Source organism: Alnus glutinosa, chromosome 3 (assembly GCF_958979055.1).
Source record: "Alnus glutinosa chromosome 3, dhAlnGlut1.1, whole genome shotgun sequence".
Lineage (NCBI taxonomy): Eukaryota > Viridiplantae > Streptophyta > Magnoliopsida > Fagales > Betulaceae > Alnus > Alnus glutinosa.
The window spans coordinates 29,609,833-29,748,143 of NC_084888.1; the positions used below are offsets into that span (position 1 = coordinate 29,609,833).

The following is a 138,311-nucleotide window of genomic DNA, read 5'->3' on the forward strand; positions in this document are numbered from 1 at the left end:
AGAATAATATTTAAATAGAATAGTGAAAATGGATAGCAAAAACTATGGATGTACAAGTGGGGCGATTAGCGATTATTGACTCTAATCTCTAATCACCTCGCTAACTACACCGCCTCAGGCGGTTAATAGTTTTGAGTAATTGCCGGTTAGCGGTTATTTATGCCCAAACCGCATCGCCGTAACCGTCTGTCAGGTATAAGCCTTTTATGTCTGTTTTAGTGTTTTGGGTCTCTTTTTAGGGCATGTTTTAAACGATTTTGGGATTGTTTTGAGCATGTTTTAGTGTTTTTGTATGAAATTCTATACCAAAATGACCGTTTTGGTATACTATTTATATATATAATATATATTAGGGTAAATGTATCATAACTCCCTGAGTCGGAATGCGATTTAAAAATGGTCCATCACTTTTTAAAAATGAGTTTTAATTCCTTTAGTTTTTCACGAATTTGAAATGAGTCATTCCGTCACTTTTTCGCAACTTTCGTTAGTGTCACGTTAGCCTTTTTGGAATATCACCTTAATATATATATATATATATATATATATATATATATATATATATATATATATATATATATATATATATATATATATATATATATATATATATATATTAATAATTTTATTTAAAAAGAAAAAAATTAGATTAAAAAAAAAAACAGGGTTGGGTGTGGCTGCTGGTAGCAAAAAGGCTAACGTGACACTAACGGAATTTGAGAAAATGGACGGAAAAGTGACGGAGAGACTCATTTCAAATTCGCGAAAACTCTAAATCAGGGAGTGCTGATACATTTACCCTATATATATATATATATATATATATATATATATATATATATATATATATATATATATATATATATATATATATAAGGATAGATGGTTAGTGGTTAATAACAGCTTTATCGCACCATCTTAGATGGTTAGCGGTTAATAATTGCCTGTATTTACAGTCCTAACTAAAATGATGAGCCGAATGCAGGTGATTTGAAAAGGTAAATAGCTAAAGTAGAAAAAATGTGATTACTTAGCTAAATTTTAGATAAACATGTGCTGAGTTGGATACGAATACTCTTATGTCATGAAATCCATATTTAAAATAAATCTCACATATTAAAAATTATTGAGATTTGAGGTGCATACTCAAAGTTTCATTGATTGAAAAGAATCCAACCCATCACTTGCTTACTAAGAAAATTATAACCAAACAGTTTTATGAAATTTCTATAAAACACTGTTTATTCTTTCACAAAAAAAAAAAAAAAAAAAAGAAGAAGAAGAAAGAAAAGGTTTCCAGATACTGTTTAATTAATTGGGGAAGGATTTTTTTTTTCTTTGTTATATGCTAAAAAGAGGATTTATGATTTTTGAACGAGTTTGTACATGGACAAAAATTTCTTACAAATCGGTTTGTAGAAAATTTCATACAACCTACCCACATATAAGATTGACGTGTATCCATTGACGTGAAAATCACATATTGTTTTAATAGCATGTGCTTCTCATATGCTTTTTTAATAGCATTAATTAAAAAAAAAGAAAAACATGTTTTTTCACATGTTTAAAAGACACATGTCACTCTTATATGTGGATTGTATGATATTTCTTAAAACTGATTTGTAGGAAATTTATGTTATTGTACATGTATACAAAGTATTATTTTGTATTTTGGTGTATAGGATTTCGAATACCTCAAAAGAAAAAACAATAAACAAGTATTTAGAGAAACGACACATATCTCCCTCAACACCTTTAGTTGTAGTATTCTTCTTTTTTTCGAACAAATAGCATGTGCTATCATTAACTCTGAAAAAGTCCATAGGCTTACATCTTGAGAGTAAGGGACAAGGCCTCCCACTCTCTAAGCCAAAAGGATCTGACTTAGTTAAACAGCTGCTTAATCAGAAATACAAATTTTACAAGAATAACAATTGAGTCTATCTTATAATAACGCTCACACTTTATAAAAAGAGGGCTAATCTAGCATCAAGCCAACAAATATTCCGATAAAATTTGATCCAAACACAGGCAGACTGTGACCAGAGAAACAAGATAATAACACAAACACAAACATGCAGAAACACCTAAAACAGCTGCCGACTTTGAGGGAAGGAAGCCAAAGGCGCCGGACGGCGGTGCGTGTAAGACATGTGCCGTCACTGATACCCCTAGATGAAGATCCAATGCCGTAGAACCCATAGCCACCGTGCACGACCTTAAAAAAATGGAGTGTGGCCCACACGCGCACCAAATAGTAGAAAACTCCTAGCGTGGGGCATACGCGCCGATCACCGACGACTGACACGACCAATGCTTGCGGCGGCAGGAGTGGAAGACGACTGGTAGGCTTGTCAATTCGGGTTGGCGAGTTGGGTTCGTGTCGACCCGGCAGGTTGGCTGGTTGAAGTACAACCCGATTAATAATCGAGTTGGAACGGGTCAACCCGATTGTGATTATTGTTATTTTTTTTTTAAAAAAAATAAAAATAAAAAATAATTCAAAAAAAAATGCTATAAACGGGTTCTCGGGTCGTAAACGGGTTGGTGGGTTGGAAACAATTTAATCGGGCCGCAATCGGGTTGGCGGGACAGCCCGCGGGTTGACCCGCCACAAACGATTCTAATCGGGTTGACTCGATTATGACCCGAACATGATTAGCCCAAACTCAAACCTTATATTTTTGTGTCGTGTTTGTGACGGGTTCGCGGGTCGTGTCAAAAATTGCCAACCCTAACGACTGGGAACGCGATTGTGAGCCGCGTGTCATGCAGAAGTCGGAGGAGAAGAGTAAATTTGGCTTCCAAAATCAGATAAAGAAGGTGAAAAAACTGGCCAAAAAACTCTCCGTCGACGACACGTTTAGCTTGGCTACTACCCCGGAGAAGATGACATAAGTTGAACAATCCTGCCAAAACGAAAGAAAGAACAACAAAACACAGGAAAAAAAAATTTACCATAGCCCAAAAAGGCTATAGGAGGGTCAACTACCATCGGATCTACCGGGAGAACAAAAACACTGCAACCCTAATGGTTGGTAGAAACTTAGCCTCCATTGGAAGCACCAAGGAGGGCCAAAAACACTCTATCACCCTAAAGGCTAGGAGATAAAATAGCACCGGGAGGAGGGAGGCAAGGGAACCTCCCTCCCCCGGCGGATCAGAAACTCTCATGCTTTCTCTCTCTCTTGAGAAGATAACAAGTTGAAGTTTTGGTTGTAGTATTCTTCAAACCTTAAAAAGCTATAATTAACTGCCAAATTATTAGCCATTTGCACTTAACTCTGCCATTAAGATTTGTTATTAATTTAAATGGCAAATGCGTGAAATGTCATTATACCTCTAGGTCGGTGTGTGAAAAATATTAAAATACCATTAAATTAAAAAAATAAAAAAATAAAAAATCTTTGGGGGAGACCCACAACGAGGTCGCCTCTGCAGTGGTGGGTCTATGGTAACCTGCAACTAAGTCTCCTCCAAAAGTTGTGGGTCGCTTGGCCATGAACAAGTTTTTTATTTTTTTATTTTAAGACCTAATGCAGAGATTTTATCATCATTTTGGGTCCCTTCGTTTGATTTAACCAAAAATCTTAACTGGAACTTTTTAAAACGAATTTGTTAAGATAAATTTTCATTATAGAATTTAGATAATCTTTCGTTATAAAATAAAAAAATGTTAAATTTATAACAATAATACAATAACCCCTCATATGGGGTGGGTCTCATACACCGAGGCTTACCCTCATGTAAGGGGTTACTGTGTAATTGTGATGGTGTTGTGTATGAATCAAATCTCATAAAAATATTCTAAATATCCAAATAGAGTAATGCTACATATCATCCTCTTGTCCTCCTTTTGTCCTCCCAAATTTGATGTGACTCTTAAAATCACCATTGAATTTATGATAGATCATTATAACATGGTTTGTCGGATAAAAAAAAAAGGCATTTGCTTCGGCCTTCAGGACAATTCTAACCGTACGCCCTGCCAGTGCACATTAGCACGCATCCCTTATCTTGCGCCCCTTCCCAAGCCCAAACAAAAGCCTGCCACTGCAACTTCCATGTCCTTGAGCTCGGTTTGACTCTGTTTCGAATGTAAATTCTCAATTTTTTTACATCCAAAACAAAAACCCAATACTCCCTTCCTCTCTAAATTTCTGGGTTTTTGTTTTTTCGGAGAGAGAAACAAAGGCAAATACTGAAAGCTGTGTAAATGGCTACAGATTTGCCAGAGGGAACCGTGCAAAACATACTGGACCAAGAGTCTCTCAAGTGGGTCTTTGTGGGAGGCAAAGGTGGTGTGGGCAAGACGACTTGCAGCTCCATCATCTCGATCCTTCTCTCTAGGGTTCGCTCCTCTGTTTTGATCATCTCCACCGACCCTGCCCACAATCTCAGCGATGCGTTTCAGCAACGGTTCACCAAGACACCAACTTTGGTTAATGGGTTTTCCAATCTCTATGCTATGGTACTGTTTTTATTCCATTCTTCTTTTCGAAGGGTTTATGGGTTTTTTTTTTTTTTTTTTTTTTTTTTTTTTTAATTCTTTTGTGAATTTTGTATCTTTTGGTGCCTTTTTGGGTTCGTGCAACAATTTGACATTGAAATTTTGATTTATTTTTTGAATTTTGGGGATACCCAGATTGGGAATTAACTATCTTTGGTTGAATTCTGTAGCTTTTGATGTTTGGTATGATCCTTTGTAGGAGGTTGATCCTAATGTTGAGAATGAGGACGTGGGCAGTGCCGATGGAATGGACAACCTGTTTTCTGAACTAGCAAATGCAATTCCTGGAATTGATGAGGCTATGAGCTTTGCAGAGATGCTGAAGTAAGGATCTTGTTTAATTCTAGTTGATTATATTGAACCTTCCAAATTCATCACTTCGCTATTTCTCACTGTATTTTTTTCAAGTGAATTGAGAATCCTTATGATTCACAGTAGTTCAGAGTTGACTAAAATCAAGGTGTTGGAGGATTACATTTTTTCTAATAAAACTTTTCTTATCAAAAAAAGAGAGGAACTGAATGTTAGTCAGTAGACTTTTCATCCATACCAAGTACAGGCATTCATCAGGAGTTTGCTCGAGTTAAATAGACTAACTAGATCAAAGATGGTCTCCAAAGGGGTTGGCGTCTGTTATATTTACTATTTAGGTGGCATTTTATTGATTGGTGAATCTGTTGAGGGGGTGAATGCAGTATAAATTTTAAGAGTTATCCTTAAATCTTGAGTTGTTTAAAATAAGTTGGACCAAATTATTATTATCTCGTGTTAATCAATGCAAGTAAAGCACAATGTCATTATTTTGACCCTTTATTCACCTTATCAATTAAAGATATCTTCCTGAGATCTATTAATCTTTTCGTTGCAGACCATGCTTGGTACTTGCCAAAGTTACGATACTTAATGACAGAATTGGAGTCTTTCTCAAGTTTCATGTTGTAGAGAAGATTTTTTTTTCCCATTTAATATATGATTCTAGTTGTTCACAAGAGTCCTTGTTATTGACTTCTGTTAACCAAATTCAATTTTGTATAACATTTGTTTGCATGCAGAATAAAATGAAAATGACTCACTTAAGCATGTTTATGTGATACATTTCTAATGGCCTATTCATGCATATGCATCCCTTCTTTTTTAAACAATTATCCAGAAATTTGTGGTCATTCTTTTCTTTGTAAACTGTGCTTCAAATGCTATTCATCAACTTGACTTTTTTGTGACTTATTTGAATGAACTCTCCTGCAGATTGGTGCAAACAATGGATTATTCTGTTATAGTCTTTGACACTGCCCCAACTGGCCATACACTGCGGCTGTTGCAATTTCCATCAACCTTAGAAAAGGGTCTCACGAAAATGATGTCTTTGAAAAATAAATTTGGTGGTATAATCAGTCAGGTATGTTCTTTGTATTATAGAGCATAATCATACAATCTGTTTTTTATGCCTTTGCAATAGAAATATGAAATTTTTTATTTTATTTTTAGTAATCGAAATATCAGTAAAATATGCAACTCAGGTACACAAGTAAACAAGAGAAGTACCTAGCTAAAAAGAGAAAAACGGTTTAGAAAATCATGAAAACCAACCAAATTACGAAAGTCTAAAGCAGCTGCGCAATGGTAAAGAGTATTGAAGTAGAAAGACTTTTGATTCACCATCGTCCTCTCGCTGTCTTCGAAACTCCTATCATTTCTTTCCCTCCAAATAAACTACAAAAGGTAAGACAGTACTATCTTCCAGACTTTTGAATTTTGGGGACTGCCACTCAACGCTCTCCAACAAGCGAAAATATCAACCACTGTTCTAAGCATAACCCAAGTTAGCCTACCACAACTAAATATGGCACTCCATAAGGCACAAGCAATCTCACAGTGGAGAAAAAGATGATTTACAGACTCCCCACACCTCTTACACAGACAACAACAATTCACCACAATAACATGCTGCTTTCTTAGATTATCGATGGCGAGGACCTTCCCTAAGGTACCAAGCAAAGAACGCCGCAATCGTGGGGACCGTACTCCACCAAATACTCTTCCAAGGGATGAGAGTATCGTCATATGGGACAAGGACGTTATAGAACGATCTAACGTCGAACAACAATCTCTTGGAAAGGACCCAACAAAGCTGGTTTTCACCTCCTGGCTCACTCTAGAGAGGAGTACAACAAATTGAAGAACGAAGCAAAGATATCTACCTCTCAATCATGAGTTGCTATGATAAAGCTTACATTCCATTGACGGGAGCCACTAGAAAGCTCCAAATGATCCATCACAGAGACATCCTTAATGTGAGTTATACTGCATAAATTCGGGAAATATTCCTTGAGGGCCTGATCTCCACACCATGTGTCATGCAAAAATTTAGGGTGTGTTTGAAATTGCGATTTCGTAAACCAAAAGTGTTATTTTAAAACAAACTGCAGAAAATAAATCGTTTGGAATTACGTTTTTAAACATTTGTGATTTGAAAATGCAGAAAATCTGTTTTTTTCAAATTGCAAGAAATTGGGTGCTTTTTTGAAAACACACCATTTTAGAGTCTAAACTGCGATTTTAAAGGCCAAACTGTGATTTTGCCAAACGCTTAACTGCGTTTTTAAAATTCACGTTTTCAAATCACACATTTTAAAATCGCAAACCCAAACAAACTTTTAATCTTTGAGCCATCTCCCACTGTTATGACTAGCAAACTCTCCCAAACCCTTCATGATATTTTTCCATAACCCCACCTCATATGACCCATGAACCTCATTGGAATACCACCCACCCCACAAGTTACCATATTTAGAATCCATTATGACTCTCCACAAAAGCCTTTCTCTCATGCATATAGCACCATGCTCACTTCCTCAAAAGAGCACGATTGAACAAGAGCAAGTTTCGAACCCCCAACCCACCCTTAGAAATCGAAGAACAAACCTTGAACCAACTTACTAGGTAATATTTGAACTCTTCACCTAGCCTACTCCACAAGAATTCCCGTTGTAGCTTGTCAATGCGATTGGCAACACTAGTCCAGAGGGAAAAAAGAGACAAGAAATTCGTTGGCAAATTGAATAGGGTGCTCTTGATCAAGGTAATCCTTTCACCCTTAGACAAATACATCATCTTCCAGCTAGCCAAACGACGCTCAATTTTCTCAATGACACCATCCCAAATAGATTTGGCCTTAGCGTTGCAGCTTGTCAATGTGATTGGCAACAACAATCGGGAGGGAAAAATTGACAAGGAATTCGTAAGCAAATTGGATTGGGTGCTCTTGATCAAGGTAAAGGTAATCCTTCCACAGTTAGACAAATACACCCTCTTTCAGCTAGCCAGACAATGCTCAATTTTCTCAATGACACCATCCCAAATAGATTTGGCCTTAAAAGAAGCTGCCGACAGAAGACCAAGGTACTTCAAAGGCAAAGAAGAAATCTCGCAGCCCAAAATATCGGCCAATCTAGCAACATTAGTGACATTCCCCACAAGAACCAATTTTGGCTTAGCCATATTAATTTTCAAACTAGATACAGCTTCAAAACATAGAAATAAAGCACATAGATAGTAGAGATGGTTTGGGTTTGCCCCGCAAAATATCAAGGTGTCATTTGCAAACAAAAGGTGAGAAATGCTCAAGGCCCCAATGTTCCAAGACCCCGTAGAAAAACTTGACAGAAGCCCCCCATTTTCAACAACATATAACATTTTACTTAAAGCCTCCATGGCAATGACAAACAAGAAATGTGACAAAGTAACCCCGTCTCAAACCTCAAGAGCTACTGAATAATCCATAAGAATTGTCATTCACCAAAACAAAAAAGCGCACCAAAGAAATACAAAACTCTATCCAAGAATGATATTTTTCTCCAAAACTACACCTTCTCAACAAATATAATAAGAACTCCCAATTGACCTTATCATAAGCCTTCTCAATATTCAATTTATAAAGAACCCCAGGCTCACCCAATCTAATCCTACTATCCAGACATTCATTAGCTATAAGAATGAAGTCAAGGATTTGTCTACCTATGACAAATGCGTTATGGATCTTCGAGATAATCTTCTCTACAACCCTACTCAACCTATTGGGGAGGAATTTAGCAATAATCTTGTAAACTCCACTTACTAGACTAACAGGGTGAAAGTCCTTAACTTTGATAGCCCAAATTTCTTCAAAATGGGAGCAATGAGAGTGGCATTAAGATTTTATTCAAACTTGTGGCGTGAAAATCATGGAACACCCCCATAACATTTTCTTTAATCCATTCCGAGCAAACTTGAAAGAAGACATAGTAAAACTATAAATCGAGCTTCACCCGATTTTTCACTAGGAAATCGAGTGACGTTGAAGCCTCCCCCCATGCACCACGACAGGTTCCACCGACTAAGCAAGCCAACCAATTCTTTCCGTAAAAACCTTCTATCATAATCGGAATTAGGCTCATAGACACCAGCAATAGCCCAAGGAGAATTCATCTTTAATGTTTCTAAATGAGCAATAGTAAACTCCCTCACACACTCTGATTTTCTCCACAACCTTCCTATCCCACATAAGCAAGATACCACTAAAGGCCCCTTTAGAAGCTCAATTAATTACACCAATCCATGTGCTGACAACCCCACAAACTACGCACAACACATGTGGAAATAAACTCTAATTTAGTTTCCTACAAACAAATAATGCCTGCCTTCCATTGTCTTAGCATGTTTTTGAGTCTCAAACGATTGTCTCCCTCATTCAACCCTCTCACATTCCATTATTACAACTTGGGCTTCATAAATAACCAATCACAACCCTTCCTTGCCTCTGCCATGGCTAACACTACCACCTTTTGTGTCATAGTTGATGGAACATGATATCCTTTTTAACTCTCTACTTTCCTTATTAACCAATTTGGAACTAGAGGCCGACTCATTATGGGAGTGACTCACTTCAATGGCCGTAAACAAGGCCATAAGTTCCTCTTTAAAACTCACATGAAATCCCCACGATATAACGAATTTCTTTCACACTCACAAAGATACATTAACAAGAGCATCACTCTTAACCACGCCACCCATGTCACACCCAACCTAATAATCATCTCAGATGATGCAGCTACTATCTTGGCCCTTAACTCCTCATTTCTCTAGCAAACCGAGTTAGCCACTTAGCTTTCGTTCTGGCCTACTTGCTGAGCCAAACAAGGAAAACCTTGAGAGACCTGCTAACGCTACTACCAAAGTTCAAAACAGCAGGCCCAATGATGAGAAGGACCACCTTAGCCACCTTATCAGCAAAATCTGATTTGGGGGGGTGGAAGAGAGATAGTTGCTTCAGCTGATAACTGGAGGCTCCACCGTGGACGGCATACTTCCAGCTGGCAAAATCACGACATCAACATCCCCCAAAGAAATCTGTTTGTCTCGCACTCTAGCATCCAGGGCATTGAGGGCTGCCAGCGAGCCCACTGGAGGACCACTGAGCTGGGCAAAGCTTGGATCCATGTGACCCATATCCCTTCCCTCCAAACCGGTTTTCTCAACCAGTTCTTTACCCAAAGTAGAGGCCAACCCAGCATGTGATTTCATAACTCACTTAAAAGTGGGCTTGAGGTGGAACACGTGTTTCACTTGCTGTGGAGGCGAGCCTTTTCTTTGTTTGCATGCTGGCTTTGACTTGCGGTAATGGGCTTTGGATAATGGTATGGGATTTTGGTGAGAGTTGGGCCCTCACTGGAAGTTCTCCGCAACAGAGTTGGCCTCATCCAAGTTATTAAACTCTTTCAGCCCAATGTATTTCAACCCCTCATCCGCTAATGCGAGAACCTGATCCGCTTCCCTTTTTATTTTCTCTAGCTGACTTCTCATATTTTGAAGGGTCCCACTAACACCCAACACGCCACCCCTTCATACATACATGCCTCCTCACCTTTCCCTTTGACATTGAGGAAAAACCACCCACAACGTTCGAATGTAAGCTTCTGGCGGGCTGGTGTGGTAACGGAGCTCTACTCCACTTGACAAGAGAGAGATCAAGAAAAACCACCACCTTTCTCAGCCAAACCGCATAGCTTCTCCAACCCCACCTATCTCCCCTATGGTATTACAATAAGGCCTCTCTGACCAACACTGCCAAATACCGTCCATTAGAGCATCTATGAGCTATGAAAGCTTTGTTCCCATTTGCTTGACATTTCAACAAACTCGGACGCCTCTTCTCTTCAAACCAACTCCTCCATTGTGGTTGCCAGCCAAGCAACAGCCCCTTACCGAACGACATTGCTTGGGAAACCCCTCGACACCTTTCAACCAAACGTAACATAGTCCCCCCTTCTACTACTGAGAGCTCAAAGGCTTTAACCTCAACATGAAACCAAATCAAGAAACCCATTGCCAAAAACCAAATTCTCCTCATTGCACTATATTTGGACACTTATTCTAAAATCATCTCTAGTTGTATCCACCTTCCTCAGCATCTTTGACCATGTCTGATGCACTAATGAAAGAATAAAGTCGGTCATGTTATTTTTGTTGTTGCCGTTGCCAATTGTTATGGTTTGAATGATGCAAACTCCTTATATGATCTATCACTTATGTGTGAACATCTATCAGATGTGGATCTGGTTTTGTTACTTTTAAATATTATTTTGGTCGTAAGCTAGCAGCGGTTCGATTACTAATACTAATATATCTCTGGTGATATTGATTATGTGAATGAAAAGCTTTGAAATTATTCATTGCAGATGACCCGCCTCTTTGGTGTTGATGATGAATTTGGTGAGGATGCAATTCTGGGAAGGCTTGAAAGCATGAAAGACGTGATTGAACAAGTTAATAAGCAATTCAAAGACCCAGTAAGATTGCCCTCTTCATTACTTCATTGACCTCATTTAGTTATTCTTTATTGCTTGATTTCCAAATATTTCTGTTGAATCATACATCTGTAGTAAATATGTATAGAAGTTAAAGTCAATGTTTAAATCCTTAAAGTTTTAAAGCAAGGGTTCTAAATTTATCAGGAGGGGTGTGAACTAGTTTTCATAATAGGTTTCGGAGGGCTGGAAGCTTATTGGGCATTGGAAGTCTAATGAAAAAACCTATAAAAGGCATGGGAAGCTTTTGTAATTATTGTTCATGAACTACGAAAACAAAACTATGAATAGTTTACTATAAACTTAAAAAGATACATTTCATATGATAATCAACTGCAAAGGTGAATTACCCTCTTCCCCCTGTCTGGGGTTTTTCTTTGTTTATTCAAAAAAATAAATGTAGGTGCTCTATCATCAATTATGATTATTTTTTATTCAGCAAAAAGTATAATTATTATTTTCTGAGCTTCAGTATCCGTTAATTGATGTATTACTTATTTCTGATATTAATGATGATTAATTAATCAATTTAAGAGTGATTGTATTCTTTAATCAAAATTAACTACTGATAATCTTTATAAGAGAGATATTGAAACCCTTGGAGAAAGATAATATTGGAAGTACAAAGGTGTTTGAAAAGCATGGTTTCCTAACAGTTCGATGGTGTATTGCATCCCTCTTAAAAGTGCATCTCTGCTGAAGCATGATTTTCCCCCCCTTTGTGCCTGCAAGTACTTGCAGTAACTATGGGAGTAAATTACATTGGCATTTTTGTGGATATTTATCAAAAAATAAATATCTTTTTTTATTATTTGTTCTTTTGGACTGCTGCGTTCCTAGCTCCCTTAGAGATTAGCTTTCATGATTTTCTTGTTCTTTTTTTTTTTTCTCCGTCTTAAACACTTCTCTTATACACTCCATGTATACTTGACTACGCTTTGCGTTTTTTAATGATATTTCTCTTACTTATCAAAAAAAAAATTGTGGATATTTATCCCAGGGACATTATTTTCTCTTTCTGTTTCTGGAATTCCTGTAGTGATTGTTATGTCTAGCACTTTAAGGTGGTGTAACCTGATGATCACTAGCTTGTTGAATATTTTGCTTGTGCAAAGCATCAAGATTCAAGGCTCCGTTAGTCACTACAAGCTAATATAATATTTTAATGTACAAGATTTTAATTTATCTATCAAAAAAAAATATTTTAATGTACAAGATTATTTTAAAAAAAAAACAAAAATGATTTGGTGTCAACTGGATAGAGGTATTGTTATTGCTACTTTACATAGGTGTATGCTAGACATGGTTCTCTCTTTTGTTTTTCTTCTTAAATCCAGATGAGTCAAACGTGCTACTAAATCTGCTAGAAGTAAAAGCGCTAGGACTTGTGGTGCTTATTGTGATTCTACATGACTTGTCAGAACTTCATCAGTCAAGTTTGTGTTTAGTTTCTGAATGTTTTGCAGTTATTTCTTAAGCACTTGAGCTGATGTTCCTTGTTTATTGGATCACTCAAAATCGTATTGAATTGAATATCTGATTGTTTTGTAGTTATTTCTTAACGCACTTTTATTTCCCTGTTGGCAGGACTTGACAACCTTTATCTGTGTTTGCATCCCAGAGTTCCTCTCCCTTTATGAAACAGAGAGACTGGTCCAGGAACTCACCAAGTTTGAGATAGATACACACAACATTATCATTAACCAAGTACTTTATGCTGAAGAAGGTGAGTTTACATGTTCTATGCTTCTTCTTTTTCCCTTGGGATAATTTTTTGCTTAGGACAAATGTTATAAATCTATTGGTATGTTTTCTTATGTAGACGTAGAATCTAAATTACTCAAAGCTAGAATGCGGATGCAACAAAAGTACCTTGACCAGTTCTATATGTTGTATGACGACTTTCACATCACGAAGCTCCCATTGCTGCCAGAAGAGGTAAAAGCCAATATTCTTGGAATTTTTAAAAAGAAAAATCTTAATTTGAAATTCTCTTTTCACAACATACGTTGACCAATCTTATCAGGTAATAGTTCAACAAGTCGTGAATTATCGTGAATATAGGAATGTTATGATTAATTCCAAATCAAAGTTGTGAAAAGATGCGTGATTTGTCTCTCTATCCCAACGTACTTTGCTCCTCATTGAACTCAGACCATTCTTGTAGAGTTTTCTGTAAATTATTCCCACTATTAATTGTTGATTTTTGCTTTTTTGTTTTCTCGAAAGTGATGAATTCTTTATTAATCCTCATGCCGAACTGATAACCTGATCTGAAATTTTTTATTCTAGATGGGGTGTAAATAAATCACTTTACTTATTAGCATCAGCCAATTTGACAAGCCAGTTGTTGATTTTATAGGTTACCGGGGTTGAAGCTCTGAAAGCATTTTCACCTCGTTTTCTGTCGCCGTACCAACCTTCTACCAGTAAAGGCACAGTGGAAGAGTTGGAGCAAAGAGTATCCACACTAAGGCAGCAGTTGAAAGATGCTGAAACAGAACTAGAAAGACTTAAAAAAGGAAAACAAAAGGTCTGATGATGCTCTGCTCAACAGTATTGCCTCTGTTCCTTTTTCCTTTCCTCATTCTTTTCATGTTTGCATTCAAATGGCACCATCTCCCTGCTTTAGGCTGCCAAGTGAAGTCAATCTTCTATTTTACTAATGGTTGACATTTTCTGTAGCTCAACTTATTTGCATTTTTTTGAACATGAACCTTTCTTATATAGTTAGTATATTTTGTTGTAATGCGATCAATGATTTAGCAAGTGTAATTCATTTATGAATTTTTTTTATCATGATCTATCTCTATAATGACAAATTCATTTTTCTTTTTTAATTGATACATAGATTTTGAGATTGATGAGAATCTAGATAATATGCCAGTATCTTCTAGGCGTGATGAATGCTATTTGTAGCATTTGCTAGGTATTGGACGACCCAAGGAAGATGAATTAGTTTTTGGTAGCCTTTAAAAATCTCCTTTTTCTCCATTTCTTGTAGGATTTTAATGAATGGCCTGATTGTTTTTCATTTGGTAATTATGTTGGAGAGACATTTATCACCATGTAAATAACAGGAACTTCAGTTTGTCAAAGTGGTAGTATGTTATTTCTGTACAAATTGGACCTAAAAACTGTATTTTGAGCAATGAAAATATCTATCCTAGAAATGGGAAAATTTGCTCCATGGGAGCAGGAAGAAAGAAACATGACACAACAACTACATATTTGCATGATTGAGATCACAACAATTACTTGCTCGAATTGTTAGCAGTTTGTGCAGGTAATGTGAAAGACTTCGTATGGGACTCACATGTCCAAATAAATTTTGAGCTAATCATATACTCGGGTAGGTGGGTGTTATACAAGATTTCTCACATTACCTACTCAAATCGCTAGCAATTCAGGCAAAAAGTTGTGGATTCTTATCCGGTTTTGCATGTGTGCTGCTGGCAGTGAACTAGAAGCAATTCAGCAGCGAGTTTGCTTGGATTGTTGTTGGTGTGTTTGGCGTTGCATCTCTGTCCAAGCTGTAACACTCAGTTACGAGAAGTTGGAAAACTTGATAACTGAAATATGTTGGAAAACTTGATAACTGAACTATCAAGGCATTTTCAAAGCGATTGAACCCAAAGATTGCTCTGAAAAACTATCTCGTTTAGTAACGGTTTTGAAAGAAAAAAAATTCTGTTAACAAAACGAAAAATACATTTTTCAAAACACATCACTTTTCAAAAATAGACCCTCCAAGATAATATTTCTTACCTATTTTTTATAAATATTTCTCGTTTTATATTACATCTAACACTTTCTAAAAAAAAAAAAACACTTTTATTCAAACCAAGTGGGCTCATTAAAGAGGAAGATGAAAAAATTGTCAATGTTTTATATAGGGATAATTGCACTATTGGTCCCTGTAATATGTTATAATTATTTTTCACTCCTTATAATTTAAAAAGTTCATGGGAAGTCCTTGTAGTTAGTAATAATTACAAATCGATTATTGAAATTAAATTCCGTTAAAAATTTTAACAAATTCTATCAAATGCCATGTCAATACCACGTGTCGCTGTCTATCTTAATAAAATCAGTTAATTAGTAGGACTTTTGTTTTATTTCTTTGTGTGTTCGCTTGTTTTCAGGAATAAGGTTTTTAGAAAAGGAGAGGCAAAAAAGCGAAAATTATTTGTTGAGAGTGGGATTTGAACCCACGCCCTTTCGGACCAGAACCTTAATCTGGCGCCTTAGACCAACTCGGCCATCTCAACGTTGTTGTAATAAAATTGTTCAAATTAATTATATATCTATGTTACCGCCAAGATAAGTAAAAATTTATATATAATGCTTTATAGAGAGACATTTCATACAACGTTGAGATGGCCGAGTTGGTCTAAGGCGCCAGATTAAGGTTCTGGTCCGAAAGGGCGTGGGTTCAAATCCCACTCTCAACAAATAACTCTTTTGGCTGTTTTTTTGCCTTCTCCTTTTCTAAATAAAGGCTGGTTTTTTTTTTTTTTTCCTTTTTTTTCTCTCTCATTTAAATCAATCCGATACACAGACTGTTCTTAACAAATCTTGCAACTTACTTTTTTTTTTTTTTTTTTTTTTATCATTTTAAAAAGTGAGGGAAGGGAGGCTGTTTTCGACGGTAGGGGTGGCAATTTTAGTTCATGAGTTGGGTTTGTGTCATGTTGAGCTATATCTGTATACAATTATATGAGTTAACCCGAATCCAACTTATTTTTATTAAATGGGTCAAATCTCATCAACCCTTGACAAGACTCGTTTAAATAAATGGGTGACATGATACAAACCCCATAACCTGCTTAATAAACCAATCGTGCTAGGTTAATCTAAGCACGACCAGTTTCAACTTGTTTAATAACATAAATGGGTTAAATTTATCCAAATATTTTGTATGACTTCATTAACAAAATTTCATATCTTATAAACATAAATTATTTAATTATACAAATTCAATTATCCATAACCATAATTCATAAATATAACCAAACTTCTTAACAAAATATCCAATCAAAATAATATTACAATCCAATAAAGTTCATCTACATAAAAAGAAAATAACATCAATAAAGAAAATAATATTAAAATTCAACAGAAAACATGATAAAGCTTACTTACCAAGCATCAACATTAAAATGAGAAAGTAAAATTTATATGGGTTAAATAGATGGAGTTAAAATGTAAATGAAATTTATAAGGGTTATGTGGGTCAAATATGGGGGTTGACTCGATTTGACTTAAATTTGATTACACTAAATCCCTAACCCTGCTAATTTTGTGTCGCGCTCATATTGAGTTTGTAGATCATGTCAAAAATTGACCATCCTAAACTTTTGAGTTTTGAAAGTAATTTTTCTTCTTGGTTATTGTCTTTCTTAAGAGTTAAAATGCCGCCTAATGTATAAATTAACATGAATTACAAATTTTGGTAATTATAAGTATGTATCAATTAAAATTTAAGGAAAATTACAATTTATCCTCCCAAATTACCTCTTAATTTGTAATGTCTTTCAAAAACTTTTAATTTTTGCAATATACACTCCTTAACTACCAAAGCAGTTACAATGTCTCTCTTTTGTACCCCAAATAACAAAAACACCCTTGCATAGGATAACAAAAAAACAAACAAAAAGACAAAAGGACCAAATGACAAAAAGACAAAATAAAATGGAAAAATCTGAAAAATGACCCACATTTGGCCGTGGGTCACTGCATCTTTTGGCTTTTGTTTTCTTCATAATTTTGGTTTTTTTTTTTTTTTTTTTTTTTGGGAATACTTTCATTTATTTCTTATGTATTTTTGTTTTTTTTTTCCCAAGTTGTCTTCTTTCTTCTTCTTCTTCTTCTTTTTTTTTTTTTTTTTCGGGTTTTTGAAAATTTTATCTTATACATGATATTTTTGTTATTTTGAGTTGTGGAACATTGCAACCCTTTTGATAGTTTTTTTTTTTTTTTTTTTTTTTTTTTTTTTTAATGATAAGTAAATTATTTGTTGATGTTGAGAGAAAAAAATTGGACCATTTCTCGATTTACTTGTGTCACCCTTCTGATAGTTAAGCATGATATATTGCTAAAATTAAAAGTTTAGTAAAAGCATTAAAAATTGAGTAGTAATTTGAAAGGAATAAATATAATTCCCCTAAAAACTATTGAGCTACACATAGGAACTTGGCAAAGGATTAAAGGAAAGAGCTCTTATCCATCCCTGCAGCCCTAATCAAGGTTAATACCCACATTGACAACTTAGAAGTTAAAATACTGATACCAAAACTCTTGGAAAAGATCAAAGTGCGCAATAGGTTGTAATGCTTCTTTGAGCAGAGTGCACTCGATTTGGCAACGGACAATATATATGCAGATTAGACTCCAAAATTTTTCTATCTTTTGTCATGAGGAATTCAAATTTACACAAGTTAAAACAATATAGTCTTTTCTCATTCAAAATGAATATTAAAAGAACATTGCAATTCATCTAGGAAAATGGAGAAGTACATGGACACAAAGCCAAAAGTTGAATTTAAACAGACATAAGAAAACAACAAAAACTTTCATCACTTTCCTGAATGCTTCAATAATGTATAGAAACAAAGTACAAAAAAAAAGGTTAGGATGCCAAAACTCTAAGAATCTCACAATAACAATTGCATTATCATATAGTACACAACACAATCATCTAGATGCTATCCACCATGCAATGTTGAAATGAAAACCACCACATCCTTCTCTTCTAGGGTTGTATCAAGCTGCCCACTTAGCTCCCAATCACAATCATTCACAAGGACCAGAACACCAGGTCTCCTGCAAGACAAGAAAACCGCTACATGTTAACAAGGATGTTATGATGATAGATCACATTGGTCATCTTATGACTTCCACACTCGATTGTGTTTGGTTGGTCGAGGATGCAATTTTCTCCAGATATTCACCTTTTTCACCTTACCAATCTTCTTCTCCTTAAAAGTGTTATTAATCACTAAACTAGCAATTATTAGAATTGCATAATCTAGGAGTGTATGTGCACAGTCACCTTCAAAATGAAAAATTAGAAGCTGATTTAAACTTACACAGAGTCTCCTTTCATGAACATCTCAGGCCTCTCCTTGATCAAATTGTTTCGGACCCAACAGAGCAACTCTTTCATGGTTAACTGACACACACAAAGAAAAACATATTGTTGCTAACCACATATATTAAAAAGCATATCTCACATTTTATGCTTTTCTGGAATCATTTGTTAGAAGTAGAAATTTACCTTCTCTGCACCATTTTGTACATCAACATCGACATTATGGACCTTTACAGAGTCACAAAGAAGCTCTAATCCCCCACTGCCAAGACAGTAACATTGCATCCACATAAGAAATAAGGTGTACAGAAAGATTAAAAGTATCCAATCATGTACAGTGTAATAATGAACATGATAAAAAAAATAAAATCATGTTCATTAAAGGATGCCAATATGAAACTTAACCCACTACAGTCCAGCAGCACTTGAAAAATCTCTAATAAAAATAAAATTTAAATTTTTTTTTTTTTTAAAAAAAAAAAGCCTCAATAAGAGAGCCAGATCAAAGAACCCACATCTTTTACTAAACACAAACACGAAAATACATGAGCGCACCCATCAAAAGTACAAACCAGCAACAGTAATTGAATAAAAACAGTAAACTCTACTGATGAATTCATTCCAAGTTGCTTGTATTTATCATGGTTGCTTTAACTTATTAAGGGTAATTGATGGAGGTATCAAGGCCTTTTCGTTCCCCTTTTCATTCCAATATTGAAAATTCTGAGGTTAAAGAATTCAGTTTCGTTTATTACCAACGTTTTCTCAGCAATCAGACAACCAAGAAGCAATAATAAAATTGAAACAAAAAGTAAAATAAACAGAACCGGATTCAAATGTCACATGTCCATTATCTCACAGAGTTCCAATCAATAAATCCAACAAGAAACAATTAATCACCTTCGTAACTACATACAGACATATAAAATTAACTTTTAAGTTTCCGAAATCAAAGGAAGTGAAAAACAAAACAAAACAAAAGGCAGAGCAGGGGATTGAAATAAAAACATACCCGAATTCGAGTGTCAATTGCATTATTTGTGAAAGAATTCGAAACCCTAAGAGAGAGAGAGAGATTCAATGGGATTTGCGCTCACTGTGCGTTTTGGGATGACACGGAATCGTTTAGTAGAACTTCTGTACATGTTTTCTTTTTAGTGCATGATAGCCGATAGGATTTACGATTTACTTTTTTAAAAAATTACATTTTAACCCCTCACATTACCACTTATTTTGCAGTTAACCATACAAATTATCAACACTTCGACTTCAACCCCTTAAACTACTAAAACCTTTGAAAAATACTTTATTTGGCGAAATATTTCTATATTACCCCTGCCACATGTCATTTTTCAATTATATTTTTATAAAATAAAAAAAAATAGTAAACCAAAAAAAACTTAAATTTTATTTTTTATTATTTTTAAAAAAGAAAAAGAAAAAGAAAAATGGGGTGGCCGAGCCCCACCCCCTGGGCCATTGGGGGTAGTCGCACAGTCAACCCCAGGTGTCGGGAGGTGGCTACGCTGCTACCCTTAGTGGCCGGGGATGGCCGCATGACTACTCCTAGTGGCCCGGAGGTGGCCCGAAAGCCACCCCTATGGGGTCGGTGGATGGCCACCCGCCACCCCCTCCCCAAGGGTTTCTATTTTTTTGAAAAATATAATAAAATAAAATTTTAATAAAAAAATAATAATAATATTTGTCTATTCTAAATGAGAAATACTTTATTATATTTTGATTTTCTTCCATTTAAAATTAACTATTGGATTTGTTTGATCCACACGTGGGTCTTGTGTGGGTCATATAGATCCAATGATTATTGAAGGATGGAAGAAATACCCAAGTGTACTATATAGCGTATGTGATTCTAAATACTCAACTCTCATTACATTGGGTCAATGTGGCAATGCCATAATCTTTTGATTTTTTTTTTCTTCTTTTAAAAAATAATAAAATAAAAAGATTAATCAAATGATTGATGTACACCGCCAAATCGTCTTCAATAAAAATAAAGGGAAAAAATGCAAAATTGGTCTATGTGGTTAACCTAATTTACCAATCACTCCATCTAGTATAAAAATTAACTGAGAGGTCCCTGTGGTAGGCGAAATTGACAAATTACTCCATAAAGTTAATTTATGTCCACTAACTTAATAAAAACCATTAGGTTACCACTTCATACCTAATAAAAACGCAACACGTGTCACGTTTAAAAAATATATATATATTAAAAATTAAAAACCAAAAAAAATTAAAACTCAAAATATTATTATTTTAAAAAAGAAGAAAAAAAATGGGGGAGGGGGGGGGGTGGGGTTCTTGCGTGCCACCCTTAGCCTATGGGGTGGCCCTTGAGCCACTCCAAATGGAGCTAGAGTTGGCACCAGCCATTTTTAAGGGTGGCTCGCAGGCTATCCCTTCCCAAAGGGGCTGGCTGCTACCTTCAAATCCCTTCTCTACTCCTTTTTTTTTTTTTTTTCTCATTTTTTTTTTTAAAAATGAAAATAATATTTTTAATTTTTAATTTTTTTTTTATTAAGAGTGACACATATTGCACTTTTATTGGTCTTGATGTGGCAATTTATCAGTTTCTGTCAAGTAGTAGATGAAAATTGACTTAAAGAGTTAAATGAATAATTTGTCAATTTCACCTTTCACATGAACCTCTTAGTTAATTTTTATACGACAATAAATGATTTGTAAATTAGGCTAGACCAATTTTACATATTTTCCAAAAAAAAAAAAATTGCATTAATTAAATCCTAGGATTAACCTTACTAAAAAAAAAAAATAAAATAAAACTCATCGTCTCCAATCCAACAAAGAAAGATAATATATATATATATATATATATATATATATAAATGATGTGTTATTCCTACATCATATTATTTTACATCAATTCTACATCAAGACACATAGGGTGTGAGACTCATGCATATAGGACTCATGTGCATGGGTCCCACACCTAATGTGTTTTGGTGTAGAATTAATGTAGGGTAATGTGATGTAGAAAAATGGATTTGATTCTTGTATAACACCAATACAACAACTGCACAACAACCCCTCACATGAGGATGGGCCCCAGTATGTGAGACCCACCCTCATGTGAGGGATTGTTGTACCGTTATTGTATTGGTGTTGTAAATCTAACATTTTCCGTAGAAAAATTATTTACCACTAATATATATATATATAAGTTGGGTGTGTTCAGTTTTTTTTTTTTTTTAAAAAAAATGGATAATTGCACCGGAGGTCCCTGTGGTATACCATAATTATTTTTCACTCCCTATGGTTTAAAAAGTTCACTGGAGGTCCTCGTGATATGCAATAATTACAAATCGATCCCTGGCGTCAAATTCTGTTAAAATTTTTAACAGATTCCGTCAAATGCCACGTCAGCGCCACGTGTCGCCAATAAGATGGCGACACGTGTCTATCGTAATAAAAAATATAAATTTATTAAAAAATAAATAAAAATACTTATTTTTTTATAAAAAAAATTCAAAAAAAAAAACAAAAAAAAAAAGAAGCTGAAGGGGTGGCCCAGCCACCCCTTTGGGGGTGGCCTGGCCGCCCCCAGCCACTGGGGGTGGCCGCGCGCCACCCCCAGTGGCTGCAGGGGGTGGCGCGCGGCCACCCCCAGTGGCCGGGGGTGGCGCGCGGCCACCCCCAAGGCCCAGGGGGTGGCCTTCGGGCCACCCCTAGATCTACTAAGGGTGGCCCGATGGCCACCCCCGGCCACTGGGGGTGGCCGCGCGCCACCCCAGGTGGCCTCTGGGGGTGGTGCGCGGCCACCCCCAGTGGCCGGGGGTGGCCATCGGGCCACCCTTAGAAGATCTAGGGGTGGCCCGAAGGCCACCCCCAATGGCCTGGGGGTGGCCGCGCGCCACCCCCGGCCACTGGGGGTGGCCGCGCGCCACCGCCGGCGGCCTCTGGGGGTGGCGCGCGGCCACCCCCATGGGCTGTTGGTGGCCTGGCCACCCCTTTCCCATTTTTGTTTTTTTCTTTTTTTTTTTGTTTTTTGTTTTTTTTTTTTAAAAAAAATAAGTATTTTTTATTTATTTTTTAATAAATTTATATTATTTTATTAAAATTAGACATGTCAGCGCCACGTGTCACCAATAAGATGACGACACGTGGCGCTGACGTTGCATTTGACGGAATCTGTTAAAAATTTTAACAGAATTTGACGCCAGGGATCGATTTGTAATTATTGCATATCACGAGGACCTCCAGTGAACTTTTTAAACCATAGGGAGTGAAAAATAATTATGGTATACCACAGGGACCTCCGGTGCAATTATCCCTAAAAAAAACACTGCAAACACCCAAACGGGCCAAACCCGTTTCTGGTATGGATCTTGTGTAGTCCGTATCTATTGCAGGAAGTGTAGGATCATCCAATAAAACCAATAGCATTTCACAATATGTGGGCCTGGATCACACTAAACCCGGTATAGCATCAAACGGTCAGAAACGTTTACAATCCGAACTTAGCAAATTGACAAAAGCTCCACCGCACCACCGCCGTCAGTGCGTCACTCTCTTTCATTTCTCTTTCCTCACTCTACAACTTCTCCCCTCGTAAGCTGGACTTTGATCTCAGTACCTCAAAAATCTAACCCTAACGTGGAAATTACCAGAAAGGGCTTCACTTTTGGCGTGTATGGGCTTCTGGCCTTCTGGGTCAATGGGCAGAGATTGAGTATGAGGAAGGTTGGTGGTGGTGCTAGCTCAGCGAGTCAGGCTTTGAGTTCGCACTCGGTGCTGTGAATTTGTTGTTTCTGATAAGTTTTGTGAAGCTATGGAGTCTTATAAGAGGTGGATCAGGCGGAACAAGGACTATGTGCACTCCTTGGAGTCTATGGCCAATGTGAGCCCCTCTGAATTTCTTGTAGTTTCATTCTTTTTGTTTGGTCATTTGTTAGATAAAAATTAATGGAGTTCTATGATTTTCATTGGTATTGGATTGTTTGTTGTGTTTGGCATTCTCTGGGTTATCCTTATGCTTCTCTGTGATTTCCATGGTAGCTCGAAAATTGAAATTTTTTTTAGTAGAAAGTAATTCTTTCAAGTGTATTTGGATATCAAAATGATACTAATTCTTTTAGGTGTTTGGGTATCAAATTGAAGTTATCTCATGTAGGAAACAACTATTTTTCATGCTAGATAATACATTTTTATCAGTCAATCTCTAATCTCATGTGCTTTAATATACTGTCTGGCTTTGGGGGGCTGTCCTTATAACGTTTGTGTGTCATATTATGGTAGCTCAACGATGGTTACAAAGTGAAGAAAGCACTTTACCGTAAACTGTTCTTGTGTTGTTGTAAAGTTATGGGTTTGTAGAAACGACAGTCAAGGAGGTCTAAAGCTTCATTTACTGCATTTGTTTATGTGATTGATTTGCTGAGGCTAAGCACAAGGTCTTGAAAAAGGGTCCTTAGTGTTACGTTTTTTTATTGGCCTATTTGGTGTCCAAAACAAGTGCCTTCGTATTTTGTGGCATTGAGTAGATTTGGACCGAGGATTTGGGTTGAAGATTACTCAAGAAAATCAAGTACAAAAAGTTGTATTGGCAAACTCTTCTGCAGATGTCCGGATAGGACCTTGGCAGAGAGTTTGTGCGCTGTTCTGTGTGCGCACGTCGGACAGGATGTCAGACAGAAACTTTCGTGTGTGATGACTCGTGCACTCATGTTCGGACATGGTGAGTTACAAAGAGTTATGTGCGATGATGTCTGGATAGGAGGCTATTATAAGGCATAACATCCTAAGCATGTTCGGACACCTTAATAACATGTCCGGACAGCGCCACAGAAAACCTAAATCGACTTTAGGTTTCAAGGCTGATTTTTATGAGTCTATTTAAGGACTTTGAAGGCACGATTTTTTGAGAGCTAAGCAGCACTATTCACTTCTTTCTTCCCTTTTTTTTTTTTTTTTTTTTTAAGTGCTAAGCAGCACATTTCACTTTTGATATTTTTTTTCTAAACACTGAATGCTTAGCATTGTTTTGTGTGCCAAGAGATATTGATGGTATGAGCTTAGAAGTCTTTCTCTTGGAGTATTCAAACCACGTTGTTGTTCTACATCAACAAACTAATTGAAGTCTACCGGTGGGTCGGTAAGGAGATCGAAAAGAAAGGTTGGTCAGTGAGGGGCTAGAGTTGCTGTGGGCAAGAGGCAAGTGAGGAGCTTGTCTGCGCATAGATTGTCTTAGACATTACAAAGGGTAGTAAGTGTACTATACATGTGTATTGAATCTTTCTTAGTGTTGATTTCTTGGGTTTGGTTGCCCTGTAGTTGTTTTACCTTTGAGTTGCTCAAAGGGTTTCCTCTTTGTCAACAAAATCTTGGTGTGTTGATGTGTGGATGTTTTTATGCATCCTTGGGTGGTTTGGTATGTCTATTTGCTGCATAATTGGTTATTGTGAACGTTGGGGTCTAAATTACGTGTCTCAGTTAGTTATCTAAATTGAAGCCATAGATCTGGATGTGAAGGCACCTAATATAATCTTGGACAAAGAGGGAATTAAGTCAGTCCTCATTGTTATTACGCTACTAAACCTTGAGCCTCAATTTGTGTCAGCTCAGGTGTTGAGCAAGAAAGCTAGGGCAGTGGGAAGATCATTGTTTACTGTCAGAAGAGAGAATCTTCTACCCGTGGATAGGTGTTGAATCCCGTGCTACAGCAAAGGTTTCAGAATGTAGCTACATGATGAATTTATAAGAAATCTGAGGAATCTAGTTATAGTGATTCTACTAGCCTTAAGCACCCAAAACCAAGCCGTAAAAGATTCCTAGGTAAATTGATTTAGTAGGTTTGAGGGGGTACTCACAGCCTATAAAGGAGGATGGGTGTGCCCATGGGATAAGGAAAAGAGGCAACCAAAAGGGAGAAACGAAAAACAGTTGTTATAACCTAAAAAAGTAGTTACAGTGGCTGGCAGCATTAAAGGAAGTGCTGTGAAGCAGAGAGCTGATTCAGGAGAGACTGGTAATAGAGGGGGGAAGGAAAATGATAAAAGCAATGAGATTCAGCTAGAAGCTCTTGTTGAGGGTGATTTAAATTTGTTAGAATTGGCTATAGCAGATATCACTAAGTGGATTAAATTCAAGAGGGAGCAGAAGAGTAACAGAAGGGAAAACAAGATGACTTGAGGGGCCTGTTGAATAAGGAGGGTTTGCAAGTTAGAGTTTTATGATATTCATCAATATACTGAGAAATATGTTTAGACTCTAGAGGGTAGTCTATGTGGGCTGTTGGGGATCCGGAGTTGATTAATTATGTAATGTGTTAGTTTTGTTGCCGATTGTGTTTTCATTGTGTACGTATTTGCACTTTTTGCTTTTGTTCATTGTATTTCAACTCATCATTTACTTTAAAATTTGTTAGTATATTAATTAAATTATTAAAGCTACTATTTTCTATCAATTAAAACTTTTTAGACAACTAGTGATTTAACATAGCATTAGATATTCCATAGTTTACTTCTCATTTTTGTTAAATATTCTACGTGTTATGTCTCACTTGTTTGAGGGAGAGTTTGAATTCACGTGTGAGAGAGTATTTGAATATTTATTAAACGATTAAGTTCTCCCTTTTCTATTGTTGTGAGTGTACGTGTGAGTGTTGTGTCCCACATTGAGAAAAAATAAAGAAAGTGAATAGTTAATATACCTAAGTGGACCCAAGCCCGTTAGCTTAAGCTTTTGGGCTAGAGTGGTATCCAAATTTGTATATTAATGTACTCATGATTGACTCCCTAGGTGATTCTCCCCCTAATAATTGGTATCAAAGCTGTGGTTCAACTTTGAACGAGTATCTTGGTTTTTGACGCGTTTGTAAAGAGTGCTCTCGGAGAAAAGTTGCGTGCAATTGGTTCCAACTCTTGTATGTGTGACACTCTTAGATTTGTAAGGACTCACCTGCAAGGGGGAGTTGGATCAATGTGGTAGAGACTCACAAGTGAGAGAGATATTTGTTGTGAGTGCACATGTGAGTGTTTTTTTTTTTTTGATAAGTAATTTCAAATTCAACAATAGTGCATGTGTGAGTGTTGTGTCCCATATTGAGAAAAAATAAAGAAAATGAGTAGTTAATATACTTAAGTGGACCCAAGCCCATTAGATTGAGCTCTTAGGCTAGAGTGGTATCCAAATCTGTATATTAATGTACTCATGGTTGACTCCCTAGGTGATTTTCCCCCTAATAATTGGTATCAGAGCTATGGTTCAACTTTGAACGAGCATCTTGGTTTTTGACGCGTTTGTAAAGAGTGCTCTCGGAGAAAAGTTGCGCGCAATTGGTTCAACTCTTGTATGTGTGACACTTGTGGATTTGTAAGGACTCACCTGCAAGAGGGAGTTGGATCAATGTGGTAGAGACTCACAAGTGAGAGGGATATTTGTTGTGAGTGCACGTGTGAGTGTTGTGTCCCATATTGAGAAAAAATAAAGAAAATGAGTAGTTAATATACTTAAGTGGACCCAAGCCCATTAGATTAAGCTTTTAGGCTAGAGTGGTTTCCAAATATGTATATTAATGTATTCTTGGTGGACTCCCTAGGTGATTCTCCCCCTAACATCTATCAGTTTAAGTTTTTGGGACAATTGATAATTTAACGAAAATTAAACAACAAAGTTATGTGGATTCCTTAGAGACTCTAGTTAATAAGCCATTTAAACTGTGTGTAAACTCATTTCACCATTGGAGATATGTACCAATTGACCTATATCTCTGCCAAATTATTGATTATTTTGATGTGTTCTTGAAGTCTCATGTCATCCATGGTTGTTAATAAATGTAGAAAGCTATATAAATGTATAAAGATCTTGCTCTGTATTTAGTTTCTGGAGTATTGTTTTTTTATCTGGGTGTTGAAAATATTTTGCAGGGATTGACATGGCTTCTTCCTGAACGGTTTTCGGATTCAGAGATAGGACCAGAAGCAGGTTTTGTGAAATTTTGGTAACCTATGGCGTCTTGTTTCAGTAGAAATTGATAGGGATTTTTTTTCTTCCCTCCCTTTGAAGTTATTATTAGTTTGGTTGCTGAGAACTTTTTTTTGATAAGTAATAAGTTGGTCTTATTAAAAGCGTAAGGCGCCCCTCAATACACCGGCAATATACAAGAGAACACACCTAGCTAGAAAGTGATAAACGAACAAGAAATTCATCAAAGGTAAACGACAACGGTGACACAAAAGCCACTGTCCAAAGATACAACGTATGAAAAAAAGAAGCTAAAATATCCTCCGAGGATCTCTCCAAATCCTCAAAATACCTATCATTTCTTTCCTTTCAAACACACCAGAGAATGCATGTCGGCACCATCTTCCAAATAACAGCACTCTTCGGCCTACCAGCCGTCCACCAACACGCAAACAAGTCAAGGACTCTCAGAGGCATAACCCAAGACAGACCAAAACGAGAAAAAATAGCACTCCACATAGCGTATGCAACATCGCAGTGAAGGAGAAGATGATCCACTGATTCCCTGCTTCTTTTGCACATGCAACATCTATCCACCACAATGACATGCATTTTCCTGAGGTTATCCCCCGTTAGGATCTTGCCTAGAGCCGCAGACCACGCAAAAAAAGTCGCCCGCGGAGGAGCCTGAGTCCGCCATACACTCTTCCAAGGAAAGTGACTTCTCACATCGCAAGCCAGAGAGCTAAAGAAAGACCCAACCTTGAACAAACCTTTTTCGGAAGGGATCCACCACAATTTGTCTTCACTACCTCTATTAAAACTGACCGAGTGCAATACCTGGAAAAACGCAGCGAAGGTATCCACTTCCCAATCATGCGCTTCTCTGAAAAAGCGCACGCTCCACTGATTGAAGCCACCCACAAGCTCCACATTATCCGCAACTGAAGCATCCTTCGCACGAGCAATTCCAAATAAAACAGGAAAAGCTTCCTTAAGAGTTGAGTTCCCACACCACAAATCATGCCAAAATTTTGTTCTAGCCCCACCTCCCACCTCAAATCTAGAGAATCCTACAAAATTCTTCCACCCTTTCCTGATGTTCTTCCACAACCCAACCCCAAAAGTACCTGTAGGCTCTAGGGAGCACCAACCTCCCCATAAACTTCCAAACTTGGAATCCACCGCTATTCTCCACCAAGCTTCCCTCTCAATCCCATAACGCCACAGCCATTTGCCTAATAGAGCCTTGTTAAACACCACCAGATTTCTAATACCCAACCCGCCTTCTGAAACTGGAGTGCACACTTTAGACCATTTCACCAAATGATACTTGAACTCATCACCAATTCCTCCCCAAAGGAAGGTTGCTGAGAACTAAGAAGGAATAGAGACAAAAGTAAAAATTTGGCATTTGTGGTTTATATCTTTTTGGAAAAGAGAATTTAATTTGGCCCACATATTTCTACTCTGTTGTTTGTTTCTTCAGTCTGCATGTAATGCAAAATCATAGAATTAAATTTATTTCTTTCGTTTTTCTTTCCAATTGGACCTGTGATTGGTTTGCCTGTTCAATTTATATTTATGATTCTATTTTTTTTATTTTTTTTTTCCTATGTGCAATGTACTAATTGGTGCTTTTCCCAACAATTTGGTGATATTCTGCAGTAACTACTATATTGGGCATAATCACTGCTATCAATGAACATATTATTGATACAGCTCCTACTCAGATGCAAACAGGCTCCGTGGAGCCTTATTCATTTCCTTATTCATTATGCATATCTGCGCTGAAAGACTTGGAAACATTAACTGAAGTTGTAGCACAACATTACTATGGTGATGATAAGAAATGGAATTTCATTGCTGTTACAGAGGCTACCAAGTAAGCAGCTTCTCTCTCTCTCTCTCTCTCTCTCCTCCCCCACCCACCCACCCAAAAAAAAAAAAAAAAAATCAAGCAGCTCTGTATCTAGTATGCCTCTTGTTATCATCTCCAGTTAGGTGTTTATGGTATGTTGGAGTTTGTCTATTTGCCTTATTATTGGTTACTCGATGTATCTCAGGGTGCTGGTTAGGTTAGCTTTGTTCCGGAACAGTGGGTATAAGATGCTTCTGCATGGAGGGGAGACACCAAATGACGAAAAGGAATCAGGTGCTTCAACTTCTCAATATAATGGTTTCGCAAACTCTGGAGGGCATCATGGGCCTAGTTACTTGGGGAACAATTATGCAGATACCCAATGGAATCTAGAAGGAAGAGCACTATCTGCATTAAGCAGTTTTGGAGAAAATGCTAGGATGGTTTCAGACCCAGTATGGTTGCGCAGAGTTCAACACCAGCATGCTATTATGGAGCCTCCAAGTAACTATTCATATAAAATTAAGTCATTGGATAAGATCATATGGTAATTCATTGAATATTCTACAAAAAATATGCTATTCTGTTATTACAGAACCAGCAGTCAAGAGGCCAACCATTTCCACCATATTGTCCGAAAAGGGTCTTCATGGGGCTTTATTTCTAGCGGGGGAGGTGCTATTTATCAGTAGACCGCTTATATATGTTTTATTTATCCGGAAGTATGGGATTCGGTCATGGATTCCTTGGTTTCTATCTCTGGCTGTTGACTTCGTTGGTATGGGCATTCTTTCAAATGTCACAAAGTCGGGAGGTCAAGATAAAGAGCAACGGTTTCATCTTTCCATCTCCGAAAAGGATGAGGTTTGGGTCTCTCTGAATCTTACCATGCACAGTCGTTGAATTTTTTTATGCATCCTGCTCATCAGGCTTCTGCATTGAGTCTGGCAATATGTACTCCTTGGAATCGACTTTTAGTTGCATTATTTAGTTGTTCTTGAATAGGGTCCTGCTGTAGTGTTTCTGATATTATGGATTTGATATATAGATTAAAAGAAGGAAGCTGTTATGGGCACTTTACCTTATGAGGGATCCTTTCTTTAGCAAGTATACCAGGTACTGATCTATTTCAGTATTTCATTCTTAATCTATATAGTTTATATGTTTATACTTTTTCGGAGGAGAAATATAAGAAACATAATATCTATGGCTGCGATATTTCAGGCAAAGACTTGAAAGCACCAAGAACGTATTGGAAGCTGTACCTATTGTTGGATTTCTTACTGGTGTGTTTGATTTAGTTTCTCAACTCCAGATGTTTTGCTCCTTTTTGAAGCTTTCTAGATTAATAATATGCTTATCTTTTGCTCTTGTTCTTGTTGTATCTCTTCACATGCAGAGAAAATAGTTGAGCTTATGATTGGAGCTCAGACACGGTATACTTACATGTCAGGATCATAAGACGGAAGCTGCAAAAAGTTACCCCTTCTTAGGGTTCTACATTTTTAAAATGTATCAACCAAAAAGAGAAAAATAAAAAATAAAAAAAGAATAATTTTTGGAAGAAGTAATCCTCCAATCTGTATTTAATATGACAGCAGCAGGGTGAACTTTGGTTCTATCACACTCTTGCCTTGGTTCACGATTTTGTCCCTTATGAATCTGTAAATTTGCATTGATCCTGACAGTTGCCTGTTAGTGAAATGTGAGTTCCTTATTAAATTATTGTAATTTTATTTTCCTTAAAAATTTCCTAAGGACACTTGTTAGGCCAACAAAGAGAATTTGCTCGTTTGCTAATGTTTTTTTAGGACTGGTGTTTTGCTTTTTAGCAGCAGCCAAAAAAAAAAAAAAAAAAAAAAAATGGAGGCAAAACATTAATAAAAGAGGTGTGTTATACATTTTCTCCTGATTTTTTTTATTTTTTATTTTTCACTTTTTTAAAATTATCATTAGATTTGTGTGGCCATATGAATTTCACACATGGACCATATAGACTAAAGATGATTTTGAAAGGTAAAAGAATAGGAGAAGGAATAGGAGAGGAACTATTTTTACATTTACGTCATATCACAATTAAAAAGCAAAAAATACTACTTAGGAAGTATTGTCAAACGAGCTCAAGATATGGGTATGCCCTCTTTATTGTTTAGTCTTTTTGGTCCACCTCAATTACGGACAGAAACACCTATAATAATATGAGTAATGCTAGAAGTACTAAATTTTTTATTAAGAGATGGATACTAAGATGATGTGGAGGTTATTCATCGGTTTCCGTAGCATTTCTTTTTATTAATTGTTTTGATCATCTCTAATAAATAAGATTCACATAATCTTAATATCTATCTTTTAGAAAAAGATTTAGTACCTCTACCATTACTCTAATAACGGTGTGGATGAGTAGGTCACTCAGTTATTGGTTTTCAATTTTAATCAAAATAAGAATCTGAAAAAAGAAAAGAAAAAGAGAGAGAGAGGAGGTTTACTATATTCTGCTTGATTTGGGCCGGGGCCATTTCTTGGCCCACGGTCAAGTAGGATATTTTCTTAATCCACACATCTAATAAAAAAAATGGTTAATTTTCAATTAAAATCTGGTCCCATAGCCCCCACCGGAATTTAAAAAGTTCATTCCACGTGTCGCATGATTATTAGTGAGAGGTGGTAGACAAAGCTTGCGTTTTTGGAAGATTGTAAAAACTTGTGGTGGGGTCCCATGCACCATAAAAACAAATATGGAGTCCCCATCCCCACAGAAACTAACATCGACCACTTACCGCAAGTGGGCCTTGGCCCCACCATCGTGGCCTACTTCCTTATGATAATGGTGGGCTCCATCCCACCATTTCCCTGGTCCACACCACAAGTGCATCCATGGGCCCACCACCCGACAATCCCACCCTAGACTGGGCCCACTGGAGTAGGCTTGTTGAACTTTGAACCGTCGGATCTGACATATGGGCTTCGGTCCCACCGGTTATTGTCGCCGTACCCAAACCCAGACGTGCCTGCACTTGCAGCCTTTTTTATGGCGGAGTCCTCGTGGGATCTCAAATGTCTCATCCTCAGGCGCATGTTAGCGTCCGTACATGGGGTATCATCGGCGTAAGTTAGATTTGTGACCATTGGAGCCCTAGAGTGAGGTGGCCAAACCAAATTCATACATCGCAACGAGCACATAAAAATAAATAAAAGACAAAACTGAAACATGTTTTTGTTGTGATGGGTAGCATTACTCGAGCCTTTGGACTTGTTCTTTTTTTTTTTTTTTTTTTTTTTTTTTTTTTCTTTTCTTTTTTTTGCCCTTTTCCTTTGACCAGATGTTTTGGACCTGTATATATTTTGAACCTATCAAGGTTGTCATTTAAAACGACATATTTTTCATTACAAGACTAAACTCAAAATTTAATTATGAAAATTTGAGTCTTTTATTTGTTATATGCGTAAACATGGACGGAGCCAAAGAGGTGTTAAAAGTACTTTCAAAATTAATATGTATATATATTTATTTTGTGTTTTGAAAATGTTTTAAAAGAAATATGTTAAAAAGCATTAAATGAAGATAGTCCAAAAAATAGAAAGTATAGTTAACAGTTAGAAGGTCCAACACACTTCCATTTAAAGTAATGCTTAGATGTATGCACTTATATGAATACTCTAGTACAGTGCGAAACATGTGTGCGTACGGCAGTAGGTTGTAAGATACTTGTGGCTAGGGCTGAGCATGAGACGGATTTCCACCATTTTGGCCCCCGAACCTGCTCCCTGGCTACTGTTCATTGAAGCCGCAGGGGGCGAGGCGGGTTGGACGGGTTTTGCGGGTCGGACTTAACTATGCCAAAATATTTACAAATTCACAGAAATACCTTGGGGCAACATTTGCTGCAATTGGAGACTTGGAGCAGCTGATGAACTTGACGTGGCCACGGCCATGCTTGTTGCGTCCAACATTCTTGTGCTTGAAAGTATGCAGAAATAAAACTAGAGAGAGAAAGAGATTAGGCGAATCAGGAATATGAATAAAACGATTAATATTGAAGGGAGATCGATTTGACCAAGGTTGCAAGGGCAGAGAGATGGAGGATATCTGAGTCATACAAGTTGCCAGCTCTGGAGACTGATGGGGTGGGCTAGACCGGCGCAGAACCAAGGAAGGGAGGGAAGTTAGGGTGAAGAAAATGAAGAAATAAGTGAGGGGTGAGGAGAATATGAAGAGTGGTGCAACGAAGGTGTATATGTTAGGGTTTTTTTAGTTCTTTTAGGTTAAGTGCGGGGCAGGGCGGGGTGGGTACTTAGGGTTTTAAAAATCCTAAACCTGCAACCTGCCTCGCACAGTTTTACCAAAATTTGACCCATGCTCGCGATTTTTAACAAAAAAACCGATATTGCCGAGGCGGGTTTTGCCCACCCCTACTTGTGGCGCATTTGATACTTAGTTCAGAATGATCTAATCATGCCCATTCAATTTTGGATGGTCATGATCATTCGATATGGTAGTTTGATTTAGATTATATGATGCTTCTTTGGTATATCCAGTGGTTAGATTTATTGAACCATCACTACAGTAAACTGTAAGGTAAAATCACTTTTGATCTAACAGTTGAGATTAAATAATAACGATCCAATGATTATTATTAAATAATTATTGATAGTTATTTGATCTGATTGTCAGAATTAAGTGTCTGTTAAAATAACAGTTTATGACTGTTACTTTAAGAGTTATGGACGGTTGGATTAACATTTAATAAATAATTGTTATTCAACACAATATAAAAGTAACTGTTGTCCAGTTATTAAAAATATAACAATTTTTATTTCATCTTATGTTCTTTTTCCTGATACCTTCTGTACTTAAATCTGTGTATGTCTCTTGCTATAATAGAAAATTTGAGAATATTATGGTTTATTTTTTGTTTGTGCAAAATACAATTAAACAAATAGAGGATTTTAGGTTCCATTGTATCTTGAAAAAATATTTGTTGCAACCTTTTACATACCATTTCTGGTGGGGGCAAATAATTTTTTAAGAAAAACAACATTATAACGCATCTTAGGATCATTTTTCCTTTTTTTTGCTTTCTTTTATTTTTTTTCTAACAAGATGGACTATACCCTTCCTAAAAGACTCCTACTTTCACCCAAAAAAAAAAAAAATGAGTTAAATTTTTCGAAATAATTTTCCTAAAAAAGGAAATTTACAAATGCATTATATGCCAAAAGAATTCATATACAACTTATTAAATCTTATTTATGCACTCATTTTAATCTTTGGGCGTGGCATAAAGTGAGAACAACCATAAGGGAAAGGTGTTTGGGGCCACATGTGGGTACGACATTAATGGCATGTCCCACTTTAGTAATAGGGCCAATGCAATTAATCTTGCTTCTTCATTTTGCTTCTATTATGTACCAATAATTTTTCACTCCTAATAAGTAAATGGAAGTGGTCATTCATCAATGGAGAGAGAAACTCCTGATAGTTTCTAGAGAGAGCGTAGAGAGAGTCTTTGTGACGTGAGGGGAGGGAGGTTTCATGCCTCTCTTCTCCTCGCGGTGTTTTTTGTGACATTCTATAAGGTATTTTGTTTTCTCAATGATTAGATCTAGAGGTGTTTTGTCTCCTAACCTTTAGGGTTATAGAGTGGTTGTCTTCTCTGGTTAGTAAAACCAGTAGAGAGTGTTTTTACTTTGTGTTTTTGTTGTGTTTTTTCTGGCAGGAATGGCAAGTAAGAGAAGATCGTTTAGGGAGAGATTTTATGGCCGTGTTTCATTGTCTTCTTCGTTTTCGTCGCTAGATCTGTGCCCATTCACCGGGCTTTTTGGGACACGTGCCTCTCAGTGGAGTTCGCCGTCACTCTCCGGTCCTATCGCCTTTAGCCACGGGCATGTGGGTCTCTGGTGGTCGGCGCATGACCTGCACGAGCCAAGGTTCTCCTTCTTTGTTTTCTGCGCGTGTGGGTCACGGGTTTCTTTTTTTGGCCTTGGCCGATAGTGGGGATGGTTTCCGGCTGTCAGCTATCACCGGGGTGGTGTTTATGTACGGTGCGTATTGTTCACGCGTCGACACTGGCAAGGATTTTCAAACGACGGCTTGTTTGATGTTTCTGTTGTGTTTTTGTTTGTTGTAGTGCTCCTTGTATTGTTTTTATCTTCTTTAAGTCTGTCTGTGGGTTTTCAGATATTATTGGTTTGTTTTAGGGCTTGTTTTGCCAGGATCAGCCTTCTCATCTTTAGGAATGTTGCTTAAATGTAGAGAATAACTCAAATGCCTGATCTTATAATATTTGTTTATTTGTAGGTAGCACCCAAGTCAGATTTTTTGGCTTAGTGGGTAGCGTGTATTTATACTTCTACTCACTGTAATGTGCCCTCGGGCCTGTTGGTTATTAATGCAAGGAGCCTTGAACTTATTGTTCGAAAAAAAAAAAAAATTTAATAATTTTTCACTCTTATCAAATGTGTGGCTATAAAATAAGTGTTTAAGGACATCTCCATTAGTTGTCGCAGTTATTTTAGTTATTCAAAATACTTTTTTAAAAAAAATTATTTATTTATTTATTATTATTAGTTTTTCAATATAAACTCCAACTGATTACCTATCTCACTTTTTACAATCTTTAAATATTATTTTTTAATGTATTTTTTTATTGTGAAAGTTGAGGGAGAAGGAGGGTGTGAGGGAGAGAGAGAGAGAGAGGGGAGATAAAAGTTTTTTTTTTTTTTTAAAAAAATAAAATAAATAAAATGTGCTACAATGAAAGTTCATTGTAGCAAAATGGATGAAAACACTATATTTTGAATTATTTGCTGGATGAGTAAAATGGCTCATAATAACTACATTTATCTATTATGAACCATACGAAATGTATGCTGTAAATGCTCTAATGACCTTTTGCCTCCATATTCAACACATATATCAAGAAAATGAAAGGGAGATGATTCATTTTATAGTGAAGAGTGGATTTTATAGATTTAACGGTATATATATTATCACATTATTAAAAATTTTAAATACGTGATATCATGCACACCATTATATACAATAAAACAAAATCTTGTCTAGAGTTAAAGGAATGATATTCAACATTTTATCAACAAGGATATACAGAGTAATAAAATAGTTGATTCATTAGCCATACCCATCGCGGTGGCTGGGCTCTCTAACCCAACCACCGTGGTGGTTGGATTCCGTCACCCAGCCACAACATTGTGGCGGGAAAGGAATGAAAATGATTAAAAAAAAGAAAAGTGATGCATTCAGCTACAGTATCACTCCACATGGCTTTAGATAAACTGATGGATGCTTGCTTTAGCCTTTTCATTAACTATTTGAACTAAAAATAGAAAATGAGTAAGCCATTAGCAGTACTCTTAGATTCCTCGAATACAAATCTTATAATTTGGTAATCCTAGTGGAATGGACTTTTTTCACTCTCATTCTTGTTAGGTCATTTGTGTGATCCAAGGGAATGGTGGGCTGCTGGAATAGACATTCAATCTCATTCTTAGTGGCCCACACCGGTGGCCCAAACACGATGGGTTCCCTTCTCAGCTCGAGGCCCCACCAAACACTCCCTGTAGTATAAAAAAATAATTTAGAGGTTTATATGGTAGGCGAAAATGATAATTTATTTCTTGTAGTTAATTTCTGTCTACAACTTAATAGAATCTGTTTGGTTATCATGTCAGGCCTAATAAAAGTGCGACAGTTGTCACTCTTTAATAAAATAATATAAATATATTAAAAATACAAATATATAAAACTGAAAAAAAAAAATTAAAAAAGAAAAAAAAAATGAAAGGGGTGGCTACTCAACTCGCAGCCACCCTTTCTTTCTTTCTCTTTCTTTTGTTAAAAAATAATTTTTTTAAGTTCTATAGATTTATATTTTTAAATTAAAGAATTTTACGTGTCACATTTTTATTAGGTCTGACATGACAACCAAACAGATTCTGTTAAGTTGTTGATGAAAATTGATTCCAGATAGTAAATTGTCATTTTTTTCCACCACAGGAATCTATTTTTTATACAACATAAAGAAATTTGTAAATTAAAGTAACCGCATGAACCAATTTTACATTTTTCCTTTCACCCGTGTGTGCATCTTTTACTTTTTTAATGCCAGTAGTTGTGATATTAAGTCAATTTTTTTATTTTATTTTTTTGTATTTTTATTTTTACGGTCATGCAATCATAACTAATGTCCAAACAAAAAGAAAAAAAAAAAAGATCTTAAAAAAGGAAAAAAAAGAAAAGAAAGAAAAAACAGAAGTAAGAGACGAGGTGGAAAGTTTTCTCTACGAGAAATGATCCCTACACTCATTTCTCACAACAGCCCCACAACAAGCTGACTTGGCTGGTAATATTTTATTATTATTTTGTTTTGTTTTGTTTTGTTTTATTTTTGTAAAAAAATAATAAAATATTACTAGCCACGCCAGCTTGTTGTGGGGCTGTTGTGAGAAATGAGTGTAGGGATCATTTCTCTTTCTCTACATGTCATATTAAGAAGAAGATAAATGATATTTACACTTTTTGTGCACAACAACTACACTAACACAAGATACATTGGGGTGGGGGTCACACACTGGGCCCAACCCCAATGTGTCTTGTGTGAGTGTAGTTGTTGTGAGGGTGATGTGTAAGTATCATTTCCCATCGTGCTTGTTCCTCAAATATTATTTGAAATGGAAATGAATTATTTTATGCCCAACACTATATTTTATTGATATAATGATATATTTATTATTATATGGTGAATATGTTGTCATATTATTTCAAAATTTAAAATAATAATTTTATTATGTACATTGTTACATGTACGTTTGACATTGCGATTCTGCAGACAAAAAATATGATTTTAAACAAAATTGCAGAAAATATATCGTTTGGATTGAACCACACGTGTGCCATGCACGGATGTTTAGGAAAGAGGAAGAAAAAAGAAAAAGAAAAAAGAAAAGCATCATTAAAGGAAACAGCTTTTATCTCAGGCAAAAATATCGTGTTTACTAAAGAGCGAAGCAATATTTATGGAGCCCATGTGCCGATGTGTAGTACCTACATGTGTTAAGACTTCATTTATTGAGAAAAATTTCGAGCGGTTGTTTTACGGTTATGTTAATTATGATTTAAATTTTTTTTTTTCATTTTTTAATAATTGTCTTGAAATTTCTCTCCCATTTTTTCTTTTCTTCTTAGTGGGTAACTTTTTTCTTTTTCATTCAATCACTAGTAAGTTGTAGATAATGTGTAACTTTTTTTTTTTATTTTTTATTTATTTTTATGAAATGAACTTTAAGTCTTAGATCCGAACCATAATGGGTCAAATTATTATTATTATTATTATTATTTTATGAACTTGTACATTGTAGATGTAGATCAATAATGGTAATTAGGATTAAGTTTTAGACTAACTTATATATTGTAGATCAAAAGCATAATGGGTAAATTCAATTTTCTTCATTTATTTTCAGATGATGATCACTAACGTCTGTTTATATGTTATCTAATTTGAATAGGTTGGTTGGTCAGTCGGTCGTATGGATTATTCCAATGAAAATATATTGACATGGATGACTTCAGTAAACGAGTGTTGGGTCGTTTGCAACACAAGGACTCAAAGTTAAATAGAGAGGTTATTACTGAATTAAAGGCTAAGTTGGAGATTGAAGCAAGTCAATATAAGATGCAAGTCGCGCTTTTGAAATTGCAAACATAAACGAACACTAAATACAAATAAATAAATAAACTTAACATTGAAATAGTTCTATGTGCCCCAAATTAAAGTGAAATAAAGAAAATCTCATTCCTTTATGCTATAATTTTACAATTCTTTGGGAGCAAAAGTTATGTATCTACTATCAACCTTTCTGATTCGCAAACCCATGTCAGTGATGTCACCATGCAAAGAAAAGCTATCTAATAATAATAATAATAAAAAAAAAAACAAAAAAACAGAGAATTTATTATCTGGCTCATTGGAGTCCTCGCCGCCGTTGACCCAAACCCGACAGATGGATCCTGTGAAGAGGGAGCCTCCACGTTTCCCCATCGGGTGGGCCCAACCAATTATGCGATGGGCGGATAACCGTTGATTAGCACCATCGAGACACTAGGCCAAATATTATCCATCTATTCCATATCCACGTTCTATATATAGTGGGTTCGGTTCTTTCTAACAACTTGTTAGAGAGAATACCGAGTCGAAAAGGTTTTTCGATCTCATTCTCTATTTCTCTCTCTCTCTCTCTCTCTCTCTTCGTTTCTCCACTAGCTAACGCCTAAGCCAAGCAGACAAACAGATACCGAGCCATACTTCCATCGATTTTCCTGACAAGGTTTGCGATTTTTTTTACCAGAAAACATTCGATTTTCGTGTAATTCTTTCTGGGTTGTGTTTGTTCTTTTCTGGGTTTTGGTCTTTTGGTAGTTAGTAGTTCTCTCCCAAGCCCGAAGATGGCTGCGATTCAGGAACAGGAGCTCGAAGAAGACGAAGCCACAAGGAGCGTTGATTTCAGGATCAAGGGTGGGCAAGAACCGGAGCTGAGTAGCCGCCACAACAGAGAGGGACCCACCAACAACACCGAATTAGTACCGTCCCCGCCGGTGGAGGCGGCGGTTGCGCCGAAAGAAGAGCCGGACACGGAGGAAATGTCACGTGCGATGGTGACGGTGCACGTGCCGGCGGGTATTCCGATGAGGATGGACAGAAAAGCGGTTGCGCTGCCGAAGAGAACGTCGACGAAGGACCGACACACGAAAGTGGAGGGTCGCGGGCGGAGGATCCGAATGCCCGCCACATGCGCTGCCCGGATCTTCCAGCTGACCCGGGAACTGGGCCACAAGTCCGACGGGGAGACCATCCGGTGGCTCCTCGAGCACGCCGAGCCGGCCATCATCGCCGCCACCGGCACCGGCACGGTCCCCGCCATCGCCATGTCCGTCAATGGGACCCTCAAAATCCCCACCACGTCCGCTCCCGACAGCGACCCACCCGTTAAGAAGAAACGGAAACGACCCGCCAACAGCCAGTACATAGACGTAAACGACGGCGTTTCGGTCTCGGCGGGGCTCGCTCCAATAACAACCACCACCACGCAACAACAACAACAACAACAACAACAACAAGAAGCACAGGCAGTAGTACCTCAGGGGCTGGTACCCGTGTGGGCTATACCCTCAAACGCCGTCGTTCCCGGCACGTTCATCATGGTCCCGCAGATGGCCTCCATTGCCGGACCTTCGACCCCGTCTCACATATTCACATTCCCAGGTGCAGCCACGCCTCTTATCAACATTTCAGCAAGGCCCATATCGTCCTTCGTCTCCTCCATGGCCAACATAGCCACGCCTGTTCAAATCCAACCCAGCTCCTCGGCGGCTTCCTCTTCAAGCGCTGCCGCCACTATTACAACTACAAGCAGTACAACTAGTGCCGCTACAACCACTCAGATGCTGAGGGACTTCTCGCTGGAGATTTACGATAAACAGGAGCTTCAGTTAATGTCTCGCTCTTCCAGCCACTGAAAACGAAAGTGCTTTCCGTGTGTAGCATTTCTTTCTCGTTCGTTTCTGGATTGAGTTTCCGGGGCGTTCATGGAGTAGCACGTGCGCGCGTGAGACGTGGGGACCAGGTGCATGTCCCGGTGGGGTCAAACAAAGACTCGGCAAAAGCAAAGAGAAACAGAGGTGCTGCTCCGTGGACCGTGCGATGGGGCCACCTCGTGTATTTTAGTCATGTGATGGTGGGCGCGGGCCCCAAGGGTGGGGGCACTTGGGCACTTTTCCCAATGCGGGTGGGTTTGGTGGGTCGATGGAGATGGCCACGTGTCGATGGAACATAGCTCTTTTTTTTCCTCTGGATCACGTGGAGTCTTTTATGGTGGGGGTCCAACTGATGCGGATTTTTGATTGGCCTGTGAGAGAGAAAGAGAAGGTCGGTGTGGTGATGGAATCAAATGCGCCTGATGTTAAGATGGGGTTCTGGTTTTGTATTTTGTACAGTTTTTTTAACTGTTCAAATCTAATTTTAAGTTTTTCGAAAAAGAAAAAGAAAAAGAAAAAAAAAATTGGAGTAAAATTAAATCTGATATTATTTTGGGAGGTTCTTACTTCTTAGGCTATGGTAGTAGCTTTTATTTATCTACTATTAACTCTAGTTTTTCATTTGTTGCATAACATGCTTCTATATATGATGAATTAGTTTTTGATTTATTCAAATATATTTATATTTTATTATTCAAACTTTAACTTGAATTGGGGAGGTTTGTTTTATTGGGTGGAATGAGAATCTGAATCAACTAACTAAAACTTGGCCTAGTAATTCGATTACATAATAAAGGGGGAATATGTGAACAAGTGTATTCCAAATATTGTCACGCTTTTTCTAAAGGATCACACTTATGTTATATGGATGACGGTACAGGCGGATGGCCTAGCCTTAACATGGGCGGGCGGTTGGCCTCTTCTGTTACTCGCAGATCTATTTCGCTAACCCTTAATATATATATATATATATCAAAATGACCTTATTTTGGTATTTAATACCAAAATAATTTCAGTTTATACTAGAATCTTCTTTTGTTTTACTTCACTAAAAAAAAAAAAAAAAAAGAGAACCCTAATTACGTCACTACCAGCCATGTACCATTCAATTTACTCCCTCTCCCTCATCAACCACAACCCTTGAATTCTCTTCGGTCTTCGCCATTCTCTCTTACATCAAATTAATTGTCAATTACATTACTTCCCTCGACTTCACCACTCTTGAACTCTGCCGACTTGCCAACATGTGCCCTGAAATCCTCACCTTCTGAGTCGTTGCCCTTTGACGCCCCTCTCCCTCTCACCACAGCTTGTCACCAGCGCATCGCAGTAATCTAGCATCATTTCTCACCCCCTTTTAGTTCGAGATCTCCTATAAGTGCTTGACCCCTCTCAAAGATGGTATTTCCTCGCGCTCTCAATAGGCTTCCTTTTGTCTGCTTGGTTGTCAAGACAACTAGAGAAAAATGTTGAGGAGTGGCTTTGTACTATATATGTAAAATAGTCTATACACATAAGGCGAATGTTTATGGGTGGATAGCTCCAAAAGTGGGCTCGCCCGTGGGCGGTGACAGACATATCCACTCATCCTGAATGGACAGTTACGAATGCGGTTTTGAGCTAATAACCGCCCGTTTAGGGCGGTGTACAACCTTAATTATATGCTCTGTTTACTAATTAATGTGCATTATACCAAAATTATATTATAATAGTGTGAAAATTTATAACAAGATTAATTCACCAACTCCATGTATTCCAATGCTCGTATATTTTTTTTATTCAATTAGAAGAAAAAAAATGCTCAATGTTTTCTAAGCTAAGCCATATTAATGTTATTATCTCTTTGTCATATATACCACACACACAAAAAACGTGTTAGTGTTAAAAATACAACTTAATTTGTACAAAAAAATAGTAGAATCTTTGCAATCTTGCATTACTACGGATAATATATAAATTATTTATATGGGCATTCGCATCCGGCTCAATGAATTTACTCTCCATTTTAACTCATAAAATTGGATGAAGCACTTTAATAGCTCACCCAATATTTCAGCATTTTGTTAAGTAGGATGTATTTCATTTTTGTCCCATTTTAGCATCTTGGCTAGCCAGAATAACATTTCAGTTATGTTATTTTGGCTAACCGGATGAGAATGGTCTAATATCCTAGTAGGGTCTATAGGTTAGGAAATAAATCTGATTTTCTAGAACCAGTGAGAAGCAAAAACAATAACAAAGAAGAACAGAAAATTACAAATACAGAGGTTTACGTAGTTCACCACTAAGGGCTACATCCCCAGAATTGCAGGAAGATTTCATTATTTCTTGAAAAACAATACAATGAGACGTCAATACAATACGAAATCGTAAACATAGAAGCAACTATAAATACGACCCTCAATTGGGTCCAAACACCGAAACGGGTAAAAAAATTTCCTTGCGCCTATCGGCCCAAACTTCTGCTCCGTGGACTAAGCCACATAAAGGAAATAATAATAATAATAATAAAACCCATTTAAATCGTAGCACTTCTAACACTGAACCGGGTTGGATACAATCCGGGCTCCACATAGCCTAACACTACAATTAGTCAAATCCTATATGTTCAATCAAAATAAGTTCTTAATCGTGCTATTTCATAGTTAATTTTTTTTTTTAAAAAAAATAAAAAATAAAAACAAATACAACATAATATACCTCAAAACGAGTGATAATGTGAAACAACAATAACTGTGGCAATGTGAAATATAATAGTGACAATAGAATGGATGATAATGCTGAACATGCAATAACATATTATCAATATAGTTTTAACTTGGGATATAGATACTTGAGAAAGTCTTAAGTTATAAATTTCAAAGATTTTTCGAAACAATTGTATTAATAGCTCAAACTAAGGAAACCGATATTAGACTTTCCTAAATGACAACTTTAAGTTAGGGTTGACAATTCGTGTCGAGACATGTATATAAGACTATACATGTCAACCCTAACACAATCCATTTAATTAAACGGGTCAGACTCATCAACCTTAATAAGATAATTTCGTGTTGAGTTTATGCCGAATTTGCGATTGTGTTAAATATGCTATCTCTTATGTCGTATGTCGAGTTCAGATTGTATTGATGTATTCTTACAATACTAAATAGGTCAATCATAACCTAACTCATTTAGTTAAACGGATCAGATGTCTAAACTTTAACCCGTTAATTTTGTGTTAGAATCGTGTTGTGTTTACGAATGATATAAAAAATTGTCAATCCTGTTTGAAGTAATCCCAGCTCAAAATCTTTCCTCCAAATATATAAGAGATATCCAGATTAAAATTTAGAGTTTTCTCTAATAATTTGAAATAGTCCTGTAAAAGAAAATATATATATATATATATATATATTTCCAATTTCGATTTTTCCCTTTTAAGTTTTAAGAGAAAAATGACCATCATTAGAGAGTGCTTCTCACACCCATTGTGGCGCGTGGAGCTCATAACCCTTTTCTGGTGGCCACGTATGGGGAGATGCTTATCACCATTCACTACGTCAGAGTGTGGGACCCAGGCCACCACCATAAGAAAGCCCATCTATTTGTGGGCCATGACCATGGCTTAGTGATGGACCAGCCAGCCCCCTTCAAAAAAGAGGGGCAGAAGATAATGGACGGTTGCGATGATCTGAGCCGCGAATTCAGTGACATTTATATTGCGGCCGCTTTTGCAGGCTTTTACTGGGTCTGGGTGGCGCCCGTGGGGCCCACCACTATTGTCCCTAGCTGAGGCCCACTTCTGGGACTAGGGTCCACTTAAAAGTTGGTGACAATTTGGAATACGCCCGGCCCCACATTACAACAGCATTTGCATCTTATCCAATTGCTTCTTTGTTATTTGTTTTTCTTTTCAACTTTTTAGGTCAAACCTTCACAAAAAAAAAAAAAAAAAAAAAAAAAAAAAGAATTAAAGAAAAATGATTTGGGGTTTCCCAATCTGACCACAAATTCAGATGAAATGAAAAATAATGGCTCCATGGGCTGTTTGTATACTTGACAGATTTTAGCTATTTTAAGTGAAATGGGGATGATTTATCTAACGAAAAAAAAAAAAAAAAAAATCTTTTTCATGTAGTAATATATACACCATTAGATATGTGAAATTTAATGTTCGATTATGAAACGGAGAGGATCCGGAAAGGTTAGAGAAAATGGTTTAGATTTGTTTACTGCTTTCATTATATGAACTCGACCCATCTCCTTCAGCTTTCATGTCTCAATGAAAGCAAATGAGTTTTTATCTATAAAAAAAGAAAAGAAAAAAAGAACAAAAGAAAAAAAGCACACAAACTTGTCGCAAGACTCCCTCTTTCTCGGATGGGAATTCTTTACAATTTTTCTGTCCAAAAAGTAGAGGACACAAGAAATTGTAAAGCCCTTATGAGAGAGGGCTCCCTGCCTGGGCAAAAGGGAGCCCCACAGGCCCCCCTCACATCCCCTGCTTATTTGGGATCCCCACTCCCTCTCTCTCTACATATTTGCACAATGTTGAAAGGGTAATTTTATTTTATTTTATTATTCTTATTTTTTTTTTTGCCTCTTTAGAGCATCTCCAACACTATCTTTGACATGGGCTATTGGGCTCTGCAAGAGCTTTAGCATTTTATCATCCCTTTCCTTTCCATCTTGGCTCCTTTTAATCCTGCAAAAAGATTTATACAGTTTAAGCAAGCTTTAGCTTTTAGACCTTTTCAGATTGTACTCCGAGGAATATTCTTCCAGGATGAGGACTGTCAGATAAGAATTTTCCTATTTTAAGGGACATAAAAGGAATGAGCCATGGATAGGAATTTTCCTCATCTTAAGTAATATTCTGAACCTTCTCCTTCCATTCTTATCATGACCTGAATGCTCCCAGAAGCAGGGTTTTCAGAAAGGATAAGCAAAGCAGTGAAGTTCCAAACTAAATTGTAATCTGTAACTATTTTGTTTCTTTTCCAAAGAAAGAAAACTGGGCTTGGACAAAACTCTGCCCTGTTAATACAAACTTCTGATTGAATGGTTGTATAGAAAGTACACATCAAACACCTAAAGGAGCTTTGAACACATAAAAAACACCTGACTGATTCTTCTTTTGGGTACGTTATCCTGAAATATGATTACAATGAAAAAATTGTAAACTCTACACTAAAACAACAAGAGGGAAAAGAAAAAGAACTATACAGCATTATGGGTTCCAGACATGCAACAAATACATGCCAGAACTGTACTTTCTTTTACTCTATAATTTAATTTGGTACCAAGTAGAAGCCGGATGCAATCTGCTTAGATCGTTAAGTTCTCCTGAATGGCAATAAATGACCCAACTACATTTCCTCCCACATCTGGGAAAGTTTCACATCCGGGGAGGGGACTCACCTTGCCCTTTCGATCAACTTCAACAGGGTATTTTAACAGGTGGCCCCTCAACTCTGTGACCTCATCAGCCGCAAATTGTTTCCAGTTCATCTCGCCCAGCGATCTAACCCTTCTCACACATTCAATAGACTCCGGATGTGTGAAGCAGTCCTCAATACCTCCAATATGCTCTGCCCATAATGACATCCTATATCCATGAATCTGCGAAGTACACATTCACAACATGTAACGGCGAGTCGGTTATGTATGTCTCGTTAGGGTATTTAGCAATTAGTAACAGAAATAAAACAGTAGCATTTAATGTAGCAAGTGAACCAGTTATGTTAAGAGTTCTACACATAGATATGTTTTTGGAGTATCTAGAACGATGTTACGACTTCATTATTTTTGATGCAAATTTCTTGGCAACAACACTACTTTGTTTTGTAATCACTCCAATCTAGAATATTTGTGTATCGTTTCTGAAAACCAATTGAAAAAGTTCATTCCACGTACCATCAAACTGTCCCATTAACATTTCTAATACAAAATGAATACATTAACTTTAGGGCATATTTATTCATTTGATCATTGTGGTTTAATGGGTTTGGTGTGTTTTGATTGAAACCTCAATTTCACAACTGAACTTTTCAATGTGTACTGGTGAAGGTTGTCTTAACAAGAAATTTTTTTGGGAAATGTCTTATAGTTAAATAGACTATCGGATTATGTACCTACTTAGAGAATCAGATCACACTGTTTAGAGATTAAAGCGTGATTGACTAGCTTTTTGGATGTAGGCCCTCTTGCCTCCCCTATATCTAACTGGCCATGTGATAAAGTGACTTAAAGCAATAAACTGAATTACTAAACTTTCAGTTAGAACATTAATATATATATATATATATATATATATATATATATATATATATATATATTTTTTTTTTTAAAAAAAAGAAACTCTTATATTTCCAATAAATTCTAAAATTTTAAAGCCGTTCCATGTTTGTTTCCAGAGAATTTCCAGTCCATGCAACTGAAAAAGAAAGTCAACAAAATCTAACATGTTGGGCTTAGGATACCGCATTAAAAAGAATGACTCTGTTATTTCACTTGATGATGGTCCTAAAATTGAGATACATTGCAGCCATGCAATTTGACGATTTCAATGTTTCTGGTCCTACGGATCCTTTTCTGGTATTGCATTTTTTGTAAAGAATGTTGTACATAAAAATAAAGCATTAGAAGTTATTCATAAAAGCCAGGGACTATATAAACTACTAGATATGAAAGAAGCAATTCTTCCTACAGATGCCAATTGCAAGTCACAAGCTACTGAATGAGCATGTCTCTGATATCTTTCTACTTCAACCAAACAGCATTCAATAGAAAAAACATAATGGTTTACACCTAAAGTTTCAGAAAAAAACATATCCTTCATGCACTCTGAAAAAGCTTGGACATGAATCTTCCCGAGGTTTTCACTGTAATGAGGAAAGTTACACCTAAAGTTTCAGACAAAACCATATCCTTCATGCACTCTGAAAAAGCTTGGGCATGAATCTTCCTGAGGTTTTTACTGTGATGAGGAAAGGTATGTTTTGCTTTCCCAAGAAATTGTTTTTTGGAAGGAGAGGGGAGCGTTGGGATAGTATCAATGATTAAGAAAACAAATATATAATAAACATTTTTACATCTCAACTTTTTTTGTTCTTTTTAAAAATAATGGTCCCCTTTTCTGTGAATAAATTACCACTGGTGAGTTTCTGCATTTGAATGCAAAGGAAAGCCAAAAAATGAAACTAATCCTTTTATACCAAATAGCTATGTAAGTAACAAAGGTTACCTGTCCACGCGGATTAGAAAGTTTTCTTGCCCAGGTATTATGAGGTTGATATGCTCCCATTGCAATCTCAGTGTCCCTAGTGCCCTCCATGGAGCGCTGGTTGATGTTTGCAGAACCCAATATTACATATTCGTCATCAACTATCATGCCCTTTGAATGAACATAAATCATAAATCGTCGGTTTTTTCGACTAAGTGCCTGGGAACACCAAGATACAACACTTATTTAAGTACTTTTTCTGCATAAAGAGCAGATCTGAGGAACCAGAGGAACTATAATCCGAAAGTTATCTACTTCTGTACTAGGAAATGTCTCCTGTGTATAAGAACAACTGGTACCAAAACCAATGGGTAATAGAAGTGATGAGAGTTACCTGAGGAGTGTTAGAAGCAGGACTTCCAGGAACTATGGCGTCATATACATCTATGGCCTCACGGTTGCCGAGGCAAAAGAAGTTTAGATAATCTTGTGGTGAGTAAGCTCCCTCAAGCCCAACCTCCACCAAAGCCTTGTAGATAGTCTTATACATCATTTGCATTGTCTTATTCTGCAATAATCAATAATAACTCCAAGATCAACAAAATGCACTACTCAGCTTTAACAAAATGCTATAGACTTTAGTACATTATTGGGCAATTTTGATGTCCAAACATTGTTTATATAAAAATTGATGATGATATGAGTCTTTTCTTCCCCATTTTCCCCTACGTCTTTTCAAAACTACTGTTTGGAATAAGGCAGTTTAAAGATAAGCAGAAATGACTTCAAATTCAACTTTTTCTGACTTAAGAGATTTCTCTATATTGATATTAAACCTTGTATACTGGAATGCTACATATGAAACAAATCAATTCCACTTGAGACCAGGCTTTTGTCCCACTCTATTGAGACTGAGTAAAGTATTCAATGTAATAAAGAAATTTGATGCTCCAGAGTGGAACTTCCACTTTCTAGAACTTTTTGTCGAGGAAAAGGTAAAGAAAACGGAACCAATTATAATAAACCAGGTCATAGTTGGGTGTAGATTTGTGCATGCGTTAGAAGCACTAGAGCCACATTTTGTGTGAAAGGAAAAAGGTGACAAAGCTGAGGACGTACAGGAGAAAACATCTGTTTGAAGGCGTATTATGGTAAAATGAAAGGAGAGCCTCCTGACTGACAATTACAGAAACCTAAGTTTCTCTTTATGTGCTCATATTGGAAGTTTTCATATAATTCCACTCCAGGCATAAGTCCTTAGTACCATCTTAAATGATCAAATTATAAGCTTCCCCATACCAACATACAAAAGCTTCATATTGCTGGGTACGAACAAGAAGTTCTTTTCACCCTGAAAGTCATTCAAATTAGTTTTTATAGAATTGCTACATACAGAGAAACTTCTGGGAAAGCTCTTCACTACAAGGCACTCCTCTGATGAAAGGTGTGATAGTGAAAGAGAGATGGAAAAAAAATGTAGGAGTATATGTCATGCCGAATTTTGAAGTATAATAGCACGAAAGAGCTTTTCATGACTGAACATAGTTTCAATTCCTTCCCAAGTTACTAATTGGAGCCTACCTGCCAAAATAGAATCCTTTGAGTAGCAGCACCAGTTGGAGCACCTTCTGGCCACATTGGAATAACAATATACACAGAAAATCTCTTATTTGCTCTAATTTTCTCGGCAATTTTAAGGGCAATCTCCATTGGAATCAAATTATTAGCACCTGCAGAAAGATAGTGTGAGAAAAATTCTGCATTCAGCAAACAGAACAAGACAATAAAACTATACAGAACACGTGTTTATTACCACATTCTCAGCCTGTAAAAGTTTATGAAAAAGACTAACACAAATATGAAGTTGTTTAAAGTGGTGTGGCAGATTCAAAGTATTTTGTCAAAATGGTACATAGAACACCTAATCAAATTCTAATATCTAAAATACTAAATTGTTCCAGACCCAGTTCGTCCCATCTCTGGCATTTTGATTTTATATTTCGAGACTATCAAGACTTCAATTGAAGCAAAACTCTCCTTTTGACTTTATCACTGTTCTTTAAGCTCCATCTTTCCTTAATTCCCATGTAATGCTTTTATTATCAACATTTCTTCTAAATGTGCTGAATGGAAGTTTTCCTATTCTGGTGGTAAATTGGGTTAAGGTCTGGTGCAGCTAATAAACTGAAACGCTGCTATGTTTTTTCTACTGATTAAGATCCCTTATAAGGTATCTATTAAACATACACGTACTGAAACTTGACAAAACAACAGACATGGTAGGTTACTTTTTAATTCAATCTCATATGCACATGGCAGTTTTAGATGCTAGCTATGGACCCAATGTTCATCTGATAATATTCGCTTTAACACAGACAACTTCAAAGCTCTTATCTATTCATGTTGACTGCAGAAATTATGACACTGTCAGATTCAATCGGCACAGCAACAAGTTCTAATTATTTATAAGATAAATGATCCTCTAAATATCATGGCTATCATGATCTCTTCATGTTAAAATTAAAGTTTCCTTACCTACGTCTTTATTCGAATCCCAATTGTACGAAGATCCAATGAAATACTGGTTCTCTATATAAATGAAATGCTGCGCAGAACGAATGGCTTTAACATATGCCGTGTGTATGCTCATGTCAATCAGCACATTCTTCCCACAAACCAGGTTCTGTTACAAGAAAGTAATTAATTATTCAGCCACAGGAAAAAAAGGAGGGGGGGGGGGGGGGGGGGGGGGGGGGATTGTAAACTGAAATCACCACAAAGATAAAACCATATTGCTAAACTAAAATCAGCGAAAGGATAAAACTAGTAACTAAGTGTCACCTCACCTCGGTTGTGGCTTTTTGTGGATCCTTTGGGAAGTCTTTAACAGAATTTGAATCAATAGATCGAAAAATCTGTATTTGGAAAACCAAAGCAGATGAACAAGACAATTTCATCAGTAAGCTAACACAAATTGCAAATCAACACATCCTTTTGACCTGATCCAAGGCCCTAGGGCAATTCAACAATTAATTAATACCATCTGACCTGAACATGCCAAGCTTCTGGATCATTCCCGTTAGTGCAAGTAGCATCAGACAGTCCAATGATGTCTGGAATTCTTTCTAGCCTAAGCAAGGCATCATCATATGAAGTTTTCAGTTTTTTAATCCCATGGGGTTTTGCAGCCTTTAACCAGCGATCCTCAAAGTTGGTCAGAACGTCATACGCCGCTGGACCATCAATTTTGGAGTGCAAATCATGCCACGGCTCTCGTGGACAACCAGCAGTGTTACCCTGTCAAGGTAATAGCCCACAACAGAAAGCAGAGTTAATTAATTTAGAAGACAATTATGTCCAAAAATAACAGTTCCTAGGACATTTAGCTCAACATTCCCGAAGTTTTTCAATTGCTAGAGTCCAAAAACTAATCAAGGAATAGTGCAAAATTTGTTGTGTAGACTTGCAATTTTATTGTAAGACAATTGGAAGACAACTATATCTTAGAATAGCAGTTCCTTGGCAATTTTAGATGGACATTCCACCAAGTTTTTCAGATTCATCTCCAAAAACTAAATTGGGGCATTAAAGTATTCGTTGCATACACTTGCAATTTTATTGGTCGAACTTCATGTGCATTTGTTCAAGCTGCGTTTCTTTGCACATTTGAATGACTAAATGGGATGTTCTAGCAGATAAACTAATGCCACAATAATTTTTTTTTGGTCTTTAATTTCTTAGCACTTAAAATTAGTTTAATTTCCTCCTTGGATCAGATCACATCTAGGATCTCATCATATGATATATAGTTTAACTTTCAGTCGTTAGTTCTGGTACTAATCTTTTTCCCTTAACGTTTGGGGGGGGGGGGGGGGGGGGGGGGGGGGGTTGGAGGGAGGGGCGTGTGAGACAATGTTATTGACTCCATTACGAATAATACTTTTGTGTCTTTACTTCTGTAAAATAAGCTTAAGAAGAAACCAAGTGGTCAACAAGTACTCCTGAAAATTAATGTACATCAAAATGTCTCCTCAATAACTTAGTACGGATACAGTTAAAAACACACTACATCTCAAACTCTTGCAGAAAAGTTCCATGCATTATTAACAACAGCTTGTTCGAATTTGAAGTAATAACAATATGGGTTTTGTTAAAATTGTAACATATATGATCCTTACATTAAAGTTCTTACAAATCCCCCTTTTATCTGGAGAGAGAGAGAGAGAGAGAGAGGAAAGTTGTGCCAAGCAAGCAGTATGGTACTGCTGAGCTATATAGCTACTAACAGTTCAACTACAAGAAGGAATAAGGGCTAAGTGATTACCGTGTAGGTAGGGTTGTGATAGTCATCCTTATGCACTGTTTGGAGTGTGCTAAATATACGATGCTGTGGAGAGTCATATCGCCCATCGCATAAATCAAGTCCTCCAACGAAAGCTATTATTTTTCTTCTATTGTCGCCAGCATCAGCATCCACAATTACAGTTTTTTGATGGTGTGTATAGATTGTTTCAACTTCCTGATAATACAATACGCAAGAAGAAATTCAAAATTGCAAACCAACTCCATATAAAACCAATTACAGTTCTAGATAAGAACATTTACATAGCCAACTTTTTCTTCTCATGCTGTAAACCATAACCTATACAATGTTATGTTTTGAAAATTGATGCATGCCTTACTTTACTAGACAAAATAATTGACAGTTTAAACAGTAAATAAATCATATTATGCTTTTAGCCCACACTTGCTGTATAAGGTGATGATAGAAATCGCCAAATTAACAAAAGAGATTGAAGTGAAGTCAAATTGACCCGCTTTGGTACCATGTTCAAAATTAAATATAAAATAATCTACAGAGAAATATGCAAAAGAATATTTCACAGAAGAAAGAAATAGAAACACAATTTTAAGTGATTCGACCTTAGAGACCTATGTTTTTTTTGATAAGTAATAAACTATTCTTGTTAAAAGCGTAAGACGCCTCTAAGTACACCGGAAATATACAAGAAAAAGCACCTAACTAGAAATCAAAAAACGAACAAGAAAAATGCCAAAACTAAGCGACAAAGGGGACACAAAAGCCACTGTCCAAAGATACAAAGTAAGAAAAAAAGAAGCTAAAATATCCTCCAAGGACCTCTCCAAATCCTCGAAACACCTATTATTCCTTTTCTTTCATGCACACTAAAGAATGCAAGTCGGCACCATCTTCCAAATCGAGGCACTCCTCGGCGTTCCAGATGTCCACCAACAAGCAAATAAGTCAAAGACTCTCCTAGGCATAACCCAAGACAAACCAAAACGAGTAAAGAAAGCACTCCATAGAGCATAAGCCACATCGCAGTGAAGAAGAAGAAGATTCACCGATTCCCCGTTACGCTTGCACATATAACATCTATCCACTAAAACAACATGCCTTTTCCTGAGGTTATCCATTGTAAGGATCTTTCCTAGAGCCGCCAACCACGCAAAAAAAGCCATCAGCGAAGGAGCCTGCGTAGGCCACACACTCTTCCAAGGAAAATGACTCCCCACAGAGCAAGCTAGAGAGTTAAAGAAAGACCTGACTGTGAACAAGCCTTTTTTGGAGGAGACCCACCCCAGCCTATCTTCATTACCTCTACTAACATTGACTGACTGCAACACTTGGAAAAAAGAAGCAAAAACATCTACTTCCCAGTCATGCGCTTATCTAGAAAAGCTCACGCTCTACTGATTAGAATCACCCAAGAGTTCCAAATTATCCGCAACAGAAGCATCCTTCGCACGAGCAATCCCAAATAAAACAGGAAAAGCTTTCTTAAGAATTGTATCCTCATACCACATATCATGCCAAAATTGGTCCTAGCTCCATCCCCCACCTCAAATTTAGAAAGGCCTAAAAATTTCTCCCACCCTTTCCTGATCTTCTTCCACAACCCCACCCCAAAGGCACCCACAGGCTCTAAGGAGCACCAACCTCCCCATAAACTGCCAAACTTGGAATCCACCGCAATTCCCCACCAAGCTTCCCTCTCAATCCCATGATGCCACAACCATTTGCCTAACAAAGCCTGGTTGAACATCACCAAATTTTTGATACCCTTAGAGACCAATGTCCACTGTACACAAACCCCAAAGGGGCTGCATGTTTGATTATTGGAATATATACCCATATTTATAAACGAGTTTCAACAATTTTTTTCTTTTTTGATAGGTAAGGAATTTCAACAACTTGAGAATAGAAAGTTATTAATGTGTTACATTTGAATATCAAATCAAGAAAATTGATTGGTGCAATCTCATGATTTACTCCTAACAATCGATCCCTTGACTTACTAATTCTTCTATGGAAGGAGAATAATATTTCAACAGACACCAAAACTGGGTTAGGGTTAGTTAACATGCTAGATACCAAATTTAGCCACCATAATGTAGAATGTGCCATTAATTTTCCCCCCTCTGGTTTCCAACAATCAAGGAGTTCTAAACAATGATGTATGAAAGAAAATTAAACTGATGCAAAAAAATTGTATAGTATTAGTCATGTCTAATATGAAAAAGAACCTACAAAATGAAGTAAAAAAAATAAAAACATGGGTTTTACATCTAACCCTTTGTTTGATCCAGCTATGTCGCTTTCCGGCAATGCGGGGACAAAGTAGCACTTGTACAGAAGAGTGCTTGAAAAAACGGCGAGTTTCCTCATCATGGGTTTGCATTATTCCATCCTGCATATAAAGAGGTTTACTAGAGAAAAAATAATAAATCTAAAAAAGCTTTCTGATTAGAAACAAAAAGGGGAAGTACTACTATGTAAAATAGTTCAAGGACATTTTGCAGTGCCATGGAATGAAACCCCAGAAATCATCGATTATGATAATAAACTTATCAAGCTCCACCTAAGAACTCAAAACTAAAGAAAATGTAAAGCACTACACATGAATACGACCATCTGCATACACAAAAAGCATGCTATCTTGCCATGCAACATATTTTATTTCTAAAATTTGAAACTCAAGCTCCAGGTTAGTCCAAAAAAGAGATTACATTTTAATGATTGGTTTATACCCAAATCTGGTACAGCATAACTAATGATATGTTTTAATAAGTATGATCCAGAAACTGAGGCACATTATCCTCTGAAATGCCATGATATGTTTCTCAAGGTAAGTTACTTACCGTTTTGTAACCCAAAATGCTTCTTGATGTAGGGTCATCCCAAATAAGCAGCAGTACTCTTATTCCTTCCTGGGACTTGGACCTCAGAAGATCCCCTAGGGTGTAATTTGAACCACGACCAGCATCCCTGACCAGTCTGACTTTGTGCCACACTGACCACCCTGTAATGTAAATCAAACGGCGGGCCTGGCGTATCGCATCAAAAATGTCATGCCAACACTTCCCATGTACATAATACATCCCTCCGTCAAGCTTCAGGTTCGGAAGGGACCCATCTGGAACATGGGCATCTTGATAAAGAGTTACAGTTCCTCCTTTCCTGAGAGGAAAGTATGTTCCAGGAACTCCATGGTAATCAGGGCCAGCCCCCACTCCTTGATGATAAATGGTCAGGTTCTCAATCGGGGTGTACTGAATTGAAAGACTCAAGGCAGCTCCGGGCTTACAAGGCCTCCCGCTATTATTCAGGATTGGGTAGGTTCCTTCAACCTTTGCCCCTGAATATATCTGTTCCACTGGAATTGACACGACTCCTATAAGTTGTGACCCCACTACGTCACTATCCTTAACATAAAAATGCACTTGAGCAGCATCATGCGCAACAGAAACATTGAAATGTTGCTTCCAAACAGGATTTTCATTATTGCTAATCACAAAAGTCCTCCCAATCACAGCATTTGACACTCTAATTGAAACATAAGGATCACTGGTGATCTTATGATTCATGTGGCCTTCAATTTTGTTGCTCATGTTCCCTGGTAATTTGGAAAACACATCCCCCAAAGTTTTATGGAACATGTCCATATTTGGAAGGTTATGTGCATGATTAACCCAAATATCCAAATTCCCATGTAAGAGCAACACCTTCAATGACCCTTTATTCTGCAGTGGCACAAGCTGCAAGTTCTGACTATGCTGTGACCCATTGAATGAGCTCGAGTGGCTATAATCAGATTGTCCAGATGAATCAATCGGAGCTGAAAAATACGGCCTCTCCGAAGCACTCGAAATCGAGTCATTAGGATAGCCATAAAATTCTCCCTGCCTATCATACCTTGCACTAGGAGGGGCACTTGTCAATGATGGCACAGAAGGTGCCAAGGGCGATGCAGGGTGATTATCAGACAACTGAACATTACTCAAGAGATAATCCAAAGGTGGGTAAGCAGAAGGGCGAGAAGGGATGGGATCATTGATACTGTCAACATTCAAAGATGACCCAATTCCTATAGAACTGGAACTATCCTGCTGGAGATGATTGGAGAATCCATTCTCACGGGGAGGGGCTTGGGGCAGGCCTGCAATTTCAGGAGACGGGTATAGTGGATATTGGTAATGGGAGGAACCATATTGGAAGCTACTATGTTGTTGAAGGGTTGGTTGAGGAGGAATATGAGAATCTGGTGTAACCGGATATGGGTATGGATGGGGAGGAGGATGGTGGTGATAGTCAAAAGGGCCTGAATGGGGAGAGGGTGAAGTTGGCGGGGGAGGAGGATGGTGGTAATAGTCCAAAGGGCCTGAATGGGGAGAGGGTGAAGGCGGCGGCGGGTATGCATAAGGGTAAGACTGCGCGGCAGTGTATGGGTAAGGATAAGGATCGGGGGGGTATGGATCTGAATTTGGTGGTGGTGGGTATGCATAGGGATTGTGGTTTGGGTATGGAGATGATGAACCGTAATTATCCATTAACAAACACTAATTTTGGCTTCTTTGTGATGATTCTTGAATGAATAATTGTTCATGAATACTGGTAACACCAAATATTACCCAACACATCATATGGGTTTATTCCAAGGACATTACAAACACTGAAACAGATATATTGGGATTCAATCGCAATATATACATATATATACTGATCAAAACGAAGATATGCAGAAAAAGAGACAAAAGAGTAGCAAAAGATTACAGAGCGGATAAGGATGGGGTTTACTTATCCTCAGCGACAAAGAATCAACACGTACAAAAGAGAGAAAAGGGGTTTTGATACCTTACAAGGTTCGATTTCCGAATTAGGGTCAAAGGATCGTCCTCGGAAATGACAGAAGAAATTCAGAGAGAGAGAGAGAGAGAGAGAGAGAGTTTCCTCCTGAGAAATCTTCGTCGTGTAAACCGTGAACAACGTGTGCAACGGCGTCAAGGACAACCGGATGCTTGCCGTTAAAGAAATTGTTGATTCTAAGTTGGTATAAATTTATGATTCTTTTGTAAATTGTATCGACCTGAAAAATGTTATTTATTTATTTATTTATTAAAGAGGTGGCATATTATTAAGAAAATTAAGTATATTTTCTTGGATTCTTGAATTTTATGTAGTAAAAAGCTTTGAGCCGTTTTTTTTTTTTTTTTTTTTTTCTAAAAAAAAAAAAGAAGCAGTCTTTTTTAAAAAGTAAAGAAGGAGCTTTTTTTTTTTTGGAAAAAAAATTCGTTTTAATTGCTTCGGTAACATGCTACATTTTAACTGCCGACTGCTAATATAGCCAGCTGTGCATTCAACGGAGTCGGAACTTACAGAAATACAAGGAAAAAAAAATCAAAAACAAGTTAACAACTCAATACTCCAATCAAGATAAATTACAAGCACTTGAAGACTCTAAAAAAAACTTAAAAAGGTAAAAATCATTTGGTAATGCAGCCCACTAAAAATTATTGGGAGTAAAATAACCCCTATATACTAATATCTAATCCGGCTGAAAAAAACCGAACAAATTAAGAAAAAATTACTTAATTTTAGAATCTACAGTTTCTTGAAAGGGCAGCCAGGAATTTCCAACGGCGTCAAAGATAACCGAGCTGTTTATTTCCAATCCCGCGTGAAGCTGACCGCTGAGCTTTGAAAGCTTTGTTTAGACAACTGTAGACAAATAACCCTTTCTTTTCAACTTTCACCTGAGCACGAAAGAGCTCCATTATGGAATTGGGGGAAAAAAAAAACGGAAACGGAAAATTGTTAAATTGGTACGTGGTTTTAGGTTTTGACCGTAGGGTTTATAAATTGATTAAATAATTTTTGGGTATGACAAAAGAAGAAGAAGAAGAAGTCTATTTCGTTAATTAATTAGGTATATCAACACTAATTATAGTATGACATGTGTCACTTATAATTAAAAATAATAAAAAAATATAATATATATAAATATAAATATATAGTTAAGAAAAAAAAACACAATGGAGGCCAGGTGGCTATGGCTGGACTGGGGGCGAAGCATCTATAGACATGGTGTTGTCGTGTTGATGTGATATATTATTGAATTCTGTCAATTTTTTAAACGGTGATACTTGGATACGTTATTCTCGGTAAATATCTAATATTTATAGGCAAAAATGTCAAAAACCTTCTAGAAGTTTGAAATTATGAGTGGATTGACTAATGATATGATTATGCAAATGAAATTAGACAACTCATCAAAATTTGGTGGCACTTTAGTTAATTGGTTGGTCTGCTGAAAATTTAGCACAAATTATTCAATTTCTCTACCATGCATAGTGTATTCACTTTGTGAGCTAATTTTCTAATTTTTCGCTACCCGTTCACAAAGTACAAGCCCCGTCAAGAGGATCAACTTGAATGGCATCACGATTTTGGCCCGGAATGTCAATAAGAAAAAGCCAGAATGTTTTTGTAAACAAATTCGACCTAAGGAGAACAAACATTTTCTATTGTTGAAGGCCAATAGCCCAATCGATGCTCTATTCGAGAGAGTCGGCGATCCAATATAACGAGTATATTAGATAAGTGAACTTTGGCCGTAGTAGCTTAGTGGGCTGGACTTAGTTTACCTTTAGTAATAATGGGCCTGAGTTATATGTATATAAAGGCTATTAGCCTAATTGTAGAGGATATCGGTTTATTGATTTGTTTACTGTGGTAAACTAGAGGTTGAACACCTCGAATGCTCTGGAGACTGAACATCTCGAAGAGTTCATTTCATTTTGTAATAACCAAGAGAGTCGACGTCCAATCCTATTTGAACCCTGAGTGGATCAGTACTCATTCTATGCTATGACATAAGGGCTAGTGGCCAACTATTATTTCACTATGAAATTGTGGAGCATGAAGGGGATGGAACCCAAACCAGATCCAGGCAAAAAAAAAACCCCATTTAGCGACGTTTCTCTAAATGGGGGAAAAACGCCAAGAATCACTTCTTCCATCCTATAATTTTTCATTGCTTCTTTCATTTTACTGTAATTCTTGCTTCTTCCACAAGGTTTCTCTGCTCTAAGCACATATAATATGATCATGCATGCAATTTCAACAAATAAAGCTTTTGGTGAATTTCACCAAGTACTTCTTGTTTCTTCTTCAAATACTTCCACCTTTAAAAAGTTGTTCCAATTTCAAAATCATTGCCAAGTTACTGCTATTGGACTTCTTACTGTGTATAACTCAGACATCCAAATCAAAGACCCAAAAGAAAACTTGGCAGAAATTTTTGTTCCACCCAATGCAGTAAACCTCACACTGTAACTTAACTTCTCACCCAATTTTTCAAAAGTTAAACTCCTTGGCTCAACGATCACTGATACTCCAACTGGTTCATCCACTTTCACCACATATGTACTTGTTGGGGTCCCAACATTCGTCACTGTCCTCTTGTATGCCACATTTTCTGGGGCATTTTTATCCAAAATCACAGCAAAAGAAGGGTAGTTCAAGTTGCCAGCAGGCTCAACAACTGCTTTGTGAGGACAAGTGAAATTCCCCCTTGACAACAAAGCTATCTGAGAAGAGTTGTAATTCAGGCTGCACAAGTAATTAAGGTAGTCCTCGGGTGTGATGTCGTAGATTAGCCCTGGATCAGAAGCACTTTGTGGATCAACATGGCCTGAACCAAATGCAAAAGGTGTGGCAGGTTCAGAGGTATTAGAACCAACATCTGTCATCGGACCCTGTTTGTTGTCTACTGTGTAAGCTGTTGTCATTAGAGCAGATTTGATTGCTGCAGATGACCAATCTTTGTGTACAGATTTAAGAAGAGCAGCTAAGCCACTAACATGAGGACAAGACATGGAAGTCCCTGAAATTATATTGAAAAGGACACTTGTTTTATCGCCCTCGAGCAGGGATGGACTCGTCTTGGGCGGCCAAGCAGCCAATATGTTTACACCTGTGTTAGAATAGATGATTAATTTCATTTTTTCTTATCAGCTTAAATTTTCAGAATAAGTAGTGATTTAACACCTGGTGCAGTCACGTCTGGCTTGATCACATCCGGTCCAACTGAGTTTGGTCCTCGAGAAGAAAATGCTGCCATTGCTGGTGCAGTGTTGCCGTAAACCGTTCCTCTGAACACCACCGACGCTGATGGGGCTTTCGCCGAGCTGACATAGTTCTTGACGGCTTTACCTGCAGAAGCTCCTAAAGAAGTGGCTGGCAAAATGTGAAGGTCAGCAAAAAGCTCCTCACCTTCATCTTCTGTGTTGAGCAATAGCATTCCAGCCCCTCCTGCCCTTTTCACTTGCTCTCCCTTCTGCGTCCGGCCACTTAATCCTCGCTCGCAAACGACGATCTTTCCTTTTACAAGATTTGGCGAGAGGGAACCATCTATACAAAACCTTGCGCCTTGGCCGCCTGCAGTGTTTGCATATGCAAGTGGCAGTTCCTTAGTTCGCTTGCCAGAATACAAAGATGACCCTTCAAATGTTTTCCCGTTCCCAAGCTTCACTTTTGTTGGAAAGCTCCGGTCGATGTAGCTTGCAGCAACGGTCATGATCCATGGTGCGGTATTGCCCACAGTAGAACTAGAAGGGCCTGAATTGCCTGCGGAGCAAGAGACAAAAACCCCATTTTGGATTGCTCCAAATGCGGCTATTGCAACAATGTCACTGTAATATGGCCTGGGGAAGCCTCCTAAAGAGAGTGACAGCACGTCGACTCCATCACCAACAGCACGGTCCATGGCTGCCAATATATCAGAATTTGCACAGCCTGCTTGCCAACACGCTTTATAAGCTGCAACTCTTGATGTATACCTGTCAGAACATAAATTACATGATTAGATTAACTGTTTCTTATCCGTTTAATTTTTTGAGATTAGTAGTGTTTTAAAATGGTATAAGAGCAAAGATCTTGAATTCGAACTTAATTTGTTTCCGTTATTTAATTTTCATTTCAATTAAATATTTCATGTGTTAAACTTCACTAATTAAGGAAGCATTTGAGCCTATAATTTATGCGGAGTGAGAATATAAATTAAAGGGAAAACTTCACAAAATCTTTGCCTGAACTTTTACTCGTTTTGAAATTATCCCCTATAGTTAAAAAATTCTCAATTTCAACTTTTAAACTTTGAATTTGATACAATGTCCCCATCTGTTAGACTTTGGCGTTAAATCAGACGGCAAAAAGTGATGAAATGACCTTTTACGCTCATAAAACTTTTATAAAAATTTTAATTTACCCTTAATTTCAAATAAAAAAATAAAAATATTTAAAATATTTTTTTGAAAAGAAAATATATAAATAAAAAATTGAGACCCAGGCTTGGTTGTGTCACCACCGGACCCCGCTGTGGGTCTGGTGACCCACTGGTCAGAGCATGATTTTTCTTTTTTGAAAAAAAATTAAATGAAAAAAATAAAAATAAAAAAGAAGCTAGAATATTTTAAAAATGAGAATTTGCTAACTTTAAGAGATAGTTTCAAAAAAGAGGTTATGTGAAATTTCTCCTAAAATTAAATGATCAAATTTAATTATCTTAAATGATGATTTAACCGTACCTCATCCCAGCGGCAAAGCCCTTTGCTTGGCCGAAAAGGCTTGCACGGCGCACAAGATTTCCAGCAGCAGTTGAAGAAGTGTGCGTGCCGTGGCCTTGGGAATCCCGAGGGGATCGATAATCCACAGTCTCATTGATTCTTCCAGCAATGGCCTCGTACCCTTTGAAGAAGGCTCTTGCGCCAATTAGTTTCTTGTTACAATTTGACACAGAGAAGCTTGTGCCTTCCTCGCAAGCGCCTTTCCAGCGAGAGGGCACCCGGGGCATGCCTGAATCCTTGAAACTGACATGCTCAGGCCAGATTCCCGTGTCCACGACGCCTATGATCACATCTGAAGCCAAGCTGGGAGCGGCCCAAAGTCCTTTGCCAGGTTGTAGGCCGAAAAACTGAGGGGTGTGCGTGGTGTGGAGGCTTAGCATTTCGTCGGGGATAGCGGAGAGAAAGCCGTTGAGCTTTTTCAAGGAGTCGAGCTGTTTGGTGGAGAGCTGGGCGGCAAAACCAGAAATGGTGGTGTCGTAGATATAAAGAAGCTCAAGGGGTGATGCTCCTTCTTCTTCTTCTTCTTCTTCTTCAGACATGGAATCAAACACTGATTCGTACCATTGTTTGGCATCTTCTGACGCTGTGATTTTGGTCTTGTCCATCTGGATTATGTATGTCTGTTTGCCCATTGAAGCAATTGAGCTTGTTGCCATGAACGCCACAAAAAACAAGGATGTCCAGAACATCATGATGACTGTAAAATTCATATATATATATAGTGATCAGTAAAACGATATTAATGATGCTCTTAATTTCTAGATATCATGTTTAAGCACATATCTTTTCAAAACAAAAGATAAGAAAACAAAATTTTTGACATATTTTTTATTCTGAATTGAATTAAGTTAACAAATATGAAAATGAAAGTGATGGATCACCATGCATATATATGCTTACGTTAAAGCCTAAAGGCGTACGTTCATGGAGTGGGAGGAGATATTGATTAATTCATGTTTAATCACATATACTAATTGCCAGTAATATAGCTAGTGATCATGATGAGTAAAATGATATTAATGATACTCTTTCTATATATCATGTTTAAGAGCATATATTGCAGGTCTTGGTGGTGCATGTTTGATAAACCTTTTTAGGAGGTGTTTTTTGTGTTTTGGTTGAAAATGTGTTTTAAATGTGAAATGAGTCTTAAGGTTTACGCAAGTGTTTTCTGTTTGTTAATATTTTGACTTTTTTAAGGTTAAAAAAAAAAAAAAAAAAGAAAAAAAAAAAAGGAGGGAGAAAGGATTGGCTAACAGACATGCATGGTTCATTTACAGTAACTTTATATCCATTAATATCAATTGTAGGGGTGATGATTCATGTTTATATTTATAACTAGGTTGAATTTGTGTCTTATTGAGTTATATTTGTACAATTATATGTTAACTAAAATCAACAAACGTTCATGCAAGTTGAACTTGGGACGATTCAAAAAAAAAAAAAAAAAAAAAAAAAGTTGAACTTGGGACCTATTTTGCATTTAAAATCTTTTCATGCAAATTTTAAAATATGTTTTAAAAAATAAAAATAAAAATGGAAAATAGCTTACTCAAGTAAAATAAAGATTTCTTTTAGCGTCTTCGCGCGGCATGCTCTTAATTAATTAAAAGAAAGAGCACTTATTGAAGATTTAGATTGCAATGAATTAATTTAAAACTATATGATAGATACCGATGTCATTGAAACTTCTTAATATTTAATTTGAAACCAAAAGATCAAACATTGTGGTTTCTTATTTATTACCCTCTCACTCCCTCCACCCACCTCAAAAAATAAAAAAAAAGAGACCAGTGGTTTGGCCCAATTCCAGTTAGAATTAGACCGGTTGGAATTTCTATAATGAAATACGTGCCCCAATCTCGACATGTCAAATTTCAATTGGAACTGAATCCAACCCAATTCCAGTTAGAAATAGACCGGTTGAAATTTCTGTAATGAAATACGTACCCCAATCCCGACATGTCAAATTTCAATTAGAACTGAATCCAAATAAAAAGAAAAGCAAAGATAGAGCAGGTTTAATTTTGTAAATAAAATAAAATAAAAAAGAGTTCAAAGAGAGAGAGAGAGAGAGAGAGAGAGAGAGAGAGATGGTGTATACCTCCTTCCTTGCTCTACCAAAGAGAATGAGAATGAGAATGAGAATGAGAATGTAGGATGCGTAATAATCCATTGAAAAGAGGATATTTTATAGGCAAGTTGAGCACATACAAATTAGAAAGAATCTTTCCCACTTTTTCTTCTCCATCAAAAGTAGACGTTTTGTATTGGATTAAAGCATCTCCATGATTGTTTCATGACCACCTGCACCGTCCAAAACCAAAATAAGGACCAAAGCAGCCGAGGAAAACAGAGAAGCCTAAGAAGCGTAAGCAGCAATCCAACATTAACTGCAACAAGGGAAATCTTTACGTACATGTGCGTTTGTTAATGTGTTTTTGAGGTCGGGGTGTTTTTTGTTTGGAGTGCACATACTTAATTATTTTAATTGAGAAATTAATCCAAACAAATTAATATAGAGCCCGACTTGTAATTTTAAAATAAATTAATTAAAAAAGAAAAAAGAAAAAGAAGTCAAGCATGGTGGCTGCGTGGCCAATCGATCTCAACCATATATAACAGGGTGACCGTACTACTGCGCGCCCTAACAACTACATGCATAAGCGAAGCCATATATATATATAAGAGGGTGAGAGGGATTTGACGAAATCCTCAACAAACTTATCAAAGAGTTGAAAACAATTATAGTGTCATGTACTCATCAAAAGGCAAACATGTGCTTTGTGGAGGGAAAGCAATTATACGGAGGGGATAATTAGTAAAGTGTCGGTAATTATAGCCTTACAATTAGAAGTTATATTTATATGTTTTAAACTATAATTAATCTTTTTTTGAATTATTTATTTATTTATTTAATTATATTCTTTAATGTTTTTAATCAATATTTCTTCAACTCTATCTTTTAATCTTGTTCCCTAGCTATTAACCAAAATTTCGATTTGGTCATTAAACATGGGTTGTCGAGTGGCTACTCCAACCACATCAAGGAGGGTGGCTGCCAGCCCGACATTTAAAGGAGTGGTTATGTCCACCCCCACCACATTAGGGTGGCTGTGCAACCACCCATCCTCCACTTAGGGTGGCCCCATGGCCACAGCTACCCTAATCTCTCTCTCTCTCTCTCTCTCTCTCTCTATATATATATATATATATATATATATATATATATATATACAAAAGTATTCTATTTTATCAAAATATTCTTATAATTAACAAGATAAGAAGACATATATACTTATAAAAAGTATTTTATATGAAGAATATTGTTTTGTATTTTCGATTATTTCTTATGCTCCGTTTGTTTCGACGTAAAATGATTTATTGAAAATGATTTCGGCATTTTCCGGTGTTTGGTAGGGGAGAAAATAATAGTCAACAGGAAAATAATTTCTGTTTGACAAAAAATACTTAGTAAATTTCGGAAAATGATTTACGCTTTTTAAAAGCGTAAATCATTTTCCGAAGAAGCTAGACGCATTCGACCCCTATTAAACAACACAGTCGACCTTCACTTCAAGCATTCGACTATCACTGAAATCTTGCCGGTACTAAAATCCGACAGCATCCGGTCAATGTCGCCAGAATCTGGCCATCTTCGCCGGAATCCGGTCAGCCTAGATTCCGGCGAACGTATTCCAACTGGCTAGCCGGATCTGGCCAGAATATCCCGGCCAGAACTGCCAGCTGGCCAGACAGATTAGGCCAGAACGGCCGGCCGGCAAGATCTGGCTAGAAAATTCCGGCCAGAACGGCCGGATTCCGGCGAAACTGTTCGGATTTCGGCCTATATCTTGGATTCGGGCTATAGTAGCCGGAATGATGGAATCCGGTAAAAGTGGTCGAAATTCTGTTTGTCAATGACGGAATCTTGTATTTGATAATTTTTATATTATTTTACATTAATATTTATATGTTTTGAATAAAAATTAATTTTTATAGGTTAATATGATTGAATAAAAATATTAAAAATATTTGTGATTTTCCGTACGCGCCAAACACCGAAAAATACTTTCGCCGAAAAATATTTTTTAGAAAAAAAAATGACTTCTCTAAAATCATTTTACGACGAAAACCATTTTACGTCGAAACAAACGGAGCATTAATATCTTTGTCTTGCGAACAAAAACAAAAACACAGACAATCATGTTCATACTATCCCGTAAAACTAGTTGAAATGTACGTAGTAAATATCCCAATAAGTTATAACTAGGAAGTTGGTCCTACGGAAAGTATCAAGTTTGTTTTCTAGCTATTTATTGGACGAACTGCTTAATTAGCTAGTGCTTAGTACGTGTGGATTCTTTATTGTTCTGCAAATATTAATTTCATGGTTACAACTCCCTACGCCAATTTGCTTCTTTCACATTACATATTTACACAATGATGAACGAGAGAGATCGATATGATCGTTGAGAATTGAAGGGTCATTTTATTGCGTAGTGTCATTCATTTGACATATTTATTTTCATTTTTCTATTTATCCGGCCGCTATGATCTGATTGTGTTATGGCTTTTTGTTGAGTTGCCCAGCGTTTAATTTTGTCTGTATTTTATTTTCTTGTAATTGCCCCTCCCGTTTTCCGTAATTGCTCATAAAAAAAAAAAAAAAAAAAAAAAAAAAAAAAAAAAAAAAACCTTGTCCCACCCCACCACTACAAGTCTACAAGTTTGTTGTGAGAGTAGTCATGATTCGAGGCATCAGGCATGGGTTGTTTGATGCCCATCTCTTCTAAGCTTTCATTCCAAGGGAAATACTCATGAAATCCCCAGCTCCTTCGGGACCATATATTTGGTGCGCTTTTGAGTCCATTTCAAGGTATGCAACTTTCGAAGCGTGCAAGTAGTCAGAAGAGAGACTCAAGTGAAAATACATTTGAATAAGGAAGAACAAACAATATTTTGAATAAATATATACAAGACATTTCTCCACCCATACACCCGTGTGAAAAGCTAGCTGCTTTTGCTAACCAGTGAGCTGCTTCATTAGCTTTTCCGTTAATATGCCCCACAAATTAACCATAACTGAAAATTAACCATCAATCAACATATATAGTTTAATTATTAGTTTTTACGCAATCAATCAATTGGCCGGCCATACTAACTTCAACAACGACGTTCATGCTACCATAGCCTCAGCTACGAACCGTTGGATCAATTATACATTTCCCTCGTAGTCTCTCACAATAACACTCACCGTACCCGTTTTTCAATTTTATCTATCAAGCACTTAAAAGCTAAATGTTGAAACATATATATATATATATATATATATATATATATATATATATATATATATATATATATATATATATATATATATATATATATATGTATGTATGAGTGTGAGAGGTCAAGTCCCACATCAAATAATAATTATAAGGGCAAGTGTTTAATTAACATAATCTACCCGTACAGTTTCATAAATTTAAAGATTTAGAAATAAGTGTATTTCAATTCGAAAAAAAAATACACTTACTTCTAATACTTCTTCCTTCTTATTTTATTTATTTATTCGTCATTCGAAGTTTATTTTTTCTTTCCTTTGAAGGCTGGTCTTCTTTGAAGCCTGTCAATGATTAATGCTAGGGGGGGGGGGGGGGGGGGGGGGGCTAGACTAGAAGATGAAGTAGCCAAGTCTATGTCAAAAAGTCACACCCTAGCAATATTAACTTATTTAAAGCATTTCTAGAAACTTTTCAACTATTTTTTTTAAATATAGGAAACAAAACTACTTTTTACTTTTTTATCAAAAAAATTCCACAGCAGCTTCCATTCATTTTTTCCTATATTATTAAAATATTATTTTTCTACTTTTACTTTAATTAAAAGTAGAAAAAAGAAGATAAAGTAGAAGAGAGATAATATATTTTGTGAATAAATAATTGAATGAGAAGTGAATAGTACTTCCGAATGTATTGAGAATCACTATTCATTTCATAGGGAAACGAAATTTTATAGAAGCTACTGTGGAGAAATTTTTGTAACTTTCTTAAAAATTTTCTTAAAATTTAGGGAAGCTGTTGTGAATGCTCTTAGAGCACTAGTAGCAGACACCCAACTATTTTTCTTAATTTAAGAAAAATTTAGAAGATCAAACCACTTTTTCTTTTTCTCTATATAAATACACTACACAACAGTTTCTCTTTATCGTTCCTTATATCATTAAAATAATATTTTTTTACCTTTTATTATTATTGTTTTTTAATTTATTCCACAAGCACCTTCTAGACGAGAGAGAAATTTTTTTCTTCTTTTTATCTTGTGGAAGGTTGTGGAATTTCTTTCTTCCTCAAGCTACGGGTCCAGGCGTAAAACAAACAGGTAAAGAGCAAAGGGCCACAAGGGCAGTCTTACTCCCTCAGGTCGATATAACTCCGATCGTATCTATAGACGAACTATTAATGGAAGCGAAAGCGAGTGAGCAGCCGCGCTTTCCTATAAAGAAAGTGGTCGGTACCAATTCGACAGAGAAATCCTCTTCGTCTTCTCCTCGTCTCTGTCTTTCAATGTTTCTCCCTCTCATCTTCGTCTCTCTCGATGGATTTTGGGTTGAAGATTTTATGGTTTATGCATTAATTTTGAGGATGTGAAGAGGACCCAATGATCAAATCGGTCTTGATCCTGTATAACCTAATTTTTCCTACATCACAGACCATAGACCGATAGCTTTGTGAGCGAATAGAGAACGAGAAAGCTACAGAGAGCAAAGATGGTGGCCATGATCTGCATTCTGCAAGATGGGTGATAATAGCTACAGAGAAAGCGTGAAGGAGAGAGGAGACAGACGTTTTTTTTTTTTTTTTTTTTTTTTAATTTTTAATTTTTTTTAAATTTTATTTTAATAAAATAGAGTATTGGATAGGTATTTTCAAGGATGACTATCTAAAATAGGGTAACTGGTATGACTTGATTTATTGTGATTTTTTTTTTAAATTTTTCCTATTTTAGGGAATGAAACTATTTATATGGCATTTGCTACTAGTGTTCTTACGGCTTATCAATATTGTGGATCCATTGGACGAGAATCCTCTTTATTTCATTTAAAATTAATAGTATTTGACGGACCGTGAACTGCCATTCCACTTAAAATCAATTGGTTTTAAAGGAGACAAATTCAAGTCTTTTGTAGATCTCGACATCACATCCAACGACTCTTTTTTTAGAGCGGTTGCATGAGTAGTCTTGTATCCCAACAAGTACAAGTTCAAGTTCATAGTCAAAATTTAAAATTTGTACATTTAATAGTTCCAATCTTAAAGGCTTCTTCTCAATATATATAATGTGAAGTCTGAATTCTAGATAAGAAAAAAGGGGGGTCTAAATCAATGTAAATAACAAGAAATTCTTCTCAATATATAAATGTGAAGTCCAAATTATATTCTAGATAAGAAAAAAAGGTCTAAATTAATGTAAATAACAAGAAACTCGTTATAGGAAGGAAACAGTTAACATGGCTTAGGGTGCGTTTGAAATTGCGATTTTGTAAATAAAAATACGATTTTAAATTAAATTGTAGAAAATGAACCGTTTGAAAATTTCATTTTTAAAAAATTGCGATTTGAAAATGTAGAAAATTTGTAACGACCCACCCCAAATGACACAATATTGTTCATTTTTTGCTCTCTTGAACCAAACTTCCCAGGAAGTCACCCATCATGGTACTACTCTTGCAGAAACACGCTTAATTGCGGAGTTCTGATAGGTTCATGGTCATCACGGCTTAAAAACGCATTGTCTCAAGAAGGGTGCGTTTATACATATAAGCACATTTCCATTCTCAGACGATGTGAGACGTCACAATCACCCCCTCTTGGGCCCCATCGTCCTCGTTGGGGAACCTCATGATCATGGCATCTCTCCATTCTTAGTGTCCCAACGAGTTCTCGTTAGCGACCCTCATGAGCTTGTGCACGCTCCCCCCATCTTAGGCTGGGCAATGACCCTGACACTATTTGTAACAACTCGCCCTCAATGACACAATATTGTCCGCTTTTAACTGTTCTAAGAGAAAGAAAAAATAAAAAATAAAAAATAAAAAAAGAAAAAGAAAAAAAGAGAGAGGCTATTTTTTAGTACCGCATATATATGGTATATATATATGCCATTGTTTTTTCATAGCATATATATGCCGTATTTTTTAGTACCACATAGAAGCCGAATCCAACTACACCTACAGATCGACACGTTTGAAAGCAAAGAAAAAATAATTGACTAAAACTCTTTGGTAAGTTATATGGTACACACACACACACACACACATATATATATGGGTGTAAACGAGCCGATCTAGAACGAGTAGTGCTTGTTCGAGATCGGCTCGTTCAAGTTTTATTCGAGCTCGAGCACGGGACGAGTCAAGAAACTGTGATCGAGATCAGCTCGCCAAGGGTTAAACCTTGTGCGAGATCGAGCTCGAGCTCACCTATTAGACGAGCATGAGCTCGGGTAATTGGCTCGACTCGACTCGGTTTAAGCAACAGAAACGGCTGGCACCCAAACGGTACGAGTTCACCGCCCAAAGGTCGGGAACTGTGTGTGATGGCTTCTCCGACGTGCTCTCTTGTCGGAGACTACTGCGATGGCCAGCGACACGCCTAGCACTGCCCTTTCAACCCCTTGAATCTCTCCCAACCACGTTATACCCAACGCCGGAACATTACCCGAAGATGGCGGCCCACGGAACGACTGAGACCAAGACCTTTGCTTGATGTTTTGTAAGAGGTAGAGGAAGAAAGGCGAAGAAGGAGAAAATGGAGTATTCGGCAGGTTGCAGAGAAAAGATAATTTGGAGAGACTTGTGAAATTAGACGTTAGGCGTGCGTGATGTGAAGTATTGAGACGTGTGAAAGCCAACCTCGAGCATTGCGATCAGATGGAGAAACGTGCCGTTGTGTTCAACCGTTGGACTAGCGTATCTAAGAAGCATCTTGAAATATATGTAATTAATAAAAGGCTTTTGTTAAACACACAGATTTATATAAATGTTTATAGTTGAGCTAGTGGGCTTGTAAAGCTATAAAGGTGGGATCTGTTGGTGGTGAGTTGTTTTTTTATTATGTAGATTTGTCTTTTAGGTTTTAGGTTTTTAATTAATGTAATTTTTGAAATAAATTTTCAAAATTTTAATTTTAGTTTAATTTTTAAATGGTTTGTGACTTTTAGAGGGGGGAGGGGGGAATTTTTTCAAAATTAAGGGAGGGCCAAAAAATAAAAAAATCTTGAGAGAGATTTTAGTGAAAATTTTAAAAGATAATTAATTTTTTTATTAGATAAATTTGGTCAATACAATTACCATATTTGCATTTGCCCATATCCTTTATAATTATAAGATTTCAATTTAATATCATCAAATATTTGAAATCAATAATATATCATATTTATTTTTGTTAAATCAAATTTAAGGAATGTGTTCAATGCAATGAAATAATGGGGTTTTAGGTTTAAGTCTTTAATTAATGAGATTTTTAAAAAAAATTAAGAATAATTTTTCAAATTTTTTATGCCCAACGTGTGTGACTTTTGGAGGGAAGAATTTGGCAAAACTAAGGGCTAGCTGATTATAGGAGAATTTTGAGAGAGCTTTGAGTGAAATTTAATGAGATTGTAGTGAAATTAAACTTAGATTGTTTCGTTCAAAAAAAAAAAAATTATTGTCCTTTTGATTTTGTCTTGCGATTTAAAAAAAATCAAGAGTGAATGAGATCATGTAACTATGGAAAATAGAATTTTCAAAAAAAAAAGAAAAAAAAAAAGAAGAAGATTCTTTTAGATAATTAAGGAAAGTTTGATTGTAAAATCTTTAATGAAAATTTTGAAATAATAAAATCTTTGTTTATTAGGTGTATTTGGTCAATCCTATTTCCATATTTTCAATTACCAAGATCCTTTATAATTCTGAGATTGCAATTTAATATCAAATAATATTTGAAATCAATAATTCATTAAATTTGTATTTAATCTTCTTATGAACTTAGACTTTTAATTTTAAAATACATTTTTTTTTCTCTTCCCAAGTGATCCAATTAGTTGAATTATACTTGATTAGGTTGCTTTTAGCAACTACTTAATTGTTTAATATTCATAACTTAATTTGTAATTATATGAACATATATTTAGGGTGCGTTTGGGATTGCGATTTCATAGACAATAAGTGCAATTTTAAACCAAATCGCAGAACATAAATCATTTGGGAACTGCGTTTTTAAAAATTGCGATTTGAAAACGCAAAAAATCTGCTTTTTCAAATCGCAAATAAGATTGTGCTTTTTTGAAAACGCAGAATTTTAAAAGTAAATTCGCGATTTTAAAGGTTAAACTGCGATTTTGCCAAACGCTTAACTGCGTTTTTAAAAATCACTTTTTTCAAATCGCACATTTTAAAATCTTTATTTTGAATCGCACTTTTTGAAATCGCAAACCCAAACGAACCCTTATTATAATGTGATTGTATGAACTCAAACATATAACTAATTTTCTAATTATACATTTATAAATTATGATACAAACAATTCATAATTTATATACCTACTCATAATCTAGATACAAAATGTATATAATTACATACTTAATATATAACTAATGATCGTATCATATGATCTCAAACAAAAAAGTATTATCATTTGATTTTGAATCATAAAATGTGATATAATGATTCTTAAGTATCTAATGATAGAAAATTGTAACAATAGTCAATATAAATATTAACTATCATATATTGAGTTAATAACATTAACAATGATAATTATTATATAATCATATGATCATATGTATTTAATGATAATACTTAGGTCATATAATCATATCTAATGATTATATGGAACAATTTTAGATCATATGAGCACGTGATCTAAATTGTAATGATAATACGTAATTTGTGATTATAATTAACTAATTGGTGATTTTAATCCTAATTACTTAATCTGGGATTATATGAATCAATTTATCATCTAGACATTCAATCATTGTATTAGTATGAATTTATTACTTAATTTATGCTTATATATAGTATATTGTTTATTAATATATTATATTATAAAAATAAGTTATATATTAACAAATTAATATATATATATATATATATATATATATATATATATATATATATATATATATATATATATATATATATATATATATATATATATATATATACGAGTCGAGCCTTAATAAACGAGTCGATCCTTATACGAGCGGGTTTACGAGCTTTAGTCGAGTCGAGTTTATACGAGTTTGCATCGTTTAATAATCGAGTTTGATTTTTGTGTTCACGAGTAGCTCATTTAATAATCGATTCGAGCACGAGTCGAGTTTATTCTAGTCGATTTCGAGTAAGCTCACGAGTAGCTCAGCTCGTTTACACCCTTATATATACACGTGAATGAGTAGTTCTAAATATCATAAATGAAAATGTTGACCGAACGTTTATTGTTATGACCAAACAGTCATAATGTTTGACGAAGATCAAAAGCCATAATTTTTTTTTTTAATATACAACGGTCATAAACAGAAACTAGTTTTTCTTTTTCTTTTTCTTTTTCTTTTTTTCATAAAAACTCATAAATATTTTTTAATACCAAATGATAAAACATTTAAAGACCCTTGAAAAGGAAATAATGTTTATAACACGTAGACATGCCCCTACTGCTATAGATCGATAAGCATTTAGCACTCTATGTCGACGTACCCTGAAGCATCAATCTTCACAGCTCACACGCTGACCGTTCGATTCCAATTCCATCTCCTTCATTCTTTCCTGTTGTTCAGATCCTCGTTAATTTCCTGCATTATAAACGACAATCGGGCTCCTTACAATATTCTTGTTGGAACTTTTCCATACAAGCGATCCTGAAACCATTTGCGTGCTCGGCAATGCTTTGGCCCTCACGACAACCCTGAAGCTCAGCTTCTCCAAGGTGCGAGTGAAGGAGAGAGTCATTGGCCTGACAGTGATTTCAACTCCTTTGGGAGCTCTAATGATGGCAGTGTAGACGGATTGAGCAGCGCCAACATTGGTGACTGTTCTCTGGAAAACACCTGTTGTTGTCTTTTGCTTGCTTTTCAAGGCAAGCTGCATGCTGGGATAGTTGAGATCATCATTGCCAACTCTAGGGAGAAACTTTGAACAGTCTACGGATTTTGAACCCACCAGGGCTGCAAAAGTGGACCCATTGTACCCCTCGCGGCATAAGAACCGGATGTAAAGCATTTCACCCATGTCATAAATCAAGCCAGGGTTCCTAGCTTGAGTTGGATTCACTTGACCAGCACCATACGCAAATTCTCTGTCCGGGTTCACCCTCGGGCTCATGGGAGATGCTTGACGATCAGTCAAATCAAGATTAAATTTTTTTTCATTGTCTATTTTTTTTTTTTTAGTATTCCAATGGAGATAGATTATAGTTAGCTAGGGATAACTTCACAAAATGGTATTTAACTATTGGCCGTTTTGAAAAAATGGTACACTAAACTATGAAACGTCTCAAATTGGAATAGCCAAGTTTCCAAACGTCTCACTTAAGAGTAGTTTTAGGTAAAAAAAAAAGAAAGATAAAAAATGCTAGCAGGATTTAGGCATTGGTTAGAATTTAACGAAATTTGCAAAAATACCCATGCTTGAATCTTTGAAAATTTTTATAATTTTTTTTTAAAAAAATAAATACATGGGTATTTTGAAAATTTTGGCAAGATTTACCGTAAATCCTAACGGAGTATCCTTAAGTGAGACGTTTGAAAACTTGAATATCATAGTTTAAGACATTTGATAATTTAGTGTACCATTTTCTCAAAACGGCCGATAGTTCAATACCATTTTATGAAGTTGTCCCTCATAGTTAACACTAATCATAAAAAACTATATATAATATAATATAATAGGAAAGAGAAAGAAAAGGGCACTAGAGAGAGAGAGAGAGAGAGAGTGGAAGCTGAAAGAAATATATATATATATATATATATATATATATATATATATATATATATATATATATATATATATATATATATATATATATATATATATATATCCAGATCTTTATTTATTGTATTAAATAATATTATATAATTCTATATTTATAGAGAGACAATGAGTAATGAGTAAGAAATCTTAAAGTAAATAAAGTAAATTAATAACGATAAACTTAATTTAAAGAATATAAATATTCTAACATGTATAATGGAAATAAGCCTCACAAGAAAATAGAATAAAGGAAAATATAAAAATAGTAATCTAATTTAATAACAATAAAACATAAATGAGAAATATTATTATAAGAAAATTAATAAACCAACGTACGTAATACGAAAGCTTTGGAGTATGATTAAAACAAAATTAAATAGTAATCTGTTTTATTTTTATTTATTTATACCTGTGGTCATGATGGCAGATCTGATTGCAGCTGGACTCCAAGTTGGGTGGAATGACTTGACATAGGCTGCTACTCCGGCAACGTGAGGAGTTGCCATGGAAGTCCCGGACATGAAGTTAAATTTCGAAAATTGGGTGTCACCTTCCAACCAGGTGACTGACTTCAAAGGGGTGTAAGCTGCCAGGATACTAACGCCGGGTGCTGCAATATCGGGCTGTCGTAACACCGAAATATCAGGGTGTTAGGGTTTTATATATATGTCGTCGAAGCCATATATATATATATATATATATGCAGAAAGGAAAAGGTTTTGTGCTATACATATATATATATGGATGAATTGAAACAGTAATATCTTTACTTTGAGAATGCGTTGTGATCCGGCACTTGGTCCGCGAGATGAAAATGAAGCGACAAAGGGAGCAGGCGCTATTTTTACTTCATGGGACTTCTGTATCACTCCTGATGGTGTTCTGCATTGTACAAATCAAGATTAATTATCTCTTAATATTTACTCGAAACGGGAGATAAATTGCAGAGTCCACAGGGTTGGACATCTATTAAATTGTTCTTGGTAAGAGTATTTTTGTCCACCGAACCGATCGAAAAAATGAGGTTAGTTAACAGACTTTGAATTGACAACATGAATAAATTTTAACTATTCTAGTTAAGCCGATAGGTAGCAATCAAATATTTTGCCCACACCTAGGAGTACTCATGATTCAAACTTGTTTAGGACTTTTGACTTTAATACTTTGTTAAATGATCGGTGCTTATCTAAAAAGCGTAAGCTAATAGAAAATGATTAATTTAATAATTTAATTTATATTCTAACAATCTCTTTTATGTGTGGGTTCAAACTCATCCTCAACAAGTGAGGCTCAACACGTATGTACTTGAAATATTTACCTGAAATAATTAAGGGGTAATCGAAGGTTCGAATTCACAACTTCTTACTCTTATATCATATTAAATATAATTACTACTTAATTATCTCAATACCTTAAACTAACCTATAGCAACTAGCAAGAATAATTAATAATTACCTTGTGGAATTTATGTAACCATGTACAATTTCACCGACGGTGCCATTCACAATGGTTGCCGGTGCCATGAAAATTGGGGGACTGTCGAGAAAGAACTCTTCACTTTCAAGTATAGTCCCAACACCGCCAATTCTCGTGACAACAGAATCAGTACCCCATTCTGCTAATTTGCAGTAAACAAGCCTTCCCTTCACCTTCGCAGGGTCTAATGAGTCTGACAAGCAGAAACTGTAGAATTATATGAAAATGGTAAATTATCTTTTTTTTTTTTCTTTTTCCTGTGAAAATTTCCATGAACAAAGGAAAGTATACCTAGCATTGTCCTTTGTTGCAGGGACACGGGCTACATCTTCCCCACTAACAAGAGGGTATTCCCGCTTTGGACTGAATGTGCTCACGCCAACCCCCTGCATACGTATAATATTAAAATATAAATTAGATGATTAAATTCATTTTAAATTTTTGGAGTGATAAATTTACATATTCTTCAAAAGATTAGATGAGAAATTAGAGCTCGGATGCTTCAAAATGTAAATTTGCGAGAAGTAGAGAAAATTTAGATTTGTGTAGGAATTGATTGTGTATGAATACTTGTATTTATTGAGGTTTGAGTTTGTCTTGTATATGTGTTTGCGAATTATAGCCGAAACATTCGAAGTTTTGTTCGCTTTTGAAATAAGTGGTGATTTAACATGATATTAAAACAGGAATCTTAAGTTTGAACCTTAGTTGTTTCTGCCATTCGGCTCATATTTCAATTAAATATTTTACCTATATTAACGAGGCATATAAAAATGTAACTTACTGAGATGGTCCTTCCATTTCCCAATTGAACTGTGGTCATAAACGACCTATCCGTGCCGCTAGCTGCCACAGTTAGAATCCAAGGTGCATGATTCTCCACAGTACCCAGAACTGGTCCAGAATTTGCAGCCGAGGCCACAGTGAGAATTCCATTCTTCATGGCATGAAATGCACCGACTGCTATAGAGTCAACGTCATAACTTACCATTCTGTCTCCACCGATGGAAATTGATATAACGTCCACACCATCAGTTATAGCAGCTTCAAAAGCAGCAAGTATGTCCATATCTGAGCACCCAATGTTGACCCAACAGACCTTGTACGTGGCCACCCTAGCTGACGGTACCGCTCCTCGTGCGGTGCCGTTGGCGAGCCCAAAGAGGCTTGCATTTCCAACGAGGTTGCCGACCGCAGTTGATGACGTGTGTGTCCCGTGCCCGTGCACGTCAACCGGAGAAAGAATGTCTCTCGGATCGTTTAGGCCATCGAGCTTGAAGTACCGTGCACCTATCACCTTGCTTCAAATACATATATATATCCAAACATAAAATTAATGTCACGTCATCTTAATTATATTACAATCTTATAAATAGAATTTAATTGCATGGTAGCATTTCCAAAACTCATGTTCAAAAAAAGTTCCTCTTTGGCCGGCACTTAATTCAAAATTTATGGTTTCGATCTACTTTTTATTGAGAATGACACGCTTTCTGGAAATGTGAGAATGTTTTCCAGGTTTTCCAGCTTAATTAGCTTCAATGTTTATTTTCTGAAAAGTCATTACCATATAAAATTTAATCGTTGTTTTTCCTTGAATTTTAAGAAACACGGCCTCTTATATAATCATTGAAATTATTTGCTTGAAAACTGAAAAGGATCGAGTTCTTAAAATATAATTTCAAGTTAGGGGATCATTTCTGAAAGTGAATAATTTTTGGAGTCGATCGATCATTCTCCTTTTCAGGTGAAAAAGAATCGATTCTTCTTCATATTGGTAGGTGCATATATATATAAAAAGAATATAATGCGTGTGTATATATAAGGACACGGCGAATTTACTTGTTGCATCCTGAGAAATTAGCGTAGTGGCCACAAGTTCCTTTCCATTTTGCTGGTGGAGGACCAAACCCATCATCCTTAAAGCTTTCAGCCTGTGGAGTAATCCCTGGCATGCACCAAGTTTGATAATTTTTTGTTAAAAGAAATAAAAAAGATAAATTTTTTTAAAAAAAATATTTAAATATATATATATATATATATCCAAGAACCTGTATCTAATAGACCCACAACTATATCCCTCTCAATTTTCAAGTTTCTTGTCGCGGTTAAAGGTAACCCAATGAAGTCCCAGGACTTGGTAGTATGAATCTTGTGATACCGATTCTGAATCACTTGCACCACATTGTCCATGCCTGAATATTCACAACAAAAACTCTGTTCATATAAATCCCATATATATATATTTCAATGAAAATAATAATTGAGGAACATATATATTAGATATATATATATATATATATATATATATAGCTAATTCACGTACTCAATAACTTTTGGGCTTCATCTTTAGATAGCTTTGCAGCAAATGCATTCAAGGCGTTGTAGCTGTAGACTATTGCCTCCTTAGCATCAAGAAGGCTGTTCCATGTAAACTCATTAGGTCACAAAAAAAAATCTCATGTTTGTGCTGAAAACTGCATAGTTTCATGGTAATATTTTCCGTTAATTCTTTTTAAGTACTCATGACCATATTCAACTATATAAATAGATCATTCATGTATACAGTTACAATATATACGGAAATACAGTATTCAGTCCAACCTACCTTCCTTTAACAGCCGAGAGAAGATCTAGATTAATGTTTTTTCCTGCGACGTCGTCTGTTGGATATTTATTTTGCGTGAAAGCAATGTAGAAATCCTGTACAATTTACGATCACGATTATTACTAGAATTACAGAATAAATAATGAGAAGAAAAACAAAGCACACACACATATATATATATACATATATGCACACCTTTTGCTCATCTCCATTAATTGCACCAACAAGACTAGCTATCAAGACCAAGAGAAGAGGAAGAAGAAGCCGATGAAGAGGAAAGGTGTGGATATCTTTCGCTCTCGACATGGCTACAATAATACTTGCTTTCTTCTTCCTCCTCTTCTTCTTCTTCTTCGTATCTAACTATGTCATGGAGGGTGATATATAACGAGCATGACAACCTGTATTGCTTCACAAGGAACAAAAAAGACAGCTCGAGGATAAGAACAACCTTAACTGTCCTTAACTTCCTCAACTCCGGTTCCTCAGGTTTCCGGTTGGGAAAACCTGTAAAGGAAGACCAGGCTTGCTTTAGTCAATGTCATATATAAGGCTTAAGACCAGGCTAGCGTCTTTTGGAGCTAGAAACTTTGCTCAGCATTGCTCCTATATATCCATCTTTGTCTGTTCCATAAATCTGTAAAGGAAAATTAATCCATGCGAAGATTTAGGTAGGCCTCTCATTTTTGGGCCATCACTTTTTTAAGCCTATATATAATATTCCTCACAAATTACTCTTCTCAACAAACAGCTAGACTTACAAATTAAGATCATGACCATGTTAAACCTCCAATGAGTTCTATACATATACGGGGTGGAATGAAGATTTTTTTCTTATCACTACAAAAAACATGGCATTTAGTGACGTGTCAGAAGACCCTCTAACACGTCACTAAACGTTGATGGCGTTACATTTGCGATGCGATTTCAACGTTACAAAACCATAAGTCGCCAAATGCCTTTTACTGACGTGTGAGCATTCATATGTCACCGGCCATTTGGTGATGTGTCAAACTTTGACATGTCACTAATTGTTAGTGACGTGTCGTGTAGTGACACGTCACTAAAAGGCATTACATTCAGTGATGTGGTATATTGGACACGTCACTGAATTTAATGACGTGTCAAGGAGACACGTCACTGAATTTAGTGACGTGTATTTTCATTACAAGTCACTAATTTAGTTTTTTGATTAAAAAAAAAAAGCATATATTTATACAATATCCGGTTGACCTAATAGACATTTTACATTTACATTTCAACATTTCACAATCACAACAATCTATACATTTCCATTACCTATCAACAAACACAAGTACACAACCATATACATTTCCATTGATCATTGTCATGCCGCTGTTCTGAGTCCACTTTCCCACGTCACTTGCAACAATGCGAAACAGTTTGACATTAACCATGTACCTATTATAGGGGATTGCTTCGACCCTCTACAATGCATAACCAGCTTGTCGCCCATTTTCTTCCTACGTTGATCGTCTAATTGATCGACCTATGAGTATATTACGTAAAATGGTAAACCAACGGTTTGTTCGGTTAGTTGATGTGATCAAGAAACTTTTATTACGAGGCATGTAATAAATAAAACCACATTATTCTTACGTATGCACGGTACCAATTGCAGAACTGCTTAATAAGTTGGGCTTTCAACTGATCGTATGTAGGTCGCCCCCTGAATTGTGATCGCTTAAGTGTATCCATGTGCGTCATACAAATCAAATTTGGTTTCATTATGAACTATTCATCGAAAAAGATGCAAAGTGATTGGACATGCATATTCTACTAACACGACTTACATCCGCAGTTGAAGGAACTCGTCCGAGTTGAACGTAATATATCGATGAATTTGTGTCAATGTGATACGGTTGAGGGTGACTCGTGTTCCTACCCCTTTGAACCATCGAGATTTCATGGGGTCTGTTGTGGACGATTGGTGCGTTATCTAAATACCTCGAGCAGAACTTCACCAGCTCGGTTGCTATGTGATGAGTGCCAAATATTGTATATTTAGACTCCTTAATTTGCTTTTGTTAAACCTTTAGCTTTGTTATTTTCTGATGTTTTTGGTTAGTTTTGGTGTTTTAGTATTTTCCAGGTCATTGAGAGAAAAATGACAATTTTTAAGTAAAATTGCAAAGTAGGCTGGAAAATCAGGGAGTGAGCTAGAGCTTACCATATTGAGCTCAAGCTCAACATGTTGTGCTCGAGCCCAACATATTCAGCTCGAGCGCACCTAGAGTGAGCTCGAGCACACTTATCTGACCTGAACTCGCAGAAACCCTAATTTTTGTCTATAAATACTATTATTTTCTCTTATTTCGGGGAAGCCAACTAGAGGACGCTAGGAGAGTGCCCTAGGCGCCGTTCTCACTGGATTTAGGGTTTCTTGAGTGATTTTCACCTAGAACTCCTATATTTTGTAAGTTTCTTTGATTTTTAATGGATTCTTGTAATTTCTTTATGCTTTCTTTTGCAATGAGAGGCTAAAATCTTAACTAAGGTTAAGGATGAAGCCTCACCATTGAAGAGAAACTATGTTTTCATGCTTGTTTACACCATTTGAGTTTATGGGTTTTTGATTTCTCATTGTTCTACTTTAATTATTGAGATTATTCTTGGATATCTATTGTGATTTCCGGATACATGTGATGATTCGAGATAGTTTCATTTAATTGATGGCTTGAGTTTTTATTTATCAAAATGTTGGATAATATGTGCGTTTCATTTTACAGATACATTTGATGATTTAGTCAAAACTAGATATTTTTTGTGATTTGTGCAAGAATGGATTCATTGAATGATTTAATCAATTTTTGAAGTAAAGTAGAACAATCCTAAGATTTGTATGGTGAGAAATTCAAATGTGTGTTGATGAACATGAGAATATGTTGCTATGATTTGGTGGGTGTGAATTCTTGGACCTTAGAACCCTATCTTTTGACTTATTTAGTTTATGTTTTCTTTTGTTAAAAAGCCATAATTTTGGAATTAAGTTAAAATAGAATTAGTTTAAATAGAAGTTAATTTTGGCAACTCAATTTCTTACGAATTCGACCTCGCACTTGCACACACACTATATTGCAAATGATTCGTGTGCTTGCGAGTAATTTAAAACTCACACCTCTGAGCATTTGTGCTCAAGTGCACGTCTGCCGACAGCAACAAAACCTGAAGTAGCTAAGTTTATTATTATTTTTTTTTTAAAAAAAGAAATTGTAGTTTCCTTTTGTTTTGTTTTGTTAATATTTTGTTTATGTTTTACATTATTGTTTGCTTTTGTTCTTTTAGTTTATTTTAGTTTTCTAACCCAAAAAAAAAATAAATTGTTGATGTTTTATATTGGATATTTGCATGCTAAAGAGTGAGAGTGAAGCATGGATTTTTCTTTTGATGATTATAGCAATTTTTTTACACAACATGTTTCACCTAGTGGTAAGACACCCACTCCAACCAACTACTTTCACAATTTCTACCCACTGGACCATATTCATATTGTTTCGATCATTATCATAGTGTTAGTAATTGTTCATCCTGGGGATAATTCTGCAATCTTTCTTGTGAGCAAATGAACACCAATTTCCCTAGCCCTGGGTTTGAATCAAATCTAAATTTTTACAATTTGGACTGGAGCAACCGTCCAGATTTCTCGTGGCAAGCTCAAGCCACGGGAAATTGTGTTGCCCAATTTCATGAACTACACCATCCTGAATACCCGTAGTTCGAAAACCAAGTCCTTGATTGACGCAGCAGGAATTTAAAATAAATAGAAAATTATAAAGATAAATTTTTTTGCTAATTTGGAGTCTCACCAAATTAGCAATAGGGAAGAATAAACCAGCGTCTCACCACCAAAAGATAGAGGAGTCACATCTCAGAAAAACAAAACATAATTTTCATTCATCATAATCTATCTATTATAATAGAATATTATGTTTAAATAGACTCAAGAACAAAACCCTAACTCTAACCCTAATGTGACTATGGGCTAAGCCCATTATTAAAAAACCAATAACCTAAGCTAATGTGACTCACTTTTGGGCTAAGCGCCTAAGCCCATTATTGAATTACAAATAACTTAAAACTTTGGGCCAAACCCATAATTAAATTCAAATAAAACTAATAATCTAAATAAACTAAAACAACAAATTTATAAATAGAAAATTATAAAGATAAACTTTTTTGCTAATTTGGAGTCTCACCAAATTAACAATAGGGAAGAACAAACCAGACTCTCACTGGCTTTGACAGCGTCTCACCACCAAAAGATAGAGGAGTCACACCTCAAAGAAACAAACATAATTTTCATTCATCATAATCTGTCTATTATAATAGAATATTATGTTTAAATAGACTTAAGAACTAAACCCTAACTCTAACCATAATGTGACTAAGGGCCAAGCCCATTATTAAAAAACAAATAACCTAAGTTAATGTGACTCACTTTTGGGCTAAGCCCATTATTGAATTACAAATAACTTAAAACTTTGGGCCAAACCCATAATTAAATTCAAATTAAACTAATAATCTAAATAAACTAAAACAACAAATTTATTCTTGTTTCATCCTGCATCATTCTCCCCTTCTTCGAAAAGAACTCGTCCTCGAGTTTAGATGACAATGCTTTGGACCAAGCCCAATTCCTCAAGTCTTGAAAAGAATGTGAATGGGTTGTTGCTAAATTGGGCTTCAATGTGGACCAAGTGAACTGTTTCTGGTATGGGCCTTCAAAATTGTAAAACTAAAAAGTTTAGGATAAGTCCAATAGCTTTCAATAGACACTTTTTTTTTTTTGTGGTGAAACTTGAAACCTAGAATGTAAAAACATGACAACAATAATAAACACTTTGACCGATTGCCCATGCATCTTTCTCCTTTGATTTTTTTACAAAAGACTCGGCCTTTTGTTTCTTCTCTCGCAAGCTCGCTTGTCTTTGCTTTTGGAACCAAACACATTCGGCCTTTTCCCTTCCCTGGAAGCCAAATAAAACAGGAGCTTCTTGACTCTTCATCCGGATCTTGAGCAATACAGTAGGAGAGGTGTAGCTCTACGGCTGGGGGTGAGAGTTTCTGGATGGTGGTCTGTTCAACGGTGGGTATGGATTTGGGTATTGGCGGTGGTCGCGGGTTTTGCGGTGTGGGTATCAACGGTGGTTTTGAGATTGTAGATTTGGGGTGGATTAGGGTGTTTGGTGGTTGTGGTGCACAACGCGAATGGCGATATCGGTGGTCTGGGAGAATTCTTGAGTTTCTGAGATGCTGGTGGAGTGGGTGTTGCTGTGATGCTGAATCGGTGGGCAGCCGGGTGCTGGATGGGTCATGGTTTGTGGTTTGTTTGGCAGAGACACAAATTCTAGCGTGATGGTGGTGTCTTTTTGTGGAGTAGGTAGCTTAGGTAGCAAAGGTGATTGGTATTCGGGCATTGCCAGTTTCGGTTTCCTTCAGACCAGTCCCTGATTTCTGCAAGAAGATGGAGGCTTTGTGGTTTTGGAGTAGTCAATGGTTTAGGTATGGTCACTGATTGGGTTTGGGAGTCCATTTGATTTGTTAGGATGGGGGGTGGTGGAGCGATTGGCACTGAAAGTTTGGTTGTTCATCGGTAAGGGCTTGGATGGTTGGTGTGGTTTATGAGCGGCAGTGATTCCTGGCTTCCTAGAAAAGACATACCGCTCCATGTTGGTGATACCATCATCGAGCCGTGTAGTGCAAAGGCGTACCTGGTTTAATGAATAATTTAGGCCTTGTGGCTTTGTTTGATTTTCGGCTTCCTTGGTCTGTTTTGTGGTGGTGGAATTTGGTGTGGATTGTAGGGAGATGGTCTGTGATGGTACAAGGTGGGTTGCAAGGTTGAAGCTTTGTGGCTTTCTGTGACTTTCTGTTTAATGGTGTTGGTTGGTGGTGGTGGAGGGATTAATTATGTTCCCTAGAAGGGCAATTTTGCAATCGTAACTAGATGGGGGGTGGGGGTACTGATCATACCTGTATGAAGTCCAACGATGACGCCATTGACTCATGACAGATACAAGAATTGGATCTTGCAATTGTTGATAGAAAACAATTGCAGATGCTCTGATACCAATTTGACGCAGCAGGAATTTAAAATAAATAGAAAATTATAAAGATAAACTTTTTTTTCTAATTTGGAGTTTCACCAAATTAACAATAGGGAAGAACAAACTAGCGTTTCACCACCAAAAGATAGAGGAGTCACACCTCAAAGAAACAAAACATAATTTTCATTCATCATAATCTGTCTATTATAATAGAATATTATGTTTAAATAGACTCAATGACTAAACCCTAACTCTAACCCTAATGTGACTAAGGGTCAAGCCCATTATTAAAAAACAAATAACCTAAGCTAATGACTCACTTTTGGGCTAAGCCTATTATTGAATTACAAATAACTTAAAACTTTGGGCCAAACCCATAATTAAATTCAAATAAAACTAGTAATCTAAATAAACTAAAACAACAAATATATTTTTGTTTCATCTTACATCATTGATCCTTCATCATATGATCATTTTCTTCAACAATCTTCATTGGAAGACACGTTGAAGGAATTTATGGAGAGAACTGGCCAATCCACTATTCAAGTGCCACCACTAGAGTCATCATTGGAAGACTCAAAGCTTTCATACACTCAAATAGCCAAACCATACAAGAGCTTAAGAATGTCACATGGTCGCTAGCCCAGCCATTCGAGAGATCAAAGATGCAACTATGGCCAACACTTCAGCAATTTGAAGGTTGGAAGGATAGCTTAACCGTCTGGTTGCTGAGTTAAACAGAATGGAGGAAGAAGAGCTTGAGAGTCAATTGATGGCTGAAAAGCACTACATGATTGATGAGGATGAATCCAACAATTCTTGTTGTTGACAAGTTAAGTGTGCGAACTCAAGTGCAGGTTGTCGCGAAGTAGTAATTCTCGGAAGTCTGAGTGTCGAACCACTGGTATTTGGGAAACAAAGAACACTAAAAAAATAAAATTAAGAAAAATCTATGACAGATGATTTAATTGAATGATGCAAATAAAATATATAACAGAAATAACAATTAAAAGAAATCACTAAGGCATTGGGGTTTTACTTTTAACAAAATTATAATATTTATTTCGCAACTCATGTGATAATCAAAAAATAGATCAATGAATAACAAAAGAAAATATCATCAAAAGATTAATCTTAAAATTGATTGATTTTATTAAGCAGAATTGGTTATTTGATTCGCAGGGAATTCAAAGCATTCACTGTATTCGTAGTTAACAATGAATCAATGAATTTTGCAGAACAAAAACTTTTTCTAAGAATAATTAATGCAATCAATTAAAAAGATCATACATTAAAAACTATAAAAGAGTTGGAAAATAAATACTACAAATTTATTGAAAGTTTCACCCCTAGCCTCAGCTTGTGATTTAGCTAGACATGATTACGTAAATAAATTTCATCGTTAAAATCCTAAACATCATGCTAGCAAAATAAAATAACTAAGAAGAAAATAAAAACAAATCTTGAACCATCGCCGCTGTCTTCTTCGATCTAGAGTTGAACGTCTTCTTCTCTTTTTCTGCAAATTTCGGATTCCTTGTTTGTTGTTGTGTTTCTTCTCTTATATAGATAAGAGTCATTCTTCTTTTGGGATTCGTACAACTATAAGAATCTTAGTCTTCTATTTATTACACGTCTCTCTTTTACACTTGAAACAAAACACTGCTTCTTCTTTTTATAAGGGCCAAAAACACATTTTTCTTCTTGGTTTTGTCATGTAGTAGTATTAGAATATTTCTCCAATTTGTGGGTCTAGCAGTTTGGTTTCACATCTTCTTGTATTTCTTTTTTCTTTTTTCTTTTTGGAAAAGATGTTATATTGTTGTGCTCCACCTGCATATGCATGTGTCATCGGCAATTAGACTCATCATAGAGTCTATGACTATGAGTATGGAGATATAGATTACTGAATAGTCTGAATATAAGTCATGTTTTGTCTTTTTCACTTGTCAATTTGTCAGATGTGTCATTGATTTAGTCTCAATTATATAAAACATTAAAATTTATTTTTTTGTTTAACCCGATTACCCATACCTCACTCATCATACATCTTTTTTTTTTTTTTTTTTCCTTTTTGTGAAATTAAAATTTACAAATATGTAAATTTGTGTGAATTTGTTTAATGGGTAGTTATTTATGTTTGCATATATGCATTTTTTTTTTATGTGTAGTCGTATCTATGTCTTATAAATGTAAAGAAGTATTGACTATTTGAGTCCACTTGTGGTGTGTCATGAATTTATAAATTTTTTTATGCTAACAATTTTTTGAATTATTTATTTTACATTTATGTAAATAGAAATAAATTTATTGACTATTATTTGTTATTATGATTGTTTTCTTATTCAGATAAGAACAACATTGGCATATTTTGAAAAGGTTTTCTTCATACTTTGGAATTTTGCTAGTGTCAATAAATTTCAGTAGATTTTTGCTTCTTTCAGGTACGTTATTTGTTATTGTTTAGTCGTTTTATTAAGCTATTTTTTAAATATTGGTTAGATTAATAGTGATCATAATATTGTAATAATTTAATCATAATATTATTGGAATATGTGTCATAAGTCATGAGTTTTTTTAGTACAAAAACACTTAAAACTAATAGATAAATAAATTTTCAGGTTTCTGAAAAATCTTAGATTACATCATGGGCAAGCCAAAAAGACTTGATGCATTTTTTAAGAAAAAAGATGCAGATCCTAATTCTAAAATGTCTTCTTCCACATAAAATCTTCAAGCTTCAACTCTTGAGCAACACCCTTCTAAGATGCTAAGAATTGAATCTCAAATTGAGTTGGTTGACATTTCTACTATACAACATGATCCAGGGTTACGTCCTCAAATATCGGAATATCCAGTTAATCAACAAGATGAAATTAGACGTGCTTATCTTAAAGACGGTCCATATAGATTCATTCCTTCTAATAGTTCTGGATATCCATTTTCGGGAATTGGAAAAAATCGTCGTAGATTTCAATCATCTTGGTACAAGATGTTTAATTGGTTAGAATACTCTCCTATAAAAGATGCTGCTTATTGTTTGCCCTACTATCTTTTCGGTAAAAAGCCAACGGGACGACTCGGAGCTAATGCATTTACTATAGAAGGATTTCGTAATTGGAAAAAGGTTAATGATGGTATAAAGTGTGCTTTTTTGGTCCATATGGGAAAGGATCCATGTTCACCTCATAATAATGCTGTTAAATGTTGTGATACTTTGAAGAATCAATCTCAACATATTGAAAAGGTGATTGATAAGCAAATTTCGGAACAAAAATTGAACAATCGATTGCGATTGAAGACTTCAATCGATTGTATTCGTTATTTAACATCCCAAGGATGTGCTCTTAGAGGTCATGATGAGGGTCCAGATTCAAAAAATTGTGGCAATTTCCTTGAGTTGATAGAACTTGTATCCATGTACAATGAGAAAGTTGCTAAGGTTGTCTTAAAAAATGCTCCACAAAATGTTAAATATACTTCACATCATATCCAAAAAGATATTTTACATGTCTTGGCAAAGAGGGTATGGAATGCAATTCGTGAAGAAATTGGTGATTCAAAATTTTGTATTATTGTTGATGAAGCACGAGATGAGTCCAAGAAAGAACAAATGGCTATTGTTTTAAGATTTGTTGACAAATATGGTTTTATACAAGAACGTTTCTTTGATGTTGTTCATGTTAAAGATATATCGGCATCGACTTTAAAGAATGAAATATATGTTGTTCTTTCTCAACACTGTCTTGATATTCAAAATATTCGTGGACAAGGGTATGATGGTGCTAGTAATATGCGTGGTGAATGGAAAGGATTACAAGCATTATTTCTTAATGATTGTCTTTGTGCATACTATGTTCATTGTTTCACTCATCGATTACAATTAGCATTAGTTGCTGCATCTAGAGAGGTAGTTTCTATTCATGAGTTCTTCTCAAATTTGAATTTCACGATCAATGTTGTTGGTGCTTCATGTAAACGTCATGATGAATTACAAGCTACTCAAGCAGCAGAAATTGCACAATTGTTAGCTATTGATGAACTTGAAACTGGAAAATGAGCTAACCAAATTGGCACTTTGAAACGAGCTGGTGATACTTGTTGGAGTTCTCATTTTCAATCTATTTGTAGCCTAGTAAGGTTGTTTAATGCTACTTGTTCAATGCTTGAAAATATTATAAATGAAGGATCCACTTACTCTCAACGTGGTGATGCTAATACTGCTTATCAAATGATTACTTCATTTCAATTCATATTCATTTTACATTTGATGAAGGAAATCATGGGTATTACTGATGGTCTTTGTCAACATTTGCAACAAAAATCTCAAGATATCTTGACTGCTATGGAATTGGTTGCTAATACAAAAAAACTTATCCAAAAGTTGAGAGATGAAGATTGGAATAGATTGCTTGAGGAAGTGGTATCTTTCTGCAAGATATTTCAAATTGAAATTCCAGATTTGAGTGCTCGTTATGTTCAACGTCGAGGTCGTCATCAACGAGATCACATCACAGTGGAGCATCATTATCATTTTGACATATTCAATGCTACCATAGACTTTCAGTTGCAAGAGCTCGATAATAGGTTTTTAGTGAAGGAGCAATGGAACTCTTGACACTTAGTTCAGCTTTGGATCCAAATGATGCCTATAAGTCCTTTAATATTGATGATATATGTAGGCTTGCAGAGAAGTATTATCCTCTTGATTTTTCAAAGCAGGAGAAAATTAATCTGAGATTTCAGTTGAAACATTTTCAACTTGATATGCTTAATGATCCGAAATTAAAAAATTTGTCTTCCATTGCAGAATTATGTCGATGATTGATAGAAACAAAAAAAATCAGAGAGATATCATCTTATTGACAGATTGATTCGTCTTGTTTTGACTCTTCCAGTGTCTACAGCAACTACCGAACGAGCATTTTCAGCAATGAAAGTCATTAAAACAAGACTTCGTAACAAAAATGGATGATGAGTTTCTCGCAAATAGTTTAGTTGTCTATATTGAGAGGGAAATTTCTGAGAGCTACAATTTAGATTTGATACTTGATGATTTTGTTTATCTAAAAACGCGGAGGATGCAATTTTAGACACTTTGTATTTTTGTTTAATTCAATACTATTGCCTACATTAGAACTTATTAATATATTAATTATGACATATTTATGAAGTTTGATAGATATATTTTTTGTGATTCATATATTGTGTTATTATTCCTATTTTGAATTGTGTTCATCATAATTTTATATATAATATAAATGAAGTATACAATGAGAATAAAAATTTATTTTATCATATATTTTATTATTCGAGTTTCGCCCCCACTAGGATCAATTCTTGGCTCCGCCTCTGCCTATAATATCAAATTGATGCTCACAATCATTCCAGCTTGAACACAAATTAAAGCTATAACTAATTATTTACTATATATAGCACTAATAATTTAGGGGGATTGTATGTGTGTGTATATATATATATACTAAACATACTCGAATTTCATGTACTAAATATAGTAAACCCTAAACCCTACATATACTAAATATAGCACTAATATATAGGGTATACAAAAAATAATATATATATATATATATATATATAGAGAGAGAGAGAGAGAGAGAGAGAGAGAGACACACACACACACACACACACACATACTAAATACAAAGGGAAAAAAAAAAAACTAGTGATGTGTTAGATTGGCACGTCATTACAAGGTGACGTGTCATTGTAATACGTCACCAAAATAATGACATGTCAAAATGACAAGTCACACAATCTTGACGTGCTAATTTCACAAGTCGCACAATAGTGACGTGCTAAATAGGCACGTTACTATAAGGTGACGTGTTAGATTGGCACGTCATTACAGGGTGACGTGTCATTGTAACATGTCACCAAAATAATGACATGTCACACAATCTTGATGTGCTAATTTCACAAGTCGCACAATAGGGACGTGCTAAACAGACACGTTACTATAAGGTGACGTGTTAGGCTGCCACGTCACTACTAGAGTGACATGCCAGTTTGATACGTCACAACGATACTGACATGCCAATCTTACACGTCACCAAAGGGTGTCGTTCTTGCATGACACGTCACTATATGGTGATGTTTTAAATAGACACGACACCCAATAGTGACTTGTTAATCTAGCTCGACACCATTTAGTGACGTGTCAATCTGAAAAGTCACTAACATAGTGACGTGTCGGATTAACAAGTCACTAAAGTAGTAACGTGTCAATTTTCTTTTTGTTACTAAATATTCAAATAATATTCAAATAATAAATCGGTATTAAAATTAGTGACGTGGTATATTTGACACGTCACCAATTTGTGATGTCTCTAATTATTCACGTCATTATGTAGTGACATGTAGGGTTTTACACGTCACTAATTAGTGACGTGTCAAAAAATAGTTTACTATAGCCACGTTAGTAATTGCCCCGTTTTTTGTAGTGACATATGTTTTGTTATGCTCTAATTGAACAACAACAACTATTTTTTGGCAGTTGACACCTTTATTTGCTTGTCTATATGTTATAGGAGCACAAAGTCATAATTTTGCCCAATTTGATGAGGAAGGTTAAAGAGATTGAATTCTAGAACTTCACATCTTTTGTGCTATAGAGTCTGGTATGTTTCATTCGAACTTTACATTTGGAATGAAAATGCATAGCTCGAATATTTGGATGTTTTAGTCAAATGAAAAGATGTAAGGTATTTAAAATGGAAAGACAATGTAAATATTTATCACTTTTTCAGGTTCATACCAATTTACATGCCTATATGCTTTTTGAGTAATATGAGTTTTTTTTTTTTTTTTTTTTGAGAAAAATAAGAATTTCATTGATCAATAATCTTCCGCGTGCTCCGCAAGTACAATATGTTGGATGATAAGAAAGCAATCCTCCATCCAGACTTTATCTAACAATTGAGAAAGAGCAGATTTTGTCATACAATGAGCCGCCTTATTTGCGTCCCTTTTAACATGTTAAAAACTATGATTAGCTAATCAAGAGAGAATAAGTTTTGTATCTAAGATTAACTGTCCACAGCCACTCCTACAAGGGCCTTCCTTTTTCAACGCTGAAATGACACTCAGGGAGTCCCCTTCTAAGAGCACATGTTGATAACCCATCTCGCAAACCAGCTAGGCAGCATGCCAAACAGCTACTATTTCTGTAGTGAGAGGATCGACAATGTAGGGAACAATCTTGGAAAGAGCTGCCACAAAAGCTCCACTATCATCACGAATGACAACACCAACACCCAATTTTTTTGTCTTTTGTTGTAAGGTAGCATCCCAGTTGATCTTTAGTACACCCAAGGGAGATTTTTTCCAGCTTATACTTCCATTGCCTAGGAGTCTACGTTTAGTACCCATTGTTGCATTAGCTTCCTCAAAAGCTTCAAGAGAAGACTTCACGACATGCAAAACCTGCAAGGGGGCCATGAACAAATTCTCAAAAATAAGTGCATTACGCCTCAACCATAGTTGCCTCGCCACAGCAAGAGCAAAAATGAAATCAACCCCTACCAATTTCTGCATCCAACCTTCAACAAGACCTCTTCCATTAGTGGAATCCATAGCCATTTTCTGGACACGTTGCGAGTATTCTTACCATACAGCTGTAAAGGAGGGACAAGTCCACAGAATATGAGAAATATTTTCTTCTTCCCTAAGACAGCTCAAGCATAAAGGATTCTGGACTATGTTCTTTGCAAATAAACTAACTTTGGTTGGAAGTATATTGTTACACACCTTCCACGCAAAGTTCTTCAAAGTTGGTGGTGCATTCAGATTCCACAAAGCTTTCTAGATCCCTCCCGCCTACCTTGTTTTAGAGCTCTCTCCTCTAGACTGATTTATGTATTGCATTTCCAAATGATAGGACCTCTTCATCGAGAAAAAACCATGTTTGGTACCCTGCCACACCACTTGGTCCGAATGGCCTAGAGGACTTAAAACAAGGCTACAGATTTGCCCCACTTCCCAAGGCTCAAAGATAGTTCTTATCAAATCAAAGTTCCACCAACGTGTATGAGGATCTATAAGCTTGTAAACTCTGGAGTCACTCTCCAATCCTTGAAGAGGATGATGGATCAAAACGGGATTTAGAGATGGAAGCCATTTATCCCCCTAAATACGAATGAGCTCTCCATTTCCCACCCTCCATACAAGCCCACGTTCCAACACTTCCCCTGCTTAAACTATGCTTCTCCATGCATAGGATGACTGCCGTCCTAATCGGGCATTCAAGAAATCTCCACCAAAAAAATTGACTCACCAAAGAATTAAGTGAGTTGCAAAGGTTCTTAGGCAGCTAAAAAACACTCATACTATAGGTGGGAATGGCTTGGACCACCGCTTTGATGAGAATCTCCTTCCCTGCTTGAGAGAGAAACTTATCTTTCCACCCATCCATTTTTCTTGCGAACTCTGCTTTCATTACCAATAAACGTTCCACCAAAGTTGGGAGTCCCAGATACTTCTCATACCTCGAAGTGGTAGAAATCCCAACAGAGGTCCTCAGAAAATCTCTAAATTCGACTCAAGTATTTTTACTAAAAAAGATCGAAGTCTTGGCCGAGTTAAGCTTTTGGCCTGAAGCTTTCTCGCACAGCTTGAGAATCTCCATAAGATTCACCTACTTTGTGAAATTTGCCCTACAAAAAAGGAGACTGTCTTTGGCAAAAAACAAATGGCTAAGCCAAATTCCCCCAGCTAAGAAAGGAACTCCTGTAATTTGTCCCCACATTTCAGCCATCACCAACAACAAACTCAGCCCCTCAGCCACCAAAAGAAACAAATAGGGGGTTAAAGGATCCCCCTGTCTGAGTCCCCTGGATGGCCTAATTTTGCCATAAAGGACACCATTTACCAACACTAAGTAGGTCACGCTAGTAACACAGCGCGTGATCATAGATATCCAACCCTCTGTAAAACCCAACCGCCTCATCATTGCTTTGAGGAACGACCATTCAACACGATTGTAGGCCTTGCTCATATCGAGTTTCATCGCCATATAGCCTTTTTTTCCCTTCATGCGCATATCCATTGAGTGTAAAGCTTCATGCGCCACCAAGATATTATCGGTGATTAGCCGACCCGGACAAAAGCGCTTTGATATTGGGAAATTATTGAGGGTAGCACCTGTTTCAGTCTATTTGCTAGCACTTTTGATATTTGCTTATAAAGTACATTGCACAAGCTAATAGGTCTAAACTCACTTACACAAGAAGCTATTATAAGTTTAGGAATTAAAGCTATAAATGTAGAGTTAATAGACTGATCAAACACACCAATATTAAGGAAGTCCAAAATAGCTTTTCTAACCTCATCACCAACAATCTACCAATGTTTTTGATAGAACACGCTCCAAAGCCGTTTGGACCTGGTGATTTAAGTGGGTGCATCTAACCTAGAGCTTGGTCATTCTCTTCCGCTGTAAAAACTGTTGTCAAAAGGTCATTCATCTCCGTGGAAACTCTAGGAGTGATGCCAATCCCTGAAACACCCTCAATGGAGAAGAGCTGGTGAAAATAATTGGAAAAAGCAATTCCAATGTCATCCTGTTCTGTCCAGATAGCACCTGAGAGGTCTTTAATCGAGCTAAGAAAATTGGGTCGACGTCTTTGATTCGCCAAAGCATTAAAATATTGCGTATTCATATCACCTTGTCGATACCAATTTCTTTTTGCTCGTTGTTTCCACTTGATATCTTCCATCTCAAGGGCCTAGTTGATCTCCCCTTGTATTTTTTTAATCTGTGCAAGGACACAAGAATTCTCCCTCCTTTGTAGTCTCTCCAGCTTTTGTTCCAAAAATCTTAGATGTCGTCTGCCCGCCCCATACTTATACTTGCTCCATGCCACGAGCTGATGCTAACAATGAGACAGCTTCAATTTAGCCTCCTCCATTGAATTACTGCCGTCCAAAGTACTGTTCCAAGCTTGGTTTATCACCGTTCCACAATCCTCAACAACATTCCACCATGCTTCAAACCTGAAAAGTTTAGGGGCCCTTCGAAAATTGGGATTAAAGCGAAGCCACAAAGACTTGTGATTCAAGGTTGTCACAGGAAGCACTTCAACTGAGGCATTCGGGTATATTCCACACCATGCAGGATTTACCAAGGCCCGATCCAAACGTTCTTTGACAAAAATCCCCGACTCCCACTTGTTACTCCAAGTGAATTTCAACCCTACATAGCCCAAGTCACCCAGTGAAAATAATATGGACTTCTAAATTTAATAGTGTGTGTGATCAGTGTGCAACAAAATATTAAATGCGAAATTTAAAGGAGACAAATATGTTGTTGACGAAGTGGAAACTCAATTAAGAGAAAAACCACTCCGGGGCAGCCAAATCCAGGATATCCACTATTCAGAAGACAAAGCTAGATACAAAGCAGTAACACTCACATACCCCTGATGCAGTGGTCGTACCTTGCTCTCTAACGTGTAACCCAACGCAAACACTTCCCAAGCAGGTTCTCCTACCTGAAGGGGTATTCAATGGAATCCTTTACCTTAGGGCCAACCCCTAAGATAAACTTTACAGCTGATCAAATCACACACTTGGCAAGGCTTTAGAGGAAATATCATGTCTCTAAGCTGTAGAGAATTCACCACCGAATTCTATGTTGAAAGCATGCCTCAAGCCTCTTATTTATAGGCTTAGGAAACCCTATTTTGAGTCAAAAACGGATTCCGTGGCACGCGCGTCCGGACGGGAGCCAGGGCCGTCCGGATGGGTCAAGTTTTTCTTGTCCGAAAAGTAATTCTGGAATTTTCTGAAGGGTCGTCCGGACGGGAAAATCTTTTCATCCGGACGGAGTCCGTCCGGACGCTTCTATGGTCCGTCCGGACGCTCAAATTACATCATTTTTTCTAAGCTTTCCAATGAAGCCAATTTCGTCCCAATCTGATATTTGAGTAAAAATTTATGACCAAAATACCCGAGGGTGTCCGGACGGCTTGACCGAGCGACCGGACGGTCAACTGCAACCGCCTCTCCAAGATAGCGCTGAAAGCTTCCATAACAAGGCCGCGTCTGGACGGTGTTGCCCTAGCGTCCGGACCGTTGCACTTCGGCTGCACAAAATTACCATAATAAGGCTTGGAGTGTCCGGACCTTGAAGGCTAACATCCGGACGGTTGAACTGGTGCACGCAATTTCCATATATGAAGCTTGATCATCCGGACCATGAAGGCTGACGTCCGAACGGTTGAACTTGGTATGCACGTTCTTTCCTTATAGAGGACATCGTCCGGACAGGATCACACATCATCCGGACAGTAGCAGCCGTCTTCCCATAACTGTGTCTTGAGTCAAAAACCTTATTTCTTGTCAAACACTGAATGGCGTCCGGACGGTATAACCACATCGTCCGGACGGATGCGCCGGAACACTGGGATTTTCTCGAACTCTGAAGAGTGTCCAGACGGAAAGATCTCGTCGTCCGGACGGATGTTGCTGACTGATGAGCGTCCGGACGGAATACCACGTCATTCGGATGGCTAACAGGGAACCGAAATAAATCCTTGAAAACTTCACAGAATCTTCTCGAAGAATATAGCTGAAGAGTAGACTCTGGATAAAGCAGCATCCCTATGAAAGCAGCAACATTACATAGAAGTGATTTTGTCCAACAGAATGCAGCCAACACAAAAACTAACACCCAGGTTACACGCATGAATTACCCTCTTGAAATCTTCCATCTGACCATTATTTCGAAGAGTACCCTGCACCTTCTCACTTTGATCCATGATTTCATTGAAGTCATCTATACACAACCAAGCTTGCTGGTTAATGTTGTTAAGGGCCGACAGTAGCTTCCACGACTTATCCCTATGTGTCAGGTCATAGCCATACACAATTCAATTCAGACAGAGAGAAGTTAGAATTAATATGGTGCAACAAGTAGTTCAACTGAAGCCTATTGTTTATATGCATTTGGTTGGCAATAAATCGCTAAGGACCATTTTTATTTTACAACTATTGCATTCTTACAATGATTTTATTTGTCTAAATTTGCTCATTACTCAGATGGTAGGTTTGGGACTAAAATAACTTAAATAAGTCCTTCAAGCTCAGGATGCAATTTGAATCCTGACTGATAAGCGTCGAATGTTATACGTTCAAGCCCCTTAACTTGTATATGTTAATTCCTTAGTATTGTTATTTGTTTGATTTTGTGTTATTTTATTGTTTTTAGGTTTTAAATAAAGATACAATTAATTCCATTGATTTTGGGCTTAAAGCACACTTTGAGAAGACCTAGAATATATGTTTAAGCTTAACCAACCATAATAGAAGACCTATATGATGTGGTTAAGTTTAATCGAATCAAGTGAAGGATTAAATCGAAATTTTTCCACTAAGAGTCAAAATCGGATTGGGTTCAAATTTGGATTCTGCACATGCCTCAATGTTTTAATCATAACTTTTGGTTCAGATATTGTATTTCAATGAAATTAGTGGCGTTAGAAAGCTAATAAAAATGAAACAAATATGTCATAAATAGCTTTTCCCTAATTCAAACGTTTACTATGCCAAAATTTTCCCACAATAAAAGACCGCAATTCTGGACGAATTTGAAATCCTTTTCCTACTTAAATTGAAGTTTCAATCTCCTACTTAGACAAAAAGACTCAAGAGACGATTTTTCTGAAATTTCAAGAGCTTCTAGACCTCTCTTAGTCTCAATAAATAGACCCCTAAGCTTCAAGAGAATGTGTGCTTGTGCTTAACTCTAGAAAGAAAAGTCTTCTTGGACGCTTGACAAGTTGAAGAGGAGAAGAACATGACAAGAGGCCATCCCAGCACCACGATGAGCTGTTAAATTCCTAATAGGGTGTTGATGTAGCTCTTTCCTAGTAATAATGGTTTAATTGTATTTTAATTTGGTATTTTCTATATGCATGATGGTTGTATAACTGTGAGAACTAATCTTAATGTTTATATTCAATTATTATGAATTTCTTATCTTGTCTTAGAAAGTCTTTTATATTGATTGAACTCAATCCTTCATATTTTTTTTGATTATGTGAATGATTGTTATACAATGGTTTTAATTGACATATGATTAAGAGGGTTAGATAGACCATGCCTAGGAAAAACGGATTGTACTACACCCTAGTTTAGTGTAATTTAGCTAGACAGTTCGTAACAACAGAAGTTAGGTTATACTTTTTCATTGATTGTGTGTATTCTATTAAAGACGTAGCTAATCCATGCCTAGGGAAGACAGGTCGTACCGCATCTTAGTGGTTAGGTGGACGGTCCGTGCCAACCGAAGATTGATTATACGTATTCTTTAGAGGTAATTTCTTGACTACTCGAGTGAGACGAGCCCTATATCATGCATAGTATGAATTTTTCTTGTTAATTTATGATTGACCATTGTTATGCGGTGAGTGGTAAAATCAATCCATTATCTCATCCCTACTCTCTTTAAATTTATGTCTTTTACTTTTATACAATTATTTTTAGAAAACAAAAATCAAACATCTTTTGTTTACCAAAATATATCAATAATAAAATTACCACTCGCAATAGTATGAATCCTTATAGGATATGGCTATATTGAGGGTGTCAAACCTCAATGACTCCAGGGGTATTACTATCAAGTTTTTCGAGATTAAATAAACTTAATTAAAAAGAAGTTTGATTTTTGTTTTCTAAAAATAAATGCATAAAAGTAAAAGACATAAATTTAAAGAGAGTTAGGGATGAGATAAAAAATAGGGGATTGATTTCACCACTCACCGCATAACAATTGTCAATCATAAATTAACAAAGAAAATTCATATTATGCATGATTTAGGGCTCGTCTCACTTGAGTAGTCAAGAAATTACCTCTAAAGAATAAGTATAATCCATCTTCGGTTGGCACGAACCGTCCACCTAACCACTAAGATGCGGTACGTGATAAGTCTTAAATTATTCGATTCAAGACTCCTTAATTTGCATTTGTTAGACCTAGTTTATGTTTTATATATAACGTTTTGTTGTAGTTTAGTGTTTTGTCTTATTTTTAGGTCTTAGTTGAAATCTAGTTCAAACACTTGAATTAGACCTGAAAATACATCAAGGGCAATTTGGTCATTTTCAGAGTTCGAGGTTGATCCTAAAAGGATGAAAAAATTGTCCAAGGCATTTCGATCGATCGATTATTTGTACAGCTAATAAATCGATCGATCGACTTTCTGTCGACTCAACTTCGATCGATCCAGATGCAATTGATCGATCGACTTCACATCTTCCAGAATGTCAAAATATTTCCAAATCTTTGTGCGATCCAAATCAAAAGTTGGGTTTAATGGACAGAAATGGACGACGACCATCTCTGTTTGTGCGGCTAGAATTGATCCCTGATGAGTCCCTTGTAAATTAAATCTCTATATATATGAGATTAGGCTTTTAGGTTAAGGATGCATCTTTTGGGGTTTGTTCGGATTTTCTCAGGTGTATCACTTTAATTTCTCATGTCTTAGTTTACTTTGATGCACGTTTTCTGGGTTTAATTCCAGAGAGCAATTTCTTCTTCTTTTTCCCTTTTGTTCTTCATGTTCTAGCTTAAGTTTTTCTTCCTTTTTGTAATCCGAATTTCATCATTCTAATATAGTTGTTTTTGATTCATTTCTTTCTTGTTTCTTTACTGCTTTCCTTTAAATTCATGCTTAGATTATATTCAATTCATGTCTAGCTAATTTAGTTCTTAGGGTTTGATCAAAATCCTATCCAAAACTATGTAGTGTTCTTGATGTTCTTAAGATTTTCTTGAGATGTTTGATGATTGTTAAGGGCTAGAGGATATCAAAACTCATGCTAAAAGGTTTTGTTATCAAGATTCCAATCTATTTATTCATGAAAAAGAGTTAAACTTGTCTATGAGTTTTCTTAGATTTCTTGAGTAAAATCAACATTCTTAGAAATAAGAATGATATCTTTTGCAATGATGCTATTTGACATTATGTGTGATTTCTCATTAGAGTCACCTTATACGGTATGCTAGGGAACACCAATCGTTTCACACCTTTGGTAGTCTAAAATGTTTTTCAATTGTAGTTTAAACTTTATGTGAAATGGTTTGGTGTGAAACTAGATATTTTATCATTGTGGCCTAATTAGGGTTTTCATGTATTGTGTATACTTATTAGGATGTGTTGTAGAGTAGTAAGCTAGGGAGCATTAATCACTCCACACCTTTCGTAGTGTAAACGTTTTTCAATTATAGACTAATCTTTACATGGAGTAGATTAATGTAAAACTAAGTGCTTTATAACTACGTCTTAACGAAAGTGTTTTCACGTCGAGGTTGTCATAATGGTTGACGCCCATTACGCGCTCATATCATGCATGTTAGGAAAAACCATATAGACTTTAAGCATTTCATTGGTAGAGGATTAGATGAGATCAATACCCTAAGTTTCTCTTAGTTTGTTTTCAATTTCCGCTTTCATTCCTTCACTTTATTGTTGTAGCTTCAATTCTACAACCCTTGCTTTTATTTTTTTCTTTAAGTTAAGTTAAATACGCTATTTAATATTCTATTACGCAAAACAACCAATAATCTCTGTGGTTCGATCACCCTTACTATAGTACAATCGATATGTACTATTGCGAGTGGTAAACTTATAAAATTAAAATCCACGTAGCCGGTTAGCCCGCTACCAGTACGACCCATTTTTCCTAGGCATGGATTAGCTATGTCTTTAATATGATACACACAATCAATGGAAAAGTATAACCCATCTTTGGTTGGAACGAACTGTCTACCTAAATTACACTGAACTAGAGTGTAGTACAATCCGTCTTCCCTAGGCATGGTCTATCTAACCCTCTTAATCATATGTCAATTAAAACCATTGTATAACAATCATTCACATAATCACAAAAAATATGAAAGATTGAGTTTAATCAATATAAAAGACTTTCTAAGACAAGATAAAAAATCCATAATGATTGAATATAAACATTAAGATCAATTCTCACAATTATATAACTATCATGCATATAGAAAATACCAAATTAAAATACAATTAAACCATTGTTACTTGGAAAGAGCTACATCAACACCCTATTAGGAATTTAGCTGTTCATCGTGGTGATGGAATGGCCTCCTGTCATGTTCTTCTCCTCTTCAACTTGTCAAGCCTCCAAGAAGAATTTTCTGTCTAAAGCTAAGCACAAGCATACATTCTCTTGAAGATTAGGGGTCTATTCATAGAGACTAAGAGAGGCCTATAAGCTCTTGAAATTTCAGAAAAATCATCTCTTGAGTCTTCTTGTCCAAGTAGGAGATTGAAACTTCAATCCAAGCAGGAAAAGGATTCCAAATTCGTCCAGAATTGTGGTCTTTTATTGCGGAGAAATTTTGGCATAGTAAACGTCCGAATTAGGAAAAAGATAATTCTGATATATTTGTTTCATTTTTTATTAGCTTTGCAACGCCACCAATTTCATTGCAATCCGATATTTGAACCAAAATTTATGATCAAAACACTGAGACATATGCAAAATTCAAATTTAAACCCAATCCAATTTTGACTCTTAATGGAGAAATTTCGATTTAATCATTCACTTGATTTGATTAAACTTAAACACATCATATATGTCTTCTATTATGATTGGTTAAACTTAAACATATCTTCTAGGTCTTCTCAAAGTGTGTTTTAAGCCCAAAATCAATGGAATTAATTGTATCTTTATTTAAAACTTGAAAACAATAAAACAACACAAAATCAAACAAATAACAATGTTAAGGAATTAACATATGCAAGTTAAGGGGCTTGAATGTACAACATTCGACGCTTATCACTGACCTTCGGTACAACATTTAAAGTTGTTCATAAAATATTCTCCCCAAAAAGAAACTTTAATGGTTCATTACCAAACATCCATTTTCTGATTTTTCTTGCTTTTCTACTTAATATGATTGAAAGATGGCTCTTTAAATTGCATAATTTTCTTCCTCTTTAACTATAGACATTGGCAATGCTTGCAATATGAAGGTATCCAAAATTTACAAGTGTCTAAAGTGTGGTTCCCCCAGCTTTGTTTATCTCATATTTCATAATTCCCTATCCATGTCTTTCCTTTATCTACTCTGAGAGATTATGGATCTAGTTGATTTTAGTAGATGGTCTGGTAATTGTAATGTTTCTTGGTACAATTTTGTATTTGTTTATTTTTTTCGCAAGGTCTAACATGAGTAGTGCTTTTAAACAAAGTGATTATTGTATTTGACTTAGGTGTGTATCCTTTTACACTTCTAATTTTGATCTGTTAGTTTCATAAGTTTAGAAAATGGCTACACTGTAGTATTCGTATTTTGAAATCTTCTATTCCATTGGCACAAGTATTTTATATTTCCTTAATATCCATCAACAAGTTTTTTTTTTTTTTTTTTTTTTTTTTTTTTTTTTTTTTTTAAATTGCCCTTTCTTCTACAAATCCATTGCCTTTTTTTTTTATGCCCAGCCAATACATTAAGACTATAAGAGCTTTAAGTAGTTTAATTCTGTAGTATTTAGCTGTTGGATTTGGTGCACTGAACATGCTTTACTAGTCCAATATATTTTTGAAAGAAGATCACAATGTTTGCTTATTGAAATATAATTTGTAATTTTATTAAAGTATAGTGTTACATTTCTGTTTGGGCTACAATTTTGCTGATAGTGATTATTTATTTGTTCTTTTGGCAGGGAATCTACCACTACCAACATTCTTGTAGCTTATGTTAAATTATGGTTGCATCAGTTAAATTTTGGATTCACCTAATGTTTTATCAGATTTTTGGATGCACCTAATGTTTTAGATGTAATCTGACGAGGAAGATCAGTTTTTCAATACCTAATGTTTTATCAAATTTCATTTTGAGAATGATTATTATGCTTAAACAATTTGGCAGTTGGGATTGCATTTTGTCTTGTTCTTTTTCTTTTTTCTTTTTTTTTAACATATATAGATAGATGCATTGCTTAAAAGATGTGAAAGCTCAGGGCAAACAAAATTCTATTTTTGTTTTGTTATCTTTTATGCAGATTAATAAATTCAATTTAAATAATTCATACCAAAACAAAAAAAAAAAATTAATTGTGAAAAAAAATGCAATTGGCACATTTTTTTTTAATTTTCAATTTAAAAAAATAAATTATTTATCATTAGTGACGACTTATACAGTCGCTAATATACTAGATATCATTAGCAACGACTTACGTTGTCACGAATGCTCTTCTAATCAACAACGACACAATGTCATCACTGTTATCTGAACCAATATCGATGACACAATGTCATCACTGATGTGTGTTAGCGATGACATTGAGCCGTCGCTGTTGTGCACACCAACAACGACGACACAATCTCGTCGCTGTTGTACACACCAACAACGACAACATTGGCTTTTGGGAAGCATTTTTTAGCAGCCATTTTTTGTGCTATTAGCAACAACATTTTTCGTCAATAATGGTAATTATAAGCAACAACTTACAAAGTCATCGCTATTTAGTCTTTTAACGATGAGGTTTTTGCAACCACTATAGCGATAACCACAGTTGTCATTAATAGGCAATAGCGACCACTTATTTTCAAGAAAATTTACACTGCTTACTGCAAACGGTAGCAATTTATTAAGCTTAGCAATTTTTCACACAACCCGAAAATTCGATACAAACACGACACGAAAAAATCGGGTTTAGGTTTAGCATTATCGGGTATAATCGTGTTTCGGGTTGACCCGCGAACACAATTATGACCCGGTTATTTTAAAAAAATAATGTGAAATCGTGAATCGTTGATTACTGAATTAGTGAGACACTGAGACTGTGAGAAGTTGAGATTTGAGAACCCTAGCCACAACACTGAAGCAGACCCGCACGGCCGCACCGCACGTCCTTCAATCTTCATCACTCTTGAACTCTTCAGTGCCCTCTGCTTCTCTTCTCCCTTCAATCTTCATCACTCTTGGCTAATTAATCAGTGGAATCATCACTTCACGGTCTTCACCAAATCCGAAATCACCACAGTTCACTCGTTCACCAAATCGCCACTTCACCGTTCACCCAACCCGAAAAGAAGTAATACCCACTTCGATCTCGTCTCCCTGCCCTCTACTTCTCCTCTCCCCTTGGTATACCTTGATGCTCACTCAAACAAAAACATGTATATACATATGGGTTTTGATTGATTTTTTGAATTATTTGAGATGGCCCATGTGGGTTTTTTTTTTTTTTTTTTTGGTAGTTTGTTTGTATATAAGTTGCTATAGCAAGAGGAAGGAGGATAATTGTGAAATTCCCATGTGACTGAGATGATGTTTTAGTTTTCTTGATCTGTAAAGGTTTGAGTGGTTGATTCACTCGATCTGGGTACAAAGCCAGGTTATTAATAATTAAATTGATTTAGAAAATTAACAATCGACATTCAAAGGATTTCAAACTCAAACCTTGCACCTCCAGTTTTGTTTATCTCGCCGACAAGATCAAAACCTCAAACAACATTGATATGCAACTCAAAGCCTCAAACAACATTCAAAAAATCCTTTTAAAAAAATCGGGTCGTGTCGGGTTAATGGGTTACCAGATTACTAATCGTATTTATCGGGTCGTGTTCGGGTCACGGGTTCCAACCCAATTAATAATCAGGTTGGGTTCGTGTTGAACCCGTTTACATAATCGGGTCAGCCGGGTTGACACAAACCCGACCCGTGAACTCGAATTGCCAAGCCTACAATTTATGCCATTTGTATATTAAACGGCACAATTTGTAATTTGCCCCACTTGTAAATAAAACGGCATAAGATTTATGCCGCTTGAACAGTAAGTAGCATTAAATTTAATCTAGTTTACTGTGTAAACTGTAGCAATTTATGCCGTTTTCATATTAAACGGCATCAATTTTGTAATTTGTGCCGCTTGTAAATAAACGGCATAAATTTATGCTGTTTGCACAACAAACGACATCAAATTTAATGTCATTTACTATGCAAACAGCAGCAATTTATGCCATTTTCATATTAAACGATACCAATTTTGTAATTTGTGCTGTTTGTAAATAAACAGCATAAATTTATGCCGTTTGCATAGTAAACAACATCAAATTTAATGTTATTTACTGTGCAAACGGCCACAATTTATGTCGTTTGCACAATAAATGGTGTAAAAACTATGGTATAGTGCCGTTTGAGCAAAACGGCAATAAACGTATGTTTGCTAATGTTTTTTGAGAAGGTTTTTTTTTTTTTTTTCATGATCTGAAAAAGTATTTTAATGTGACTTAAAGGTAAAAACTGTTTTTTATGTTTTAAGTAGTATTTTATGTTTAGATTGTTTGTTAATGCTTTCTTTAAAATAAAAAAAATAAAAATAAAAATAAAAAAGCCCTAGTTTAATATGGTATTCGCTGCGTTCTTTTGGTCAGGAAGAGTTTGGAAGACTACGGCAATGTGTTGGCTGATGTGACAGATTTGCAGTACTGTCCATTAGCATTTGATTTTTTTTCTTATTTATTTAATAGGAGCCGATGAGCATTGCTACATTAACGTGAAATAGAGCTTAGCTTGTAGCATTAAAAGAGCAAATAAAAGAGAATAAGTTAACTAAAATGGAGAAATTAATCAAGTGAAGCTTAGAACATAGTTAATAAATGCATTTTACAGAAGCATACAAGCATGTACGTAGACAAGCCCCTACTGCTATAGATCGATCAGCATGCTACGTTGACGTACGCTGAAGCATCGATTTTCACAGCTCACACGCGCTAACCGTTAGATTCCATCTCTCCTTCATTCTTTCCCGTTTTTCAGTCCCTCCTCTCCTGGATTATAAATGACAATCGGGCTCCTTACAATCTTGTGGGAACTTTTCCATACAAGCGATCCTGAAACCATTTGCGTGCTTGGCAATGCTTTGGCCCTCACGACAACCCTGAAGCTCAGCTTCTCCATGGCGCGAGTGAAGGAGAGAGTCATCGGCCTGACAGTGATTTCAACTCCTTTGGGAGCTCTAATGATGGCAGTGTAGACGGATTGAGCAGCGCCGACATTGGTGACTGTTCTCTGGAAAACACCTGTTGTTGTCTTTTGCTTGCTTTTCAAGGCAAGCTGCATGCTGGGATAGTTGAGATCATCATAGCCAACTCCAGGGAGAAACTTTGAACAGTCTATGGATTTTGAACCCACCAGGACTGCCAAAGTGGACCCATTGTACCCCTCGTGGCATAAGAACTGGATGTAAAGCATTTCACCCATGTCATAAATCAAGCCAGGGTTCCTAGCTCGAGTTGGATTCACTTGACCAGCACCATACGCAAACTCTCCATCATGGTTCACCCTCCGGCTCATGGGAGTCGCTTGACGTACAAATATCAGTCAAATAAGGATTAGAATTTTTGTCCAGTGTCTATTTAAGTGTTTTTTTTTTTTTGGGTACTATTCCAATAGAGATAGATATACTATAGTTACCAGTAATTGTGTGATATATATATATATATATATATATATAAAATAGAAAAGAAAAAGAAAATAACGCTAGAGCGAGAGAGCGGAAGGTGAAAGAGATATATATTGACTACATCTCTATCCCTATTTACTGTATTAAACAATATTATATAACTCTATATTTATAAAGAGACAATGAGTAATAAGTAAAAAATCCTAAACTAAATAAAGTAAATTATATGAACAAACCTAATTTAGAGGATATAAATATAACGGAAATAAATCCTACAAAAAAAAAGAATAAAGAAAAATGTAAAACCAGTAATATTTTAGATTTGATTACTCAAACTTAAAATGAGAAATATTATTATAAGAAAATTAATAAACCAATGTACATGATAAGAAAGGTTTGGACTATGATTAAAACAAAATTAGATAGTAATCTTTTTTCTTTTTTTTCTTTTTTTTTTACCTGTGGTGATGATGGCAGATCGAATTGCAGCTGGACTCCAATTTGGGTGGAATGACTTGACATAGGCTGCTGCTCCGGCAACGTGAGGACATGCCATGGAAGTCCCGGACATGAGGGTAAATTTCGAAAATTGGGTGTCACCTTTCAACCCGGTGAGTGACTTCAAAGGGGTGTAAGCGGCCAGGATATTAACGCCGGGTGCTGTAATATCGGGCTGTCGTACCGCCAAAATATCGAGGTGTTAGGGTTTTATATATACGTGAAAGCCATATATGCAGAAAGGAAAAGGTTTTGTGCTAAATATATATATATATATATATATATATATATATATATATATATATATATATATATATATATATATATATATATATATATGTGGATGAATTGAAACAGTAAAATCTTTACTTTGAGAACACGTTGTGATCCGCCACTTGGCCCGCGAGATGAAAATGAAGCGACAAATGGAGCGGGCCCTATTTTTACTTCTTGGGTCTTCTGTATCACTCCTGATGATGTTCTGCATTGCACAAATCAAGATTAATTATCTCTTGATATTTGCTTGAAAGGGGAGATAAACTGCGGAGTCCGTAGGATTGGACATCGAAAACTCTACCGCCTACCAAACTAAGCCCAACCAACATTGAAATAATTTTTTATTCCGACTACCAACTGTTAAAAGTAAGTAAGTGGCAATAAGATATTCTGCACAACCTTAGGAGTCATGATTTAAACTCAGTCAGGACTTTTGACTCTAATACTATATATGTTAAATCATTACTTATCTTAAAAGCTTAAAGTGATAAGAAATAATTAATTTGATAATTTAATTTATATTTTAACAATCTCTCTCACATGTAGGTTCAAACTCATCCTCAACAAGTGAGGCACAACACGTGAAATATTTACCTAAAATAATTAAGGGATAATTAAATTCAAGAGTCAAGGTTCGAATTCATAACTTCTAACTCTTATATAATATTAAATCACCACTTAATTATCTCAAAAGCTTAAACTAATTAACCTCTAACAACCCGCAAGAATAATTAATAATTACCTTGTGGAATTTATGTAACCACGTACGATTCCACCGGCGGTGCCATTCACAATGGTTCCCGGCGCCATGAAAATTTGGGGAGTGTCGAAAAAGAATTCATCACTTTCAAGTATAGTCCCAGCACCGCCAATTCCCTTGACAACAGAATCAGTACCCCATTGTTCTAATCTGCAGTAAACAAGCCTTCCCTTCACCTTCGCAGGGTCTAATGAGCCTGACAAGCAGAACCTGTAGAAATATATGAAAATGGTTAATTACTTTTTCTTTTCTTTTCTTTTTCTTTTTTTTCCTGTGAAAATTTCCATGAACAAAGGAAAGTATACCTAGCATTGTCCTTCTCTGCAGGGCTACGGGCCACATCTTCCCCACTAACAAGAGGGTATAATTCCCGCTTTGGATTGAATGTGCTAACGCCAATCCCCTGCATGCATACGCATTATATTAAAATATAAATTAAATAATTAAATTTATTTTAGATTTTTGGAGTGTTATAAACTTACAGATTCTTCAAAAGATTAGATGAGAATTAAATTAGAGCTCGGGTTGCTTCAAAATGCAAATTTGCAAGAAGTAGATAAAATTTAGATTTGTGTAGGAATTGGTTGTACATGTATAGATATTTGTATTCATTGAGGTTTGAGTTTGTCTTGTATATGTGTTCTGGAGTTTTGTCGTAGGCTGGCATGCTGCAAAAATTATAGATTAGATGTTCGAGATTTTGTAAGTAGCGATTTAACATGGTATAAGGACATAAATCTTAAGCTCGAATTAACCCTACCAGAAAGGAAACTTACGAGGCATATATATAAAAAATATAATTAACTTACTGAGATGGTCTTTCCATTTCCCAAATGAACTGTGCTCCTAAACGACCTATCCATGCCACTAGCTGCCACGGTCAGAACCCAAGGTGCATGATTCGCCACAGTACCCAATGATGGTCCAGAATTTGCAGCCGAGGCCACAGTGAGAATTCCATTCTTCATGGCATGAAATGCACCGATTGATATAGAGTCAACGTCGTAACTTATAAATCCTCCACCAATAGAAATCGATATAACGTCCACACCATCAGTTATAGCAGCTTCAAAAGCAGCAAGTATGTCCATATCCGAGCACCCAAAGCTGACCCAGCAGACCTTGTACATGGCCACCCTAGCTGATGGCACCGCTCCTCGTGCGGTGCCATTGGCAAGCCCAAAGAGGCTTGCATTTCCAACGAGGTTGCCAACCGCGGTTGACGACGTGTGTGTCCCGTGCCCTTGCGCGTCAACAGGAGAAAAAATGTCCGCCGGATCCTTTAGGCGATCGAGCTTGAAGTACCGTGCGCCTATCACCTTGCTTCAAGTACGTACCCAAACATAAAATTACCGTTACGTCATCTTAAATATATACAAATGTATGAATAGAATTTAATTGCACTCGGTATCATTCCCAAAACTCATGGTTAAAAAAAAAGTTCATCTTTGGCCAGCACATAATTCAAAATTAATGGTTTCGATCGACTTTTTATTGAAAATGACACGCTTTCTGGAAATGTGAGAATGTTTTCCAGGTTTTCCAGCTTAGCTTCAATGTTTATTTTCTGAAAAGTCATTACCATATAAAATTTAATCGTTGTTTTTCCTTGAATTTTAAGAAACACGGCCTCTTATATAATCATTGAAATTATTTGCTTGAAAACTGAAAAGGATCGAGTTCTTAAAATATAATTTCAAGTTAGGGGATCATTTCTGAAAGTGAATAATTTTTGGAGTCGATCATTCTCCTTTTCAGGTGAAAATGAATCGATTGTTCTTCATATTGGTAGGTGCATATATAAAAAGAATATAATGTGTGTATATATATATATATATATATATAAGGACATGGCGAATTTACTTGTTGCATCCTGAGAAATTAGCGTAGTGGCCACAAGTTCCGTTCCATTTTGCGGGTGGAGGACCAAACCCATCATCCTTAAAGCTTTCAGCCTGTGGAGTAATCCCTGGCATGCACCAAGTTTGATAATTTTTTGTTACAAGAAATAAAAAAGATAAATTTTTTTAAAAAAAAAAATTTAATATATATATATATTAAAAATAAAAAAAAATAAAAAATCCAAGAATTAACCTGTATCTAATAGACCCACAACTATATCCCTCTCAATTTTCAAGTTTCTTGTCGCGGTTAAAGGTAACCCAATGAAGTCCCATGACTTGGTAGTATGAATCTTGTGATACCGATTCTGAATCACTTGCACCACATTGTCCATGCCTGAATATTCACAACAAAAACTCTGTTCATATAAATCCCATATATATATATATTTCAATGAAAATAATAATTGAGGAACATATATATTAGAAATATATATATATATATATATATAGCTAATTCACGTACTCGATAACTTTTGGGCTTCATCTTTAGATAGGTTTGCAGCAAATGCATTCAAGGCGTTGTAGCTGTAGACTATTGCCTCCTTAGCATCAAGAAGGCTGTTCCATGTAATTAAACTCATTAGGTCACAAAAAAAAATCTCATGTTTGTGCTGAAAACTGCATAGTTTCATGGTAATATTTTCCGTTAATTATTTTTAAGTACTCATGACCATATTCAACTATATAAATAGATCATTCATGTATACAGTTACAATATATACGGAAATACAGTATTCAGTCCAACCTACCTTCCTTTAACAGCCGAGAGAAGATCTAGATTAATGTTTTTTCCTGCGACGTCGTCTGTTGGATATTTATCTTGCGTGAAAGCAATGTAGAAATCCTGTACAATTTACGATCACGATTATTACTAGAATTAATTACAGAATAAATAATGAGAAGAAAAACAAAGCACACACACACATATATATATATATACATATATGCACACCTTTTGCTCATCTCCATTAATTGCACCAACAAGACCAGCTATCAAGACCAAGAGAAGAGGAAGAAGAAGCCCATGAAGAGGAAAGGATTGGATATCTTTTGCTCTCGACATGGCTACAATAATACTCGCTTTCTTCTTCCTCCTCTTCTTCTTCTTCTTCTTCTTCGTATCTAACTATGTCATGGAGGGTGATATATAACGAGCATGACAACCTGTATTGCTTCACAAGGAACAAAAAAGACAGCTCGAGGATAAGAACAACCTTCAACTCCGGTTCCTCAGGTTTCCGGTTGGGAAAACCTGTAAAGGAAGATAACAGAATTTCTTGTTCTCTTTTGCTTTAGTCAATGTCATATATAAGGCTTAAGACCAGGCTTGCTTCTTTTGGAGAAACTTTGCTCAGCATTCCTCATTTCCTCCCATCCATCTTTGTCTGTTCCATAAATCTGTTAAAGGAAAAATCCATGCGAAGATTTAGGTAGGCCTCTCATTTGTGGGCCATCACTTTTTTAAGCCTATATATAATATTCCTCACAAATTACTCTTCTCAACAAACAGCTATAGACTTACAAATTAAGATCATGACCATGTTAAACCTCCAATTAGTTATATATATATATATATACACACACGCGCTGGCAGAATCAAGATTTAATTTATATGTGTGCACGCGCGTTTATATATATATATACAACTGTAGAAAACTAAATCATCTAGCCATATATCTAGGGGTGAAAAAGTTATCATTGATGAGACCATGGTATAAAAATAATGTTTTTTTTATAAAAAATTTAAAATTTCTTGCCCCTATATATATATATAGACTACAGTTGGGATATAGCCATCCAAATTGTAGATTCCTGAAATAAATCTTGAAATTGCTTTTGAGTGGAAAACCAACCATTTTGTGAAGTAAATTAAAGATGTGGGAGATGGATGGATGAATGAGTGGTACTGGTATGTGGTAGTGATCACGAGTAGATAGAGTAAATCATCAGTTTCTGAACAAACTCGATAATTGCAGAAGAATTGACAAATAAGATTTTATTAACCCATAACATCAGGAACTCCTTTTTCTTGAATTTCAATTCAAGCTATAGTGAACCTATCCATATCCCGGCCAGACCCAAAATGAGGTGACTTGAGGAGCTTCTTAAGGAGAAGAGTCTAGCTCAAATGACTTTTTGCTTACATCATGCATGGGAAGATTTCACCTCAGCCTTTAGGAAATTAAAAAATTAATGAATATCTGTTTTTTTCTTTTTTCTTTTTACTTACTCCAATTGACCAGTGGACATGATAATTTATAAAATAATCTAGAAAAAATAGAAATTTGGAGCTGAACTGTATATTTCTGTGTGTCTAAATTGTACATAAGTTATCATTCTTATAGTTGAATAAGGCCGGTTAGAATGTAAAATACAATAAGAGATCGAATTAATGTAAAATATTACAGAATAAAATCAAATTATTAGGAAAAAAAATCAACATCTAAAATATCAGGCAAACAATTAAGGAAAATATCATAATATATTCAGAATGTTAATGAACATATTCTAACATCCTTCCTCAAACTCAATGTAGTGATGTAGATGCAAACTTGAGTTTAGAAACAAGATCACGAAATGTGCCCTGCGAGAGATGGTGGTGCACAAAATGAGTTTAAATTCTATCAAAATTTTCAAAATACCCCTGCATTTATTTTTAAAATATATATAAAAAAAAAATTCAAAGATTTAGGCATAGGTATTTTTGCAAATTCCGCTAAATTCTAACCAACACCTAAATCCTAGCATTTTTTTTTTCCTATAAAAAATGAGGGGTATTTTGGAAATTCTAATAGAATTTAACAGAAAATCCTAACGGAGGACCCTAATTGAGATTTTCCGAAAAATTGATGCCCTAAATTGAGACGTTTTAAGTTCATGTACTTTCTTTCAAAAAGAGTAAAAGTTCAATACCCTTAAGTGAAGTTCTCCCAAAAAAAAAAAAAAGGCTAATTATATTTCCCTCCATCAACTACCAGTCATTGTCAACATGCCCCCATGAACTGACACTTCAACTAAAAAAGAACAATAAACTACAATCTTTACATAGTTTGGCCCCTTCTGTCAGTCTAATTCATGCAAAGACTTAAATGCCTCAACTCAATTTCAAAAATGGCATAAATGCCCTCATCTTAAAATAAATAAATAAATAAATAACTAAAGGAAAAGGGCCGCCACCCCCTGAGGTGACCGGGTGGCCTGCGAGCCACCCCCAGAGGTGGCTTCGACCACCTCTGGGGTCGCTCATGGCTACCCTAGAACTAGGGGTGGCCACACGTCTACCCCAGAGGCTGTGGGTGGCTCTGGCCACCTCTAAAGGTGGCTCTGGCCACCTCTGGAGTGGCTCGTGGCCACCCCGGAATCTGAGGTGGCCGCGCGACCACCCTAGAAAAAAAAATAGGGTGGTCGCGAGCCACCCCATAGGTTGCCGGAGCCACCTCTGGGGGTGGTTTGCGGGCCACCCCCTCCACCAAAGGTGGTCCTTCGGTTTTTTTTTTTTTTTAAATATATATATATATATATATATATATATATATATATATATATATATATATATATATATATATATATATATATATATATATTAATTTTAATATTTTTGATTAATTACTGTAGAGGGCATTTTGGTTTTTAAACAAAAATTAACGCTAAAAAATGGCATATTCCATTCAAGTTAACGAAATTTCCTGACGGAATGGGCTAAAGTATGTAAAGTTGGTAATTTGATGCTCTTTTTTGGTTAAAGTGTCAGTTCATGGGGACATGTTGACAATGACTGGTAGTTGATGGGGGAAAAGGTAATTACCAAAAAAATAAAAAATTACTCCCAAAATTTTCAACGCTTCAAAATGATCAATCCTTCTTCCATGTTTTCTTTCAAGTTACTAACAGAGGTTTTGATGGCCAAAAACTCCATCAACAAGTTAGCCAAGCCACCAAGTCGCCTTTGTGAAATTACAATTATGTTTTAAAATAATAATAAAATTACAAAAACCAATAAAGTAGAAAATGTTATTTTACTTTTTTTTAACAAAAAAAAAAAAAACTAACCCCCCTTCCAACACAAGAGGGATGGAGGCCAACCTCCACCCATAAGAGGCTTATTATTATTATTATTAATTTTATACTTTTTAATAATTTTTGTTGAGATAGTTTTTGGGAGGGTGACACGTTAGCTCCTGGTTAAGTCTACATCTGCTACTAGATTGCCTGCAAAACAACAAAGGCACATTGGGGCTTATCCGACGTAACCTCCTCCGATGATTAAATTAGTCTGAGTATCTTTTCTGAGAGTATTCTGTACCTCCCTTCCTTACCTAACTATGAGTCGTATTTATAGTCCTCTCCTGCTCGGCACTGACTATCTCCTCCTGACATACTTTCCTTCCTCGTTAAGGAATGCATCTCTACCTACCATCATTACCTTGTACTCGCACGAGTGCCTCTACACCTACTGCTGTCACTTCTTTGCGCACGTTCGGCATCTTGGATGTGGCAAGGCTATTCGGACGGCCCATCGAGGGTCCTCTAGTGCCCTGCTACTGTCCAATCATTCTTTGTAGGCGTCAATATTCCCTCTGACAAGAACCAGTCATGCACATCACTTTTTTCTTAAATGCCTAGGTGTTTGCGTCCCTTCTAAAGGGACAGAGGACCCCTAAGAGCACTAGCAGCAGATTCCCAACCATTTTCCCTATATTTAGGGAACAAAACTACTTTTTGCTTCCCTATAAAAAAATACCCCACAATAGATTCCCTTACTTTTTCCTATATTATAACACCCTAATAATAATAATAATAATAATAACAATTATTAAAATATTTTAAGATTTGATAATTAGTTGCAAAAAAAAAAAAAAAAGAATAGATAAGTGATAAAATTGAATCAGTAGTAATAACTGGAAAAAAAAAATATATTAAAATTCTGGCTTATTAAAGGGCTACGTGGCAAGTTTGTAGCTTCTTTTTTTTTTATGGATGGGGTTGAACTGCGTATTCTTCACGTAAGTGGTTTCTTCTTCACCAATCAATTTCTACCGGTCATCAGTTTATAAGGGCTGAGTTATTTTTTTCTGAACATCATACTTTAGTTCAGCTAAGAAGCTCTTATCAGAGAAAACTCTGCAGGTAATTTCTCTAAAAAATTAGTGCACTTTCTTTGTTCATTAGCTCTTTAATAATTTTGGCTTATATCCATTACTATTTATTCATTTCTTGTTCAATTTCCTTTTCATTCTCTCCATGCCGTGCGTGTACCAGACCCATCCTCTTTTTTTTTCTTCTTCTCCTTCTTCTTTCCACTTCCGCCTCTGTTTCTTTTTGCTTTTCTTTTTTTTTTTTCTTTCTTCTTCTACACAGTTTGAGAGGGAGACGAGAGTGGAGATGAGGGAGAGTTGTGTGTGTGTGACCGTGAGAGGGAGGGGAGGAAGGAAGAGGACCCAGCCGGTGGGTGGGCCACCGGACTGGGCGGACGACGCCGCCGGACCGGCAGGCCACGGTCCCGCGCCGGCGACGTCTCCTGGTGCCTTTTTCCGGCGACTTTGCCGGTACCCATACCTTTGAAAGCCAAATTTCTCCTTGGGTAAGTGAAAATCTTAGTCTTTATCAATTTTTAGTTGAGTTTTGAGAAGAATTTAGAGCAAGATTCGTTGGGTAGGCTGAATGGGTTTTGAACAGAATTGTTTTTTTTTTTTTCAGATGGGTATAACCTGCGAAGACTCTTCTCTGTCTATTTTTTTTGGGTTGGCTTTGTGGGTTCGGTTGGTTGGAATGAGGTTGGCTGTGGGTTTCGGCCGGTTGGTTGGAGAGAACAGTGGGTTCGTTTGTGATTTTCTATTCAGTTGAAGGGCTGGCCGAGTGTGTTGGGATGTTGGTGATTTTGGCAGATTTTGTGTGTGCAGTGTATCAACTGAATGGGTGTTTTGTTTTTGTGGTTCTTTGAGCTTTACGGCCACTGGGTTTTGGTGAAGAATCTGGCTGTGTGTGTGTCCTATTTTGAGTTATCATTTTTGCCGGTTCCGTGTTGTTGCCTTTGAGTTTTGGTTTGTTGTGCTAACTGGTTTGTTGTACTAACCGGTTTGAGTTTTTGGATTTCCCTGTGGTTTTGGTGGCTCTATGCCGTGTAGATTTTGGTTTTTAGTGGGTTATTTTTGGTTAATTAGATAGAATAATTTTTTTAGAAAAAGTATTAATAAAATTTACCCTTGTGTATTATTTAGGTAAAAGCTCAATCTTGTCGTTAAGAGCAAATCCAGGTAAGGGGATACAACACCTAAAAATCCCCCAACAAGATTTTACTATAAATCTTTTGAAAAAAAAATTTGGGAAATTTTACAAAGCATTATTATGTGAAATTTTAAATGCCAAGCTGTTATTTCTAATATGTTTCGTTCATGCTATTTTATGCATTTTTACAATTATGATTAAGAGCATTTTTTTTTAAGTTATGGAATTATGCATAAGAGTATTTTAAAGTTGTGATAAGAGTATTTCAAAGATATGATTACAGAGAATTCTAAAGTTTATGATTTATATAGTTTTGAATAAAAAAAAAGAGAATCTAAAGTTTGAAGTCTGCACATGACTATAGTTATAAAAACGGCTCTTACAATTTTAAAGTGTAGTATACAATTATAGTAGAGCCTACAGTATTACAGAAAATGTTCATGTGCAGTAATTGTTTAAATCCTGAGGCACTACTACAGTTAAGATCGGTACCATATAGGGTAGCAAGGCAAGCATACCAAAATACGGTGTGTGCTACCGGCCGGAGTTGGCCTTCACCTAGGGAAGATCCCCAACCCGGCGACTCTTCTCTGTGACGACAGGCTGAGTCTATAGGTCCTTTGGACAAAGCCAACGTGCGCCGCTCACGGGAACTGGCGGTGTAGAGTCTATAAAGGGTTGAACCACAGTTAAAGGATAAAAGAGAAAATAAAAAGAATTGATTATTCATGCCATTATTCATGTTTCTTGTTCATCTATTTTTAAGTTCTGATAATTATACTTATAAATTCTGTCTTAATTGCTCATTTTGATATTTTTGTCATTATGCATAATTAATGATTTTATAGCATGTTTTATTTTCCTGGTGTTGATATTTCCTTACTGAGTTGTCGAACTCACCCCTTTCCCTTATAACCATTTTCAGATGAAGGTGTATATCATAGTCTTGAGGGGAGGAGTGCCTGTAGGACTCCTGGTAGTCAGTGACCCCCAGATCTGGCCCCATCCGTGGGCAACTTGGACTTACTGTACAGTGGACTAGAAGAAGATGTAGATATTTGTAAATAGTAGCAGTTATAGTACCTGGGGACTCCGTCGTGGACATAGACTGTAGAGCTGACAGATCATGATAGTACAATCATATTTTGTTGATGGAAACTGTATTCATTTCAGTCTTTTAACTTATGTAGTGGTTTTTCTAGCAATGTTGATTGCTAGCTTTTGCTTTACCACTTCACTTTTGAGATGTAAATAACCTCGAGCCCCAGTGTAAAATTTTGATACTGCTATCATAGTTGGTATTTAATAGTATTACTACTTGTGTTTTAAAACTCTCTGTCTTTATTTACTTATTTATTTATCTTTTAGTTCGCGTTTCCCTTATTTTCCTAAACGGGGGCGTGACATATATCAATTAAATATTATTTTTTTACTCTTATTTTATTCTTTTTCTCTCTTTCCTACTTTTTCTCTCTTCCCTATATCAATTAATTATACTTCTTTTTTATTAAAATAATACATAGGGAATGAATAGTAGACATGTATACATAGAGAATCACTATTCATTCCCAAGTCCCTCATCTAAATATAGGGCATCTGCTGTGGGAAGTTTTTTGATGTTTTTCATGAAATTTTCCCTAAATATAAGGAAGGGAACCAATATAGGGTAACTGCTACTAGTGCTCTAATCCATCTCCTGGACGTGGCACTTTTTACTTGTCGTCTAGATTCCATGCCTTCATATTTTCTCTTGATGGGCCAACCCTAATGTTTCCCTCGATGGGCCGGTCCGAACAAATGGGCCAGCCTTAAAGTTTCCATGTTGGGCCGGTCCTATCGGGAATATTCCCAACAATTTTCTTTTTTTCATGACATAATTATAACTTTTACAATTGCAATTATTGGTAGAGGCCAGCACAGACGAGGAATGGAGCCCGACCTCCACCAATAGGTGGCTTTTTGGACTTTTATGCTTTTTTTATTTCTAACTTCTTATGTTTCTATTATTTTTCATAACATAATTGTAATTTTTACAAAAATAATTTTGTTTGCTAGTGCAGTTTTTGCACATCAGCAATTCGAATGAAAAAAATTAATGGAATGACTTATTTTTAAACGGGTGAAAACCGAGTTTTTTTTTTTTAATTGTTTTTTAAAGCCTAGGGACCAATTTTAAATGCCCCAAAACTTACTGATTAATTTCTTATTTTTCCTATTAAATATGAGAGATACATCAACAGAGGTAACCAACATCAATAGTAGGTTATACAATGAGATAAATATTTTCTATAAACTCCTCCCAAAAGAAGAGATGTCCTAACACATAATTAGTAGTTTAATACAAAGACTTGAATGTACCATTTGCTTTTTTCTAGTGTTCATTATTCCCATCCTACCTCAAAACGAGAGTACATGGCCAAAAGTAACCTTATCATTTCCCTAGTTTTCCCACATAAGCTATAGACTAATAAACTACCCAAATTTGCTCAAGTTCAACTCAATTTTTTTATTTCTTTTCCTTATAACCTTATAATTTGTCTTTTAGATTTACGTAGTCATAACTATCCTACAATGTTAATTTAACAGTTTCAACCAACTCTTAATTTATTTATTTTTAATAATAATTTATCTAAAGGTTGTGATGGGGTGTAACTGTGTAGTTTTGTTTACGTGAACAACTCTTAAAACATATTTTACAAAATAAGATTTCGAATGCCATAAAAAGATGTGGCTTTCCTCACTGAACACCAATTAGTTTTCATATGAAATGGTCAAATGCCTAATTTAACAAATAGTATCAGAGTCAGAATTATGGGTTTAAAACGGATTCGAGTTGCAAAAGCGTCACGTTGAATGAGGGATTGTTGAGATGCAACAATATCGCTATACTCATGCTCACGTAGACAACTCTCTTAGAATATGTCTTACTTTGTGTGATTTCGAATGAGATGAAAGACTTTGACTTCCGTCGTTGGACACCAATTGATCCACAAATGAGATGAACCAAAGACCAATCCAACAAGTTGAGCTGCAGCATTAACATTTTGGGATAAATTTTCTCCGATTCAACCCATTTGCTTTTTGAGCACAGCCCAATGTCAGTCGACAGTCACCGTTTGGTCCATTTTCCTTCTTTTTTCCCTTCCCCCTCCCTTCCCTCGCTGTCACAGTGTCACTCGCTACAACAACGGACTCTACGAACCCTCCTTAAACCCTGATGTCCCTCACCCGGCTCTCCCGCCAAAAACCACCCCAATTCTCACTCCGCCTCAGGCCCCTCACGCGCCTCCTCTCCTCCTCCACGACCTCCTCCTCCTCCTTTTCAAAACTCCACCAGCACTACTCCTTCAAAGCCCCACCCTCCCTCTCCCCAACCCCCCAAAACCCTGTCCCTAAGCCCAAGAAAAAGGAGAAACCCCAGTACCGCCCGCCTTCGTCCCTCGATCGGACCGGCCAAAAGACTATACGCTCCGAGTTGCCCTTCGATTTCCGGTACAGTTACACTGAGAGCAGCCCGACTGTGAGGCCCATTGGGCTCCGAGAGCCCAAGTACTCGCCTTTTGGGCCAGGCCGCCTCGACCGCGAATGGACCGGGGTGTGTGCCCCGGCCGTGGACCCCAAGGCGAGGTCCGTGGAGGGAGCGGAGGACCCGAAGCTGGAGGAGAAGAGGAGGATGATGAGGGAGAGAGTTCAGGGGCACCCTCTCTCTGAGGCCGAGAGGAAGATTCTGGTGGACAAGTGTCTGAGGCACAAAACCAAGAGGCAAATCAATCTGGGTATGGAGTTTTTGGATTGGATACTGTGTTTGCTGAATTGGGTATTTGCCATTTTTTTTTCTTTTCTTTTTTTGGGTTTATTTGTTTGGTGGATTCAGTTCTCCGGTTTTGTTCTGTTATGTGTTGGTTTGAGGTTTTGGGAGCTGTGGAGTGGTATTGGTGATTTGGGTATTTTGATTTTTGATTCGATTAATATGGATATGAGCTTAATGGATTCTGTAATTTTATGTTGTATTGGGTATTTGCCATTGGTAGGATAGTTGTTTATTTTCGTTAGCCTGGCTTGTAGTTTTTGAGATGTTGTGCATGTATTACAATTTGAGCGTGCTTATGCCTAAGTCACGTGTGTTCAATTAGAGAACTAAGAAACTCAAGTTAGATTTTGCATCAGTTCTTTGAAGATTGTCATTTCCATATGAATTAAAATATATAGTGCCTTTCAAAGAAAAGAAACCGACAGAAATAAGCAGAAGAAAAAGATGAACGTTTAGGACAACTGCAGGAATGAGTATTCACATTTAAGTGACAATGAAGGAGACCTGAAAACTATAATTCCTTATAAAATTGATCTTGAAAGTATTTTGATACTATTCTAAAATGTGCTCTTTCTAAATTTTCAGACATGATACTCGAGCACTGTAATTCCCATTATTTAGATAGAAATTTATTTGTGTTTATTTTGTGTCTTCTTGCATTTAGGGAAGTATCTCTATCAAGACTAAGCATCTGTCAAGAGTTTATGAGAACTTCTAAGAGCTTGATAAAAGATTATGAGAAGACGAAGAAAACATGATTTAATTGAGGCTAATTACCTTCAAATTTATCAAGGACAAGGAGGCAATTGCGGTCAATTTTTATCTCTCCATTCTTTTATGTCCTTTTTCATTGATAGGGCAGTGCCTTTTGGAAGCCACTAGGTAAGGAATGGATCCTTAGGGGAATCTTTTAGTGCATTGAATTGTAGTACAAGCTTCTTTAGTGACTACCTATCATTGATGTAGTCAGCAAAAAGATCAAAGATCAAATTAATTTGAAAATATAATCTGGAGTTGATGTGGAACCTAATTGGCTTCCTTCATAGACTGCTTAGTTACTACTAACTCGTATTATGTTTCTTTAGGTTAGGAAGTTGCTAGGTGTGGTTGATAGGTGTTGTATGTGCAAGAGGAATTGGGAGTCTATGGATCATCTTCTTCTTCATTGTGAGGTTATTTGTACCATGTAGAATGTTTTCTTCAATCGGTTTGGACTGTTTTGGGTTATGCCTAGACGAGTAGTTGACTTGTCTGCTTATTGGTGGACTACCAGCAACATTTGGAATGCATTTGTGTGGAAGATTGTACCTTTGTGCTTTTTGTGGTGTCTTTTAAGCGAAATTAATGATAGAAGTTTTGAGGACCGCAAGGGGACTTTGGAAGAAATTAAGTCTTTATTTTTCAACCCCTTGTATCTTTGGACAGCTGTTTTGTTTCTCCTTTGGTAATTAGTTTTCACAAGTTTCTTGTTCTTTTTGTTCCTACTAGTTAGGCGGCTTCTCTTGTATACTCACTATGTACCTGGGAGCGCCTTACGCTTTAATGTATCTTGATTACTTACCAAAAAAAAAAAAAAAAAAAAAAAAAGAAGAAGAAGAAGAAGAAGTTGCTAGTTCATTTTTAAATGAAGTTTTATTAGAGAAGGGGTAATGGTGATTTCCAAAATAATTAGAACCGTAATTGTATTCATGTAATTTTTGGTTGAAAGACTGCCTTGCAGATGCCTCATCTTCCAAGGTCAAGTCAGATTTCTTCTGTTTTTTTTACGCATCCTGCCATGTTTTTCTTGGAGTAACATGCATTGGATGTCCAAAAGGAAAAGCGCTTGCAGGATACATGGACTAAGCTTCTTATCTGAACTGATTTACTAAACAAAATAAGCAGTTTCTTTCCTGTATATTTCCTTTTCTTCATTCACTGCTTTTGACTTAATCTCTGCGTGTCTTTTTGGTAGGGAGAGATGGTTTAACCCACAACATGCTGAATGATATCCATAATCATTGGAAGCATGCCGAAGCAGTGAGGATAAAAAGTTTAGGTGTTCCCACTGTGGACATGAAAAATGTGTGCACTCAGCTTGAGGTATTGTGTTTCCTTCTAATCTAGAAACTCTTCTTTTTCTTTAGCATGAGATTTGCCTCTGAAAGAACAACTGGTTGTTTCACAGCTTAACATTGTATTTTAGCTTTTCATGAATCTATTGCACTATGGCCCTGAGAATTTTTGTCCTTTCTTGGTAGAAATTACAAATACAAGTTCCACGTTTGATTCAGGATAAAACATTTGGAAAGATCATCCACAGACATGGTGGTCTGCTTGTATTATATAGAGGCAGGAACTATCATCCCAAGAAAAGGCCTGTGATTCCATTAATGCTGTGGAGACCCCACGAGCCCGTATATCCCAGGCTAATCAAGACTACGATTGATGGGTTGAGCATTGAGGAAACCAAGGAAATGAGAAAGAGAGGACTAGCTGTTCCCGCTTTAACAAAACTCGGTATCCACTGCTTATGAATTTTTAGTTTAGTAGTTAACAGCAATTGATCTGTCTTTATTGTTCACTAACTCCCAAGCTGCAACTGCAGCCAAGAATGGGTATTATGGTAGTCTGGTACCCATGGTCAGAGATGCTTTCCTCTGCTGTGAGCTGGTACGGATAGACTGTCAGGGTCTTGAGAGGAGTGATTACAAGAAAATAGGCTGCAAACTCAGGGTAAAGGACTTTAAGTTCAAGTTGTATTCTCAGCATGAGTGTTCCTATGTTTACTAATATGACATACTGATCTATTTGATCTTTTTATTAATATGTTGCCTATTAAAAAAAAAAATTATTTGTTTTAAGCAAGAGAAGAAATAACTTTTTGGGGAAACTTTACTTACACCCCCCCTAAATATAAGCGATTTTGCAATCATAATCTCAAAGTTTAAAAATTTGCAATGTCGATATTCTATGTTTTAGCCCCTTTTAATTTTGCCAATTTTTTGTTAAAATTCCCAAAATAGCAAAATGCCTTGGACTCACCCACGGCTAGACCCACGGCCACCCGTGCATCACCAGATTTTTTTTACTTCTTTTTTTTAAAAAAAATAAATAAAAAAATAAATTAAATAGGGCACTTAAAAATACCGTTGAAACTTCGAGATTATAATTGCAAAATCGCTTATACTTCAGGGAGTGTAAGTAAAGTTTCCCTGAAAGTTTTTCTCTTTTTTTTCTTCCCCTGAAGTGTATCTTGTAATATTTGTGAAATCTACATTCTCATCCGAACTATTATTAGTGATCAATATCACTGTTTTATTTTACTATTATTATTTGCCTAATTGTGATCAGAAGTATACTGAATGGTCTTACTTATCAGAAAAAAAAAAAAAAAAAAAAAAAGTATACTGAATGGTCTCGATATTCTGTGTACATAGAGGTTGCTCTGGGACATATAGCTTAGTTGGGCGTAACTAAAGAAATAAACTTGGGCACTTTCCTACTGTTTCTCTGTTGCTGCAATGGCTTTCAAAATATCATGTTATGGGTGTATAGTAGCTTGAAAATCTCGGAAAGATGGGATTGTTTCCTTTTTCTTTTTTTTTTTCATGTATGTCTGTGCGTTTATAACTTTGGTGGCCTTTTAGATTGCAGAGACTCTTGAGTAATTTATTTTTTTGATTGCTCTGCTATGTTGATGCAGGATATGGTGCCTTGCATCCTGGTGACATTTGACAAGGAGCAGATTGTGGTTTGGAGGGGGAAGGACTACAAGCCTGTAGAAGATGGATACTTTCTTCCAGATCGTGAGTCATTTGATGATCCAGATGGTAATTTGCTTAGTAGGGCTGAGGGACGTTACAGCTTGGATGGCACCAACAGCGAACAGGGCTTCTACTCTGGGGATGATGACTAGTTCCTTTAACGCTTCAAATTGTGCTTGCGTTCACCATTTTTCGAAGGTTGAGTACAAGGAAAGCGATGAGTAATTGCAGGGATCACACCAAAAAGGGTTTTAGCCTTTTCATGCGTACTACTTTTTGGTGCTCTTCTCCTTATTAGGATCCTCTCATTATTTGCCTTAGTTTGAGAGGTAATTGTGAGATATTACTTATAAGACTTATCTGACCAAATAAAAATTAGGTTGTCCAACTACTTATCTGGTTAGATGAGTCTCATAAGTGGTCTCTTATAATCACCTGTTCAAATTCAGATAAATAATTTGAGAGGATTTGATCTGCTCTTCCCCATATTATTATTATTATTTTTTTATCTACCATCACATTTTCAGGAAAAGAAGCAAAGAAGGATGAGAACAGAGAATGTGTAGGGCATCAAATATCTGAAAGTAAAGCTTTTCTTTTCTCTATTTCTATTCTCTCTCTCTCTCTCTCTCTCTCGCTCTTTTTCTTTTTTCTTTTTTCTTCTTCTTCTTTTCTTTTCTTTTCTTTTTTTTTTTTTTTTTAAGAGAAATAGTACAAAACTTTCACATTTGCACTCAATGGTTATTCATCTAAAATTTAATAGTGAAGTCTTTTGTTATTATTATTATTATTACAAGAGATATATTTATATACATCATTTTCTCAAATCAACCATATTTAATGGTTAATTTTAAAAAAAAATATGTATGGAAGATGCACCGAAAATGTACACAATCCTCATGCCAACTACTGGTTTTGGCTGGGCTTGGGAGCGTGTTTTATTGGTGCAATAAACTTCAAACATGACATGAGTTGAATTAGGTTTGGCAATTCGGATTGTTGTGTCGGGTTCGGGTCGACCGGCAACCCGTTTACTCGTTTAGACCAACCCGAATTCGACACAATTAGTTAAACGAATTTGCAAGTCAACCCGTTTATAAACGTGTCATAAACGGATTAAACTGTTTATGACTCAGACCTATTTCGCTTAAACTCAAACTCTATAACTTCGTGTTGTGTTCCTATCGAATTCGTGAGTCGTGTTAAAAATTGTCAAACCCTAAATTGAACGGAGGTAAAGGAGTTTGTTTTGTAAGCAATCATTTAATTAAGAGATACTAAACTTGTTTACGGTTTAATTTAACCTTAAACCACAAGGGTGGGGTGAAATTAAAAGACAATTGTACTTTTGAGTAGAGGAAGACTGATTTAAAAGGGGAAGTGAAAGATTCCGAAGCGCAAACCAACAAGAGAGTGGGGTGCAGTGGGTCACCAAGAATGCGTCAGAAGCTACTCCATGCCCATGGTGACCCAAAGGCACAGCCACCACACCGACCTTTCCACGCAAAATAATGCCGACTTCCAGGCGAGTAAATTCTGACCAGAAATAACAAAATTAAAATTTGATTTAATATTTCATGTTTATCTAGTTTTGAAAAGCTCCATCCTTATTATTATAACCCTAAATATAAATAAACAAACACAAATGCAGAAGACATGTACTATAATCATTGAACAGGAATAATAGTAGCGTGATATATGGATTAAATAATAAAAGTCATAAATAATATTTTCATTAGTGGCTTATATTATATTTTTTTTTAAAAAAAATCAATGAAAAGATTCTCAAAAGAAATAATATAAACAAAACAGATCTAAACAACATTAAAAACTCTTGATAATTAATGTTATCATTCTGGTGCTTCTATTTTGATTATATTATTTATACATAAATGATTTGATCAGATGCAGACGAGAAGTATAAGGCTATAAGCAGGCCTTGATTCAGAAAAACCCGAAAAAAGAAAAAGAAAAGGGCAGATGGAAGATGGAAGATGGAAGATGGAAGAAGAGATCCCCATCCAATGCACGTGGCAACAGAAAAAGTGTTTTCTCGACAGCCAAACAAATATATATATATATATAATATCCCACCAGAGACACTCATACAAAAATAGCACAGAACCCAAAATAAATGATATAAAACTGTAAGAAAAACCCACCTAACTTTACCTCCCATTTCCACCGAAGACTGAACTTTCATCCTTTCGCAATCCCCACCCCCCCAGCAATGGCGGACCATGATCTCTCCTCACCTCTTCTCTCTTCCCAGACCTCCAATCCTCCCCACCTAATCCTCACCGTCCAAGACTCTGACTCTCGCAATCACTCTAACAACAACAATCGCAATCATCGAAATGGTCGAAGTTCTCACGACAACAGCAAAAACCCATTTGAGTTTCTCGGGTCTAAGGGGCTGGACGTGCCCGTACCGGCCATGGTGGACCCATTCCGCAACGGGACTCCGAGGATCGTCGGGTTGTACGAGTGGGTGAAGATCATGGTTTGCTTGCCGATTGCGGCGGCGAGGCTCGTGCTCTTCGGGGTATGCTTGCTGGTGGGGTTTCTGGCGACGAAGGTGGCTCTGCAGGGTTGGAAGGACAGGCAGAGCCCCCTGCCCAGGTGGAGGTCCAGGATCATGTGGGTAACCAGGATTTCCGCCAGGCTTATTCTCTTCTCTTTTGGGTATGTTGGTCTTCTGGGGTTTTGTTCTTTTCGTTTGGGTTTTGATGATTGTGGTTGTGGGTTTTGAGTATGCTCTGTTTTTCGTTTGATTGCTGGGAAAATGGAGGAAAACACAGGAAAGTTAGGATTCTGAAATTCTAGTGGATAGATTGTTGATGAAAAAAATGGAAGAAAGACAGAGAAAGTTAAGATTTTGAGTTTGTAGTGATATGGAAAATTCAAATATTTGAATTCAACCAAGTCAAGATTTTTAAGTTTCTGGAATTAGACCAAATACTTCTATTAGGTTCTGGCTTATATTTGTATTGTAGTTCTTCTTTCTATCTTCTGTGAAGTTGATTCTGCATTTATTTGGGTTCTCAAATAGTGGAATTTTCTTTTTGTGTGTTGTGTTTTTGTTGCCTGCAGCTATCATTGGATAAGACGGAAAGGAAAACCTGCTCCGAGGGAGACTGCTCCAATAGTTGTATCTAATCATGTGTCATACGTCGAACCCATCTTCTATTTCTATGAGTTGTTCCCTACCATTGTCGCAGCTGAGTCCCATGACTCCATACCTTTTGTTGGAACTATTATCAGAGCGATGCAGGTAATTACATTTCTACAATAAGTGAAACTAAGGGTGCATTTGGAATTGCGATTTCGTAGATAAAAAGTGTTATTTTAAACCAAATCACAAAAAATAGATTGTTTGGAATTGCAATTTGATCTGCGTTTTCAAATTGTAGGTAAGGAGGTGCTTTTTCAAAAACGCACAATTTTAAAAGCTATACTGCGATTTTAAAGCCCAAACTATGATTTTGCCAAATGCTTAACTGCGTTTTTAAAAATCACATTTTCAAATCTCACATTTTAAAATCGCTATTTTTAAATCGCACATTTTGAAATCGCAAACTTAAACGGGCCCTGAGCTGATCAAATTAGTTCCATTGAATTGGATTCAATAGTTGTGGTTTTGAAGTTCGTTTGTGTTCTCAGGTGATTTATGTTGATAGGTTCTCACCGTCATCAAGGAAGAATGCTGTCAATGAGATAAAGGTATAAAGCTTCTATAATTTTTACTGTCTTATCTCTATTTGGTTTATGTGTCATTAATGATTGCCCTGAACTGTATCCCTATTCATATCTTTCAACACATCATAAAGTTCCTATTCCTTAATTAAATATGAGTTGAAGCTTTTGCTTTTGAGATCAATTGCGGATGAATGCAAATAATTTCTATTGATTTTATTTTTTATTTATTTTCTGGAAAGATGATGTAATTGTGCTTGTTTGTTGGTTTTTCTTATGAATAAGAGAACTTTTATAACCAACAAACAAGCACAATTACATCATCTTTCCAGCAAACAACTGGAAAACAGCAAGGCTAAGGAACAGGCTCCAAAGCCAAGCAACAACTACTCTGCAAACTACACAAACAAGAACAGAACAGCATCTGCACAAAAGACTAAATGAAAATTCCCATATCAATCCCCCATCTGCACCAAAGTTGGAGAAAAACCCCTGCCCTGATACTCCCCTACCTCCCCTACTATTGCTTTACCTATATCCTTAAACAGTTTCAACTTTCTATGTATCACTAAAAGCCTCTTCGAGGATTCGTTGGATAGTTTGAATCTTAAGTCCGCTATTCTGAATCTCACCCTCCTCCAAACTCAGTTCCTTATTATTCTTCAAAAGCATATTAGTCCAGATTTTTTCCTCCAAACCATGTTACTGCTTACTACCCATACTCAGCTTCTGCACTGTTTTATCAACTTCCACAACCTTTGACACTTCTATATTCTCAACATAATTGCTATTGATTTCTCTACAATGCTTCACTTCTTGGAGCTTTTAGATTATGGTAGTTAGATTTCTTCTATTTTCTTATGTTTTATTTTATTTTTCTAGGGGATTTCTATTGTATTCTTCCCGTGTACTAGGAATGCACTCCTCACTGTTGCTTTTATTAATTCTTTTTTCTTATTAAGATTAATAAAGGAATAAAGGAAGTGCCTTGTCCACGAGAACCTACTTTTTGCATGTCTTGAGTTTTGAACTCTGTATCTGTGTGAGATTTTGACACTTGATGACTTGATGTTAATATGACATTTACTGACATATATTGTGTCAGTCATACTTGTTCTCAAGTCCTACAGCAACTCAGACACTCTGAAATGCAATTTTTCCACCATTTCCTCTATGTGGCTTTGTGAGTGTATCTTTTAGTCTAGTTATACTACACCTACAAAGCACAAGATGATTGAGTCTATGCAATGTAGTTTTCCTTTCAACGTTGTAGATTGTATTGCAATGACCATTTGATGTATGCATTCCCTGATTAAGTGGTAGTGAAACTTGCCAGCCATTTTCATTCTCAATAGCGCTTAATTCTGAATATATTCAGAAACCGTTATTTAGAAACAGAAGCACTTGCATACCAAATCTGATTTCGAAATCTCTTTAAGGGTACTTTAGAAATTATTATTCAAATGATTTTTATCAATTTGTAAGCTATATGATACAGAAATGTGGTTTCAAGGATCTGAATACAGAGAAAGGCTTCTTCGGGTAGATTTCCTCGATTGCTATTATTTCCAGAGGGAACCACAACTAATGGAAGGGTCCTTATTTCATTCCAACTTGGCGCATTCATCCCTGGCTACCCAATCCAACCTGTAATTGTACGCTATCCTTACATACACTTTGACCAATCATGGTAGGACACTTTTCTTATGTCAAATTCATTTTGGTGCTGTCTGTAATGTATCATACTAGCCTTGTGTAATGTGGTATGCTATTCCGCATAGGGGGAATATCTCTTTGGGAAAGCTCATGTTTAGAATGTTCACACAGTTTCACAATTTTATGGAGGTATGTTGTGCTGCTGGATTTGTATTTTTTGATGCTACATTGCCTTGTTCTGCAAACTCTTGTATTAATTTGAAATTAATCTGAGACATTTATTTTGTACTGAACAGGTAGAATACCTTCCTGTTGTTTCACCACTCACTAGTCAAAAAGAAAGTGCTGTCCATTTGGCTGAGAGGGTGAGTATCTGTTTATAATTGATTTATTTCTGCTGCGTTCTCGAACTGTCAGATATACTTGATAGTTTTTAAATGTGTAAGCACATAATGAATCTATTGTCTTGCTAGAAAATTTTCATGTTTGAACTTCTGCACAAGTGTGTCCTGTCAGTTGACTTTTTCGGGTTAATTTGGCCAAACCACCTGGGCACTAGGTCCAATGTGAGTACTGAGTAGGATCACTTTGGTACTTTAAATATATACGCGTCTGTGTGATGAAGGCTTGTGGGTTTTAAAGCATGTTAAATGTAGCAATTGTACTTGATTTAACATTTTTTTAAGCTTTTTAGTTGAGTTTGTCTTATTAGTTCTTTTACCTTACACATCCATTTCCTCTTCTTTTTTTTCTTTTTTTGCTAGTGCTTTCCAATTTTAATTTTAATATTTTTTTTTATATGAATAATAATTTATTGAAGAAGAAGAAAAGTTTGCATACACAAAAAGTATACAAGAGAAGCAACCACCCTAATGGAGTCGAAAATCTAAAAGGTTAACAAAATCTACAAGAGAAGAAGAAGAGAAATTAGGGATAAAAGAGATGGCCCAATCTAAAAGGGAACTTAAGGAGGAGGAATTAGATATTTCTTGTCTTTTTCTTTTTCTTTTTCTTTTTTTCCCTTTTTCAGTATTTTTTTTTGTTAGCTCTTAGCTATTAATTGCAGGCACAGATATGGATGTATGTAAAGTAGGATGGAGAGCTTGAGTTTAGGATCTTAAATGAAGCATGCAAATGAATGCATAACAGTATCCACTATGGGATTTTGCACATTTGTAGGATGACTTCTCCTGAATGTTTTTCTTTTTTCACATCATGCCATTGGTTGTAAATTATTTCTTACAATTGACACATATTGCGTATGCAGACTAGCCATGCTATTGCAACTGCGCTTAATGTTATACAAACCTCGCATTCCTTTGGGGACTTGATGCTTGTTATGAAAGCATCACAATCAAGACAGGTTTGCATTTCTTTGCTTAATTTTTACGCCCATTACAATCCATCTTGCATATAGGTGCCTTTTATGATCTTTATGGTTTTTCTTCAAGGAACAATGCTAGAAAGTGGACGATTACAGATAAAATGTCAGATTTATTATTGCAAATGAACTTTAAATTTGAAATGCACAATTAAATCTGAAATAATCTGCTTATTTGTTTGGAGGTCTAGAATGAAGAGCTAGGCTGGAGGGTGTAGTTGGAATGAAAAATGCAGAGAATTCAATTATATTTATATACATGTATTAATAGAAAGTGCTTCAATTAAAGAATCTACTGAGGAGACCTTTCATATTGGTTAGAGTTGTGAAAAGAAATTTTGAATCATTTAAATATATCAAGATGTAAGTAACGAGTAGAAAAACTCAGACTCTGTTCTCTGGTTGTATGCATGACATCTGTTACAGTTGAGTATCCTTTATGTTTGAGAGCTACACTAAGCCTTGAGATCCTCCGTGATTTATTGTACTTGTTCTAGAGTTGCGGTGGCTCACATTGAGTCATGCTCCTTAGCTGATGAGATTGCTGCAGTGTAAGTCAGTCTAAGGAGATAAGAAGACAAAAGATTTACTAAATTTTCAATAAATGCTGGGCAACAAGAAAACATGATATGTAATATTTTAGTAGTTAATGTTGAAATGTTTTATTGAAAGAATTAATAATTATTAGACTTGCTCTAAAGGTTTATTATAATTTTGGCATACAACTAATGTCAACAACTCAAATTGACTCCCAAAAGCCTCAAATTAACAGTCAAATGCTGCGGTTTGACTGCCTCATTCCTTTTTTCATTCTGCTCTACAAGAGTCATATCCTTTTAAGTCATTTGACAATCATGTTGTTGGCTGCTGTGACACTCAATTCATTTAATCTTTCCTTATTTGTGCATGTATTTACAACTCTGTGAAATGAAATTTGTGGTAGGTAGAGTCCAACATAAAAGATCTATTTAGCTTTTAGACAGTGATAAAGGACAGATCAATGGATTAATTACAAGATTTCCTCTATTTATTTGCAGATCTCGATATTAGTTGCATTTGTTTGCTGACATGGTTGCTGAATGGTTCTGCATTGCATAATAATTTTTTAATGGGTTTGAGGGTTTACTTATCAAAAAAAATTTAAGCTTTACTTGTTATTAGCGAAACTCAACAATACTTGTATTTGGCACTGATATATCACTATCATACTATTTGCAGGAGAATCCCTCGAGTTACATGGTTGAAATGGCTAGGGTGGAATCAGTGAGTCCTCACACTGAATTGCCTCACTTTGAATCATTTCTTGTGTTATAAATGTTAGCAATCTGGATCTGTATTCATATATACGCATCCTTGTATTTAGAAGTTAATTCTTTATAAAGATTTTCCCTTTTGTCTACTTGGTCAAGAATTATTTTTTTCTTTCCTTTTTCTCTTCCTCATAATTAATCTCATGAAGACAACTTTTTATTTTTCTTTTTTTTTTTTCTGTGAACATTCATGACTCTGGTCTCTGGCCAATTGTACATATGGCTCTGATCATCTGTCACCTTATAGAACTATTTAGTACAGAGGAGTGAGTTTCTTTGAAACAGTACCCTTTGGTCGTTTTCTTCATTTCCATAGACCTTTTTACCAGTATTCAATTACAAGTTTTCCATTAACCATTCTGAATAATTGCATAATGATATTTACTTCTAGTTTCTGCCTACACGAGTTGATAGAAGGCAGTTCTTCCTGTAAAACTATTAATCAGTGAGATTGCTGATCTTTACCAATTTTTTGGGAGATAATGATCCAGTTTTGTTTATACATATATGTACTTGATTTATTTGAAGGAGAGGTAAAGTAGGCTTTTCTCTTGTTTTGCAGTTGTTCCATATAAGCAGCTTGGAAGCTGTGGACTTCCTGGATAAATTTCTGTCGATGGACCCCAACCCAAGGTATTATTGAAGCATTTTCTTAAAAGATTTGTAAAGTTGTTTCTTAGTTTTGTCTTTTTGGGTGAATGGTATGCACAAATTGTGTTGTTTTTGGTTTTAAGCTATTATGATTAATTCTTTGCATGAATAATTGATGTTGTTGACTTTGCTGTCATTTTTTGTTTTCAAGTTTAAATTCAAACATTTGGCTGTTTTGCATGTTACCAACTTGTGTGCAGGTCATTAATTAGGCCATGTATGCTTTTGGATTGAAGTAAAGCATATCACTTATGTTAGCTCTTTGAATTTTCCTTTTAAAATCTCTTTCATTTCCTAAATACTGATGCTCTATTGGTCATCCCCCCTCCCAAATATGTGTGTGTGTGTGTGTGTATTCTTTCCTTGATGTGTTTCCCTTTATCATTCTTCCTTGGTTTTTATTTTTATTTTTTTTGTTGGGGGGAGTTTTTTGGGGGGGAAGGTGTTTGTTAGGTAAGGAGTCTGAGCTGCGGTTCAGATAGTTTCTTATTTTTTTTCCTTATTTTTTTTTTTCCCTCTCCCTCCCTTTTCTTATGAACTTTTAATGCTGAGTGGAACTTTTTCATTAAGAACTAAGTATTATTGCTTTTCTTTTATTTGCTGATTCAAGATATTCATGTATCCCTATTGAACTTGGTATCTTTTGTTTGTGTGAAAGTGTGGTTTGGAAATTTATGTTTATGTGAAAGAGTGTGGTTATCCTTTTTCTTTCTTATGTTCCTGTTAAAATGTAATGCATTACAGTGTTCGTACAATCCTTCATGATCTGGGTTTTTTGTGTCTTCATCAGACCATTTGTTGACTTTATGTCGGGACATCTCGGCAATTTTTTTTTCCTATGTAGAATGGTTCTCAAGTTACATCTGCATTGCATGCAGCGGTGCACTGTGTAGTAATTCTTTTTATATGCATATGAGTTAATAAACTGACAATATGCTAGGAACCACACTTCATGAAGCGAAGGTCACTATTCAAATCTCTCATTCTCCAATTTTTAAACAACAAAACAAAAAATGGGGGATATGGCGAAATTGGTAGACGCTACGAATTCAATTGGATTGAGCCTTGGTATGGAAACCTACCAGATGATAAGTTTCAAATTCAGAGGAACCCTGGAATTAAAAATTGACAATCCTAAGCCAAATCCTGTTTTCCAAAAACAAATAAAACAAATTTAAGGGTTCATAAAGCGAGAATACAAAAGGATAGGTGTAGAGACTCAATGGAAGCTGTTCTAACAATTGGTGTTGACTTCGTTCTGTTATTAAAGTAATCCTTTTATCAAAACTACATAAAGAATGATGGATAACTGGGGGTTGACTTCATTCCGTTATTAAAGTAATCCTTGTATGAAAACTGCATAAAGGATGAAGGATAACCGTATATACATACGTATACGTACCCCTTGAGGCCAATTACTTTTTTTTTTTAAAAAAAACTGACAATATGCTTAATGTTAAGTGCCATAAAATTTTTATGACTCATAAACTTCATACTTTTGTGATGCTGTATTAAGTGCCAATCAAGATATTCCAAATGCAAGAAAATCATTTTCAGATAACCCATTAGATTCTCACTATTTAATCCTGTTTGCAGTGGCCGTGTTAAATTTGATGACTTCTTGAGGGTTCTAAGACTCAAGGCTTGTACTCTTTCTGAAGAGGTTAGTTATCCAAATAATTTCTTTTCGTCTCTGGAACATAGGAATGTTTGGCTCTAATGTCTTTTTGTGATCATTCATGCTTTCTTGCTATAGGAACTCTGAATTAAAAGATGTTGAAAGCAGAATTCTACATATGAATGTGTTTTTGATGTAATGGATTAGCCGACTTCATGAGTATTGATGCTTTTAGTTGTCACATTGTACTACAAAATCATTTTCTTTAGAATGATTATCTTACGTTTTAATTTCTAGTACTGGTCATTACGTCAGTAGGAGGCTGTCAATTGATTTGACAACTGTTCTATTGGTCACCACTTATCGTTCTCCTTACAGCCTTATATTTTGACCATTTCCCGTTGGAATTACTTAGTTATGGAGTTTTTATTTTTTAGCTTGATGTGCTTTGTGGTAAGGTCGTTATTGGTACAAATGACACATAGTAGCACAGATGTCAGTTTCTAGCAATAATAGGTGTTTACCTTGGGGAAAAAGATAACAATGTTTGCTGTATAAATTCAGTTTTATTGCTTGTTCCATAGTAAATAGTTAAAAACTTAACAAAGATCATGTTGACCTTGCTGAACAGTAAATTTGTCTATTTGAACAACACAGATTCTTAAATGTTTCCTTATACAACTCAATGCAGCAAAGCATTAATCCCAACCTATTAGGGTCAGCTAGAAGAACCCTTTTCCACAAATGTTTCCTTATATTAATAAATTTGTTTTACTTTTTTCCATCTCTCTTTCATAATGAATATTATTTTTGGACTATAGATATTTTCGTTCATTGACGTGGAGAAGAGTGGAACGATCACATTCAAGCAGGTAATCCTCCTCAACTCTCTCTTCCATCTAACTTATCCAAAAAAAAAAAAACTCTTCCATATATGCTTTTACATGCTTGAGTGCTTGTTTGAGTGTTCAACCTTATTACTTATTTCTTGTTTCGAGCCTATGTAAGCATAGCTAGGTTCAGACACATTCACAACATACAAATCATCATATGATCAGGGCTAGATTTTAAAAAAATTAGATTTATTATTTCCAAATCATCATATAATCATCCTTCAACTCTCACTTGTTTGTTCTTGTTTCTGGGCTGAAACCTTTTATATTGCAAACTTTGGTTCCAGTTATTTCATGTTAGTTATATTATTTGTTCCTTGCAGTTCTTATTCGGATCAGCACATGTAATGAAGCAGCCATTGTTCAGGCAAGCCTGTGAATTAGCCTTTGCTGAAAGCAAGGCTGGAGAAAATGATTACATACTAGAAGATGAAGTACTCTGCCCTTCCCTTCTTTTTCCTTTCTTATTTCCCCCCTTGTACATATTCTTGGTTGAATTCTGACTTGCACATTCTTGGTTTCTAATTGCTTTTTGGATCAGTTGGGAGATGCCCTTAGACCTGCAATGCCAGACTTGAATGCAGATGAGGTGAGTAATACACCAACCTATGCATATTATTAGGCTCTCTCTCTCTCTCCCCAATTTAATGGTAGTACCCATTTCGCATAATATACCTTGGAGAATTCTGTTTCCATAGTCTACATAAAATTGTTCTAGCTGTGTCATTTATAACATGGCCCAAACTTGGCCATGCCGGTTACTTGCAGGTCCATGGGCTGTTCAATTTATTTGATTCCGATAATGATGGGAAGATCAGTAAGGGTGATTTTGATTCCTGCCTAGGAAGGAATCCTCTGCTGCTAGCACTTTTCTTACCTGGTTTTCGACGCAAGGGCTTGTCAGAAGCTGGTAATAGGATGCTGGAGGTAGTTTCATGAATGAGTTTTCCATGCTTTTTGTAGTTTAGTGATCTTTTACCCCCTGATTATTGGTTTTTGGCTTTTGGGAGGGGGGGTAGTTACCATGAGATTAGTATCCGGTGGGGGGGGGGGGGGGGGGGGGGGGTTTAATATTTTTAATCTTTCCCCTGTAAAATGCTCTCTTTAAGTCTGTTTCCATTCAGTTTTTGTATTAATTTCTATTTTTTTTACTGATATTTACAAGCTGATATTACATAAATAGTTTGAGAATCTCATATTGTGCTTAAATTGGTCAAACTCCTTTCCTGGTCTTGTACTTTAGTTGGATAAATCTCACATGTTGTACCAACATTGAATTTGCGCTTGAAGAAGAGAGTAAAATTTATATCTTGCACAATAACCAACAACATATTAACACTAGGCTTGGACTAGACGCAGCTCAATTCCAGGATTGCCTTGTACTCCCTTGGCTGCGCTTATCTTATGACATAGAAAAGCAGAGAGAGAGAGAGAGAGAGAGAGAGGGAGAGAGAGCATAGAAGTGGAGGATATCCATCTATGTTTAGGTGGAGTTTGGTGATCTCATAGTGGAGGACAAGCCTTTGTATTCAGGGATGCAGCAGGACTACAGCCTTTCAGATCCTTCGACCAACTGGCTCCCGTGAAGTTCCTGCGAGGTGGGAGCCATATATCCTACGGTCACTAAATTTGTTCCATCAAATGGTTGAGAGGAGTGTAGAAGATTTGAGGAAGTTAAGAGATTGCCTTTTAATTCTGGTTTAAATTATCAACCCTGTGTGTACGTGGGCCGCTTCTTTTCTTCGGACTAGTAAAATGGAGAAATGTGGTTTTGTTGCAAAGGAGATTTGATAGGCTGCTTGTCAATAATATTGCTTCTTTTCTCTCGCTTCTTGAAAGCTTTCCGATGTGGGACGTCAGATACGACTCAAAGGTCACATCTGATAAGGGACGTCAACATCAAAAGATGCCCGGCCCATGACCTTGTTATTGAGTGATTGACAATTCTCGTCACTGCAGAACCTACACCACCGCCAATCTCCTCATCACACAAACACCCAGAAACAAGAACCCACCACCGCACCGTAGCTCCTCCAGGCATGCCGCTAGCACAGAAGCCATGCCGCTAGCACAGAAGCCGCTGCCACTGCAACACAAGACCCAAAACCACCACCGTGCTATTGCCATCCACAAACGAACCAAACACCGAGCCGCAACAACCATCTCCGGCCTTCCCTCCACCAAACAACATCGGAACGACCACAGAAGAACTGCGCCACTCCTGATGACCTGCTCCGACGGCAGCCCACCATCTAGAAAGCACCGCAACAGCGCCCACGAGCTCCCCTGCATTGCACCACCTGCAATCCTGCTCCTTTCTCTTTGTAGTGGTATTTTTCAAAGGACTCTTGTTTTGAATGAGACAGAACAAAGAAAGTAATATTTTTTTAAGAGAAATGATATATGCTATTATAATTCTATCCGACGTTCATCAAATAATGTTGACATGACTTCCAAGCAATCATTAGGACAAATGCTTTCTTATATTCTTCTATTTTTCTCCCATCCTCTTATTTCGAAAATTAACTATTGAATTTGTAGGACACGCGTAGATGAAAGACCAAAATATAGTAAATAGTAGATCTCTTTATTTATTTATTTATTTAAAACGAATTAATCTAAGGATTAGTTAAAAATATCATATTAGTATTGTTGAACAATCACTCAATCAAGGCAAGACAAGACATCCCATAATGGAAGCCATCACATTGGTGAAGACAGCAATAGAGGGTTCTCGCTTGATAGCAAAAATAACAAGTAAATATCTCCCTCCAAAAATAAATTTTCACAACCAGATGCAGCTAACTGAGAGGCAAGTCAGCTTTTGATCAACTGCCAGAATAATATTACCGTTTTCATCGGTAATAACTGCTAGCAAAATCACCATGGACAGCAACCTCACTACACCTTTTCCTTTATTTCTCTGAGCAAGCTTTTATGGTTAGCTAGCAGAGATTTATCATTTATTATAGCATTCATGAGTCATGTCTACGTAAGAATGCTTAGATCATGATATTGTCGTCACATTGGTGAAGACAGCAATACGCCTTTGTCATTCATGTTGGGTAGGTAATTATGCATGTACAGAAGTATGAACTCTGAAGGTGCCAAGACAACCAAATTAAGGTAATTATGCATAGCATAGCGGTTTAATAGATAGGGAATATAGTTAATAATTGCATTCGTATTTTTTTTTAATATATATATTATATATTATATATTATATATATTTAATTAAATTTACTAAAATGACGTCGTTTGTAATGTTTTTAGATTTTCCTATTAGAAAACTCTTCTAATTTAATTCCTTATA

The 138,311-nt window shown here is 36.2% G+C and overlaps 12 protein-coding genes, 2 non-coding genes and 1 pseudogene across 17 annotated transcripts; 7 read left to right on the forward strand and 8 right to left on the reverse strand.

Annotated features, from left to right (window-relative positions):
• The first annotated feature begins 3,979 nt into the window (after positions 1 to 3,979).
• Positions 3,980 to 14,151, forward strand: LOC133864257 (ATPase GET3A). The gene is made up of 7 exons (XM_062300542.1): positions 3,980 to 4,471; positions 4,710 to 4,834; positions 5,756 to 5,906; positions 11,224 to 11,334; positions 12,940 to 13,078; positions 13,175 to 13,290; positions 13,715 to 14,151. The coding sequence occupies exons 1-7, from the start codon at positions 4,217 to 4,219 to the stop codon at positions 13,889 to 13,891; spliced, it is 1,074 nt and encodes a 357-aa protein (XP_062156526.1). The 5' UTR covers positions 3,980 to 4,216; the 3' UTR covers positions 13,892 to 14,151.
• A 1,391-nt stretch (positions 14,152 to 15,542) lies between these two features.
• On the reverse strand, positions 15,543 to 15,623 carry TRNAL-AAG (transfer RNA leucine (anticodon AAG)). The gene has a single exon. It is a non-coding gene; the product is annotated as a tRNA-Leu (tRNA).
• A 102-nt stretch (positions 15,624 to 15,725) lies between these two features.
• On the forward strand, positions 15,726 to 15,806 carry TRNAL-AAG (transfer RNA leucine (anticodon AAG)). Its single transcript has one exon. It is a non-coding gene; the product is annotated as a tRNA-Leu (tRNA).
• Positions 15,807 to 17,792: 1,986 nt separating this feature from the next.
• Positions 17,793 to 19,610, reverse strand: LOC133864446 (ubiquitin-related modifier 1 homolog 2-like). Its single transcript, XM_062300782.1, has 4 exons — positions 19,458 to 19,610; positions 18,632 to 18,707; positions 18,444 to 18,526; positions 17,793 to 18,177 (listed from the first exon to the last, which is right to left on the reverse strand). Exons 1-4 carry the CDS (start codon positions 19,478 to 19,480, stop codon positions 18,060 to 18,062), a joined length of 300 nt encoding a protein of 99 aa, XP_062156766.1. The 5' UTR covers positions 19,481 to 19,610; the 3' UTR covers positions 17,793 to 18,059.
• Positions 19,611 to 22,968: 3,358 nt separating this feature from the next.
• Positions 22,969 to 30,980, forward strand: LOC133865029 (peroxisome biogenesis protein 16). 2 transcript variants are annotated; one of them, XM_062301494.1, is made up of 8 exons: positions 22,969 to 23,324; positions 27,352 to 27,409; positions 29,057 to 29,273; positions 29,455 to 29,753; positions 29,845 to 30,113; positions 30,298 to 30,365; positions 30,474 to 30,535; positions 30,649 to 30,980. In XM_062301494.1, exons 1-8 carry the CDS (start codon positions 23,256 to 23,258, stop codon positions 30,708 to 30,710), a joined length of 1,104 nt encoding a protein of 367 aa, XP_062157478.1. In that variant the 5' UTR covers positions 22,969 to 23,255; the 3' UTR covers positions 30,711 to 30,980. The 2 variants fall into 2 exon arrangements, with proteins under 2 accessions (XP_062157478.1, XP_062157479.1); XM_062301495.1 differs by having other exon boundaries at positions 23,259 to 23,324; positions 27,352 to 27,425.
• An 8,459-nt stretch (positions 30,981 to 39,439) lies between these two features.
• On the forward strand, positions 39,440 to 41,355 carry LOC133864280 (transcription factor TCP9). Its single transcript, XM_062300558.1, has 2 exons — positions 39,440 to 39,590; positions 39,683 to 41,355. Exon 2 carries the CDS (start codon positions 39,709 to 39,711, stop codon positions 40,777 to 40,779), a length of 1,071 nt encoding a protein of 356 aa, XP_062156542.1. The 5' UTR covers positions 39,440 to 39,590; positions 39,683 to 39,708; the 3' UTR covers positions 40,780 to 41,355.
• A 4,535-nt stretch (positions 41,356 to 45,890) lies between these two features.
• LOC133862734 (phospholipase D gamma 1-like) lies at positions 45,891 to 57,320 on the reverse strand. The gene is made up of 10 exons (XM_062298583.1): positions 55,169 to 57,320; positions 54,601 to 54,717; positions 52,329 to 52,523; positions 51,053 to 51,301; positions 50,851 to 50,919; positions 50,540 to 50,687; positions 49,586 to 49,734; positions 48,399 to 48,572; positions 48,026 to 48,223; positions 45,891 to 46,401 (listed from the first exon to the last, which is right to left on the reverse strand). The coding sequence occupies exons 1-10, from the start codon at positions 56,855 to 56,857 to the stop codon at positions 46,108 to 46,110; spliced, it is 3,282 nt and encodes a 1,093-aa protein (XP_062154567.1). The 5' UTR covers positions 56,858 to 57,320; the 3' UTR covers positions 45,891 to 46,107.
• A 1,987-nt stretch (positions 57,321 to 59,307) lies between these two features.
• Positions 59,308 to 64,081, reverse strand: LOC133864301 (subtilisin-like protease SBT1.1). Its single transcript, XM_062300586.1, has 4 exons — positions 64,038 to 64,081; positions 61,895 to 62,630; positions 60,357 to 61,147; positions 59,308 to 60,282 (listed from the first exon to the last, which is right to left on the reverse strand). Exons 2-4 carry the CDS (start codon positions 62,623 to 62,625, stop codon positions 59,519 to 59,521), a joined length of 2,286 nt encoding a protein of 761 aa, XP_062156570.1. The 5' UTR covers positions 62,626 to 62,630; positions 64,038 to 64,081; the 3' UTR covers positions 59,308 to 59,518.
• A 9,685-nt stretch (positions 64,082 to 73,766) lies between these two features.
• Positions 73,767 to 79,371, reverse strand: LOC133864749 (subtilisin-like protease SBT4.14). The gene is made up of 11 exons (XM_062301160.1): positions 79,231 to 79,371; positions 79,036 to 79,130; positions 78,754 to 78,848; positions 78,479 to 78,622; positions 78,270 to 78,375; positions 77,212 to 77,728; positions 76,719 to 76,813; positions 76,407 to 76,634; positions 75,722 to 75,833; positions 75,361 to 75,574; positions 73,767 to 74,311 (listed from the first exon to the last, which is right to left on the reverse strand). Exons 1-11 carry the CDS (start codon positions 79,339 to 79,341, stop codon positions 73,767 to 73,769), a joined length of 2,262 nt encoding a protein of 753 aa, XP_062157144.1. The 5' UTR covers positions 79,342 to 79,371.
• An 8,499-nt stretch (positions 79,372 to 87,870) lies between these two features.
• LOC133863327 (uncharacterized) lies at positions 87,871 to 90,196 on the forward strand (annotated as a pseudogene).
• A 2,065-nt stretch (positions 90,197 to 92,261) lies between these two features.
• LOC133863329 (uncharacterized) lies at positions 92,262 to 92,705 on the reverse strand. The gene has a single exon (XM_062299273.1). It carries the CDS (start codon positions 92,703 to 92,705, stop codon positions 92,262 to 92,264), a length of 444 nt encoding a protein of 147 aa, XP_062155257.1.
• Positions 92,706 to 94,996: 2,291 nt separating this feature from the next.
• LOC133863330 (uncharacterized) lies at positions 94,997 to 96,883 on the reverse strand. Its single transcript, XM_062299274.1, has 2 exons — positions 96,805 to 96,883; positions 94,997 to 95,316 (listed from the first exon to the last, which is right to left on the reverse strand). Exons 1-2 carry the CDS (start codon positions 96,881 to 96,883, stop codon positions 94,997 to 94,999), a joined length of 399 nt encoding a protein of 132 aa, XP_062155258.1.
• Positions 96,884 to 105,702: 8,819 nt separating this feature from the next.
• LOC133864976 (subtilisin-like protease SBT4.14) lies at positions 105,703 to 111,272 on the reverse strand. The gene is made up of 11 exons (XM_062301433.1): positions 110,964 to 111,272; positions 110,761 to 110,855; positions 110,475 to 110,569; positions 110,202 to 110,345; positions 109,971 to 110,076; positions 108,917 to 109,430; positions 108,413 to 108,510; positions 108,090 to 108,317; positions 107,441 to 107,552; positions 107,033 to 107,246; positions 105,703 to 106,472 (listed from the first exon to the last, which is right to left on the reverse strand). The coding sequence occupies exons 1-11, from the start codon at positions 111,072 to 111,074 to the stop codon at positions 105,907 to 105,909; spliced, it is 2,283 nt and encodes a 760-aa protein (XP_062157417.1). The 5' UTR covers positions 111,075 to 111,272; the 3' UTR covers positions 105,703 to 105,906.
• A 7,954-nt stretch (positions 111,273 to 119,226) lies between these two features.
• On the forward strand, positions 119,227 to 125,194 carry LOC133862837 (CRS2-associated factor 1, mitochondrial). 3 transcript variants are annotated; one of them, XR_009899324.1, is made up of 6 exons: positions 119,227 to 120,012; positions 122,002 to 122,129; positions 122,288 to 122,546; positions 122,635 to 122,762; positions 123,733 to 124,377; positions 125,150 to 125,194. XR_009899324.1 is itself a non-coding variant. In XM_062298716.1 (5 exons), the coding sequence occupies exons 1-5, from the start codon at positions 119,454 to 119,456 to the stop codon at positions 123,943 to 123,945; spliced, it is 1,287 nt and encodes a 428-aa protein (XP_062154700.1). In that variant the 5' UTR covers positions 119,227 to 119,453; the 3' UTR covers positions 123,946 to 124,404. The 3 variants fall into 3 exon arrangements, 2 of the variants coding, with proteins under 2 accessions (XP_062154700.1, XP_062154701.1); XM_062298716.1 differs by lacking the exon at positions 125,150 to 125,194 and having other exon boundaries at positions 123,733 to 124,404; XM_062298717.1 differs by lacking the exon at positions 125,150 to 125,194 and having other exon boundaries at positions 119,229 to 120,012; positions 122,321 to 122,546; positions 123,733 to 124,404.
• Positions 125,195 to 125,888: 694 nt separating this feature from the next.
• LOC133862836 (lysophospholipid acyltransferase LPEAT2) lies at positions 125,889 to 136,207 on the forward strand. The gene is made up of 14 exons (XM_062298714.1): positions 125,889 to 126,478; positions 126,887 to 127,067; positions 127,457 to 127,516; positions 129,016 to 129,179; positions 129,271 to 129,334; positions 129,442 to 129,510; positions 130,413 to 130,508; positions 131,745 to 131,789; positions 132,399 to 132,469; positions 134,084 to 134,150; positions 134,927 to 134,977; positions 135,322 to 135,432; positions 135,540 to 135,587; positions 135,767 to 136,207. The coding sequence occupies exons 1-14, from the start codon at positions 126,024 to 126,026 to the stop codon at positions 135,935 to 135,937; spliced, it is 1,653 nt and encodes a 550-aa protein (XP_062154698.1). The 5' UTR covers positions 125,889 to 126,023; the 3' UTR covers positions 135,938 to 136,207.
• The last annotated feature ends 2,104 nt before the right edge of the window (positions 136,208 to 138,311 follow it).

Coding starts and splice junctions, on each gene's coding strand:
- LOC133864257 (XM_062300542.1), top strand. CDS start 4,217: ATGGCTACAGATTTGCCAGAGGGAACCGTGCAAAACATACTGGACCAA. Junction 4,472..4,709: donor TTTCCAATCTCTATGCTATG/GTACTGTTTTTA, acceptor GATCCTTTGTAG/GAGGTTGATCCTAATGTTGA. Junction 13,079..13,174: donor AGTACTTTATGCTGAAGAAG/GTGAGTTTACAT, acceptor TTTCTTATGTAG/ACGTAGAATCTAAATTACTC.
- LOC133864446 (XM_062300782.1), bottom strand. CDS start 19,480: ATGCAATTGACACTCGAATTCGG. Junction 18,708..19,457: donor CAATTGACACTCGAATTCGG/GTATGTTTTTAT, acceptor CTGTCTTGGCAG/TGGGGGATTAGAGCTTCTTT. Junction 18,527..18,631: donor TACAAAATGGTGCAGAGAAG/GTAAATTTCTAC, acceptor TGTGTGTGTCAG/TTAACCATGAAAGAGTTGCT.
- LOC133865029 (XM_062301494.1), top strand. CDS start 23,256: ATGGAGTCTTATAAGAGGTGGATCAGGCGGAACAAGGACTATGTGCAC. Junction 30,114..30,297: donor CCATCTCCGAAAAGGATGAG/GTTTGGGTCTCT, acceptor TTTGATATATAG/ATTAAAAGAAGGAAGCTGTT. Junction 30,536..30,648: donor TATTGTTGGATTTCTTACTG/GTGTGTTTGATT, acceptor CTTCACATGCAG/AGAAAATAGTTGAGCTTATG.
- LOC133864280 (XM_062300558.1), top strand. CDS start 39,709: ATGGCTGCGATTCAGGAACAGGAGCTCGAAGAAGACGAAGCCACAAGG.
- LOC133862734 (XM_062298583.1), bottom strand. CDS start 56,857: ATGGATAATTACGGTTCATCATCTCCATACCCAAACCACAATCCCTAT. Junction 48,224..48,398: donor CTGCTTCTAACACTCCTCAG/GTAACTCTCATC, acceptor TGGTGTTCCCAG/GCACTTAGTCGAAAAAACCG. Junction 46,402..48,025: donor TTTCTAATCCGCGTGGACAG/GTAACCTTTGTT, acceptor TGTACTTCGCAG/ATTCATGGATATAGGATGTC.
- LOC133864301 (XM_062300586.1), bottom strand. CDS start 62,625: ATGATGTTCTGGACATCCTTGTTTTTTGTGGCGTTCATGGCAACAAGC. Junction 61,148..61,894: donor GGCTTTGCCGCTGGGATGAG/GTACGGTTAAAT, acceptor ATGTTCTGACAG/GTATACATCAAGAGTTGCAG. Junction 60,283..60,356: donor GCCAGACGTGACTGCACCAG/GTGTTAAATCAC, acceptor ATTCTAACACAG/GTGTAAACATATTGGCTGCT.
- LOC133864749 (XM_062301160.1), bottom strand. CDS start 79,341: ATGTCGAGAGCGAAAGATATCCACACCTTTCCTCTTCATCGGCTTCTT. Junction 75,834..76,406: donor GGTTACATAAATTCCACAAG/GTAATTATTAAT, acceptor TGTACAATGCAG/AACACCATCAGGAGTGATAC. Junction 75,575..75,721: donor GATCACAACGCATTCTCAAA/GTAAAGATATTA, acceptor GTGTTACGACAG/CCCGATATTGCAGCACCCGG.
- LOC133863329 (XM_062299273.1), bottom strand. CDS start 92,705: ATGGCTATGGATTCCACTAATGGAAGAGGTCTTGTTGAAGGTTGGATG.
- LOC133863330 (XM_062299274.1), bottom strand. CDS start 96,883: ATGGATCAAAGTGAGAAGGTGCAGGGTACTCTTCGAAATAATGGTCAG. Junction 95,317..96,804: donor CAAGAGGGTAATTCATGCGT/GTAACCTGGGTG, acceptor TGGGCTATGTAG/GGTTGAAATTCACTTGGAGT.
- LOC133864976 (XM_062301433.1), bottom strand. CDS start 111,074: ATGTCGAGAGCAAAAGATATCCAATCCTTTCCTCTTCATGGGCTTCTT. Junction 109,431..109,970: donor AATTTCTCAGGATGCAACAA/GTAAATTCGCCA, acceptor ACGTACTTGAAG/CAAGGTGATAGGCGCACGGT. Junction 107,553..108,089: donor GGTTACATAAATTCCACAAG/GTAATTATTAAT, acceptor TGTGCAATGCAG/AACATCATCAGGAGTGATAC.
- LOC133862837 (XM_062298716.1), top strand. CDS start 119,454: ATGTCCCTCACCCGGCTCTCCCGCCAAAAACCACCCCAATTCTCACTC. Junction 122,547..122,634: donor TCCCGCTTTAACAAAACTCG/GTATCCACTGCT, acceptor CTGCAACTGCAG/CCAAGAATGGGTATTATGGT. Junction 122,763..123,732: donor AAATAGGCTGCAAACTCAGG/GTAAAGGACTTT, acceptor ATGTTGATGCAG/GATATGGTGCCTTGCATCCT.
- LOC133862836 (XM_062298714.1), top strand. CDS start 126,024: ATGGCGGACCATGATCTCTCCTCACCTCTTCTCTCTTCCCAGACCTCC. Junction 129,180..129,270: donor ATACACTTTGACCAATCATG/GTAGGACACTTT, acceptor TATTCCGCATAG/GGGGAATATCTCTTTGGGAA. Junction 135,433..135,539: donor ATTACATACTAGAAGATGAA/GTACTCTGCCCT, acceptor TTTTTGGATCAG/TTGGGAGATGCCCTTAGACC.